Genomic DNA, 134,613 nt, shown 5'->3' with positions numbered 1-134,613 from the left:
GTCGGGCATCCCAGCTGTGCCCCGACACCCACAAGGATAGACAGACACACTCCAGAGGTCTGCAGGCACTGCTCTTCTCTGCGGAGGCCAAAAATGCCACAGAAAAGCAAGTCTCCACAGGTTCCAAAGCTGCACCAAGGAACATTTTTCCAGACACAAAAGCTGTCCCTGGCCCTCCCTGCTCACCTGAGGCTGCCTGGGTAATGCCTCATGCTTGGATGCAGGAGGATTTGTTAAAAACCCAGAGGAGCCCAGGTCATACTTGTCCTGAGCATTGATCACCACACCTCACAGGCTGCAAGCCAGGCTCCAACACAATGCGGGTGGGTGACCCCGGGGACACAAGGTATCCTTTCTGTGTCAGTGTTTTAAATAGCAAGGAAAAGCAATGCTGAAGGGATCTTCTCAAAATAACAGGCATCAGGCTCACCTGTGGACAAACCCCATGACCTTTGGCAGGGCAGCTCTGCCACAGGATCCATCCCAAGGACCAATACCTTGCAGGATCTGGGCGAGGCTGGATGTGATCAGAGCAAGACTCAATGAACATGAACTTTTAGATTGTTTCTGGAAAGATTCCACCAGTATGGTCCTGGGCAGTGATGGCCTGATTAAAGCAATTCAAGTGTTCCAGCTCCATTTACTGATACATCACCCCCTTCCTTCCCCTCCAAGAAGGGAAGCACTAATTCTGGCCGAGATGCCCACTAGAGCTCTTTCCAAACACCATGTCTCTGTCACACCATTGCTTGTTTCAACTGGTGCCTACAATGCTGCACGAGGGCCTTTTCTAAAAGCCTCACTCTTCCTCAAATGAGCTCTGGAGCAGTTTCATCGACCCTTCCCATATGGATAAATCCACCCACCACCATTTCCTGAACCAGCTAGGAGCTGGCACAACCCAGGCTGTCAGCAGCAGGGCACACAAAGGAAGTTCAGGATCTGAAATTAGCAGGAAACCAACTCTGGGGCTGGAGGCTGCTGCTCTCTTGGTTTACATGACTTTTGTACAAACTAAAACAATTGGGGAGGGAAATTTGCATTTGCTATGAAATGGGTGGCACGTTATGAGAACAAATAAATTACTTCATTTCAAAAAAGGATATGAAAACAAGAGAAAATGAATGCTGTAAGCTTCAGGCTTTAGTTGTATGAGAAGAACGTAGGAATATGCTCACACAAGGGGAGGAGTAGCTCAGCTGCAAATTTTTGAAATCCATCTGTTTATTAGAAAGCAATCTGTGATCCCTGAGCCCCGCCAGCATCCTCCACAAGCCTTACCCCTCACCAAGGCAACAAAGTGGCACTATGGGGACGAGAGAGCTACTGAGCCCTTCTGCTCATGTTGGTTTAGTCTCCAGGTGTGCTCTGCACCATGGGCTGTCTCAGGAAATTCAGCTGGTTTGCCTTTTTGGTCATGCCCCATGACACCTCTGCAGGAAACTTGGTTTTCAGCTGGGCCAGGTGCTGCTGGGTTGGTCAGGCACCAGCCAGAGCCCAGCTCAGGAAATGATTCATTAAACTTGGGTGAGTTCATGTCACAATCTCACTAAGATTAGGTCATTTCTACCTAGACTTTCTAATATTTTAATCCAAGCATAACTTTTTATTTGGTATTTAAGCTGCTCTGCATTAGGTAAGGCCCTGCTCCAAGCCAGTCAGAGATCTTTCACTTCAATAAATAGTGTCAATTCCTATTTCCAGGATGTACTGTGTTCCAGAATGTGCCTGTAAGAAGATACAGGGGTTTTTTTTTCTATTAATTTTCCCTTTACTGTGCCAAATTGTGGAGTTTCTCTTCTCAGAATGAGTTAAGACAATTCTTTTCAAAGACTGCAATACATTAGACAGGTTGGTCCCACTTCTCTCAGTCTCCTTCCTTTCAGTGCTCACAGGACAGAAATACTGGAGCCAGGGGAGATCTTGCATTTCAAAAGGGAGTACTGGATGCATTAGGACCAATTTCACTTTTATTCAGATAGTAAATCTGAAGCATTTCCTGTGACTCCAGGATATTTTTTGTCTTTTAATGGCTTCTAGTTATTGGGTTTGTCTTCCTTTTGCACCATCTCATCCCCTAATAAGGATTATTTTATTTAAGGTTTTTATAGCAACATAGCTCTTCTGCATTTGAAAAGAAAAATAAATTCTTTTGGTTTTAACTATAGCATTGCCTTTTTAATTAACTCATCCAATTGCTGATCCCATTGAATTATTTGACTTCAAAAGCTCAATTTATCTTTAGGAGCACTTACTTCTCACTGAAACACAACTAGAAGAGTCATTCAGTTATTTAAATGCTGCTTCCCCAAATATTTTGCAGACTTCGCAAGTCCTGTTTCCAAGATCCTCTTTTTGATTATGCAAGTTTACAAAGCATACAGAACTCATTAAACACATCCCTTTTTTATTATTAATTCATTTTACCTTGTATTTGCTTTTGTAGAGTAAGTTTGCCTAATTAGCAAATTTAATGTTCTGTAAAGTGCTGTAATTAATAGCATACTTCCAAAATCTAAATACACTTGTTACTCTTAAACACTTTGTCAAATCACCTGAAGCAAATTCAGCTACCCTGCATAGATGGCACCAGACGCCTCATCTGAGCTTTCCAATATTTCTCTGAAAAAAATTTTAGTGCCTAAGCAACCCAAAATACACTGTCCAAGTAATCCAAACTGGTTTTTTTCCTGACAACTATTACATTTTAACATTCAAGGTAACAATAAATGTATTTTTATGTAGAATTTCATCTCATGCAGATGACAAAGCTGGATAGGATGGCATGGCCTCAACTTTATGTCATGTAAATATTGCAGAGGGAAGACCCAAGTTAGAGATTTCCAGTTCCCACAGCAGGGTGCACACTTTGGAGTCTGAGCATGGGAGAGCTGCAGTAAGGCATTACCTGGGGAGGACACAGTCAGCACCAGCACCACAGCCAGCTGTGGGTGCAGGCAAGGGCAGCCAGGGGCAGCATCAGAGCACTGGCAGTTTGCAAACAAACACTGACAGCAGAAACCTGGGGTTTGAGGGGTCTCAATTATTTGCAGAGTTCAGAGGCTATTGAGAAACAACTTCAATGTACACGTGGTGACAGATACACCCTCTGCTGGGAGCAGCAGCACCTAAAGATCTGGTTCTGACTCCTTGCCAGGGATCTCCTCAGGCATGGTCACTGTTAAACTGGCAGCAATTCAACAGTAAGAATGTTTCATTAAAATACTGGCAAAGTACAGACCATATTATCTTCAAAGGTCCTTGATTTCCTTTCAGTATTGTGTTTTGGTATTTTGAAAGGGAAATTTATTTACATCCCTGCTTACTGTATAATCTCTAATGTTATTTAGTAATCATTTTCATTTTGATTGTGGAGGTCCATTGAGATGATTATGCAGACATGGGAGTGCAGCTCCACTAAAGGTGGTTCAGCAGAGGGCACTTCTGCTCCCAATGCATCTGCCTCATATCCCCTTTACAGGTATTTTTAAATGGCATCAGGAGACACTATAACCTGAAACAGTGTGGTGTTAATGATTTGTGAAATTGAGGCAGCAGTAAGTATCCCAGTCGAGGGAGATAATTCAGGTGTGGATATACCATATTCTCCCACCCATCCACATTGTGCTTGCTAGGGAAAATGAGGTCCTGATTTCCAATTTGTTGGGGAAGCTCTTGCTGGCGTTCCCATAGCGACCAGGTGTCTTTAATTACCTGTGCTGCTGCCACAGAGCTTGTGTTTCTGATTCTCCCTTCAGCTTTAACCGCCCCACCACCTTCCCCAAGTACCAGGACAGCTACTTCCCTTCCTCTTCCAAAAGTTCAGTTTTGGAGATGGATGGACTAAATAAAAGCATGGAATGCATAGGTAGTGATGTATTTGGCTATGCTTATGTGATATCCCTTTTTTCTTATCACCTCTAGAGGTCTTATTTTCAGAAAGGCAAAGAGATACTTGATCTTACTTTTCCTTCATGTTGGCACTGTACTGGTCCTGCTCACAGCAGCAGAAAAAATAAAGCACCAAAGCCATGGCAGGTCAACGAGTGCAGAAGGAAGGTTGCTGCAAAGGTCTTGCATACATTTAAAGGGGCACAACACTTCTGTGAAGGACAAAATACACGATACTGAAAGGGGGAGCAAGTTTTATTCTGCCTCTTCCAGGCAGCCCCTCCACTGTCCCCTCAGGAGCCAGGGTGAGCAAGGGAAGCGGGGTTGTCAGCCTCGCAGCAAACACAGAGTTGATCTTTTCGGGATGCCAAGTCCCTCGGGCCAGCAGCACCAAGGCTGTTTTTCCCTGGCCAGCCTCGGGGACGAAAGGCCGAGTCTGTGGGCGCTGGCAGCGGCCGCGCTGCGGGGCCGCAGCCTCTGGGCTCCGTGCCTGGCGGCCCCGCGCCAGCCGGCCTGGGGGAATTCAGGCCATGGAATCTGGGCCGCACAGGCGGCGAGAAAAGCGTCTGCAGAGAGCAGAGAGGCGGATGTGATCAGCAGCCCCCCGGCTGAGGGCACTGCAGCCATCCGGGAGCGGGGATGGGAGAGGCGGCGCGCACGGGGAGAAGCCCCGGCCGTGCCCAGTCCGGCTGTGGGGCCCGGTGACGGCAGCAGGCCGGGCCAAGGGCAGCGTCCCAGAGAGGAAGGGGCGCTCCGAGCAGAGAGGCAGCAAGGATGCACAAGGGGAAAATCCCGAGAATTTCCTGCTTCCTGCAGAACCCCACCCGGGGTGTGGGAGCTGTGAGGGCACGCAGGGCAGAGGAGAGGACAGGAACACGGGACAGGAGGATCAGTCGTCACCTCCCCAGAGAATGCTCTCACCGCGTCACCGCTGGCACAGCTGCTGGCCAGACACCTCCTTGCAGGAACACTGATATTTCCCAGGCAGCCTCCAACAGCAAATCTTGCATGAACAATCTAAAGAAGCTCAAGTCCAGCTCTTAATGCACCAATTAATCTTGTAAGCAGCCAAAAATGAATGCCAGAAAATCTTTGGGTTGACACATGCCAGATGCTTACAGATTTGTTCTCTCTTAGGCCAGACAAACTTGAAACAAGACCTGCTAAGACCCCTGTCCACCTTGTGCACCTTTGACTGTATTGTCTTTATTTGTTAATTACCCCTAATGATTATTAAGTACTTATTTGTCTGTGACAAAAAGAAATATGTACCTCCACAAATCTGTACAGACATCCTGATGACCCTTACACCAGTTTTACAGTGGGTTAAACCCATGGCATCTGCATAGCTCCTGATCATGACACTTTTCTGAGTTGCACAGATGTGATTCAGTGAATTGAATTCAAATTACTTCTGATTTTTAACAACATAAGAGAGAGAAGAATCATGTCTGTATAGATTAGCTGGTTTTGAGACTGAAGAGACTGAAATTGTAAAAATGCACGAGGAATGATAAATGATAAATAATACTGTGGGCAATTTTACATGCACTGGATATTCCCTCAGAATAAGAAAATTTACCAAGAAAAGAGACTTTTGACAGTCTCAAATCGCAACTTGTGTTTGCAGAGCATCATTATAGCAAGAAGAAGATTTGGCAATCTGTCATCTAGATTTCACCATTCCAGTACCCAATTTTATCCATTAAAATAGGAAGTTACCAGAAGCCACACTTCCTATTTCAGTGGCACATCCCCAGCAGTTATTCATAGGCTTAGGGAGACTTGTCAGCTGTGTGCCAATCCAGGAGATGTTTCTCCTTCCCCCCTTGAGCATGGCAATGTAGAGCCCTGCTGCAACAATCCAAATTCCCTGGAAATTACTGTGCCCACAAGCATTGTTTAGGAGCTAAACCCTGGTAATTTTCAAATTACACAGCTGAGCTGTTCATGGCAGAGTGTGCAACAGCACTGGTGTCATTTGTTTAGTGCACTCAGCGTCCCCCACAGCCAACAGCCAGAACCAGTACCACCCTAATGGCTGAGTATGGCCAAGCACAGAAAGGGGCAGAAAACCCAGACCACTGTAGGACAAGGGACATGTATTCCCTGTTCTGCAGTGATCACAGACTATAAAATGGGTGAGACAGGAAACAGAGCAGAGTTCAAGGACGAAACTATACTTCAATTCACCCCAGTCCCAACTAAGAAAAGGCAGACAGGTAAACTGGAAAGGGCTGCACTCTTTGTCCCTAACCTGGGCACTGCACTCATTATTGGGAAGAATTTCAGCGTCTCACAGGGTGGATGTGAACTGATTTTCTGGCAAATACCCATGAAGATTGTAAGTAGAGATTTAATAAATAGAGATCATGCGGAAAAGCACAAGAATCACCCTCTTGTATACAATAATTTAGTGGACTTGAGTCCTTTCTAAGTTTTTGGGAACCAGTAAATGTAGAGCCCTCACAGAAAGTATAAAGCTGATGCGATCAACATTTCACATAAGATTTTACCAAGTCTTGCAACTCAAAGAGCTCTATAAATGCAAAAATACTTCAACCTTAGAACAGGCAAAAATGCATAACAGAAAGTTAACAAACCTCCAAGACCTTCATTAATCTTAGGCTTAAATTTCATCACGAACAGTGCCCAGCACAGCAATGCAGCTGGTCTCCCAGGCTTTGCTCAGCACTGTGCAGAGCTTGTTTCAAGCAATGAGCAAGACATTGGTTACAGAGCTGGACCTGAGACAGTCAGAGGGACTCCCAGTGGATCCATCACATGAAAATGCCAATTCCATGTGGCCAGAGCAGTTTTTGCACATGTAACATATCTATAAGTAATTATGAGTTATTATGAGATGGGATTTGCATTTGTCCTTTCAAAAAGAATTGTCTTTTTAAAGAGATCCAAGGGTTGTGTGCCTCTCTGGTGTCTGACAAAGAAGAATACATCCCCTTGCTGAGGGAAGGGATTTGCCAACTATTGCTACATAATATTACACAGAAAATTGCACTCATAAATCACCCTTGACGCTAGAGTTTGAAGGAGAGGGATGTTAAGTCAGAGACAACACATAAACAAAAAAGAGAGAGACAATGAATTCTCAGAAATCTCAAGGCTGAGTTGCTTTTGAATGAAGACCACATTTAACTGCTAATTTAAAGTCTGATAATTCTCTGTCCACAATTTCTGCCCTCTTTGAGAGGTACTGCCTAATGGGGAAAGAGAATATGGTTTTATTCCTTATGCAAAATCAGAGCTTCTTGAAAAACGATTGGAAAAACATGGATACTGCCAGGCCAAATGCCAGGGTAGGGTAGTAGTTTTGTTGTGAATTTTGGTTTTCTTTGCAGATAGCAGTCCCCTAAAGTGAGGAAAAATTAGATAGTATTAACCAGTTTTTACAGAAATTTTGTAGTTTATTGCATGAAACTCCAGAATGTTATTAAAGCATCACTGTATTTACCATTCAATAAACTAAACCACTGAATAATGTATTCCAAATGCAATCTTCCAAAATTCAGCAACATATATCACTAAGTAAATCACAGCTGAGAGACATTTTGATTTAAACCTGACATGTCTGTCAATACTGCTAGCTTACCACCTCATTTTAAATCTCACATGCATTAAAGAAAAATAACTCTTCAAATCTCTCAGGGATTAAGGCATCTCCATGGAATTGTAAAATATTCTCTCCATGGAAATGAAATGAACAAAAGACAGAGGAAAACTGATAAACTCCACACCTAATTCAGCCCTCTAAAAATCTCCTCCTGTCTTTGTCCTTTTTGCACACAGGCAAGACAGGGCACCAGGAAAGAGGGGAGCAACGTGATGAGTACTGGAGATAAAAATAACTGGTCATCATCTTTCATATGTAGAACAACCTCAAGTCCAAATTCATGGCAAGATGAAAGTGAAATGGCATAATAGGCACATGGGAAAGCAGATCTGTCCTTAGTTACACGACATTCTGTCAGCTTTGTTTTGACAGACCTTTCTAGCAAATGCCATACAAAGGCATAACAACTGAAATAAATGTTCAAATTAAATTAATAGGAGGAACTGGTGTCATGTACAGACCACAAATAAGACATTGTGGACAGCACATTTTAGGTACAAAATCCTTGAATTAAATTAATCTGCATCATGACACGTTACTGACTGGTTGCCTTATTCGCATGAGAGATGCAACATAGCAAATCCAACAACCACAGACTGATCTGTAGAATAAATATCAAGGCCATACACTGGGATCTACAAACACCCTTTTCAGCAAGCTGATGCTGCTTTCTGCTCTCTGTAACCTATCCATATATCTCTCTGTTCTCATCGAGAAAGAACCATAACTGGAACGTGTTATTTGCGCTCTCTCTGTCCCAATACAATTAGAAAATAAGCTTCTAGGATGCCAAATTGCACCAACAGTGATCACAAATCCAACAATTACAAATGGGGGCGAGAACAAAATATTCTGCTGACAAACTAATTAGTAATGCAGCTCCTACATGCCAAAATAACCTCCATTGCATTAGGCTGTTTGCTTTTCCACAGCAGCTACATGCATTTTTGTTACCTTGTGCATCTTGTGTTTGGCTTATAGGCTTAGATTCCAGGCAGATTTACGTCAGATTACTTCAAATCCATAAGTCAATAAAATACCATGGTGAAAATTGGAACAGTCACACTCATTTCCTTGAGTGGTGTTGGACTGAGATCCATGCAGAGTCACATGCAAACTTTCTCATATGGAAACATGAATGGAGTCCAAAGTTTAAGACCCTGCAGATCCAGCCTGTTGTCCGTGTGTGTTCTACTCCCAGGAGATGGAAGAGAAGCCACAGCTGACCTCATAAGAGATCTCTGTCCTGTTGTGAGGAGCTACCTCTGACAGGAAGTAGACCAGTCCACAGGAAAAGAAACAAATAAAAAATTTAGGCTGAAGGACATCTCCTTGACAAGACAGCACTGCTGCCAGAGTGATAAACAGGATCTCTCATGGTCTGTGGGATGCTAGCAAAAAGTCCAGGCTCAGCGAGATAGAGCAGATTGTTTTCCTTACACTGGTCTATTATTGAAGAAAGCACAGCAGTCCAGCTTATTTTCCTAAATGATTAACTTTGCTGCTTTTTCTGCTCAGCACATCAGATAAAGAAGTTTATTCAGTTAGCTTATTTATTTACATTCCTTTGCCAAAGATCTCACCAAACAAAGCCTATTTGATGATTTATTCTTTGCTAAAGGGGAAGCTTATTTACAATAATCATCTTATCATAAACGTCTTAAAAGGAAGATTTGAAAGTGGAATTCATAATAACAGAGAAATCTGACTTTTCCAGAGAGGTCATATTTGTTATCCATTTTGTACTGCAGAAGAAAAGAAGCCAGCTGAGCCCAGATGAAGCTGGATGTGGCATAGCTGCTTTGAAGTTTTGTTTGTTTTCACTGATTGACCCATGTCCTGTTGGAAGGAATCACCTTCACCTACTTGGAGCCATTCCAAAACATGACAGTAGGAAAGGATAGAAAGGGTTCAGATGCTGGGTCCTACAGGGGGGATTCTGCAGCACAGAAGTTGCACCAGAGGGATTAGCTCTAGTGCAAACAGCAGAGAGTCAAGAAGTGCAAAGATGATTTCTGAGGGTCACCTTTCCAGTGACCAGCACACCAGACTGAACAGGAGCTGAGCACATCACACTCTGCCTGTCTTGCAGCAATCTCCAGCATTCTCAGGTAGCAGCAGCATCTGATTGCTCAGATGCCAGACTCTGGCTGCTCTCGTCTCCCTGATGAGATGTTTAAGATGGACAAAAAAGTGTCTCAAATCTGCCTTATGCCACCCCTCCTGACCCCACGCAACTACAGGGTTTTGGCAGACGCTCAGCCAAAGTCTCAAGGGACAGAAGACAAACTTGCAGGGAGCAGATAGAGCAGATCAGGTCCATGTCTCTCATTTGGCACCAGCTCTCTGCTTTGCCCTTCTCTCACTGCTCCCCTGCTCATGCAGAGCATTTCCTAAGGATAATGGATGCTGAGAGAGAAAACAAATTTTAAACAAGAGTTTTGTTCATATTTTGTTTTAAAATAAAGGGTGCCTCAAAGCTGTAAGCCAGTGCACATCTCTCTCAGCAGGCTGGAAGAGAAGGTTTAACCATACACACTGGACTGCCCTGACTCCCATTTTTTATTTTGGGAACATGTCTGAACTCATTAGCTCTTGATAATACACTCATTATTTTAACTATTCATAGCAGAGCATAGCATAAGAGACCAAACTCTTCCCTGTATTAATCTGGCTTTCAGCTGCCCTCCACAATCCATGGGGGGACTGTACTTCTGCACCCCCTGTGAGGTCAGGAATACAAGAGCAGAGTACCATACAAACAGCAATTCCAGCCCAGCTGCCCTGAGCAGCACATGAACCTCAAAAACATGGCAGCACTGGAAAAAAGCTCCCCAAAGCTGGTAACACAGCAAATGCCTCCCAGAGAAACCAGGCTGGAGGCACCCAAAGGGAAGACAGGCTGGATGTGCATCAGTCTGATGCGCCTGTCTGCTCTGCTGGGTGGTTGTGTGCAACATGAGAAGGGAATCTCTCAGAAATTTTGGACACAGAAGAATTTAGCCACATGAAGGGGAAAAGAAGTTCCCCCTGGCAACACAAGTGAGGAGTGGTTCTTCAATTCCTCTCAGTCATTCACACAGAATAATTTTCAGAGGTGTTGAGTTTATTCCTCATCAGGTGTCTATTGCTATCAAAGAAGAAACTACACATCTTCAGGAGTGTCATAACTGCTCAGGCATTTCTCAGCAAAGCTCTGCTGGAGAAAAGCGCTGTTTCCAGAAATGAGGTTGAGACAAGATGAAAACATCAGTTCTGTGACAGAGGTGTCACAACACAAGACTTCACTAAAACAAGCAATGTTTACTCCTATGGTCATATCTTGTATATTTTTAGATGCCCAGGGACACCAAGCCACTTTCCCCCAAAACAGCAACACATTGTGTTTAAAATCCCATTATTTTCAAAGGGATTAACCACACAGAGACTTTCACTGTTTGAGGATGCACTTATTGAAGTCTCTTTTCAGCTGTCATTCCCCTCACACCAGTGTAGCATTTGGCCACAGCTGCAGTGGAGGCAGAGCAAAATGAGGTTGATGGGTTTGAAACAGGGTGTTACCCAGCCCTGAGGGACAATGCACAGGGCTATGCAGGAGCCTCAGGTCTCCTTGCAACCTCTCACCTCATATGTGCCTTCCCACATCCCATCCCCAGCCATGAGCATCCCTCTGAGCTCATTGTTTAATATACTAACGGGAATAGGGTTAGAGAGCTGAAAACAGTTCCTGTAGGCTCAGCTGAGTCAGGACTGCATCTCCAGGCCTTTCATCCTCTGCCTGCTTGCCCATGTGAGGGATGGGGCTGGCAGTGCCCCATTGTGACTCATGTCAGGGAGGCTGCTGCTGCCACTGCTGGTCCCACCTGGCACAGGGACACAGAGGGGCTCTCAGAACCTCAGGAGGGAAGGATGGTCAGCACTCAGCTGCAGAAAGGCTGGGCCCCTCACCCAGAGAGCACCCCATGGCACTGCCCCAGCAGTGAGAGTGGGCTGGGGACACAGCAGGCCTGGCTGGCATGGAGACCTCATCTCCTTCCCAAGCTACCTGCACCTTTCAACAACTTCATTTCTCATCGTGCCTTTGGAAGATGAAGTGTGTTGGAGTTAAGAAGGACTGAGAGCCAGCTTGTTCCAAGTGCAAGATCTGTTACTGAACACTGGCTCTGACATGGGACTGAGGCTTCTTACCTGAGGGTTTGGCAAGGTGTCACCTCTGTAGCCCACACAGGAGGAATGCAGATTCCCAAAGCACCTACCAGAAACAAGATGCAAGGAGAGGATGAATCTATCTAACTGGTCTAATTTTTCTCAGCTAAAGTTGGGTTTACACCTGCGGGTTTTAAAGGGGATAATTTGTATGGTTTTAGCCAACGTGTTTTCTAGCTGTTGTGCTCAACTGCTCCCTCAGGCCATGTATCTACACCATACTGCAGTTAGCCCAACCACATGGACAGGATCACTGTCTTCATCATTTTGGACTGACTCTATCCAGAATCCATGCAAATGATGACATTTTCTTGATAGCACATGTATCACAACTCTGAGCTGTAAAGACAAGTTACACAACACCCCAAGAAACAAGAATACATGTGCATGCTTCTGGGGAAAAAACACTCAAGGATGTTTTCTTATTTCCAGATGGAAGAGCATGTAAAAATAACCAAATTTGGAGAGACCACAAATGTTGCAGCACGTCACAGTTGAGACAGCCACAATACACACAGTATCACCCCACAATATCACAAAGCTTCAACCCATACAGAGCAACACCTTACCACTTCAGAAGGCTTCGGGTATCTGCCCATACACAGTAACATCAGATCACTTCAGAAGGCTGCAAGCATCTGCCCTTCTTGTTCTTTAGCCCAGCCTTTTATCCCCTCCTGTTGATGCACTGCACCTGTGTGCCCTCTGTTCCCTTTGGTGATTGGTCAGTGCCCCTGGGCACTCCATGGCTCATTGCTGTCAATGCTGCTCACCTGCTGCTCACAGCTGAAACCAACTGGGGATGAGGCTCAGCCCAGCCGCACTCCCAATTACAACAAACTGTGTGCCTACACTCAACTAGAATTTAATGTCAAGCCCAGAGACTTGTCCAGGAGGAGCTGGAGGCTGTTAGCCCATTGCTAGGGGAAGACGACATACAATCAGCCCTTTCTGCAACTGGATTATTTACAGGGGGAAAAGAAAAAAAAAAAAAGAAAGAGAAAAAGAAAAAGTGTAGCATATTAACAGCAAGTGATATTTGCTATAAATCTGTATTTTCTCCCTATACAGAGCAAACCTCACATGGCTGGGGAAAAGGATATGAAATAACCAGTGTTCCTTGCCCACCTTCATGTATGTTCTCAGGACACGATCTGGTGTACAAAGACAGTAACCAACTTGTTCTTGCAGATTCAGAGCTGGGATACAAACACAAGATGGGTCTGTTCCCTCCAGGTCTTAGGACAGCTCCATCTGGCAGGCAGTGCAGTGCCTCACAAATATCTCACAAGTGCATGCATAACATGCCATCAGAGTTCAATAAAATAAATTGGAAGGAGACAAAGTAATTTTCAGAATACAATTCACAGGATGCACAGGATGATTTACAGCAGCTAGAGGCTTCAAGCTGACAGGAAAATAGCTCCTCACAAATTACTTATCGTTCAGGTCAGTCAATTGAGAGAAATATAGGTTGGTCAAGAATTGCTGCCAAGGTGTGATTTGTATGCAGAAAGGCTGCTGCTCATTGCAACATCTCTCTTGTAAAATATGGACCATGAATATGTATGTTCCCTAAAACAACAGAGTTGCTTGTTTCCCTACTTTATATAGATTTGCAAGCCAATATTTTACTGACTTAAAAGGCCAAAAATTCTGACGAATGAGTATTTCCTTTCCTTTGATTAACAAATCAATTACAACAGTGCCCCTTTTCTGCTCAAGTTACCAAAAATGGTACAGGGTATAGCTTGCTCTCATTTTTTCTTTCTTAAGGGTCTCAAAAGACTCCTAGAAGTCACAGTAAACAAAAGTTTCAATATATTGGTACAGCAGAAACTGTACCAATAAAAAAAACCATCATCTGACAGCCACCAGATGCAAATTTACAACTTCTGTCATAGAAAACCATGCCTGAAGAATTAATCTAGTTTAAACTTGGATCTGAGCTCCTCACTCCTCTTTTTAATAATTACTGTCTCAGACCAGCATTGTTGAAAGCCCATGGTAGCAGATCCGGGACATCAGGAAAGGTAACTCTGGATTTCTGAGAAGCATTTGGCATTTCTGTAATTCAGACACAGAATGGTGTTACTAACTGGCACATGCCATTCAGGACTGTGCCTTTACTCTGAAGCTGCATTTATCTCACTTTTGCGAGATTACATTGATAATACAAACCCTTTTCCCCTTTTCAGATTAACTGCTGGAATGTCATCTTTTAGCATTATTTATAGTGCATCATATGCTCATGTCCTTTCAAATTTATAGACAACACTTCAGTGTGAAATGAAGAAAAACAAAGAAACAGCTGCAATCTTCACTGGTTAACTTTTATTCAGTATTTTCTGAAATAAGCAAGAATTTAAGACGCCCATAAGCGATCAAATACAGCCACAAAAACCCCATACTGATTCTAAATAAGAAGCACTATGAGAAATACACTATTTCATGAAACAATACTGTACATCAACAACCTTTAGGAAACAAACAATTCAAACCATATGCTTAGTTTACTCACAATATAAAAAAACTTTAACCTTTAAAGAAAAATATAGATTCAGTCCAATTGTAGGATCCAATCCCATATCCAGTGAATTCAATGGAAGTTCTCTCATTGATTTCAATGTTTAAAGGATCATGCCCTTACTTTGCCTCAAGAGGCACTTTAATTATTATACAAGGCCTAGCCTGAATAACTATTACAAAAATGTCAAACATCAACTCAAGAGTATGTTTTAACAACTTTCAGGAAATAATGGAGGAATAGGTTATCTATTCATGCATGGAATAAGGCAAAAGCTAATTCATTCAGATTAGGAATAATAATTTTTACTAGTTTCTTTTTCACAACACAAACATTTTAGACTTTTTTAATTAATGGATATATTATATATCATATTATGCTTCACATTTTTTCCTACCTCTACTGAGAAAGCTGGCACTGACATTTCATAAAGAACTCCTCATTAATTATTGTTTTCTGTTCTGTAACAACCACAAGAAACTCATCTGGGTTTAGTAATAGTGTCTACCAAGAAAAAAGCACACACTATCATAAGCTTATAATTTATAGAGCTCAAGGTACATTAAAATGTAAATCATGAAGTTCACAAATTCTGTTTTAAAATATTTTTTCAAACTAAAAGCTGCAGAAAATTGGTTCTTAAATATTCTACAGAAAATTCTGAAGCATCTAATGGTTTAAATTACTTATGCTTTCTTCTTAAAAATATTTAAATTAGGTTAGTAGCCCATCCTTTTGAAAAATAATCCAAAAAAGATACACTAGATTACAAATCTTTTGTCTTAATCAGTGTAACCAAAGGTTTGTCATCTGGGCTGTAATCTTCATAAGCAATGGGGGTTGCATCATACATTGCAGGTCGGGATTTCTTGCCAAATCTGGAAATAAAAGAAAACTTTTGGTGACAAACAGAAACATGAATGAGTCCAAAGCAACAGTGCAGTGAGTTATGGCCTGAGATCAGAAACAAAGTCTGACAGCTTAGATAAACTCTATATAACAAAAGAAATCACAGGAAAATGAGGCAAAAATGGTCAAGTATTTTTTTCTTATTGACCTGATGCAGAGAAAACAATACAGAAATCACAGAAACAGAATTATTTAGTCATCCACACTAAGGATTTTTAGGCACTTATGACTATATTAGGCATATATTAATTTACATTGTGTACACCGGAAAGTAAAATCCAGAAAATTTAGATTTTGAGGCTAATATTTAGCCCAAACCAAAATTAACTTGATTTTCTTCCAAGACTCTTACGCAGGTTCATGATTTTCAATTTCATCCTTGCCTGTTTTCAGTGATTTTGAATTGCAGACAAAACTGAAATGGCTGAAAGCATTATGATATATGGTGAAAATTTCATTTTTCAAAGTACTTCAGCTGTCCATAAGGCTACACTAGATTCATTCCCATGCATGAATGTCTGCCTTCTTCTATAGGTTATTTTAATAAATACAGACAGGTCACATTTGCTCATCTCCATCATGATGGAAAAACCTGATTTTCTACAAATGAGATAAAATTTCAAGAACTGAAGGAATAAATTCATGGCATCTCACTAAAGCAGAGGCAGCATTGAATTTGGAATCACACATTTTCATCATCACTCTCAAGGGTTTAAAGGAAATAGAGCTTTGCAGAGATACAAATGATGGTGACCATTCTCCAGAGATTTCAGTCAGTCTACCTGCCCTTTTCTGACAGTGGAGAGCACATGGCTTGTTGCGTACAGGGAAGCAGGACAAAATCTGTTTTCTCCTTTAGGTCAGGGTTGACATGTGCCCCTAATTAGAGAAAGCTGAGGAAAGAGCACAGCACATGTGCAAGTTGTTTATGGTCTGGTGAGCCATGGAGCTGCTCAACCTCATTGCTTTGATCAGGTGGTTCAGAAGTCAGCCCCTGCCCAAAGCAGCAAACAAACAGAGCTATCAGCAACCTCAGAGGTTTGTGTTAAAGACACAAGTGTTAAACGGGAGCTCTGGTCAATGGGTGTGTATGTGCTAGGACGCACAGCAGGGCTGGGCTGTCTAATTGATGGCATAAAGGAACACACAAAGCAATTATCAATGCAATCTGCAGGAGGCAATGATTCAAGGACTAATCAATAGCGAAAAGCTGCAGGTTCTTGCTACAGAGTGTTCTGGATCAATTAACTGCCTGCTTACAACAAAGCATATACAAACAAGTGAATAAAGATTCTTTCCAGGGCAACCAAACACAAGATTATTCCTTTAACAAAGAGTATAGACTGTGTGGGGAAATCTCGATCCTGGGAAGCACTGAGTGTGGAAAAATACTGGAGGGACACAATGGATAATAATTTTTACATTAGCTTCAATGCCATACTGTGAACAATTATGTGTTTGGGTTGGTTAGCAGTTTAGGAGCAGCACTGGGGAAGTTCTTCATTTAGCTTTGGTATGTCCATTCATGGGTGATGACAGTAATATTCCAATGTGTACATCAGATATGCTTACCAGTGTATAACAATATTACACGTCACAAAGATAATCACAAAGTATATGAAATAACAATCAAAAAATATATTTTGCAGTGAAGCATTGAACAAGAGAGACCTGTGTAGCTTGAGAGAAACTGAAGGTTCTGTGACAATTCTGAGGACAGTACATATTCATTGTAGCAATTCTTGGCAAAGGCAGCTCTATGTGTGTGTGACAGACACTGCAAATCAGCTTCACATTTGGAATGGTCCAGCTCCTCCACTTTCTCAGAACAACATTTCAAGAGATGGCTAACTATAGAGTTATTAACCTCAACAACTCCATTTAAATTTTTGAGAACATTGGACAGCTGAATCCTGAGGAAATGGTAACTTCTGACTTCTGTGGGACAGGCAGAAGTTCAGAGTTTACACAGAAAAAGAATTAAGAAACCAACCACATGTTGTTACTCTGCTCAAAACCAGCACCTGGCAAATGGAGTCCACAAATAAAATTTAAACAAGAGAAGTAAAAGAGAGACCAGAAGTTAAAAAAGGGATAAAGGATATTGAGAGGAGGAAGGGATTATTTTGGATTCCACAGGAGGAGAATGAGAAGATTTATTTCCTCTGCATTATTCAGAGAAAAGGTCAGATGTGCAAGTGGTATTGTGCCTTGCTTAGAGAAATTGAGCTATAATCCCAGAAAATTAACCCTGGCAGAGGATGTATATTAAGCAATTGGTAGGTGATGTGGAGACCAGAGAACATGTGCATGTGATCACACTTCTACAAAAGGCAGCTGACAGAGATCTATGCCAGTCAGAAATGAGTGCATGCTGATGCTCATCCAATTCAGAAAGCTTAGAACACCACAGTGGGACACAGGCAGCTCCACAGGAATGGGGAGAATATGCAGTGGAGAGAAGCTGACCCTGCTGTGACAAGAGAACTTAATCAGAGTCTGATGAACCAGACTCTTCAACTGGCACAGAGACAGGACAGATCAGCACATGAAAATAAAAATTAAATAAACTACACTGTAAGTGGTGCATGAAGGCTACTGATATCTGGGCACACACAGAACTAACTGCAGCATAGTCTGTCACCAGATAATTCATGAACTCAGTGTGAATGCTTTTCTAAAGTGAACAGTTTTGTTTCAATAACAGATCTTGGTTCCATTTCAATGACATCTTATGGCTGCCATAGCCAGCAGCCTATTAGCCAACTATTTCATTACACTGCTCTCTTCCAGCTTTAGAATGTATAAATTTTAACATAAAAGGATTTTTTTGTCTGCAAAAGCATTTTTTTGTCTTTACTGTCTGCATAATGGATGCTAAAGACAACTGTGTTTTTTCTGCTCAGAAAACTACCTAGTTCTGATCTGCTAATCTTAGAAACATTCCCTAGAAGTAGACATTTATTAGTAATGATCCTTGAGCACATTGGTTTTGTCTTACAGCAAATACCTTGATTAGTAAAGATCAAATTATTAAAAAAAATTATCTAGGAAAAAAAATGCTGAGAAACATGAACAAGTAATTTTAAAATAACTTCCTGATTATGCAACAGGCATCCATACCCCCAGACACCTGCTGACTTTATCAGAAACCTTCCCTTTAAAGAAAATAATCTACTAACTTTTTCCTTGGCCTTCATTTTCCAAAATTACTAGCAAGTTTTGGTATCTAACTGTGAAAAGGAATTATTTTCAGAAAATGCTGAACTTTCTATTATTTGAAAGTAGATTTCTTAGATTCAGCAATTCTGAAAATTCAGACCTTTATATATGTAGATTTAAGAATTTATGCAAAAATAACTACAAAAGTTTTGCTCCTTTTCCTGGATTGAAATGACCAAACCAGTGGTTTATATCTTTCTGAACCCAAAATATACACAACAATCTCCACAATAAACCTCCATGAATTACCTTACTTGGCAGCTCTATCTTGGATTTTTATAAGGCATCACATTCTTGGAGGCACTGAAAATTATTTGGAATTAAAACATTTCATTTGCTTTAAGTAGAAACACCTTTTCCAAGATAAGGAAACCCTCCATGGACAATAATGTAATATCTGACTACATAATATGGATTTGAAAAATCATCATTAATCCATCCCAGTCTAAGAACTTTTTTGAAGTTAGAACACTTTGAAGAGCTACTATTCAAAGCTCTGATGTGATTAACTGAGCCTGGGGGAATGCCTCACCCATTTCACATAATTTTGATGACTTCAGCAGTGGTACAATTTAACCTATTTCATCTTCATTGAAACAGAACTGGAGCACTCAGAAAATGAATTACCAGCATTCACTAACCAATATGCACATATTTCTCCATGTTAGTGCACAGCAACATGTCTCCCTCAGTTGTTTTAAGAGCATTTTAATGGTAACACACATGAATACTCTGTTGGAATTTTAAGTGATCTTGACAAATTGAATAAATGGGAAAAAATAAACACCAAAAATGAAAGTTCCACCCCATTAAGAGAGATGTCAAACACAGAAGAAACCATACTGGCTAGGAAGCAAAATGACACTGAGGATCTTGGGCTAAGGAAAAGGTCTCACAGGTCACAAAAGTATGTCATTTGTCATTAGAAAGGAAAAATAAAAAAGAAAAGAAAACCAAAAACCAGGCAAGTTTCTTTTTTAGATGTGTGAACAGGAATGCCATATATAAAATGCAGGAGGTGATAACTCAGTTTATTTGGTGCACCTAAATCTTCAGACAGAGAACTACTTCCTGCTTTAGGGACTTCCCTTCAAAAAAGAAAAAGAAGATAAATATAATCTGGAGTGTGTCCCAGGAAGGCAATAAGAAAGCTAACATGATCTGGGAGGGGATACTGAAAGAATGGGCTAGTTAAACCTAGGAAAGAAAAAAAGTTGCTTTGGTTTGTTTTTATCATATAAGAGAAGGAGGGAGGGCTCAGCACCTGATATACAAGTGATAAGAACAGTGATACATTATCCTTCATGACAGCCTGAAGAGCAGTAAGAAAGAAGCAGCCAGGTTAATAGCAAAGAAAATCCAGGTTAAATTTTAGGAAAGCCCTTTCTAAATCTACTCAACTCCTTTGGAAGTTTTTAAACACAATTGTTGGCAGGGAGCTAGGTATACTTAATGCCATATTAGTGCCATGGCTTACATTTGAGCTCTCAAATCCCTTTCACTTCTACTTTTGGATTATTCTGACAGTCAATGCCCTGCCTTGCAAGTGCTCCATTAAATTTCAAAGTAAAAAATTTACCATCTCCAGGAAAGCAAGTAAGAAAGGCAAATAGGAGCACAAACATGAGTGATGTGAAGAGATTCTCACTGAATAATCTGATAAATTAGTCACTAAAATCAATGTGCCTTTCCTGTCTGATCATATTACTTGTGCATAGCAGTTAAAGAATCTTTACATCCCTAACAGATCTGACAGGCTAGTGTCTTGGTTTAGACAGCTAGGAACTCTGCATCTGTCCCACTTCACCAGTTACACCAAATAAAGTCAGAATAACTCTGTTTTCAAGGAGTTTTGCTGTATTGCCATACCTTGTCACAGACATATTTTGTGAAAAATCCTTTTGTTAGGATTTTTTCTCCTGAGAAGCTGAGAGACCTCAGAAATTAAATGTAAACAATAACTATCTGCCATTGTGGAATGCAACAGGTGCGTCTTTGATTTGTCTCATGTGGTTGTTTTTAATTAATGGCCAATCACAATCCAGCTGCCTCAGACTCTCTGGTCAGTCACAAGATTTTATTCCATTCCATTCCTTTCTATTCCTTGCAAGCCTTCTGATGAAATCCTTTCTTCTATTCTTTAGTGTAGTTTTAGTATATAGTTTTCTTTTAATATAATATATATCATAAAATAATAAATCAGCCTTCTGAAACATGGAGTCAAGATTCTTGTCTCTTCCCTCATCCCTGTGAACACAACCACATTACCTCAGGTGAAAGCAGTGAGCAGTGCTGGTGCTTTCCCAGCAGAGCAGGCCACTGGCTCTGCCAACAGCACTGGGGTGCCCTGTGCATGGACTGAATGGCACCTGAGAACAGTTCCCAGGACATGAGCACCCCCAGCACGAACCTGGCGTGTCGGATGGAGGCGATGGCGCTGCTGAACTCGCTGTCAATGCTCCTGCAGTTGTAGAACTCCTCGTAGGCTGGCCTGGAGGAGCCCTGGTACTCGATGCGGCTGATGCGGCAGATGCCCACGATCAGGATGATCAGCATCAGCACAAAGGCCACGCACAGCGCCCCGATGATGATGTACAGGGAGTGACGAGGCATGTTTGTCAAGCTCTCCGCCATATGCCCAGACTTCCACTGCAGATCTGCCAGTAAGAAATAAAAGGTTATCATTAATTAATAATTTATATCCGTCCTGCTGAATAGAACTACTTTAAGATATGAATTTTCAATAGTTCTGACTTTTGAAACTATGGAGATAGGTAATTTGAACTTTCCCAGGCTCTGTTACCAATACACCACCAGGCCTGACATGCTACAAGTTTGAATAGCACTATGTTGAACATTCACCCACTTTTTTCTGTTGATTTTTAAGGTCATATAGGAACACCAATCTAGTTTGATCTCCTATGTAACCCAAGTAACAGAAAATCAAGTTATTCTTGCATTATGTTATTTTTATATTACAGGCTCTCTAAAGGCAGGCAGGTTTATGCAGAAGCTTTTAGGAAACAACCAGCTCTCTTGTGCAGTTTGTTCCAATAGTGAAGCCTTCCACTAAAATGTGTTATTTAAGATGTAATAAACACACTTGGTTTGTAATTTGAAACACAGACTTTCTTATACCTATCTCCACCAAACTGCAGAGACTTCAGCATTTCAAGGACAAAAAGGACACCTCAGAAGGTCCTACAGTAAGGAGCCCATTGGGATCTTTTCCCAAGCATAATTTCCCTGAGATTCTCAAAGCAGACCTTAAAGTAAAGCCAATCTGGAAGAGGCTTCTTGTATTTATGCATTCCAGATCTTCTATATAAATATTCTTGATCCCCAAACTCTATCTATGCCAAACAAATTTTCTATCAATTGCCTATGTCCTCAGATCTGTTTCTCTCTAGCATGGGTCAGAATATTTCTAATTAACCTGTACTTCCCTCCAGGGTTCATTTTTGGCAGCCTATGGTCTCATATTATTTCAAAACAGGAACAGACTTGAATCATCCTGACTACAGAAATGTAGCACTCTGCAAAAGTTATTTCGAGCAGGTGCCTGTTCCTTTTTCATATGTACTTCTGCTTTGCCCTGATTTAGAATCTCCCTTTCCTCAATCACAAACAGGCTGGGAACAGGGCTTCCAAGCACATGCTTTGGGAGGTTAAGATATTCTCAGAAGCCACCTCTCAAAGATGCTGATGATGGCAGATAATTCAAGCACCTGAGTTGCAATCTCCAGTTCAGCATCAGTGGGTAAAATCTCCATCTACAGCAGAAATACAGGGAATGTACAAGGACAGGAAAAAAAAGAAATCTGTTCTAGAGGCAGGTGGTGAGAAAGGCCAAAGCTGTAACATGTGGGATTCAGCTGGGTGGAGTTTGGAGAAATGGCTGCTCTTTGTCACAATAGTGAAAGTTGTCCTGAAGCACCTCCCAGCTTGGGGGTGCTCAGCCTTTGTCCACAAATGGGAGCTGAGTTTAAGGATTGACTGTTTGTTTCTCTTATCATCTTCAGAGGTCAGTCAAGTTTTGATCAGCCTGAATCATTCAGTGATTTAATGTTTCTAAGGCACTTTTACTGCAGTTTGCCCAGTCAGGATATGAGGGAGGGAATACAGCTGTGCTCTGTGCAGTTTGGGATGGGCTTCTATTTCTGTTCTGCAGCACATTTGTCACACACAGTGGTTTCTGTCAGGCTGTCAGACTAGGCTGAATTCAGATCTAATGTCTGCAGATATATGGCAAGACATTTCTGATTTAGATTCCATGTCTTCCATCTCTGGATGACAAAGATGAGAAAAAATTCTTCCCTTTTTCCTCACCGTATCAAAATATAAAGATTAATATCTTGTACTCCAGAGATTAGAAACAGCATATGACAGCTCAAAATCACAGCATTTTCAGTTGTTATGTTAAAGTTCATAAAATTAATTAGGAATAATATTTCAATGCACACCATGGTCTGTACTAGAAAATCTTCATAATGTCAGTTTTCAAGTAACCACATGGTTTGGCATACCTCAGTAACTACATTAATAATTACAAATGTGGCAAAGGTAATGATATTAACAAATAACCAGCAGGCATTAGAGAATTCATATGAGACATTTGTAAGCATTTTTACAGTGAATGCTCCATTAACTTTTTAGGCAAACACATTTCATTTTGAAAGAAAGAATATACTCTTTATAATTAAGACCAATTTAATCCCATTTAATTGGAATTGCTAATACTGGTAAGGATCATAAGATGATGTTAAAAAATATCACAATTCATCCAGGCAACATACATCTTATCTAGTTTCTTGTATATACAAGCACTTGGAAATTAAAAAGAACAGTCTGACAAGAAGATAACCCTGAAACCCTGTTAAAGTAGTCACTTCAAGCAGCTAAACCAGCTGGTGAAAAAACTATAAATAGGGTGGTTCTACAGAAAAGATTAAGTAGCAATAGCTTCCTTCATGGTCAGGAAGAGAAAATCACAAAGGATAAAATGTGATTTATTTAGACAAATGCCACTCAAACACCACTTTCTTGGTAAGTCTGGCTTTGTGTCTTTTTCTAGCCTTCAGAGGGATGGTCCAATACAAAGTCAGTATGCAGTGTTTAAATTTAATTTCCATCACATTATTACCGTTATGTACAAACTGCTGAAATATAATAAGTAAGGCAAAGAGAACTGGAAAGATGAACAGAAGCACATTTACAAATAGATTCAAACTTTAGAGCTCAAAGAATTCCACTGCACCATTGCCTCAAGTCTCCATTGTCATTGTCTCCAGTAAGTTCAGAAGTGCTGCACTGTTTTAAAAGAGCTGGATATGGCCTATCTAGATATGATTAGAATTAAGTTCCCGTCAGCTTGTTACTTCACAACTCAGGGAAAGACAGTGAGTACAAAGATCTTCACATGGCTACTTCATACTTTCTGCCTCTCCTGGACTCTCCACTGTGCCATAAAGATGCCCTTCCAGTGAAGTTTTTCTCTAAAATTAGAAAGAAGGCCACACTGAAGCTGTTCCTGCCAGTGGAACCTCTCTTAAGCCTAACAAATTTGGTGGAAATTAGCCTGTGGCTGGAATAGTTATTCCTGAAAAAGTTGTTAAATGCCTGCACACACAAATTAAAGAACAATTACACCAGTTTCCTTAGGTAAGCAAGTTCCGAGTTGTTTTGCTGAGACATCACTAGAGCTGCAGGTGCTCAGGAGTCAATACAAGCCTGTTAGGGATGTGCTTATACTGCTATGGAACACACTTGACCCAAAGTGTGCAGGGAGGCTGTAAAGCATGAGCACAATTAAAATGCAAACTGAGTGCCCAGCTCTGAGACAGCATCCCTGACAATCCAGTCTGACACATCTCAAAGTAGGGTGCCCAGAAAAAGAAGCTTGTAACTTTCACAACCACTTTTCAAATGCGATGGCCAAAATAAAAATTATTTACTATGATTTTGTTCAGAGTATTTCTGCAGATCGGTATTTAGAGATAAAGAAAAAGTTCCTTTAATATAACTTACAATTTTTAGAAATGTTTAGAGAACTCCAAAACTTACGTATTTCACAGTTTGCACCAACCCATCCATGAGGACAATGGCAGGTGTAACCACCAGGCTGATCTATGCAAGTTCCAGCATGGTGACATGGGTTGCTGTCACAGTCATTTACATCAATTTCACAGTCTTCACCTTACATAGGGAAAAAAACCCAAAACCAAAATTATGTATGACAGGTGCCTGATGTAGCGAGTACATCCTCAGTCATTTAACTTCTCCCTTGCTGCAAAACTCCTTATAGTGCAATACATCTTTATTCTCAGAACATCAAAAGGATTCCAAGAAGGAAGTATTATCCTTATTCAATAGGGTGAAAATAAAGCCTGAGGGCTAAGGGACTTGACTAACCTCACACAGACTCTGTCTCATTTCTCTAAATATAATTTCCATCCCAAGAAAATGTGATAAAACAGACGATCATGGTTTATTCTGATATGCTATGCAATAATGTAGATAATCAGTGCCTGAGAAACTGACAGGGTCCAATGGAAAGCTAATTATTTTCCAAAGAATGTCCTTTAACTAGAAGAGATGAAAAAGCACAATTTGATCTATAAACCAGCTATGAATGGGTTTACCTATTACTCTCACATTGAATATTAACTTACATGACTAACAGAACATCAGATTGTAAATTATCTTGATATCAGATATTTGGATTATGCCAATCACATCAGTCTAAGTACAAGGCCTAAAGATTAAATGAGTTTCTTACCAGTACTCTGAAAGTGTAAATTGATTCATAACAAGTACTTTAGGGTTTTCAGCAATTGCATATTAAGATAATGGAATGAGAGGTTTCTTGAGCACACAGTAACTAAGGTCACTGTTAAAAGATTTTGCATTTTCAAATGTGTCCAGTTAGTATATTGGGTCACCTGGAAATCTTCAAAATACTATTTTTAAAATGCAGTCTAGTCTCAAGTAGCAAGGTCATAAGCCATGTTAAATATCTGTTAGCTTTGTGAAGTCACTTTAGTAACAGGCCTTCTTTGCTACAAAGTTCAAAGCAGATGTAAGCAATATCAAAAGTTTTTCATTGTCACTAGACTGCTCACAATACAGCAAAGCCCACATTAATTCATTTCCTGAAGAGACACAGTCTTACTTGGTATTTGTCTTCCTCTCTAGACACAGTGAACAATGACAGCTAGATGTTCTGTGTAACACACAAATCACTTGCCTGCATATCCAGGTGCACAAATGCACGTAGCATTTAGACCTTCACTGTCACAAGTGCCACCGTTCTGGCAGTTGATGTTAACACAAGGATCTTTGTACAATTCACAGTGCCTTCCTGAAAAGGAAAAATCAGTAATTGCCATTGACATGACTGATACTGGCAGCATGGAATCAGTACATGTGATAACTTGACTTTACCTGGATGAGTGTGCAGACTCCATACCTGTCATTCTGGGCTAATGATGCCCTAACACTAAAGCCACATGGTTTATGCTGGCTAAACTTTTTACACACATGCCTCCTCTCTGCTCTTCCCACAGGCTGTGGGCTAGCAGAGACAGGGCAATTTCTGCTTAGAACTATTGGATGTCTAAGGAAAACCACATAGTGAAGCATAAACAGATCAGTTATCTAAAATTCTTCAGTCAGATGTCATCAATAATTGTCTTGACTGAGAATTTTATGTAATAACTTATTTAATAACATACACAAGCATTCTGATGCCTCTCATTACCTGTTGCTGGAAATGAGGAATATTACTAAGGTAATAAAAAAATTTCAAATGTATAGTTAAAAATATATAACTGGATGGCTCTACCTCATGCCACTACCTTCACCCTTCCACGCCCAGTGTAGGCCTTGTGAATCCAGCAGGTTTGCCCTGCAGGAAACAGGGCAAGCTGCATCTGGCATAAAAACATGTAACACAGCATATTCCCACCTATGGACTGGGAGAGAGACTCTAATGCTACTGCTGCATGCATTATTTCTTGGGGTCTACTGTTCAGATAAAATTTAAATATATATATGTATATATATATTCATATATATTCTTTTTTATATGTATGCACACACACATACACTCACTACAGACCTGCCAAAATCATTTTGTTGACATTTGCAGTGTTAGCAGCAAAAGGCAGAGCACTCAAGTTGAACATCCTGTGAGTGAGGAGCAGCAGAGGCAGCAGCCCATGGTACCTGCTGGCACAAGCTCCAGCCCTGCCCAGCCCTGAGAGCTCTCATCCCTCTGCCAGCCCAGGGCTGTGGAGGCAGAAGGGGCACTGCAGAGGGGCAGGTCTGGGCTGGCAGTGCCAAGAATGATGGCCCACATCATATGTTGAGCTGGATACCTCCGTGCCACTATTCATTGGTGCCACTGAACTCCTCAAGTACTGCAGTGATGGGAGCTCAATAATCACCAAAAGCTGCTACCAGGACCAGGTGCCCCCTGCTTTCATTTCCAGCACGATGTGCTGTGCACACAGTGCTTGCAGCTCCACCAACAGGTCGGGTGAGAAGAGAAGATGAACATTATGGTAAACATTATGATTAAGTGCTGCTTAAACTGTCATGAAAAGCTGAGGGTCATTTCCTCACCAGGCCTCTGAAATGATGAATTCTGTATCATAGTTAAAGAGCAGTGCAATCACCAGTGTGAAACGCATATTTAGCCTCAAGCAGCTGTTAAGTGAGCGTTACTTATCAGCACAGATAAGGATTGATATGCTTAATGAGAAAATGCTAGAGCAATGTTCCTTAAAGCATAGTCATTCTGTTAGAATATTTATTTATAATCCTAATAGCATGTAAAATTACATTCAAAGTGTCCTCACGATTCAACACAGAATACACTAAAAAAGTATCACTTAAGCCTTCCCCACAAGGACTTGTCACAGACCACTGATACATGCTAATTTGTTTAGAGCTGAAATCTGCTGTGAGAGAAAAGATTCTGTATAGCCAAACAAATGCTATTCTCATCTATTTTATAAATTACTTCAAAAATGCCAAAGCTGGATTCCATTTGAGCACAGATCTAAGAATAGCTGCAGTTAACATGGAAAAGCAGTCACAGACCTACTACCCTCTCTGGGCTTTACAGTCTTCTAATGAACAATCAAGATAAAGCTTTTATTTTTACTCCTTTGTGCTAATCTATTTCAAATACTAATCTTTTATTATTATGTTTTAGCTCACTTCACTAGAGAAAATAAAAAATAATTTGAAAGCTCTCTGTGTAAAGGCTCCAACAACAACTGATGAAGAAGTCTATTTAACAGTTATGGGTTTTTTTAAATCTCATCACTTTCTAACATATCATAAAAACAGCAGAAAAAACTACACCTGAGAAGAACAGAGAAAAATCCATTTGTGCCCAGACCAGGACATGCATTATTCACAGAGGAGCTAAATCTTAACTATTAATTTGAATAAAGATTAAGGGATCAGGATCAATACTGAAGTTTGCCTCTGTTAATTTTACATGAGGGATATATTTCTGCTCAGGAAATGGTATCTCTGTAACAGAAACTGCCATAAAAACTGCAGAGAACAATAACAAAGCCCAGCCTACCTTCGTATTCAGCAAGGCACACGCACTCGTAGCTGTTGACGAGGTCTCTGCAGGTGGCTCCGTTCTGGCAGGGTGCAGAGAGGCATTCATTATATTCCTCCTCACAGTAAAGGCCATGGTAACCTAAATCACATGAAGGGGAAACAAAAATAGTTATGAAACACTTTGCAGTAAAAATTAACAATTAGGCAACTATAGACCGTGGGCAGATGCTTGTTAATTTAAATATACTGTGCAAACTGATATTTGTTAAGACACTGATTTTAAAGGCATCTGTTCCCAGGGTGAAAATTACCAAGAAAATATTGGAAGCACAGTATTCTGAGAGAATTCCTAGCTCCTGTGATAAACCACAATGAGGTGCAAGGATGGAGGCTGGTGGCAGAGGTCAGAAGCAGCAATGTGAATACCCACACTCAGATTGTTAAAAGAAATACAGGAATATTGACTATCTCCCAGTTCCTTTGGATCCTTGCATCAAAGTCACTGTTCATCAAAGAGGTGATAATTGTATAACAGTAGTTAGAATGATTACATGTTTTAGCATTAATGCTGTACAATGTCAGCACTGTAGAAGCATTAAAGTACTTTCATCTTTACAGTATTTCCAAGCCATAGGCAGGTACTATGGGCTGACTAGGTAAACATAGAAAGCAGAAGCAGAGAAAAGCTACATGGCCTCTTAACAGCCACAGAGTAATTTGTATTATGAGATAAGAAAGAAGTAGTTAATCCACATGAAAACAGCACCTTTTTTATTACTTATTGTGTCACACAATCATTAGCCCTAACAGTAGTTGAAATTACAGACCTAGAGTAGTCTATGATATAATACCAGGTACTGGAACTGTGTTCATGTGCTTATAAAAGCTTGATTTCCTCATTACATTCAAAAAAATAATCATTAAATTAATTAACATACTATTTATTGCAAATAACATTGCAATAAATATGCAATGGGCATGAATACAGATACCAAAAAAAGGCCTAAAATACAAAGTGTAGATTCTTCTGTGTGATTTTACTTCTTAAAGTAATCTCTTGTTAGTAGCAAAACTCAGATATGAAAGGAGGGTATCTTTCATGAACACAGAACCAAAGAGAGGGGCATATTCTCTTAGTAAGTCGCAATCAATCTATATTCAGCATCCTGGTCTAAATATTCCCCAAAATTCTCATTGAATAATAGAAAATAGGATAAATGCTGCCTTCAGACAATATTTGCATTCACCCTCTCTTCCTCCCTATTATGGATAATTCAAACCAAAATTTTTTGAAGATACAACTGTTAGTACTAGTCAAGATATATAGACAATACCATCCATTATGATTCTCAAAAAATCCCCCTTTCATAGCAAATAGTTGGGCTAGTAAGGTATTAAGAAACATTTCAGAACCACTTTCTCCAAAGCTGTCAGACAGGCAATAAAGCATTGATTATGCTAAATGTTATGGGTTTTCTTGCTAGCCTACAATGAAGTTTATTTAGTTTATGAGTATATGAAATATTCTTATGTAGTGAGATCTGTAGTCAACACATAAAAGCACCAAAATCAGATGGGAGAATCAGTAAGAAAAACAGATGGGAACTCCCAGTGTTTAACACTGATGTAATGAGATACTCTCAGAGAAAAATGTTTCCCACTTCTCACCTTTCCAAGACAACGAAGGGAATTTGTGACTAAATAGCTGTCTGGTTTCCAAAATCAATAGGAACTATGGTATCACCTCCTCAGGCTGCAGCCAGCCCACGCTGTCAGACACTGCACACAGCCAGGGAAAGATGTTTCCTCTCTCCACGAGAGGGCAGGTCTCACCCACACACAATTTCACCCTCACATCCTCACCCTGGGGCCAGCAGCCTCCTTCTGCTGGAACTGCTGGGATGGAGAACATTCCACTGTGGGACCACCTGAGGGAAAGGCATGCTTCTCCTCAGGGAGATAAGAGATACCTTGTCATTCTTAATGAGCATTTCTCCTTGTATTACTGCTTTAAATTATACTGATAAATAAACCCTGTAGAGTACACTGAATTCATACAGATATCTTCAAAAAGACTACATAAATAATTTATACATTTTTGTTGAAGAATTTAGATTGAAACAGGAGCATTTTTCATAAATAACTTCAGAGTAATGGATTCTAGTGTAGCTGCTTCCTCTCCTTCTAGCAGTGTTACGATTTTGCTGCTTTTTATGTTCCCTGCCAATGCCAAATGCAGCTCCTTGCCTCTTTTGTGGTGTGCAATATTTCTGTGGATGTATTCAGAAAGAAAGAAAATATACCTACATTAATAACACTTCTCCAGCTACCGTGTCCTGAACAGGATAAAAAAAACCCACAGGAGGCATTGCAGCTTCAAAAAAGGGCAACTTTTCCAGGCCACATGAAATTGGAAAAATCTTTAGTAATAGAATCTTCATGAACTCAAGCAGAACCTGAAAATGAAGGTTCAATTCTGATGTGCTCTCTTCAGAGGCTGAGGAATGGATAGGGAACCTAAAAAAACCTTAAAATAGAGATGTCCCTATGTAACCTCTTTTTCCCTCTATGTGGCCATCCCACTGGTACTACCCACTGCTACTGGACTTTACAAAAGCAGAAACAGATCTGTTGCCATTCTCCTCTTGATCCCCAAACTCTTCTTCCCCTTTCTTAAGCAACTGGAAGGGTGCCTCGAAGAGAGCAGGTTATTTTCCTGATAGAAATAAAATCTCATCACTTTCTGACATATCATAAAAACAGCAGAAAAAGCTACACCTGAGAAGAACAGAGAAAATCCATTTGTGCTCAGGCATGGCCTTCAGTTACATGCTGAACTGCACTGTCTTTGTACATGGCTGTTAAAAACTGCAGAAGGAGAAAATGGGAAAGGAAGCCCACAATCTGTGTCACACGGGCTGATGAGGAGAAGACATGGGGTTTGTCAAAGCCTTCAAGAGCAAAAGATACAGCAGAATAATCTCTCAAGAGTATCTGCACTATCAGGTTAACAAAAGAAAGGCAAAAGCTTACTCTCCCTTTAGAAATCAATTAAGAACAAAGCTGAAATCTTTTGAGCCTTTTTAGATACTAACCCCTCAATAGTGACTCCCTGGGCTTATACATAACATTTCACCCAATCAAGGCAGCAGAACATAAATCCCATCTTTATGGGAAGGCCTAATGGGGTACAATGCAAGCCAGCTCTATTGTGCAGGGAACAGCATCAGTTCACACTTATGGCTGTTCAGTACCACAGAGCTGCATGTTACATAGCCAGGAAATAAATGTGCTCACTTAAATCTGAGCTTATACAGCAATTAAATAAGAGAGAAGAATACTCCAGATGGCAGGAAGGTAGGAAGCCATGCTCACCAGCCATGGTCTGGTTGCATGGAATGTTTTCCTAATGTAGAAGTGGAAACAAGATGAGGAAACAGAAGCAATAACGGGCTCAGAGACAGTCAGGAACTGGAATTAACCTGAAGTCACTTCTTCCAGAGCTCACATATCCTACACCCCAGTTACGAAACGTGGGAAGGGAAAAGACAGAGAAAAGAAAAATTGCAACTTCTGCAAGACAGATCTTGCTCTGGCCTCTGCAAAGGCACTAAAATTAACTTATGCTCCTAGAACTATCTATTAAGCTACATGAGCAGTAAAACCAAGGGAACATACTCCACGGTACTACTTCTGAAGGTGCAGCCATTTTTTATACCCCGCAGCACTTTTTCTGAAACTCCTCTCTTTTCTTTTTCCCAAATGTTCTATATATGCCATCATATATATCTATATGGAGGACAGGTGTAAAGGCCACTACATGTGCTGTGCAGTTTCAAAATCTGTGTCTTTAAAAAACCCAAATCCAAAACCCTACTGTGGTATTAAGCCATGCAATTTCTAGCTATATTTCTCCACTTTAGACCAGACAAAACTAAAAATACTATATTAAATATTTGCATTGGAAATTTATAATGGTAGCTGTATTAAAACAATTGCATATAAAGAGTAAAAAGGTTTATCAGGAGGAAGAAACTGGTTGGGGATCCAGAGACTAAATAAACATTCTACAAACAGACACAAAGGGCTCCCACTAGTTCCAACATACAGACTTTAGATGAGAAGCCAGCAAATGAACACAATAGAATTAGAATTAGTGAATATTAGAATATTAGAATTAGTTCTTTATGAGGTAAGAAGTAAAACATGACAAACTATGAATCTAATGTCCAAACATTAAGTATTTCTTTGTTACCTGTAAAGGGTGAGGTGATAAGTGTTAATAATTAGGGTGTGTAAGCATATAAATACAGACTTAAGGTAAGGTTTCATGTGCAAATGAAAAATCACACACACAGTACAAAGCAGGTATGGCTGCATAGGCTTGGGAGTTCCACAGAGCCCCTCAGCAGACATCTGAAGTATGTTCAACTTGGAAACAACTTACTTTTCCTTCCACTCTGAAAATAGGAACATTCAAAATATTAGACTGCCTTCCAGGTTAGCTTATACAAATTAGCTTTCCTCTACGAGCTATTAGATGAAAGCCCACAGTGAAAGCCAGCACACACACACACAAAATTAGTAGCAAATATCTGGTTGTTCATGTTCTGCAAATTGTGCAGCTATGCAAGTCTAACCACTATCATTTATCATTCTTCAAATCTGTACACTGGCCAAAGAAACAAGGAAGCCAAACTGCCTACCAAGCAAGGAGACTTGCACAGACCTTGGACTAATTGGAACAATTTAAAATTCCTCTTTTGTTTAATTTTTGAGACAGAAGTACCACAGATGAAAATCCAAAATCCAACAGACACTGTAAAACAGTGCTTAAAGGAAGGACAGTGTTCAGGTCACACACATAAGCAAAACTCTTAGGCACTTTGTTTCTGTATTAGAAAATTATATCCACTGTCAAATACTTAAAAAAAAAAAAGACTACAGCATCCTAGAGCTGAACACAAAATTTAAGTGACAGATTCCAAACTTCATAAAACTGTTTTTCAGATGTGTCAGATAATCAATACAGAAGAGAATTCTAAAATGTCATTTAACAACCTTTCCATTAAAATACCTAAAAAAAAAAATGTGTAGGAATTCAGGGATATGTCTGAAAGCCCCCTGTACAAAGAAGCCAATGATCAAGGAGCAGGCACAGATACTGAGAGCCTGCAAGTCAGAAAGCCTCAAGGTCACAAGGCAGAGATCATTTCTTTCCTGGTAATAGCTTTGTTATTAACCCTTGATAATGCTTCTAAACTGTACCCAAATTTTATTCATTCACTTTACAAATAACGTAACAGATACTGTCAAGGTCTCTTCAGGCAAAACTGTAAATAGAATCCAGCTTCTTAATATCCCAGAGACAAAACTACATTACTCACCCCCTCTAGCAAACTGCTTTTTGATAGACATACCAAAAATGTATTAGGCTATGATTTGTAGCCATTACTTTAGTCTGGGGTTTTTTTAGGAATTGCAACATAGGATTCCTCAAGTTTAATTGCTCTCACCTGCCTTACACTCAATAATTACCCAAACCAAGGGCAAAGTGTCAGTCACAGTGCCTCCTACGTGCTGATTTACACAGAAGTTGACTGCCATTTGTCTATTATCCTTTTAAGTCATGGGAAAAATATCTGAAAATAATTGATTAAAATTCTGCTGCTCTGAGTTAATAAAAGCCCATAATGGTACATTCATAACAATGAAAAGGCATAAAAGGTATAAAAGGAGGAAACATTCTGTCTACCCCTATCTTGATGCCACTTAGGTGCAGTTCTTAAATGACCTTCTGAAATAAGTTACCCAAGTTTTTAAACTATTGACAGATTAATGATGAGCTCACTTAATTTTGCCTCTAGTTTCACCTCTATGTGAAGCAAAATGTTATTTTTAAAAGTGAAGTTTACAGCACCCTACAAAATGTTTGGAAAAAACAAATCTTTCTTTTTTTGATACATGGAGCAACACAAAAGAGTTTAACTAAATAAATGCCACATATGGTCCTAGATACCACCTCTAAGGCTCCTCATCTCTAACTTTTAAAAGCATAAGTATTGTTCAAATAAAAATAAGTTTTCATAACACGAGAGCTCTAACACTACTTTTAAGTCCTGAGAGAGACAGAATAATTTTGAAAAAACCAAACTATGGAATTCTAATTAGGTTTAGGTGACAAAGTTCTGAAAAAAGCTTTTATTTGACCAAGAATACTTGACTAGCTTTTCTTTGTTTGAACTACTGGCAAAGAATATTCTGAAGAAGATTAAAACTTCCCTGGGTTTCTTGGAAAGATAAATGTCTAGTTTTTCCTACTATTAATGACAAGTGCTGTCAACAAATGCATTATAAGATAACATTACTGTGGTATTGTCTGAATTTCACTTTCATATTTTTCTCCTTTATAAAAGAGTATGTAATTTAACTATAAATCTGTCAACTCCAACAACAAATTTCCATAGCTTCTGGTAATTTGTGAGTTCCTCCCAAAATATTTCTGATGGTCCCTTTCATGTCTCTAAACAGCAGATAAATTCTGACACCACCTAAAAATGCTGAATAAGTAGATTTCATTAAAAAATCCCCATATTCATAAATATCCACAAATAGATTGGTGGGCTACAAGCACATCCTGAAAACTGAGATGGAAGAGATGAAGAATTATGACTGGCTTCTTAGACAACAAGAAAAAGCAGCAGAGAGAAGGTATTCCTCTGAAAGGAGTGTAGAACAATGTGAATGTCACAGCAGAGCTACTAACTATCAAATGTCACTCCTTAGTTTATCCCTTGTACACTGGAAATTTGTTATATCCTTAATTTCTTCAGTTTTCAAGTTTATAGCTTCATAGGAACAGACTAAAAAAAAAAAGATGCCAAAATTGTTCAAGTGAAAACAAAGATTGGTGCTCACTCTCTAAGTGCTTAAACAGCAGTGGATGTGTAGCACTGGTTATCAGACATTTTAACTGCTACTTCACCTACTAATCATCATTGCTAACATGGATAAAGGGAGCTATAAGCACCCCAATATCCTGTTATGTTGGTACAAGGAGGAAAAAAATCTGGAGGTAAACCAGTTGCTGCACAGACCCCATGAATGTCAGGCTGTGCTGTCAAACAGTTCCCAGCTGAGTCTCCTCACTGGACTCACCTGAGCAGCCCTGCTGGATTTTTGTCTAGAGAGACAATTTATGTAAATATGGACAGCAGAACTAAACCCTTTGGAATAACCAATATTCTTCCTTCTCTACCTTTGTTCAGTCACCTTGTCTGTTTTTCCCAAATGATCAGTGCCACATTTCCCATTCTCTCTACCAAATTTTGTAATTCCAACAGTGCTGATGCCTCGCCTTGGAAAGATTTATCCTGCAGACTACAGTTTTGTAATACAGCTGTAGAGTTCACTCAAGCCATATGGATCTCAGTGGGTATTTCAGTGCTCACTCTGCAATTTTTGGTTTTCCAAGTGCAATGTGTAGATTCCTATCACTGCTCTAAACAGAACATCTGCTCAATCTGTTTTATAGACTGAGAAGAAAAGGAAGTAATTTTAAGCTATATATGGAACCTACATATAAAAATATTAGAAGATTTGCAGAGGATGTAACTTGGTACAAACCAGGGATACAGAGGCATCTGTAGCTGGTTCCAACGCTGCGACAAATGCCGTGTGCACACGGGTTCAGAGCACAGAAATCGATCAGCTGAGCACATGTGGGTCCTGTAAACCCAGGACTACAGCTGCAGGAGAAGGCAAGTCTGTCTGCATAGCAGGTTCCATTGTTCTGGCAGGGAGATGATGCACAAGGGTCTATTTTGTCCTCACAAGTGGTTCCTAAAAACCCTAAAAGAAATAAATGGGTTTGGTAAGTAAGCATCCTGATATGCATACAATTTTAAGAACTAAAGCACTAAAGTTAAGAACTAAAGAACTAAGTTTAAAAGTAAGGCATTGAGAGATCTATATTCCTTTCTTTTTTAATTCTATGAATATTATAAAAATACAGACTTCTTACACAATAAACTCTAATTTTGCCTATTAACATTCTCTGAAAAGAGATGCTTCAGCTAATATCATACTATAAATGATTAAGGCAGGGAATTGCAAAAATATTTTCTGAAACTGACAGTGGTTATCTGCTTTCTGAGTGAATCTGGCTTGAAAAGTAGAGGAGATTTTCTAAAGATCAGGAGCTGGCTAGCCTAAAAAAAAAGGAAAAAAATCCCAAACTGACCTATTTTTCCTCTGTTAATGTGTATGTAAAATGTAACAACCTCTTAAACATAACATGCATTCATTGAGTTTCAATAATTGAAGTATCTTTTAGAAGAACAAACTACTCATTAGCAGGAGAGACAATGATTTATTAAAGCAACACCATACAAAAAACAGACATAAGGAAAAGCATATTCTTGCAAGGGAACTTTTAATCAGATGTAGGGAAGAATTATATTTTAATAAATTACAGTAACTGCATCTTGTATCTATACATACACATACATCACAGATGTAGTAACACAATGCATGCTTATTGTATCCCAAAGCAAGTCAGAAAAGCATATTCAGATTCCAGAACCCTTCTAAATAACAGAACCAACTGTCCTTTCCATTCAATTATATATCTTTTAATAAGTATTTGGTCCTTTTGTACAAACCATCACTTTTCGGGCTTAAAACTCCCTGGAATATCTTAAATTGTAAAAAAAGCTCTTAATATTACAGTAGAATAATAAACAAAGGTGAGTAACCCACACAGAGCATATTACAGAGATCTACTCACAGAGTTAACAAAACTTATATCAATGGAACTAAGAAAAGGTGGGGAGGCCACAACTGCTCTGTGAGTGCCAGAGGTTTTGGATTTTTTTGGTCACAACTGGCAGCAGGGTTTTAGGGGCATCTTCAAAACATTAGGTTCTGGAAAAATGACTTTCAACGCTGCATCTCCCTTAGATATCCATAAGTCTTACATCAGAATTATGGAATGAAAAGTATGGAAAAAATAATGTAATTTACAAAAAGAAAAGTAGCTAGAAAGATGGAAAGAAAAGAAATAACCTACAGATTGGACTTTTAAGTTTTGTCATACAAACTCTGCAACAGACCAGGAGAGAAAATCAGGTCTGGCAGGGCACAGATGAAGAACAGGCAAAGCCTTCTGTCCTCCCCATGTTGCTGTCCTATGGCTTCAATTGCTTCTTGGGCTCTGTCAGGACCACCTGCTCAGCAATGCTGAACAGAGAGAGCCTAAAAACTAACACTGTGAAATCCTGTACTAGAGGTCCCTCCTGTAGATGATACCTAAACCATCAGAAACTGCAAAGAACAGAAACCTCAAGAGCAAGGATGTAATTCCACAATGGTTCACTAGCAAATTAACAAAGCCTGCACTGTTGTAATAAAATCTCGGTCAGATTTAAAAGAATCTGCAAGGACTTTTAACTATTACCAGGAGGAGATCAGCCAGTGAGTCCAGTGAAATCTCTCAAGTAACTCTGAAACCAGATTAAAAAGGTTTAAGGAGATCTGAGGTCACACAATGACACTAATACAACCTTTGCAGTAATCTTCCCTCCAAAGAGGAGGTTACTGGCAGATGGCTAATGTTTCAAGTGACAAAGCACTTCAAGAACATATGCAGGTTTAAAATACACCAAAACACGTTGCCCTTGTGCTATCTTTGACTGCACTGTGAAATGCATTTAGGTGAGTCTGGAAGTTCAAATCTCAAGCATGAGTCAAATATCTGAAAATACTCAAAGCAGAAAATACGGAAATCTATTATTCTGGCATTTCTGAATGTACACTTAAATCCATACTAGTTCAATTGTTGAAAGCAAATAATCCAAGTAACTATAAAAATCAAATTCAGGGGTGTATTGACTGAAAACAGAACCAAATTCCAGATGAAGAAAAACTGTCATTGTTTATCTGCAGAAAAATATCCCCTGAACTGCCCTTCAACCAGCTAACATGGACCCAACCCTGCCTGTAGGTCATTGCAGGCATAAAAGGGGCATGACTGAAATGCAAAGTCTAGTAGTAATTTGAAAGAACTGAATACAAAATCTACAAAGGAATAATGCAGTGAATCTACCACTGAAAGCAAAAGAGCCAAGTGCAAGTCAAGGAAGTCAAACATTTTCTGAAGACACCACAGAACTGCCTGTTATACAGCTTGTAGAACAACTAACTTGTCTGAATGTTACATTAGACCCAATTCCAAGAATTACAAGTATGTGAAAAATTAGGTCTGTCAATTGCAAGGGCTCAGGACTACAAAACTTTTAACTTTGAAATGCAGAGATAAGCACTAAAAGAAATACAAGCAATTTATTATTTTTCCTATAGAAATTTGTCTTGTGAGGAAATAGAATTAAATGGTATTTCATCAGAATTCTGTAGAGTGAAAAAAGTTACTAATCAGAAAGATCAAGAAACCATTAAAACGCTGTAAGATTTTGATTGAAATTCACTCTAGCTAAGTCTTTCTTGATGAAGATGAATAGAGGCTAAACCCATTCAAGCATTAAGGAGAAGTCTATTAAAAATAAGAGCAATTTGGGAAGGCGCCAGGTAAAAACATTAGATTAAAGTACCAGAAACTAAACAGCGATAAAAATTTTTAATTAACGACAAAATGTTCTTAAGGTAAACTAAAGTCTCTTATTGGTAATATGAAAAATTCTGCATTCTGATCACCAGTAACCTTGGGAAATCTTCTATATGCAACAGCTGTGTGACCCAGTTTCCTGTGATCAAGATTGTAAATGGGTTCATTTTATGTAAACCTAAAGAAGTTAGAATGACGTCTGCAAGATGTACTAGAGAAAAAGGCTTTTACATGAACAATGAAGCAGAGAAAACAGTGAAAACCTTGAAACTTAAACTATTTTAAGTCTCAGAAAATAATTTCTGTTCTCCCAGTCAATTAAGACACATGGTGACAATGTGCATTTTCTAAATGCTATTGCAAATCAACACGTATGAATCACAACTTAGCATCTTCTATAGCTGTCAAACTCTATTTTCTAAAACACAGAAGCCATTGTAAGAGCATTCATAAATTTATTGCTTTCCAGTATTTTCAGAAATGCTTGCAGATATTTTGGGACACTTTTGCTCAGTATGTTGCCAGCAGTAGTTACCTGCAGCTACTCAAATCAAACTGTCAAAAGTAAAACAAAATCAATGCTAAAATGTGAATTTCAAGTAATATATATATGTTAAATTCTTTATCACAGCATTGTTTTCACTCTGTCTTCTTTTATTCTAGAGGATGCCTGACATCCATTATTGCTGCCATTTTTCAAGAATGTATTAAGCCAAATTAAAATATTTCTGCCCAGTTTGTCCAAGCTGGTGACCTCCACATAAAGCATGTAGGAAGAGCCCAAGAATCCAGGCCAGTTTGATGGGGTTGGCCAGCTGAATGCAAGTTATTTTTATCAAAGATTAATGTTTTCCTATAACACTGAAGGCAGTTAATCTATACTTATCATCAGAACATCAAATTTGCGTGGAACAGAACTTCAGAAATATCTTGCAACAGAAGTTTATTTCTTTGTTATAATTGATCTGCACTTTGCTCATTACTGTCTGGCTTTGTTCTAAACCACAGCCCACTACTAAATCATTTTAATATTATCATATGAGCAAAATTCACAAAGGGTGAAGCACCTTCAAGTACCAAGTCTTTCATTCTATCTAATTTTACAAAATTTTGTCTGTAAGGAACACATTTCCTCACCACATGATCAGTTAATTTCCATACAGTTTTTTTTTTAATTTTAACTTTCAACAAAGATTTCTGTGAATTTGATAACTACATAGGTAAGGATCACTAGCTTCAACATCTCTAAAACTTACATTGATTTATTTAATAATATGTGTTTATTAATTTAACACAACGACATTTATTTATACCAATCAGGGGTATTTTCTGTTTCCAATTATTATTTGTATATTTAGTTCCACTTCAGGGTATTTTGGAAATACACATAACTTCCCAGAAGCTTAAAGAAAATGGAGCAACCAAATTTGTAAACTGATGAGCAGTACCTCAAGCAGTTTAAATAAAATCTATTAATGTTACTGTCAATATAATAGTGTGTTATATACTACAAAAGTGGAAGAAAACAAGAGGAGATATTTAAGAGTGATAAGGATGGAATGATTCTGAATAGAAATTTCAAATATTCATTTTCAGGTTGGCATGTTTACTACATGCAGGGTTTTAGAATGTTCCTTTGCATCAACATTTGAAAGTAATACTTACTAAATGTATGTTTATTGACATAAAATTAATAAAATAATCAAAGATCCCTATGCGATTGTAAGAAAATACAAGATCCAAACATTATTTTGAAAGTAACAGTGTCAAAATTTTAAATAAATTCTTTGGTCTTTAGTATTGCTTAAGCTTCTTCACTATAAATTCAAATACAAAATCCAATTTTCTCTTTACAATTGATTCAACAGCTTCATATAAGAGTTTCTTTTCCGACATATTTTTGGTATTAAAACTTACAGTGCATCCCACAGAAAATGGACTCTGTAAGCATCATGAAATTTTCTTTACTACAGGACTCTTAAGACAGTAAAATTGTCTAAAGAGTCATCAAGAATGGTTCACATCTGAGATAGGATGCTTTTTCAAGGCCTCAGATCCAGCCTTCTGTCAGTTATCATGTGCTTTTTCATGAACTACAGATCTCGTTTGTAAAAGAAAAGCACAGCTCAAGATTATTCTTTATTGTTTCCATCTGATTCCTTCATCTGCCATCTTTCTTTTCCTTGTGTGATAGTTGCTACATTTCCTTATCCTTTTCCAAGATGTATTCTATCTGCAGACTGTAATTCCTACACAAACATCAGCTCCTTGGTTACCTTTCCCCACTGTGCTGAATTAGCACTACAGAAAGAAAAGCCTTTTCTCAACAAGCCATCACTATTAAGCAGAGCAGAATAGCAGCAGAGCAAGAGACCTTGCTTAAATTAGAAAATTGGAGGTTGGCAGGAAAATTTGCAAGTTACTGCATCTGCAATTTTCAATTAACTACTCTTGTATTTACAAAAATTACTGAATCTCTTCAGAGATTAAAACCCAAACAAAAGCTCCCAAATTATGCCTCTGTGAAAGGATAACACCTCAAAAGATGTAAGAATGATCAAGGGACAGTCATTAGTAAACTTAGACAGTGCATTTTGTTAAATCAACTTTCTTTCCTTCCAACAAGATATCTGAATTTTTCAGTTCATTGACATTAGACCTTCCAGAACAAAATGAAGAAGCAGTGACCCTGCCCCATGGGCAGCAGGAGAGAAGCTGGGCCATGATCAGTATATTCATTAACAGGGCATCATGAGTGAGGCTGGGCTATGATCAGCGTATTCATTAATAGGGCAGCAGGAGCAAGCAATTAATGAGCCACACACAGAAACACGTATGGCAGACATAAAACAACCAAAAATCCCAGCAGCTGCTCTTCCCAACATTATTGGAAAGGTCATTGCCTGCACTGCTTCCTTAAAGATTCTTGAACATTCCTTCCAGATTCTCAAATCTTCCTTAAAAATTTCTTTGGGAAATCGCAAGTAAATTTTAGACCAAGTCTAACATCTAATATTTTTTCTCCTGAATTTCACTACTATTTATAAGGGAAACAATTTCCAAGAATTTTCCACAAGTAGGATCTGCATGCCTGTCAATATGTCAGTTTCAACACAGCAGTTCAGTCTTGAAGCATAGCACTCTAGAAAAGCAAGGAATCAGCCTGAAGAAACTACAAATAATCTTTATTATTAAGCATTTAGATATTACCAGAGCAGTTATCAAAGAGTTGCACCCTTAGAGCAAGCATTAAAGTACTGGTAGAACAAAACCAACATCCACAGATCAAGGAAGGACAGAAGTATAATTAGTTCAAAGTTCCAATCTTAATTATAAATAACTAATAGGAGGCTTCATAATTGAAAACTTCCACTCATGATAATTTTTTCATGCGCAATTTAGGGATCTGTCATTGCAGTCAGCACAGTGTTATGAAAGCACACTCTGGCATTGGGGTGTCCTTGTTTCACATTTGCAAGATTTACCAGTGAGAATCAGTGAGAAGCTTTCATGTCAAGAAAGGAATATGTCCAAATGGAAAGGAGAATTAAGTAAAAACTTTTGGGATTGAAATAATTCCTTTAGTTTTTACTTTTACATACATTTTAGCCAACTGGCCCATGTGCAGAAAAGTGCAAATACTACAAGGGAGGCATCTTTTCTCACATATTTAGTGGACAACATAAAAATCAGATCACACCCTGAGTCTCCTCAAATTCACCTTTCTCATCAGTGCTGGAGCCTGGTTTCTATTGTAGAAATAAAGAACATTTCTGCACCACATATACACTGAAACACTAAACTCCTACAACACTTCATATCCTGCTGCTGATTATCCCAAGATTTCTCATCTAATTTTCTTTTCTGCCTACAATTACAAGCTAAGGCACAATTAAAAAAAAATTAAATATACATTTCTACATCAATATAATTGAAAATTTAGAGTAAAAACAGCACTTTGAACAAAGTACTAAAGAGGAGTTTGCTGGTTACCTTCTGGGCATTGACAGCTGAATCCATTGAGGTGGGATGAGCAGGTCCCCCCATTCTGGCACGGCTGCTGGATGCAATGATCAATCTCTGACTGGCACAGCTCTCCAGTGTAACCTACAAAACAGCTCACAATATTCAGAAGATGAAGCAAAAACAAGGGTTTACCACTAAACATACTGCTCAGCCAGCCATTACTTTTCTTGAATCAAATTAAGCAATATAAGCAATAGAATCTAGGACAGTCTCTCATTTCTTACAAAATGAGATTGCTAATTAAAATGTATACTTCACGAGAGAAGCATACAAAACCAGCAGAATTCTAGAGACTTCATCTGTGGAATTTCACCAACAGCAATATTCTGACATCACCAGTGAATTTACAATAGATATTGGGTCCTCACTGGTACTCATATAACCAAAAAAATAAAGTCATTTTGATATGGTTTTCAAATACAATTTGAATCCCAAGTCAATAATCTCTAGCAAGGCTTTAAACAGAACTTAACACTGTGAATTATTTGTGCATATGCTGAATGTCTGTCATTTGCTCCTACTTCTGGGCTTCAAGAAGAGTGTTTATTTTAAGTGGGAGCTGTGAAGAACTGCTCAGCACAGTTGCAAACTCTTCCAAATAAGCTTCTATAAGTTCACAAGCTACAGATTGTGTGTACTGTACTATTTGACCATAAGTTTGCTTTGTTCCATATGTCTGATGTCTGTAACACATCCCCCAAAAATGAACAAACTTAAAATGCAATCTAAATTATTCTACACTCCATACCTAAATTTCATAACAACTACCACACATTCCCCTTCCCTAGTTTTTAATTACTTCCAAGAAAATATCTTGAATGCATGACTGAAGAAAAAACTACAAGCTACACACAGACATGTCTTATTTTTTTAAAAGGAACCCTACAAAAATTATTAATAATTTTTCATAATGAGTATATTTAACCAAATGGCTGGTGTTAAAGGCTAGTAAGCTGTGATTATCACTGCTATGAACAGGTATAGAAGAGAAAGACCCCAAGGTGAGATAGGGGACATACATGGACAGGATTTAGCTGATGCAGGGGAGAAAAAGGAAAACAAATGGAACCCCCCCCAAATTAAACAATTTGGGGGAGAAACACCCATGGTTTTATGAAATAATTATTTTTAATGCAATTATTTATAAAAATAAATATGTCCTATCTTATTACCACCTATAGTGCATGTTTCATCCATCTGAAAGAGAATATGATTTAGGAATAGCATCCCAAATACATTGCAGGGACTAGAAATAAAGAGGTACTAAACAATCAGCAGAGAAGGGGGGAAAGCAGTTTTTTGGTGAGATACACACTAAGAATCATTACACCTCTACACTTTGTGCTGATATTTACCTTCATAACATTTTCTTCTACCAGAATTTGGGAAACATGATCACATACACATATAAATGTTTCTGAAACTTGCATATGGAGACACATAGGATAATTAAACTCTTACCTACAATTTTCTTTAATATTTTTCATATGGAATTCGTATTTTTTTAGAAATTCAAAGTTAAATAACAACAGACTGTTTTTAGTGTGTGGACACAAATTTTGGTGGATACAATAATTATGGGTAGAAACACAAAACACTGAACTTAACAATGATTGAGTCATTTGAATGACATTAGACACTTGATATTAAAAAAATTAAGAATTTTTAAAAAAAACCAAAAAGCTAAACTTAAGCTTATGTGTGGTGGTCACAGAACACTTCTGGGGGAAAAAAAAAAGCTGATGTAAACTAAATTTTCCTCCTGTGTTTTTAGTAGGTAAAGTTCCACTAGTTATGATTAATTCCCTCACAGGGCTAAGGTTCACACATGTGCTTTCAGTGGCATTTTTCACCAGTGAAGAACCTTCCACTGCCCTTATGTTGTTGTTGCATTTTCTGTCTGTTCTGGCATCAGAAGTTTCACAGTTCACTGCTCTGCAAAAAGAGATGCACTGAACGTCAAGCAAAGCTGCATTATTCAAGAATTCAAAACCTACCAGGCAGGCAGCTGCAGGTGAAATTGTTCCTGTCGTGTTTCTGTGCTACATCAGTGCAGGTTGCATTGTTCTGGCAAGGCTGGCTCTGACAGGCATCAAATTCTTCACACAGGGAACCCTTATATGCATCTTCACACTCACAAAAAAATGTTGCCTAAAAACAAAGAGGATATGTACTTCAGAATAAATTTTCAAAGATAGTGTTTTCATTTTATACACTTGTGAACAAAGATGGTTTGGTTTTCCTGTTCATAACAACAGTAGTTGCTATAAATACATCAACTGAACAAAGTTGCTCCTTGAAATACTAGACCTGCACCAATTCTTCAGCTTAAATTTTTAATGATGTTGGGTCATTTCATCTAGACAAGGAGTCTGGGATCAGATCTAAATCATTATACATTTTTTCTTCCATTCCAGAAATTAGATTTATAGGCTGAAATAACTGTCAGAATCAATAATGTGCAGATTTACTGCAACAAAGTCCTACTACAGATATGCACTCTTTAGATGACAAGCTCCCAGAGTGGTACTTCAGCAGTAACACCCCCTTTCAATTCTGTTAAAATATGTCTTCTTCTGAGTGTATTCATTACCTTTTCCAAACTTCGCTGCTTAATAAAAATCAAGACCACTACACCTCTTAAAGGCTTAAAGTACCTACAGGAGGCATGTTATGGCACATTTTTGTTGGTAATAAAATAATTCAAATCAGATTTAAAAACTCTTTAGGTGACTATGATTGTCAAGGAAGTCTCCAAGAAAAGCAGCAAGCTCTCTCCTCTGTGGTATGCATTTAGATGAGATCTGAATCTTTGTCCTTCAAACACTAGATGGCAACATCACTCACTCTCAGCTATTCCAAAGCCAGACCTTCGGTGCTGGAACGCAGCTGTCCCATGCACAAACACTGGAATGCAAAGTGCAGAACACGCACGGAACTAGAAGCAAAGAGATGGCGGCTTCTGGTTTTGCTTCATATGAATAAACAGTTGTGACTTAAGTAGAAAATAATCATCTTCACCTAAATAAAAAACTTCACTCCGTAAACTCCAGATTCCACTCTTCCTTACAACTATAACACTGGTAGTTATACAAGAATAAATATGATACATCTTCAAAACTCAAAACCATGACTATGTTATTTATCAGGAGTGCCAGAAGCCCTTAAGTGTACAGTCTACACGTGCTCTGGAATTCACTCCAACCTCTTCACCAAACAGCTCTGAGTACCTCACACATCACCAATGACAGGTTTCCAAAAAAGGCTGTAGTTCAACAGAAAGGAAAGACAGTCAAGCAAAAGAGAGTCAAGATTATTATACTCACATAGCACAGTTACTATCTTTAAAGTTTTATCCAAGAGTTTGATATAGAGATCAATTTACCATAAAGAGTATTAACAAAATGGGGTTTGAAAGCTGCAAAAGAAAACCATTTTAACACTTCAATCTGAACTATCTAATGGCAGGTAACAGTTCTGAGATGCTGACAAGTTATTCTGTGGGGAAGATTAGGTTATTATCACTTACCCCAGTTGATACTACTTTTTTGTTTCCTGAACAGATAACATCCACCAGTATATTTGAGCCAAACTGAGTCAAGAAGCAGCTCCACACTGCCATTATGCTAGAATTAATGTCAGTAAAAACTTCAACATTATCTCCTATCAATGAAAAGATCATCTATTTTACTTGATTAAGTGCAAATATATAGTATAATTTTGGATGGCAATAAAATAATTTTTAAAAATAATTTGCTATATAGCAACATGTACCATATCATAAAAAGAGCTGGAATATAGTACTTTTTAGCTAGTCTAATTAGGAGAGTAATAAATCCTTTTTTCACTATGGAAAAGAAATCAAGATGACCAGAACAAAACTAATGTCTACTCTCTCTTACTGAGAAAGACTTTCAGTATTTAGTACAACTCAGACTGAGTCACTATAATATTTGAGCAAAATATTGATGATAATTGCATACTCCAGAGCATACTGTACTTAGGAAAATAAGTCCATATGCAGGACAGCATACCTTCAGGTATACATGAGGGGTTTTATAATTTGCCTTTTTACAGACTATTATCAAATGGATCTATCCTAAAGCTTCTAGCTTGCATAGAAGACATGGAAATGATGGCTATTCAATTCAATGTATTATTTCTGTGTGCAGGCAGAGGCCAGATATTTTTTGTGTAAATTTTTTTGTGAAATGGGTTCTAAATCTAGCAATAAAAATTCATATTTACACAGTCAGCCCATCCATATTTTTTGTGGGAGAGTCAAAGTTATGGAACAGAGCAATCTGTGAGAGAAACAACCTCTTATATAAGCAGAATCATGGCACTCACAATCAATGGATGGCCCAAGTTCACTTCAAAATCTTACATGAAATCAGAAATTCACACCTGACAAATCTCTCCCCTTTGGCTTAACATCACAACTTTTTCATTAACTGCTAACTGTTAACTCATCCTGGTGTAAAGGTGAGCAGATGAATGTGAGAGCAGTATTTATATTGTGATGATGCCAAGACCAATGCTATATTTCTGACACATTCCTGTTTCCCTTGTGGACAAGTGGCAAGCATGGCAGCAAAACAGGCACAAAGTTCATACAAAGGAAGAAAGAGGCATCACTTGAGCTCAGCATCACCTCACTGTACAGAGTTTCACTCAAGGTGATGAATTTTATCTTCCATTCAAAAGCAACAATAATCGAAAACAAAACTTTGCATTAGAACTTTGCTTTTCATAACCACACTCTATAAAAAGCATTGAGCTGAGTAGAAATCAAGTTATAGATCAGCAAGGAATGACTAAAATCTAGCCAAGACTCCCAGGTTAGACCAGAATTCATTTGTTTATAGTTAAATGCACTCTATACATAACAGTAACCCCCGTGCTTATTTCACTGCAGATTGTTAACTACATTTAAATTTCCCAATAAGCAGATGTGTTCCTACATTCTTTTACACACTACTAGATTTGAAATAAAACTATGAAGCACATAAAAGCCCAAAGACAACCATTAATCTTCTTGGCACTGGAAGCAATGACTACAGCCAGCAGAGCTCTGAGCTTGCTCATGGCATTGGGCCTTTTATGCCCAATTCTTCTAAGAAGTTGCTCTGCATCCTGCAAGACTAGATTGTGCAAAACCAGAATGAATTATGGATAAAAACAAACAGCAAATCACAAAGGGTGCATTTTAAATTTAAAGAAAATTAAAGTTTATGTTCTGCAAAAAGAAGTGCCTTGTGGGAAACAGACACAATGGCTGTCATGTCAAGCATGCAATTTTGGCAGCCGCTTGCTCCATCATTAGGGAAATCATCAAGACATTTTAGAGCACATCTCGCATAATTTCAGTTAAACAATGACACAAACATTCTACTTAATGAAATATGTCCTTCTATTTTTATTTTATGCTGAGCATGAATCAGGGTCCTATCTGAAGTTCTCTGATGCACCAATATAGGCTAAGGATCAAGGAAAGCTCATGGATTTAGAAACACAGGACAGGCAAAAAGACAACATGGCATTTTAATTCCCCCTGGAGTAGGAGGCTGGATATAAATTAACTTCCTTTGGGTCACTGTATTTGATGTTCTAGCAAGCTACCCCAGCCCAGCAGGCACCTGGCACAGGTTTGATGGCATTTGAGAGGATCTCTGGGAGCATTACTCATTTATTCAGGTTCTAGAAAACTCAGGAGCAGTTAATGACAGCAAAAATAGAAGCAATTGCATTTCTGAAGTTAAAATTTTATTTGAAGATATTTATATATCTTTAATGGTCATATAAATATATTTACATAATTTTTATAAATTTTTTATACTTAGAAATATTGAGAATCCTGCTAATTCTTGATCTCTGACTGCCATTAATCACTAGATACTCTTCAGAAGTGGATTTTGACAAAGTTTGTGTGTCCCACAGCTTCAGCCACAGGTCAACTACAGCCTAGTGCAAGTTATACCAAAAACACTGCCTTAATAAATTTTCTGGTTATTAGGTTCAGAGACAGAATAGTGATAAGATATGAACAATCCCAATTTTTTCTATTCACTTGCCAGGGAAAGCAGCAGCCTGAATGTGCACAAGGCAGGGCTCTCTCATCACTCACTGTTCTGCTTTTAACATATAAAGCTTCCAATGTCAAGATTACAGGTAGGAACAAACAGATACTGGTTTATCTTTGTATGAGTTAAATAATTGCTTCTCTTTCTTGCTGTGAAGCCAATCTGTCTTTTTTAAAGAAAAAATTACTTTATTAATCTTAAAAGATTAATAACGCATGGATAATTATTAGAGGCCATATATGCTTTTCTCTTAATACAGAAATGCATTAATTCTTCTGCATAGATATAAGAAATAATTTATTCTTATTTTGTAACATCACATGAAACAAGAGACAGAAATTAGAGTCATAAAATTAGATAAACACAAAAATATATGAAATAAAGCAATCTATCAAAAGATATAACTCTCAAATTGACAAAAAAATGGAAAAAGACAATATTTTGTTATGCACAGTAAATGTGAATATATTTATGTAAGTCAAATTCAAAATATTGAATTTATAAAATAAGAATGATAAAACACAGTAAAGCACAAAAACTAAACTGGACCATGAAATATGTCACTGTATCTGAATGAATAATTTATTTGGATACCAGCCAGCTGGTATAGTAAAGCAGCATTTATTTTAAATTCATCTTGCAATAATTATGTTCACACATTACCTCAAGCATTTTACAAATTCATTTTTGAGAAATAAAACAGATAATTATTCCAGATGTTAGTACTGCCATGTATGTATAGATTACTGTGGCAATTTAATTATTGTTGTTACAATTCAAAACACCATTTTCTATCAAACATGCTTATTGTGAATTTAAATCAGAAAATGGTAGCAGATGAACTACAAGTGAATTCACTCAATATGCCAAATTTTTTGTGCTCACAGCAGGCTCACAGCTGTTAATATTTACTCAACAGTTACTACTGCTTTTATCTCCTAAATGAATAATAACAAAACCAAAGATTAACTGTGCATATTTGTGCTGTAAATGACTTTTAATCCATGAAATAAAAAATAACATGTATAGAAGGTAACAGAGCATACAGTATCTAAATCACAAAAGCCCAGTCTGGTTTTGTAAAAGCAGAATAGACTGCAAATTTGACCGTTTTTGTTCTTATTTTCTTATGTTGCTAGATCACACAAAATCCCCAGAGTCCAGTAGAATTGCCATTGTAATCCCTAATGCAGTATTACGTAAAGGACAAAGCTGTACAGGAAACCTTGCAACCACTATCAAATTACTCCATTCTGCTTCTTCTCACAATTATGATCAGGTAATTCCATCGCATTGGTCAGTCTACTCTCAGTAAGCAGTTATTAAGAGGTGGAGAGAGAAGCACTAGATTAAAGCTGACCTAAAACCTACGACAAGGTTGAGAACTTAACAAATCTGAGCCCATTGGTGTGGAGACTGGAGATCCCAAGTGCCCACACCATGGTCCTCCTTCAGAGAAACTTTCTTCTACAGTGACTCTAAGATGCAGTGCAAATTCCCTTACACCTGATTTGAACCATTGTTTTTATTGCCAGGGCAGGGTATGAATCTCTGCATCTCGTTTCTGTTATTTTTTTGCTTCAAGCGCTTGATTTTCAGGTGTAGCAGATAAATATTGTTGTTATTTAGTAACACCTGTGGGCTTTCAATGCCTGTTCCACAGCTGCAAGGTATAAACACCAAGGACAATTTGCCCTGTGTTTCAATTATCATGGAATTGCCACATTACAGGAATGTTTTGGTGAGTTGACCTTACCTCATCTGGCTTGGTGATGCATTTCCCTTTGCCTGAGCATGGGAAGTTGTCTGAATGGCTCCCCACAGGCATGCAGGTACTCACTTTCACCACCACAGTCAAACGTAGAGCCACAATGCACTTGGTAACTGAATCATTCAAAAAACCTTTTAAAAAAAAAGCAAATATTCTTGTTATATGACAAAATAGGCTGATACTGTTAATGCTCTGCAGCTAGACAAACAAATAAAGCTTATTTGAAATAAACTGTCAACTAAGAACAAAATTGCTCATACTTAATACACACCTCTCTGATTGCAAGGCATGTAAATACAAATTAAAATACAATTTGGAGACAAACCTCATTATATTGATTAAAATAAAGGAAGACAGGATGGTGAAACAGATCTACTTCCAGAGCTCAAACCTATTTTTTTTTATGTTTTAAAATAAAATGCTTTTGCCACCCACTTTTTTAAAAGTTAAAATATATATTTCTTTAATTTCTTTAATGACAAGGAACATGAAAATAAAATTTTGTGGAGGAATACATTTAAATGAATTCATAAAAGCTACTTTCAGAGCTAAAAAGCACCCAGATTCCTTACATTGGTAAAAGATGGCAAATCCCTTTGGTTTTGTTTTCTACGAAGTTTGCAAGAATATACTTATACCACTTGACAGCACTTCTTTGTGTATTTGCAATACAAGTATTATTGAATGTCTCATCTGATGTCTCTATAAGCTGATATGGCAGATAAAGATGAACTAAACATGGAAATAAGAACACTGGACAAGGAACAGCAAGATTCATGAATCGCTGGCTAGCACCTGTAATTGCATGGAAGGAAAAAAAATTATGGTTGGTAGCTATTAAAACACACTGGAGCATAACAACTTCACTATCACACATATTCCTAACAGATTAATCTGAAAAATAAAAGAAGGACAACAGGAAAGATAAAATGGGGCACACACACAGTCCATAACATATGGGATAAAGTCAGAGTTCATATGAAAATACACAGCCCCTGCTCCTGTACTTGTGCTTGAACTGCCTCATTCCAGCACTCTGATTAGACTCCTGCACCACAGCCATTCCATCTGTGGCATCAATTAATTGTTTTGTCTGGGGAGAATAAATGTGCACTGACACAAAAATGTGGGTTTGGTACAGTGTATATACTGTATGTAGAATTTATGCATAAAATCCACCAAAGATCCTTCCATAAACTGCCAAACCTTGATTTCACTATCCTCCATGTAGGCAAACTCCAAAGGGTCTGTAGTACCAAAATGGAATGTTGCAGGCACAAAGCCATTCTATGGTTCCCCTTTTCTTTAGAAAATATAGAAAGAATTTAAGCGAAAATTGATGGGTTTTTTTTAAAACAAATATCCTTTATTTTTAAAAGTACAACACTAAATAGATGCAGTGTATGACATAGAATGTTTTTTCTTGGATTTTTCACTTTAAATTGCAAAATCCATTTACAGCCTAAACCTCTAAGGAGCTTCAAAGATGCAATTCAGCTTCTTGCATTATAGACTGGAGATAGCACAACATTTACTCATGAGAAAAAAAATAAAATATTTTTAATGAACACGAAGGAACAAACAAAAGTTTAATGAAACAGAACTTAAAGTGAATTCTCTTTCAGAACAGCTGCTAAGCATTACTTACACTTTGCATATGGAAGTGTCAAGCATGACTAATTCTACAAATTCCACGCAAAATCATGTGGAAGACTTGAATTCTTTGTTCTTCATTTTTAGATTTCACCTTTTAAAATGCTTCATTCCTTCAGCTGTTAGTTGTCTATGATCCCTAAATCCTGCCTTCAAACAGGAAAATCTTATGTCCTACATAGACACCACTGGCTTGAGTACAGCCTCTACAAGTTAGCTGAATGTTCTAAAGGATCAGATTAAAAAAACAAAAACAAAAACACATGTATTGGGTATAGTTCCAAATGCCTAATGGTCTGTTTTGGCTAGTGAAGATTATTGTAATCTGATGACCTCTTCAAAGCAAGCCAATTTATTCTGGCCTCAATACATACCCCATTTTTACCCATCTGTTCAAAGATGCAGCCAGAATTTTTCTTTAACAATTGAATGCAATTGTCATTGGCAGTCATGCAATTGTCATTGGCAGTCATGCAATTATATGTGAATGCTTGGAAGAATGTGGTATTTAGAAAATGTCTTTGGGTTCACATTTCCTTGTCTGAAGCAGATTGTTACATATTCTTCAGGACAGTTCCCTAAAGAAATATAAAATCAACCTTCTTTGTACTTTGAATCTTGTTACTATTTTGGTATCAAAAGCCCTTAGGCAAACCACTGCAAAAATCATTATTCTCTCTAGAATGACACACATTTTCCTGCAAATTCTAATTATCTCACCTAATTTGTAAATACTAGAAACATACAAACATGGGTGTTTATTTTCACTTTATAGAAGTTGCACATAATGTTCTGAGATCTCTAGGTTTTAAGGCTAAAAGAAGCTTGTCTGACCATCTAAATATAACACCCTGCTTAACTCAGGTCATAGCACTTCAATTAATTCTTTCCCCAATTCCCATAACAGCAACTGAACTATAGTGAGTTTTAAGTTCTATTTTTAACTTCGAGATGAGAGAATAATTTCAGAACCATATTTACAGCTCCTTTCATCTCAGGTCTGGCGAAAAATATTACAGCAGTTTATACCAAAAGGTAATTTTGTTCAGTTCAACCTTGCTGGTTTTTCTAAAGCCAGTTAAAACATAATGGCATCAAAGCATTTTTAGTTGCAGAATTCAGGGTTGAGTTATTTACAGTAATGTAACGGAAACAATTCTCAAGCCAAATAAATCATAATGTGATGTGAGTAGTCACAGATTGCAGAGGAGGCATTTTCAAGCTTTTTGCACACGCATTTGATAGTCTCGGAAATGCCTGCACAATTTCCTTGGCAGAAAGCATGGTAAAATACACTACAGCTCCTTCCTCCCTGGCAGTTCCACACACATGTCTAGGAGCAGGAGGTATGGGTGTTCCTGTTTCACTCACATCAAGAAAGTTAAGAATGAAAAAAAAGGAATAAAGTCAAACTAAAAGAGGACAGGTGTCATCATTATGTCCAGATACTTTCAGAAGATCATATCATGCCATTCAGATTACCAGTACTCAAACATCAATTGAGTGTATGCTTTCTAGACTAGACAAACTGATCTGCTTCCCCCACAAGCCCCATTTCTTAGCAATACCTTCCTTCTAAACACAGCAGTGTGAGGTCAGCGAGCTGGTCCACAGTGGACAGTCAAAATAGGGAAGACTGAAGCTAACAGACCACCAAGAAGGTTATCATATTGCATATAATGTTAGCAAAAGGCAAAACACTTCACTAGAAATCATTCACTAACTCTTGCTATGCCCCACATGCTCTGACACACACCAACACCTTTTGCATTTGGCTCAAATATATCTCTGTATTCTACACAGTGAATACATGCATTCCAAAGACATCCACCTTTGGCTGAAACAGTAGATTATCCTTTTAGTTCCAGTTCAAAGAAGAGTAGATCTTTGAGTTCACCTAAAGGTTTCTTGGATGAGTGAGAATGACTGTCAAGGCAGGATTGGGCACTCACAACAAAGTAGCAGTCCTCAAGTTTTCAACTTATTTTTAGCCTGGTTTCCCAAGGAAATGAGACAGCAGTGGGATGTCTATCAGTTTCCATCTGTTCTCTTTTTCTCTCTCAACACTTTCCCACACCAAAAGCTTTTGGGGTCAGTAGCCAACTTCAACATTTTGCAAAGCAGTGAAGTTCTCAAAGACACTAAGTGCCTACAGCTCCCCTGCACAGCAAGCAGCCCTTGCACCAAGGGCATTGCTAAGTCAAGATGGTAGAAAAACTAAAAAGGGCCCCAGAATAAGGTGATGTAGAGTCTCCACGCCATTCCCCATGTACAGTACAGTCAGCTATTCATTATTTGGAAAATGGGAAACTGAGATATAGTTAAGTGGAAGAAAAACAGATCATATCAGTCCTTCAAGATCAAAGCAGCAGTACTTGGTGTGCCTGCACCATATCTTCAGTTCTTGTCATGCAGTAACACAGCAAAGCTGTGATACTTCCAGATCAGATTTCAGCTTCTAGAGAAAACACTGCTGTTATCAGAGCATAATGAGCATCCTTTAGAAACCTTACTGGTCCAGGAGAGAAGCTACCTAAGTATAGCTGATATTTCATCCACATCTGATGGAAAGTCATAGAAATAACCTAAAGTGTAAAAGAGTCCAGAAGAATTTTCTGTTTGAACACATCTCTCCCACCACAAACGACGACGTTATCCAGCAATCTAAACAAGAGTGGTCAATATGCTCAACCTCTCTTTTTAATGGCCATTGAACTTTGCAGACATAAGAACACTTGAAAAAAGGAAGCTAGGAAAGAAAGAGAACTATATTTTTATTACAGTACCCACCAGGAAAAAAAAAAAGGAATTAATTCTAGCTCTTCCTCCTAAAAGTGTTTGATGTCCAAATTTTATCCAAAGACTATTTCATGTCCATGTCATGTGATATAGCTAACATTCAATACCATGAAAATTACTATGAAAACAGAGGTCTGTACTAATCACCCACCATGCTTCAGAGTGCCTTCTTGGATCTAAGCATGAAGTTGGAAATTTACTTTAACTATATGAACCGATTTCCCTCTGTTATGGCGCTGTATATCACAATCTCAAATAGTTTTCCATCTATCAAATTAAGCAAGCTCAATCCTTCTCTTGTTCATACAAGCCATGTCCAACTCATTTTAGAGACCTAACAAATGAAAAAGCATGACAAGATGTTCTCATGATGCACTCAACTCTGAAAATTTACCTTTACATGTTAAATAGAAGCCTGCTTTTGATTTACAAACGGACAAACATTTACCCCCCTCTCCATGACACTGATACTCAGGGTCATTAAGGCCTACCAATCCCCTCAGGACCCTGACACCAATACTGCTCTACAGAATAGGAAAAATGGGTCAGGAATCCTTTCCTAGTTTGCCTCAGGATGATTATCATACATAAGAAAATGAGAAGCGAGGAACAGGTAATCAATGCTATTTGCAATCTTTGATGCAGTACATCAGTGCCATCAGCACCGTACAGAACATCTGAGATCACTCTCTAACGATGCTGCTAGGCAACACAGCATCTGGGGATACAAAAATACAGCTGCAATAGCAAAATTGCTATTTTGTCCACAAATAGCACTATTTATAGGTGGCACAACTCTCCCAAATTCCATATAGATCAGTGTGCTTACTGTGCTTTATTCACAGAAGCCTTGGTCAGATACTGCTTTTGAAAGTATATATAGATTCTAATGAGAATCAATTCAAGAACTGTTTCAAATATTTTATTTTTCACAAGCTCATGTGAAACAGCAATTCAAAGAATTTTTCCTGGGAGGTGACTGAAAACCTTCTCATCACATTCATTGTCTTCTCCAAATTGCATTCATAGCCACAGTCAGTTTTAGATGGATATGCTTTCTTCCTTTGCTACCAACAATAAAAATAGCCTGGACTCCTACAATCAAACAGTCTCTTCTCAAGTATAACCACTAAAAGGTAAGTTGCTCAAGTTACATCCTCAGTAACAGTCCTGCAGTTCTAGCAGAGGCAGATTGACAATGATAGTGTTATACTGGTGTAAGAAAAAGCAAAATTTGGGTGTCAGAAAATTATTACCAAAACTTTGAGAAGAAACAGCGCACAGCTTGCCTTTCAAGCTGGAGTTCAGTTTTGCAGCACTGGTAGTAAAAATAGATTTATGAACTGAGCAAAACAGTTGAATTCACTTAGCATAGCAAAGTCCCATGTTCCAATACATTTCCTCTATAACAAATGTCAATTTCTGAATTTCACTGTTACTTAAACAATTATTCAACTTAATAACTTGACTAGACCAAACCCCATTACAGAATTATGAAAGAGTCAGCTAGCAGGAGTGCACTTCCTCTTACAAAGCCACTTGCATTCAGCTTATTAAGGACCTGTGGCAGTAGCCTGTTGTGACCTTCTCCCCCAGCTTCAAGGACTCTGCTTACAGTCCAAAGTAATGGTGAAAGCCCTGCAAAGGGTGACAAGACTATTCTTCTGAAAGATTTCCTGTATCACAATTTCCCAATGTATCTTTATTTGTCAGCATTTCAGCGCCAAGTTGGCACAGAACTATTTTGGGCCCAAATGTAGACCACTAGAAGCTTTGATTCCTCACTTGGCAAATGTAGTTAAGTGTGGGGGAATATAAGTGGCACAGCTGGGACTGCACTAAGGGGAGCTGCAGAAGATGAGATGGCAAGGTTGGCCAGGATACATCCCTAGTGACTGCTTCAACTGAAAGGCTCTATTAGTGGCTACCCTACTTTTAAATACACATTACAGCATGTTACACTACCACCTGAAGATCTCAATGCATTTTACAAGCATTATTAAAATGTGTCTCCCACTGGTGAGACAATGTACCAGTTATGCACTGGTATCCATATTCCATGGATCAGGTTAAGCAGTCTGTCCAAGAGGTTATCATGTAAACAACCATGTGATCAACTTAAAATAAATGTCTTGATCTTGATTGCAAATTGGTCACAGAAGTCATATTTGAAGAAAGAGGAATCTTAAAATTAGAGAAACAAACAAAAGGTATCGCACCAAACATTACAAATTTGAGCAGATGAACCTCCAAAGACAGACTAGAAAAATAATTTCCCATTATTACTCGCTAGAAATAGAAGTTAATAGAAATTAATTTTGAATAATTTACTAATTTAATAAAGATTAGTCTAAACTTATTTAAATGCTAGCTTAAAACATAATACAATGTATGAAAATAGTAACCAGTCTGATGTTTACATCCACTTATATGTGAGACATGCAACTTGACCACAAAGAACAGGATATTTATTTTATCATACTTATAAAAGATACCCTTTCTTATATAGGCCAACAACATTCTACAGAATGGTTTGGACTTCAGCTGAATGCTGAAAGGCCATCTTTTAAAATAAATCATTGAAATTAACACTTCACTACGCTTTTCTTGCAGTTCACACTTTGCTGCTGCTGCTATTGCTTACCAAAAGGCCATTTTCTGCAAGGCTAGCTCTTGTGCCCAGAACCCCAGGGAAATGTTCTGTTGAGCACAATGCTCAAATCTGCAGACAATAGGGCCCTTCCAGGCAAATTACACACTTAAAATTGAGAACCCCACTCACTGGAGCAGTTGTCAGCAACCCCCCCCAGCGAGGCCGCCTTGCACAAAAGGAGCAGAACGGCCACGCACACGGACAGGGGCTCTGCACATCCCCACAGCATGTGCAGGGCACGGAGATTTAATTAGGTCCAGAGTGAAAGAGGGTTAAGTCAAATGACTGCAGTATGCCCTGGACTGGGAGCTCACACAGATGCTCAGCTGAGACATGGCAACTTGTTAAAGCTAGAGTAACTTGATTACGTGGCTTTCAGTGAACACAATTCACACATCTCCTATTATGAAATAAAATTGTCCTATTTAATTTTTTGCTTAACTGAAAACAATTTCAAGATGCAGTAAACTGCTTTCTTTAGACAGAAATGCGTCCATGTTTTAGAGGCCTGTAACAACAAAAAACACATCTCAAATCTGCAATTTGCCTCCTAATCTAAAATCCTATTTCCAGACAAGAAGAGTTAGAAAAGACCAACTTGTTTCAAAATATCTCTCTATATTATGTTTATTTCACATAGTATTTTTATACTGTTTCACTTTGCCTGTTCAATATAACTGCACAAGTATTGGTGGTGACTACTCCTTAATGTGTGTTAAGGTCTTGCAGGAAAATTCATTGAATAATCAAAGAACAACAGAAGAGTAAATAACTGCTCAGGGCAGAGTTAGAATAGAAAATACTTTGTTGCATTTGAAAGACAGGATAGCATTTTGGATTGGAAAATATTATCCCTCCTGACATAGAACCATATGGCTCCCACACTTATTAAAAAGCAGCAGATATTTTGTGCTTCAGAAGCCGAGCATTAATTTTCCTTTTTAAGCCAAACATCAAAAAGTTTTGTGGAATTCAAGCAAGCTGCCTTAGAGGTGTTGGCATTTGAATGGCATCAGTGCTCTTCATCTCATCACAAAGATGCTAGAGCACCTATTTTCAAGTGAGTTTGTACAGCTACCAATTTTATTTAAGGAAATATTCTTTAAATACTTGATAATTATAGTTTAAAGCAGCTAATTATATTGTATTGATCTAAAGGCTGGGCATCTTGGAGAAAACCAGATGATATGCCAAGCAATGTCAACTGACAAATCTGCATCAGTTTCTGTTTGCTGTGATGAAAATAAACATTATAATTTAAAGGTTGTGCTTTTCTGTTCAGATAAAAATATTAATTCATATTAAATGTTAAACTTTCTACCTTATTACCTGCAAGGGCTTATCTGAGAAATAGCAATTTTGCTTATAAATGTCTTCCTTTGATTTAATAAGCAGACAATAAGCTAAAAAGCTAATGTAGCACTATCTCATGGAAGCTGCTTTTTAAGCAGCTGCTTAAGCAGCAGCGTGGAAGTGCTAAATAAAGCACAAAGTCTAAAAGCAAGTCGTTTCAAGCTACTTAGAAGCATTTTTTACAATTATATACAAATTTTCTATCATATTACCTATGGGAAAATGGAAGCAAAATACTAATGGCCCAGCTGTTTGTTCTACTATTTTTCTGAAGAAGCTCCCATCATTACTGTTTCAGCTCTGGCCACACTGAGGCAGAAGATCAATTTTACCAACATTTTATCATGAAAGCTGATAAGATGATGATCTTTTTTCAACAGAAATAATATCCTAACAGCCATGATAATGACCTGAAAACATAATTTCATTTTTTAATGTTGTTAGAAGAAAGAAAGGAAATAGGTTGTATGCACACAGTCAGCAGTGCCAGCTCCACCTTCTACATTATGCCCAAAACCTCCAGATAAACACTTCTTAAAACTAAGTAATAGTCATACAATAATCAAATAATATGCAGTTTTGTATTGGTATGAAAAGGAAAATGGTATGAAGCTGTGTCAGGGGAGGCTTAGGTCAGATAATAGGAAAATATTTATCATCCAGAGGGTGTTGGGCACAGAACTGGCTCCCCAGGGCAGTGGTCACAGCACCAAGGCTGACAGAGTTCAAGAAGTGTTTGGACAATGCTCTCAGGCACAGGGTGGGATTCTTCAGGTGCCTTGTGCAGGACCAGGAGTTGGATGACCCTGATGAATCCCTTCCAACTCAGCATGTTCTGTGATTCTATGAATTATTACTCAATCTCCAAATTCATTAAAAAGAAGCTCTGGTTGCTTTGTGTCCTAGCTGTTAACTGGACTGTTAAATATGTTCTGCTATCTGTACAGCCACACAGGTGTATATATATATCAGTTTTCCAAGCAGACTGGAAACTGTGTGAAATTAGACCTGCCTGACTGCAAGTCTGCCAGCCACAGGTGTACCTTTGGATACACCTGAAGCACAGAGCTGTTGCCTTAGTAAACAGGTATATTAATTTAGCACCAGGGTAAATTAACTGACTCATGAAGAAGCAGATGGTGTACAATCACTGTAAAACTTCTAAAATGTGGGCATTAAAAAAAAGGAAATGCTTTAATGCTTTTAGTCTACATTGGATTTGGTTTTTTCAGTATTTTGACAGCGACCTATGTTCTCAAAATTAATGTTCCAGTTCTCAGTCACAGTGTGAGAACATGCTTGGATAAAAGAGATGCATGCAACAAATCATAAAGGATTTTTGTGGAAGATGCCATACAAGCTGAGAATGTCCTTCAAAGCCCTTTTTTATTTCTTTAAGAAAAATGTTAATGTGTAATTTTTTCTCAAGACAGCTATTATTTAATCAATTCAGTAAATCTTCTGCGTTTGTAACAATCTAGTATAGAAAAATATATACGTGTTCCAAAATCCAGAGTATTATTCCCTGAAAGAGAGGACTGCACAGTGCTGGGTAGATTAGATTTCCCCCAAAACATATAATAAGCAGCAATTTCAACTCACCCCAGAGATCCTTAGCTGTAACTTATTAGCATTCATGAGAACTTCTGAAAGACTCCTCCACCAGCTGATGGTGAATCAGGGACCTCTTATCTCACTTTTTCAGACTTGTAAAATTTATTTCATCTGATTTCAATGTTTCAAGATATATTGCAATGAAGAATAGGTGTATGACTCTAACAATGTAAAGTTTTGCAGTTAATTCATTTTCAAACATTCTAGTACCATTACTGCTAGCATGAATATATGAAGATCCAGAAATAAAACAAATACTGATGAGACATTTTATAAATATCATAAATAGTTTATGCAGGAATCAGTCATTAACTTCAAAGAACATTGGGACAAAGAGTACCAATCTATAAGTCTAATTAATGGAAAGCCTCCATTTTACTTGAATAATGTTTTTAATGTTGAACCTTTAATTTCCATCTCTTCTTTTAAGATACTGTTAAATCCCTCCTGCTTCCCTTTTTCACTATCTCTTTGGCCAATCTTGATGCCCACCAATAGCACTCCACAGAAGAGATAATAAAAACATTTCCTGTTCAGAAATGCTCTTGATTAAACACCCTTTTTTTAAAATCTTGGTTTGAAAAGGAACATTGCTGCTGCAAACTGTGAGCAGAGAGGAACAGCTCACCTGGCCTGTCCTAGAGACCAACCACCTCCTGGCCACCTCTGTCTGGAGTCACCTGGCACTGAAAGCCACCAGCACCTCAGCATGGGCTGTGTGCTTCATCCTCCACAACTCACTTGCTCACTTCAAAGCCTGAACCATACTGGGGGGGTTTCTTCCCCACTGGCTAATAAGTACACTCTCTAATAAAACATAACAAATTATTTTAGAGGTCTGGCACATGTATAGTAGCAAACCTTACAGAGAAACTCCTTAAAAATCCTCTGAGCAGAACATTAAGTAGTGTGTTACAGAATGTCCAAGGCAGTCTGCTGCTGGCCACAGCCAGGTCAATGCTGTAATTAAACCACATAATCCTGCTGCATAGCCACAGCCCCATCACTCTGTCCTGCCCTGCAAGAGGCTGTTTGCAGATGCAGCAGCCATTTTATAAACCCCATCAGAGAACACAGAGCGCTCTTTTTGGGTGAGCTGTGCTGTGCTCTCCCCTTCATTCTCACACAGTGCAGGTACTGTCTCTGGGGTGAACAGCTCTGTGCTGACAGGGTCTATTTTTAGATCTCAAAAACAGCATTCTTCCCAACCTCTACACACTGTGCCCTGAACCACATGATCAGCAAATCAGCACATTACTGCTGACTTCTGAGTCTTTTCAATCTTGTTTATACAACTTTAAACTTGTGTCACCACAAGGTAACACAAAACAAATAATATTTCCCTAAATGTTTTATCTTTGATATAAATAACTTATTCAGAAAGAATTGCAAGAGGCAATTAAAGTACCTTGCTGAGTAACAAAACTTGGAAGGAACACGGTGAGAAATGACTCAAAAAGGATGTAGATCAAAAAGAGACATACACAGAAAAAAGTCAAACCAAAAAAACCCACTCATATCTTCCTCATTTTTCTTTTACAGTTCTAATCAGAAATTTTTTACGTGATTAAAAAATTGCCCTTGTACAAAATTCACCAATTAAGAGAATTTTAAAATTACACTTGAATAAACAGAAAAAGAGTTGGGGAAGGAGGAGAAAATTATATAAAGTAAATGTATCAACTGACATGGTCCACAGCCTTAGTGACTGCTTACAGAAACCTACAGCACCTTGTGGCCTCCTCATATCATTCTAGCTTAAATAACATCAACAAAAGCACTGGCAACATTACTGGTTTTTTAATATAAAAGCACTCACTTTAACTTTTTGTACCTTAGAATAAGTTTTTCACATCTATCAAGAAACATGGAAATTTGTCTATAAGAAAAACTTTATTCAAGTGACTTACTGAAAGTTAAATGATTAAAAATTTGCAAGGCATGTCAAATTGACAGACCTCTTCCACACATCTAGATCAAATCTGAAGTAAAGATCAAATTATTTTTCTATAAGCCTTGGCAGAATTATGGATTTCAGTTGAGTGAAGATAAAACTAATTTTCACACCAAATAACTGAGTTACTTTTTAAGTTTTACACCCAAGACCTACATTTCCTTAGACAAAAACTGATGATGGGAAGTAAGCAGAATATTTCCATACAACTGAGAAAGTAATTCAAAGGCTCTTTCTTAAACTAAAAAATTCATGCCTTGGTTTCAGCAGCTGGAAAATTTTAAAGAACTTCACTATCAGGAAATGAAAAACCAAAGAAAGTATTGAAAACCACATGGAAGTAAAGCAAGAGGTCTCAGAATACTTGTACTGCATGAAATAAGCCATTTTTCTGAATTCAACCTCATGTTATATTCATCTAAGAAAAGGCACATTTTCACCTCACGTCACCCAGCACACAATAAAAAATTCAAAGAATCCCAGTGACAGAAATTCAGCTATAGAGACAAAAGGACAAGGCAAGCTATGAAAGAGTAACACAATACATATTTTAGTTATCTAAATCAATAACCTATGCTGCATGGCTTGTACAGCCAAGTGGAGCTTTCATAGAGCAACCTGGGCGCTCTGCTTAGGAGCTTAGAGCAAGCTGTGCCTTTAGGCATTTTCACCACTGCATAAAAGCTACCAATTCTCCTGTCTTCAGGATACTTTTATCATACATTAACTACCAAAAAGCAAATTCAAAAATTTATTCCAGAGACATGAGAGGAAGGCTTTAGCTCTGATAAATTAAATGCAAAACAAGATTAAAAGGGGGGGAAAAAGCCTAAAACTAAGTATCCTAGAAGGAATAATAATATTAAAAAAAAGTGGAAAATTATTTGAAGGAAATAAACATCACTAATGGAAACCACTGATGATAAGAATTAAATTATTCTACTAACAACCTTCAAGCAGTATCTTTGGAAAGTGATAGCTGAAAAAGGAGAAAACAAGGTAGTACTTCGGTATTTGGGGATTTTCTGTATTGGCTATGCACTTGGAATTTTCCCCCACGTTTCTACATCAGAATGTTTTTAATTTTATATTTATTAGCATGGTAAGTTTTCAAATAACAATTGTAGCAGCTTATAGTTCCTTTAAAAATATACAGCATTTCAAGCAGATAACAGTAAGTGCTTTTATTACAATGATTTTGGTTTCATGTCATTGGTATAATAAAACATCTGCCCAGAAATCTCAATTTAATTAAATCTATTGTGTCTATGCAAAAATATAGCTTTAAATCTGTGTTATTTCCCATACCCTTAAAATAATGTATCAGGCTATTTTCATTATACTCCTTCCACAAAGATGCTTAACATTTAATTGCTGAGTGAAACAAATAGTATATTTCTAAGGCTCCATATTCACAAAGACAACACTAGAAGATAAAAAAGCAGTGCAATTAAACACTGTTAAAATATAATAGGAAATCTGATCTTGCAATGTATTTTTTCAATTTTCCTGTCTACAGGCTTAAGCTTCTTCACAAAGCATCCCATGACACAATCCCTGACAAAGAAACACCTCAAGCATTCAATTATATACTGCAGCATTTGCCAAAAGCTTATATAATTAGAACATATAAAATAACTTGCATCATCTCAAGGTATCAGACAAAAATGACCGTGTAGATTTTAAAGTGAATGGTGCCAACTGTGTAAGAATTTAGAGTAGCTCTTGTCTGGTTTGAATGAACCAATGTCTGAAACATGGTCCCAATATCCCATTAGGATCTTTCAGCACTTAAAGGAATTAGTCCTTTGTTCTCCTAAATGCTGAGTAAACCATCAGCTGTCACCTAGAGGTGATGGACAGAAAGCCAGCACGTTACTCACCAATAAAGTAGTTGTTGCCTAATGCCAGCATTTCTTCAGAAAGCACAAGTCCACCCAGTGCCTGGAGAAGAGTGACACTTCTGCCATCAATAAGTGAACACTGTTTAAATCCAGTGCTTGTGACCTTCCATAGCAGGATGAGAGAAGCAGTAGCATCTTGCCTTATTCTAAGAAAAGAAATTGTGAGAATATTTACACTGAGGGAAGTTGGTGTAATTAGGAAGTACATCACTGTAAAACTGAACCTTAAAGATGGGAAACTTAAATCTAGCAAGTATGGAATTAGGAAAAACCCTGAATGTCTTTAGCGTGTCCACAGAACTTAAAAATGCTTCAGCGGTAAGATTTGCATAATAGTTTATGTAATAGCAGATTAAATCATACAGAGTCCCAATTTCTGATACTTGAAGGTCACCAACCTAAAACCCAAAGAGAGTTTTAGATAAATACCACATAATAGTAAGGTATATCCTTATGAGGGATCCTTATTCAGTCTTTTTAATTATGCCTTTTTGAGTATTACCTCCACCCTACAGTGCCATCATTTTCTGCAGCTGAAGTACATCCAGCCCTGCTATTTGCTGAAGAACATTCAATGTTCACTCAATACCAGGAGACAGATCCTGGTAGAAATCCTCATTTGTCTGACACACCAGATCGAAGATTCAGGACAGTTTATTCTTGTAAATCAAATGAGTCATGTAATGCTTCCAAGGTCGCTGAGCCCATGGTGCCTTCCTGAATACTGACAGACTGGATAGAAAGTCTACTGCTGCATCCACTCTGTCGGCTCCATTAGGGAGCTACATTATGCCAGTCTTTGCACTCACAGGGCACTGTTGTTCCTACTCACCTCCATAATGAAACAATAAAAATCTGTCATATTTCTGGTAAGGTCCCAAGTATTTGCATTAATTTCCTATGAAGGAATCCAAAATGAGTTTCAACAAACCTCCAGAAACACAAACATAACTGCATCCAACTGCTAAAAACCGGTAATTCTCTCCTGCTGAAAACAGATCTTCAAATACCTAGAGATGAAGCTCTATTCTACAACATCCTGTATTGAAATTGTTTCAATCCTGCTAAAAACAAAGGCAGTTTATCCCTGGTCACTTGTTATTTGACTTCAAAACAAGAAAACCAAAGTGCAACAGACATTGAAAAAATATTGCAACTAGGTGTCATAAGAAGCAAATTTTTTACAGTATTTGCACCCTCTTTAAGAACAACCCCAATTGCTATTACAAAAGCTCAAGGTCTCACTTTTAGAAGAGGATAGCAACTGGTTTTACAGTTTAGGTCTCATATGCCAATCAAAACAAAATCAACTTATTGAACTGAAATTATTCCCCTTTCACAGATAGCCACTGAATCAGGTAAGTTACTTGTGCCTTTAAGATAGTAAATGAAATAAAAATCAATCTTGACTTGCACTAATCTACTCAGGCATAAAACTCTACTAAATATATACAATGTAAAACTTATCAAAACCGACTGTGTACTCTGCAACCTCCTTTAAAACTGGGTTTCTCCATCAAGGCTCTTAAATACAACTTTAGCATCCACAAATGCTGCCTTTTTCCTGATTCCAAGAAAAGCCACTTGTTTGCTCTCAGATTGCAGCCAGCCAGGGCATCCACACTCCCAGATCTCCTCCCGACTTAGGCTCAAGGCTCATGAATGAGCACAATTCAAAGCCCCGTGGGAAGGGTGGGATGGCCCCCACGTTTAACAGTTACTGCTCCAAACTGTCTGCAGCTTGTCTGCTTGCATCACTTTGTTTTTTCCTGTGAGCATGGCCTTTTTTAACAGAAACATGGGATTTTGAAAGATGAGATGACAGCATGAGAAAAGTAGGCTATTTTGGGAAAATGTAAGTCTAAAATTGCAGCAAAGCTGTGAGCCAGAGCACTACGTTGGCAGATTTTTTTTTTTAATAAAATTTCCAATAAGAAAATGCCTCATCCCAGTGACAGAATCAGATCTTTCTAGGAAGTCAGGTTCTGTTAATTAAACATAACAAAACAAGCATTTTATCCAAAAAGCATGATTCTGTAAAGTGAATAACAGAATAAATTCAAACTTTTTGAGAAATGTGTTTTAGGACATACACAAAGATTTCACAGCTGATGGGGACACCTAAAGCAATAACTCAGAAACCAAATACAAATGCACAACATACATGCACTTATATAGTCAACAGTAACACTTTCTATCAGCAAGTTCATCTTGAGATTAAAGAGGGAAAAAGTGTTCACTGCACTAAGTCATATCTTCTCCAAACTGACATCTTCAACACACCTGCCCTAATTTCTAATGCATTATGATGGCCCAGAGACAGCTTACATGCTTACATCTTCTAAAACATTAAATATGTGGGAGAAATTATGCCAAGCAAAGAGCTATCATGGCTCTGCTACATGCTTCAAGTCTGTCTGAATTCTCTCATCATCTTTTAGTCATTTGACACATTTGCCTATCTGAAAAACTGTTGTCTAAAATATCCAGTCAAATGAAAATAAAAGTGCTTTTGTATTTCATCACATATAAGAATAATCTCACTTTATTGATGTATTCTGTGGAACTTCAAAGGAGATAAGCCGGCCTCCAGCAGAAGTATTGGAACTGGCATTTCCACAAGCCACATCTGGAGTTATCTGAAAAGAAAAATAACTTTATTTAACAATAAACCATAAAATCTGACTAAAGAAAACATGAAAGTTTTTTTTTTACAAATGACACTAGCAGTCCAGCAGTCATCTTCTAAAAATCCTCAGGAACATTCACTGAAACCTTTATGCTGCCAACAAAGGTGCTGAAAATTCACATATCTATCCTTTCAGGGTTTTGTTTTAATAAAAAGCTCCTGCAGAAAAGTCTGAACTTCTAACGACATCTTCCTTTAAAAGTTAACATATTTAGAAAAATATGACTAGTTTTCTGGTCCTTTAGAATAATAAATGACGCTCTAACATTTGCTACATCCAAGAAATAGTTCATCATTAATCTATGCAAGACTGAAGGATTTATACTAACAAATACAGACATTGCCTTTCTACCATATTGATATATGGGGGTTTTTTCCAAACACATTTTTCCTTTAAAAAACACTCTCCCACTGGCCCATTACTATTCTTTCCAAGTAAAAATTGCTTGGACGAACAGTAGTTTCAGATGGAAAAAAATTATGATCAGAGTGAGACAAAAGGATGCATTTGCCAAATCCAGTGATGCCTAGTAGCCAAAAAAATCATTTATTACATGAACTCCATCCAGACACCATACACAGTGTCATGCAACACAGGAACCACAGAGACTCCGTAATTATTCAGATCTTCATAGCAGTAATTTCCTAAAGACAGTCTGAAAATTATTAGTCTTTCCAAGGGTACATTTATTTCAAATAAGGAATACTTTATGTGGCATAATTGAGTCTATCACTTAATATCATCAGAAGTTTAAAATAACTTTTCATGTATCTTCATCAACTTGCCTGTGAAATGTCACATTGGGAAAAAAAACCACAAAGTTTAATCTTCAAATTTCTAGGCAGTTTGCAATGCTATTCTTTCAGCCACAGAGAATGTTTGCAAACTTTTTACAACAACCTTAATACTGAAAATACAAATATGCAACCTGACACACTTCCATGAATTAATCTTACATCAAAGTAAAAGCCAGAATAAAATTTGTAAATTTAAATACAATTCAAATTTTAAATATTACATGAATGTAATGAAACACATGTAAATAATACATGAACAGAAGTCCAGAATATGATGCAAGTAATAATTTTTAGGACATTCAGAGCTTAGCTTGACGCAGGCAAGACAAATACTCAGTATTCACATTTCCCAAGTGAATGATTTCCCAGTGTCTAGATTACTCAATTCATTGTTGAATTCCCTGATGAATACAATATGAATACATATAGTTCATGAAAATAAAGCAAGATGCAATTTTATTGTATTTTTTCAAATTAATTTTGAAAAATTATAACGTATCCATTGCAACTTTTAAATCTCAGAAGTCAAAAGTATGGAACTAACAGTCAAAGTACAATGCATCCAAAATTAGTTTGGCTAACACTCTTCCTTTTACATTTGCCAACATTTAAACTTTTTTTCTTTGAGAATCTGCATGCCTATTGGAACAAAGGGGAAAAAGAAATAAGTATCTCTACTCTCATACAGCCTTATACTACATCTATAAAACACTCCTTTTTATAGTATTTCTATAGTTTTACAATTTCAGGGATCATACCTTAGAACATAGGGGGGAAATTGTAATATAAGCATTTCATTTACCTTACTGTTTAATAATGGAAGTTTTTAAAGTATAAGGTATTGATGTCTTTGCAACTAGAATAAAAATAAAAGAATCATAGAAGCAAGAGCTGAACAAAGTGGCTACAGAACAAGACCTGAGATTTAACCTTCATAAAGTGGAAATAAACCCAGCAAAGAAAAAAAAAACAAAACAAAACAAAAAAAAAAACACCACAACATTCTAGCTTGCAAACACATCAGAATTTAGGATTACTTGGCAGGAAAAGCACACATAGGAAATACTGTATTGCAAAGATAATTACAAGAGTGAAGGCAAAATGCATGATTTTGACTCTTCTATTAAGAGATCTGTAATGGTTGATGTATTTCTCTAGGAACTCCATTTGTAATTGGCCCTAACTTCCTCCTCTAAGAATCTGGTAAAACAACCATCTAAACCAGTAGGATGCTAAAGCCAGATTTTACGACAACTGAAATTTGAATTTTTTTATATATTAACAACCCTGATACTTGGAACAGACAAAAACATAGGAAGAAGCAGTAACTGTCATAAGGAAAAAAATGGTCTCAGCAGTGTCCTATTTCAGCCAAGTTCTGTGGAGACAAAAATGACAGCTTTGACGCCGGAATTAAGAAACAAATTGCAGCTTTTTCACAGCTGTGAGAAATTTTTATAAAGATTTTTAAGTGTGTCTCTTTCATGTCTTAACAGAGCACTCTGCAAGACTGTACTACTGAAGAATGAGGGCAACGACAACCAATATATTACAGCAATAAAGGACACTCAGAAGATGAAAACAATTTGTAATTTTCACACTCAAATACAAAAAAAAAGATTTCTAGAACTGGTAGGAGATATTTAAAACTGAAGTCACTGGGAAACATACTTTAATGATTTTCAGAGGACAAAATAAAGATCATTCCTAGTCTAAAGTAAAAAACACAAATAGAGTAGGTATCAGTCATTTAAAGGCAATCAAAAGAAAACATAACATAACTGCAATGACATCCAACACTTCTCCTGAAGCATTTAATAATACAGAAACATCAGGACAGAGAGAAGGTTCTTGGGGGAACAGACTTATAAACATTTACACAAATGATGCAGTCACTTTAAAAATAGTCACCAAAGAAAAGAAAACCTTCATTCAACCTCCAGAGTCCAAAGTATGTTTAGGAGCTGATTACAAAGATAAGCTCCTGTGTCAACAGTCATCCAAGACTGTTCTTCAACACCTTATTTAAAGTTTAAAATTATCAAATATCAAATTGTTGACATTAAATATAGAATTCCTCTTTACATAAATGTTCCATAAATTTGCATCTAAATCATGTTATATTTTTCTTAAAAGATAACATAATACATAAAAACTATATTTCTGCTTCAAATGCTTTTAGACTTTACATAGGTAAAAGAGCAGTATCATTTGAGAAAGCAAGAGTGAAATCTCGAGAGTTCTCACTCCTACAATCTCCACCTGGGCCTTAACAAGCCAGCAGTGATTTTGATAGATTTCCTTACCAGGCCACGGCAGTGGTATAGAAGAGATTGCAAAGAAAATCAGGACTGGTGCCGAAGAGAGAAATAGACTGTTCTTCCATATTACAACTTTTCTGAAGAAATTAAATAGTATGAGTTAGGCAGATATTCTCCTGCCTAACAAAACCAGAATAATGAGATACATACTTAATTCAACAAGTGCTGAAATACATACATAAATCCCAAGGCAATATTTTTACATGAGTGAGTGCCTTTATTACTTTCCTAAGTGTACTAGACTTTAATTCAATAAGGCTGAGAAGAGGAGCATACAGACTAAGTCTACATTTATGCAGCCTCTCAGTGCTGAAATTAGTTCTCTGAAGATAGCTATTGTATATGAAATTTCACAGTAGATTTCTTTAAAAGTTGAGCAGACATTTGTAATTCTACAAGGCCTTATCAACACAGGCAGACTAATCCTGACAGTGCAAAATCCAGCCATTCTGCTGCCATGATACGTTTGCATTTCTTTTGTACCTCAGTCCCAAGTTGATAGAATGGCAGAAAGCTTTTACTTCTTGCAAAATGCACCACACTTTCCTCAAATTTAAAAGTGGTTTGTAAGTAGGATGGCCAAATTCATATGTGCCTTAGAAAGCCCTCTCTACCCTATCAACAAGGTATTAATAAGTATTTCTGAAAACCAACAGATAGTTCCAGTCAGTGGAGGAGGCTGCCAGGTATCTTGTGGACCTTCCGTCCTTTGAGTTATTTAAGTCTCAGATGAATAAAGTCCTGGGAACCTGCTCTAACTGATCCTGCTTGGAGCAAGGGTTTGGACTAGAAAAAAACCCAGAGATGCCTTGAACCTCACCTACACTGGGATGTGATCAGTGAAAAGTCACCCCATGAGCCAGTTGCCTATGGAGTATTTCCTGTTAATTGTCATTGTAACCTCAGTGACACCACAGCTTTCACTAAACCCCACTCCAGCATACAGTGAAAGTGCTTCTTTTGAAAACACCCCCAAATTAACTACAGTTAACTATGTGTGCATGTGTGTGCACACTCAGGCACACACAGATACCCGTGACTCAGGTACTTTCCTCCTGTTCTGACAATGTTCTCTTTCAAAACATTGCCTTGGGAATTTTCTATCTGGCCAACCTCTTGTTTTTTCATCTCAAAAAGCTGTTCTCCTGTTTTTACCTCCTAGTGGGGCAACAGACAACTCTGCACAGTATTGCAGCCAGAGCAAAGTGGGACAAATTAGTCTGGAATTAAACAGAATGTATGAATGCACACATAATTCTTGAACTAAGTAAAAAAGATGGATACAAACTCATCCTACAGCAAAGACCAGTGCTTAAAAGTAAAAAAACTAACTAAAATTTTAAACACATTTGAAAAGACATTATGTTATGGAAGGAGTGAGAAAATGAGTTTTTTGAGAAAAGCAAAGCTGTCTTCTGGGGTGGTACCCCATGAAAAGTGGCATGGTCATTATGAAAGAAAGCCTTTCAGTTCTTCAGTAGGACAGAAACTGTCATGACAAATGCAGTATGAGGGATGGTCTTGTAAATGCTAGTTCTTTCAGATTTTCTTCCGAGGGATTTCATATTAAATTTCAGTTCAATAAAGCAAGTTTCATAACGTGCAATTTTGGTTTTTCTGAGTATACAACTACTTTTCTATCAGAATAGGGTCAGCAGGATTTATTCTCTTCTGACCCTGTAAGTGTGGCAAGAGGCACCCCTCATTTTTAAGACATATAACACTTTTGGCAGTCTTCCTTATGTAAGGGAAAAATAATACATGAAAGAAATAAAACAGGTTAGATCCTAACTATAGATCTTGAACAGCTGTTGGCAAATAAAAAGTGAAAAGAGAAGTAGGAAAATAAAAGGCAACAGAATAGAACCGTAAGAGAGGGATCTACTACTGTCTACTTAATGTCAGGATGTCAAGCAACAAAGCTGGATCATTTCTAGCACAGAAACTGAACGCAGAACAAAAGTCTAAAAGGGAAAAAAAAAAGCAGTTCCAGTACCCTTGCCCTGCAGCACAGAAAAACTACTGCTTCTGAAAAATCTAGTGTCATTTAGCTTAACCTCCACAACACTGCACTTGGTTCTAGCCTAAGATTTTCAGATGGGACAATGCTTGAAAGAAAACCAGAACAGAAAGAAAATCAAGGTTTACTTCTAACATATCTCACCAGTGGGAGAGAAAAGCAAAAGTGTTTAGAGTAGGAGTAGTGCCTCTCTGAGGAACACCATGGGAAGACTGACAGACTGCATCCAAAAACAGTATCAGATGAAGTAGGCTTACCAGTTATCACAGCACTGAAACCTGGTGTAAGGGAGGCTGCACATCCACCCAGCAAATTCTGTTGCTGGCAGCCTGTTTCTGTGCCCATCTGAGCAAGAGTCACTTTGCAGAGTCAGCAACCACAGTACCAGGAGGATCCAGCACCTTCCAGTGCACAGCAATCCTCCAGATAACATTATTAAAACTTTGTTTTTCAGACTATTAATGCCAACATCACACCAAGAAGCATCAGTAGGCACAGGAGGCTCTCTTACACAATGACAGATTACCTAGATTATCATATCAGCAAGCTGCCTTCTTGTTTCAAGCCATCCTCCAAATTCACTGTCAGCTTCATAAAATCTGACATTCAGTCTGTACTGGTTTTGGCTGGGATGGAGTTAATTTTCTTCACAATGGCTTGCATAGCGCTATGTCGCTATGCTTGCATGTTTTGGACTTGTGATGAACACAGGGTTGATAAAAGGGATGTTTTAGTTATCACTGCAGTGTTCACATAGCACTGAAGCCTTTTCTCTTTCACAGAGTGCCCTACCAGGGGGCGGGCTGGGGGTGCTGAGGGAACACAGGGGGACAGCAGATCCCAACTGACCAAAGGGACATCCCCACCACAGGAGGCCATGCTCAGCAATGAAACTGGGGCTGGGGGTGCAATTTGGCCACAGATGCTGTTGCTCAGAGACTGGCTGAGCATCAGTTACTTGGTGGTGAGTAATTAGGGCTTTTTTTATTACTTGTTTTGTTCAGGTTTTTCCTTTCTTGTTTTCTATTTCTTCTTTTTAAAATTAATGAACTGTCTTCATCTTCCCATGAGTTTTCCCACTTTTACCCTTCCAATTCTGTCTCCCATCTCACTGGATGGGGCAGTGAGCAAGTGGCTGCATGAGGCTTAGCTGCCTATCCTCTCCTTAGATCACAGCACAGTCATTCAACAAAGATTACTTCCATCAAGAATTAATAGTCATTTATTATTCCAGAGTCTATGGAGCTGTTCTGAAAAGAAATATAAACACTGTGTAAACACATTCATTGAGCAAAAACTGCACATAGTCAAATCTTTGCATGCAGTGTATGAGCTCAGGTCACTGGAGGATAAGCTGGGACTTATAAACACCAACCTAAGACTGTCAAGTCAGCTGTAGATATTTCTTCACCAAAACACTGAAAGACAGTAAACACAACAGGGTTGGGGGTTTGGTTTTTTTCCCCTCTTTCTCCCTCATACTCTCTAGGACTTGAAAACAGGATGATTCCTGACGGAGCAGTTAAATGAATCCAGATACTTTTCAAAAACAGCTCTGGATAACCAAAAATCCTGAGCCCACCCACCAATATAGCTTCAGAAGATAAGACCTTCAATATCTTGCCATAATTGTACTTGCTAGAATTTCTGTCTCAAAGAGCTTGATTTTAGGAAACCTAGCATTCATGACTATCTATTAAACATTATTTAGTAATGGAATATAATAAACTGAGGTTTGTATGAACTTCACATAAGTTTTGTTTAAGCATATTGAGCTTTTAGAGACATTTAAGGTTTTATTTAGAAAATAAGAGTAGCACCTATCCAGAGATGTTTACATCAAGTTGTCTATGAAAATGATTTTTCTATATAAACAAAAAGTTCCATAAATTAATATTGTAGAGGAGAGAGTTATTGAAGTTACAGATTTATCTTAGAAGAAAGCTAATATTATTCTACCAAAATCTGTGCTTCCTTCATTCTCCTTATGTGTTTGAAGAATTTATTTTTCTCAGAGCAAAGAAAAATTATAGAAATTTCAAAAACAAGTCTTATAAACAGTTAGAAGAGCTGTCCTAAGTCAAACCTAAATTACACCCATTCCAGCTCTTAACAGCAATAATAAGAGGGAACGTCAAGAAAATAGGGTAAGCAAAGGACAAGCGTATATACTCCAACCTGCACCCATTGAAAGCTTTTCCTAAGATGTCATTTTTAAGGATCAAGTTTCTATTCAGTATTTATCAATCTCAAATGGATTTGTTCAAATTCTGTTCCTCCTTCTGCACCCATATCATGCTTTGACCAAAAAAATGCACAAACATTTAGCAGCACATAAAAGTAGCCAAGACTGAAAGGTTCCCGTTTCAAGAATATACTTAAGGAATAATTCTGCAATTGCTGCAGAGCAGGAACATGCTCAGGATTTTACACTTGATTCAGCCACACTCGTAAAGTCTTGCAATTTACTGACTAAGGACACACATAAAACAAATGCTGTCCCCACTGCAAGGGGAATTAGAAGTTTATTGTAGCCGCTAATCATTAATTCCAAAGCCTTGAATCTGAGCACAAAATTGCAGTATAAATAGAAGGTTAGACTAGGACTCACATGCTCAGCATCCTAATTTCTGGCTACACACCTGGCAAATCACTTCACTGCTCTGTGCTTCAGCATCTCAGTCTGTAAAATGGGAATAATACAGCTGATTTCCTTTGAAAAGAATTTCAGGTCTATCATGAAAAGCTGTATATAAGAATATGGTACTGCTATTCTTACCGTTGACTTTGTACATTGAAACCTTTATTAAATCCATTAATTGAGTAGGATTAATGAGATGGTTTCTTTTTCCCTCCATTACTGGCTAATAACTATCTCCTATACACTGTAACACAAAAGAAGATTGAACTGGGGAAATGGGGATTTTTAGTTGGATCTCTCTTACAAGGGGAACCAGTTGCCCCAAGTAGGAAAAAGAATTGTCTTTCAATGGATGAGCGCAAAGATAAAATCATATTATACTAAAGAAAATCAACTGAGAGAAAAAATTCTTGCTTATGACCTATGGTTTTAGTCCTTAATCTGCATATCAAGAAAAGATTAATTTCTTATATGAAGACCACCAGAAATTAAACTGCATCCAAAGACATCTGTGTGTTACCTACTGGTACAGACACTACTGAGACAGTTGATTCCAGCAAGCAGTGCTAAATGTATCCCTGGTATCCAGGGAATACAGAAAACATGTCCAACTGTAAGCACACATCATGCCTCTCCTAGACAGCTTACTTCTCTCAGGTGTTGATTCTTTGAGTTCCCAAAACTTCCCAGAAAAGCTTTCATGGAAACTTCATCCTTGCAAGATAGTGAGAGCTTTCATTTGGAAAGAGTCTGGCAAAATTTCTGTCTGAGACCATAGGGTCTGAAGAACATTCATTCACTTACAGTATCAATATAGAATAATTTGGAAAACAGACTGTCTTGGAAGATTATAAAAAACAAACAACAACATAATATCAGTATTTACTGTCTTCTGAAACGAAAAGATTACAAGAGCACATTTTTGCAATACAAAACCTACAGCTACTCTTCCTTTTAAGAGTGAAGGATCAAGTTTTGCAAAGCTCTTACAGCTATGAAGAAAGGTAGTGTTTTTGTTATTAACACATTTGATTTTTAAAACCTCCACCAAAGAGGCTTTGGAGCACAGACCTTCAGGCAAATCAACTCTCCTCAGTTAATAGAGATCAGATACAATGTCTTGAATCAGCAACTGAAATCTCTTTGCTCCAGATAATCATCTCTCTCAGTGTGACTTCTAAAGAACAAGGTAGAAGGTCATTATGCCAAACTGGAGAGCTTGTCAAAAATACAAGACCCATCACAGTATATTAAAACATATCAACACAAGCAATTCTGTAATAGGATAGCAAGTAATTGCCATGCTAGTGTTAGGTCATCAGTTGCAACAGCACATCTGTAACAGAAGACACGCAGAAGGGTGAATTTCAGCTATTGGAATAGTCACTTGTGAATTATCTGCTTGACTGAAATTCTTACTGAATCTACCTAAAATGCAAACCAGGCAGAAATGTTCCTTATACAACACCAGACCACAGATTGAGGAAGACACACCAGGGAAATCTGGGACAGGGAAGAGCATGCCCTTAATTGATCAGGACATATGGACCACCCATGCAGAGATGAGACTGCATTTAAACTAAGTAATAAGAGCAGATCATTGCTTGTTTCTGCTTCAATGCTCTCTCCAAACTCCATCCTTGGTGCCTGACATATGTTCTACTGCAAAATAACAGATATGGGAGATGGAATTCCAGGAAATAAAGCTTTATGCTCCAGACATTGCCCACCAGCACTCCCACTGAAATGGAATACAGCCCTATAAACACTTCTACCTCAGCTAAAATCAGAGTTGTAACACACCAAACATATATTTAACATGACCCGATTCTACTTTCATAAAATTGATTAAATAAATTTTACAGTGGAAACTTCAACAAATATGTTTGGGCTATAAAAGAGTGATGAAAAATACACTTGTTCCATGATTAAACTCCTGCCTGCTCACTTTCTCATTATGCAGTATGTTAGAACACCTCAGGAGAATCAAACTCATTGAAACATTTCCAAAAAAAGACACAACTGACATTTTACATATTTATTCCTGAATAACCTGAAATAAAATTATATTACAAGGCCTTTCTCAAAAAGAAAAAGATGTCACAAAAATTCTAATTCTTTGCCGACAGAAATTAAAGTATTTTTTCAGCAACAATTTTCATTATTCCTAGCACTTGGTACTAAGCTGATCATTACTTTAACAATAACTTGGTTAAGATTGATGTTTTTTTTAATTTTTGCAGATACTTGAGTCTATGCAAAATATTTAAGCATTACAAACAGCACAGAGTGGAAAGCAACACAGTGGAAAGCAAAGATCACATTTATTAAGGATCATATGTTGTGTGCTTTCCAGCTGTAGTTTTACCAGATATTGTTACATTTTGACAGAGATTTGTTTGTAGGAGTTACAACAAATGTTTAAAATTTAAACATTTAAAAGTTTTCACCTCTGTCATTGCATCCCTAGAGTGGTGCCCCGTGTAATGTATTAGCTACCACTTTCAATCCTCAAGCAACTACGTTGTCTTAATAATGCAGAAACATGCAAAATATGATTATAATGGCAAATACCAAAAAATGTATTAAAGGTATTGCTTCAACTTTTAGCATTTCCTAAATTTATTTGATGTTTGGAGATATGTTGTCACACAATTGACTGGAAGAACCAATACTATCCCATTTCAAAGAAGTATCTAATACAACACACCAGCCAACTTAAGTCCATTACTCATAACATAGATCAAATGGGTTTTTGTTTTAATTTTATCAGCATATTAACTCAGGGCAGAGATCACATCTTCAGTCTTCTCATGAGGACATCATGAAACCATGCAGAAATGACAACCTGAAAATAACACTTTAAAGGTTTCTTGTCAGTGAATTTTCACTCTGACCGAATAGTCTCACCTCGATTTCATCCCATTTGAGATCCACAACTCTCTGTCCAGCCTTTGGCTGCCACGTGGGTAAGGTGACAGTGGCTCTGGAGCGGGGCAGGGCGATGTCAGGCTCCAGGGTGGACGAGGCTGGGCTGCTGGGCCGGGGTGAGGTGGCCTCTGTCCCCGGGGAGGCTGCAGGGCCGTGGGCTGAGCGCTCACAGTGCGCTCCCTCAAAGCCTGCACTGCACACACAGAGGTAGCCATCCCCGCTGGTGCTGCAGTTACCATGGAGACAGGGGTTGCTGGCACAAGGATCTGAAACAAACTGGAAAAAACATATCATATAGGTCAATTACTGATTATAAAGGATTTATTTCTGGTTTTAAAAATGCCATAAAACAGGATTCTTTCCCCCTACTGTATTCATCTTCTGAACATATTTATGAACCAAACTCATCTTTGATGTATCTTCAAGGAGGCAAATTCAAAGGATTAAAGAAGAATACAAATTATATTAACTACTTTCCTCAGACCATTTATGCTAATTCACTGTTGCCACATTCAAGCAAAGAGATAAAGAAAAAAGGAACGTGACCACCATTCACTATCAGGAATTTTCAAAAATAGACTTAAAAGAGCAACCTATTCAAAGAAAACATCAGATATGTTGGAATTTAAGGGAGTAACAGAAATAGGAAAGGGCACAGCACTTGTATAGATCAGCAGGTTACAAAGCAGCTCTGTGTGGTCAGAGCTAACCACATCACACAATCCTATTTGTGGACACAACTTCCTTTGTGAAAGAGCTGGGTCTTTTACCTACACTTCATTTTGTGGACAGCAGAGTCCAATTCATTTGGGTGCTGAAAGCTTTCTAACAGAAGTTAGAAAGCAGGAGCAAAACTGTGCCTGTTTGTAAAACAGCATTTGTATTAGCATGGACAAGACTAAGCCCAGTGATGTAGGAAAAATGCTGTCTGAGACTTGCATGCCTTTAATTTCTATCTTGAATTTACCTACAGCTATTTTGTCGTTTCTTATGTCATCACTGACTTTCAGGTTAAAGGTCTTCCCTTTTCTCTGTTGAATTTTACATTCATAATGCATTTATAGATATGTATGTCTACATCTACAAAGTCTAAGTTTCATCTCCTGCTAAAATCAGCTGTACTTGCCCTGTTTCCTTGGGGAGGACAAGTCCATCCCTCCAGACACATGTTTATTTTTGCACCTGGGACTCCAAAGTTTAGCACTGCCTTTTGCAAAAGCATCAGTACTTTTGCTTGTCCTGGAAACAGCTTGCAAGATAATACTGAAGAAATGCTTGCCCTTAATGAGAGTTAAATCACACTGCTGGCTCACTGTCATCAACCAAGACCATCAGGCAGCTCCCTTCACATCAAAGGGAAAACACATCACTGAAATCAGACATTTCCTCATCTTTAAATGCAAATTTCACCTGAGTGCTCCAGTCCTAAAGGTTACTCCATTCTTTCCTGTACAATATTCCTGCTCTTCTCTGCATAAGCAATGCTTCATATTACACTTCTCAGTAAAGCAGCACAGTTCTTTATTATTAAATATTTGTTATAATTACCTCAAGAATTGCATAAACCTTAAATATAATTAATGTAAAAAACAAGTATTGGGTCTACACTAGGAATTTTATCTTTCCACTAATCCAAAGGTCTGGTGCCCGGGACACCAAATCCTAAAACCTCCTTATATAAAACAATACTATTATTGACCTCAGCTGGAATTCTTTCTTTGGCTCAAATTTTTGTATACCCCAGACTCTGTAACATTTTTGGACAGAAAATAGAGGAAGGATTATTAGGAAAGTTAATTTTGGAGACAGTCAATGATGAATGTCAGATTTTGTCCTGATACAGAAGGCTTAGAGGCCATAGAGGACAGTCCAAAATATATGGTCTAATAATTTATCTCATGGTTTGGTCACAGTTCAGTGTTATTTACTTTGCTTGGGGGCACAGCTAATACATATAAGGTGATACATTAGACATCAGGGTCAAGCTCTGACTCTTCTTCATTTTTAACCCTCAACTACATGGCAAGTTTATATATATACTTGACATATCAAGGAAGTATGGGGTTTTATGTTCAGAAGGGCTTATCTCCTTAAAATCTCTTACCCATGCAAATCAAAAGAATACCTAAGTTCTCAAAGAACAATTTCTACATCTCTTCTCCCCAAAATAACATTTAAGTGACAGAAAAGAACAATTTTCAGGAAGGAGCTAGTTCTGTTCTATGGTTTGTCAGTTACATTTTAAGCTTGCTCCACTGCCAAGTGCCAGAGATATTCATAGAAATTTTCTTTCCCTTTAAGAGTACTGAAGATAAAATGTGTTGACATGTGAACAAAGCACAGCTCAAAAATTGCTTGCAACAGTTTTTTCACATTCTAGTTTCTTGGACTAGATCTGAGTTTCAAAGAACTGCAGATCTCCTATTGTAGGATAAGCTCTTTACTCATGCTTTCAAAATAAATCCAAATTCAAAATAAGCCTATTTTGTGTTAGTAATTCAGTTGTTCTTGTCACACCTAAAACATTAAGGTTATTACCTGCAAGCCTAGTAACAAGAAAGAAAAAAACAATACTTTCAATCACAAAGGGCACTTCCCCCATTACTGAACGCATCCATTCACTTAACAAGCACAATAATAAAAAATTCTGTGTGATCCATTCTATTTGATGCAAACTGACTTGAGCTTGTTTGACTGGAAACAGATGCGTTTAATTAATAATTAAAGTCCTGCTCAGTGCTGCCCCTGCCATGCACTGAAGAACACCCTGTGCTTTAGGAACCACCCCTACCTACCCTTTCAGACAGAGTGGAAGTGAAAATAATTAAAACAGTTTAGATTAGATGAAAAATAAAAAAAGATGAATAGATGTTGAACTTCAGCCATAGACTTCCTCAAAACTTAGTTTTATTAAGCACTTCACAGGATTTTATCATTCTCACTCCTTAGTTACTAGTAATTCAAAAGCTCATTTGTCTTCCAATAAGCCTATCAAAACAAATCAATATCATTTGTGCACAGGTTTTCTGTTGAACTAGAGAGTCCATTTTAATTATCAGATAAGAAGAGATAAGCAAATAAAACTGATTAATTTGTGTTGGTTGCAATGTTTCTGTGGTTTCTCTGGTCCTCACCAAGGTGGCAGCAATGGTTAGCCAAGTGATCTGAGAAATATTTTGACACTGTGAACAGCATGGCTACATCAGAATTAAAGCTAGCAAAATTTCAAGGCTTACCCTTCAACGAACTATTGAAGCTCACAAAAAAAAAAAACCTAAACCAAGACAAAATAAAAAACCAAAACACCCTGGTCTCATAACTAAGAGCTGAACTTAAGGGTACTGCAAATACACAAGCTCCTTTTTTACCCACTCCTCATGCAGGTCACAGTACTTTCAGAGACTTGCACAGATAAAAGAAGGCAGCAAGTAACACAAATCCATATAGCCCATGAATAAATACTAAATCAGTATGATCACCACTAAAAACGTTGTTTTAGGTACAAAATTTCCATAGTCATTATTAAGAAAGTATATTTTGTATTTCGGCCTCTTGTTCTTTCGGCCCCAGTTTTTCATTTAATAGTCTGTCTGTTTTTATAATACATCCCTTGACTAAACAGGCACAGCCAGCCGTTGCAGCTGACAGAGCCAAGCTAAAAAGCATAAAATGTATTTGCATGCAATTACTATTCCATATGCCTGGACAATTGTAATCCCTGAAACATTTTTCTAATAGAATCCTAAGACAGATGCATACCAAGGTGCCCTTCAGATCATAGTTAATTTTCCAAAGGCAGATTGAATATGGTATAACATAAACTGGACTTGTTTAAGAATCACACTCACAAACATGGATCCTTTGCCAGCCAGTCCAATTGTTTCCTAAGGTTTCAAGATGAAACTGCAGGATGTAAATCTGCAAGATCTTTCTGCCAGTACTACTTGTGATGACACCAATTTGTCAGTTGATGCTCATTCACCTTCTCTTCAAAGTGATTCTGCTTGTTCCACCTGGAGATAGTCCAGGTAGATCCTCCAGAGAGCTTCAAAAAACAGAATGGCAAGTCTAAAGCCAAGGCTACAGACGAGCTCCTAAACACTGTGCCAAACCTCTCTTCCACCTGCAACTCTCCTCTTAGATGTGTCAGTACAAAACCAACTTTTAGGTCAGTTTTTATTGCTGCTGCCTACAGCCACAGACAATATCACACCAGTTTGCAACTTCAGTAAAATACAGAAAATTAAAAAACAGTAAATCCAATCCTCATGTTAAGAATTCAGCAGATTGTTTAAATTCATTCTATGTGGTGAATGTTAACCTGCTAACAAAGCCAAGCTGCCACAATTATGTCAAAGGCTGATACCTTGCATAAGCATCCAGAAGCACTCACGACCTCAAACACCCGGGAGATATTAAAAACCAACACAGCCCAAAGTTTTCAACTTTGCACGGCTCCCTGAGGTAGTTTTTCCAGTTACAGGGTAAATTGCTGTGGTTCTCAAATATGTAGAGTTATTCAAGTGGCTGGGACTTAGACAAAACTCTTCATGTGTTCTGGTAAAAAGATCTTAGGAGAAATCCAAATCGGTAAAAAAACCTGGTTTTGCTCCTACATTGCTGAAGAAATTCCCCAATACAAAAGCAAACAACTTCTCTCCTGGATGAAATCATGGAAAGATCCACCACATTCACACACCAATTTCAAGATTTCCATGGTACATTAAAAGTTATCAACTTCTGAATACCTTAGAAAGAAAATAATTAAAACCTCCAGTCTAAGCTATTATCTACTTTTAATAAAATGGGGGGGGGAGGGGAATATTTTTTACTTTTAAGCATCTGAAATATCATCTATTTTTGCATATGCATCGATTTATGAAAAAGAGATGGAAACAGATTTAAATCTTTTACATAGCAATGACAATAAAGATTATTGAAAAATGTAATCTCTTTGAAAAAATTTGTTTAATTATGTTCAAACTATTATTAAAATTTATTCTAATGCAATCCTTCACACAGTGAAGCTGTAAATTTCATTCCATCTCACATTAAATATTAGTGCTAAATATGAAGTGAAAAGCAAGAAAAAAAGATGAATTTGAATTTAAAAAAAAACCCAGATGTTCCAAATAGTATCCACAGGAAGAGCACTGAGGTGAGTATATCAAATAAATGCATTTTCTTTAGTTTTGAGAAAAGACTGCCTTGAGACTCAGTAGGACTCAAGTAACATATCTGGGTTCAATTTCTGGCTCTCCCAGAGACATCCTGTGTGAGCTGAGAACAGCCAGACTCCATCTCTGCCTCTTTCCAACTGTAAAATGGGGATTACATTTCCTTTCTCACACTGCCAGCGTTGGCAGGTTAGAAAGCAATTTTTTTGCAGGATGGGAACCACAGAGACAGTGGCAATAGGAGCTCTCAAGCAGCACTGAAATACAAATAAATACAATCAAGAAATACATCCCTGTAGAGCAAGGCCTAATATATAACCTGCAGCTATTCAGGTTTTTTTCTTAGTCTTTTTTGCTTCTTTCTGTGGCCTTTCTGGTTTCTTCTGAACATTTCTTTGCTCCAGTGGAGAGAAGTGTTTACAGAATTATTCAGCAAATTTTAAAGTCAAGAAAAAAATCACAAGTTATATTAACTCTTCTAATTAACCCAAAATAGACAGGGAAACTATCTTAATATTGCATTTTTAGACACTATTGTTCTTCAGAACAAGATTTGCTTCAAAACAGACGCGCTGAAGAATACATTCATTTTGCAACTGTGACTGAACACAACAGAAATAAAAGTGGTTGAAACACCCTGATTAGAAGAGTCAGGATGAATGAGAGCTTTTTGTCACATAAGGATGTATAAATAGAACAATGATCAGCACTGTGATCACACAGGTGCTGCCACCTTAAATGGCTGCTCCCTAAAAGCTGCCTGCAATGTCCTTTGTGCGAGAATTTAAGGACACTCTCCAGAAGTAATTCTTCTGCCACATGCACCAGGACACAGTGACACACTGCCTGACAGGGTGTGGTGACCACAGGGAGCAGAGCCAGGCCATACAATCATTGGAATGTCAGAGTCTGTCAGAAGGAAGGCTGTGCCATCACAGTGCTCTTCATACTGTGAGCTGCCCATGGGCAATGAACTACACCAGTCTGAGACCTGAGTAGCAGGGATTCAACAGAATGGGAAACAACAAAGTAATAAAACGTGCTGCATACAGAGGTCCTGGAAGCCAGAGCAATCAGGGCTTTCCTCAAAAAAGTATAAACAGAACATTTCTCTATTACATAAAACAAGAATTTGGCAGCTATGTCAGCTTCAATCATTAGGAACTAGCTACAAGACAAAACTGAGATTAATCAAGAGTTAGAAGGCCAAGACCAACAACTGTGTCACACTAAAAATAGAATATAAGCAACTTCTTTCTAAAAGCAAACACTCACTCTTCTCATTTAGCAATTCAACCCTATGCCCAACCCATGAGGAAAGCTATCAATAAATCTAATAAAGTGTAACCTTTATCAGATAATTCAGAATATGATTTTTTGAAACACCATTAACAATGAGAACTTTGGATTTCTTCCAAGCTGCAATTCTCATTCCATGAGTTTTGAATATTCAGAGTAATGAAACTGCCAGTGAATGTAATAAATGGATATAAAACATTTTTCTTTACTTCAGTGAAGCAGAAAAAAAAAATGCCTAAAGAAATTGTCTGTTTAATTGCAAACCAAAGCGTGGCTGCCCAAATCTATTTGAAAAACCAGCAAACATAACAGGGCAGAATTTGAACAGCCTGATAGATTTTCAAAACAGAGCTCCAGCAAATGGCTGATTTACCCTTGTGTAATAAGTTACCAGACACCAACTGCTTTGCTCTACCTATCCTCCGGCACATTCTTACCTCAAGGTATCCTGAAATAACTGCAAAGTAAATTGAGATCACCTTCCCTCTCCCACAATGAAATGAAAATATCTGCTTCACACTAACCACTGAAAACTGTCAGATGTCAGCATGTACATAAACAATTATGGAGAAGCACCTTACTTTTTTCTCTGCTTTTCTCATCAGTTTATTTTCAATCCCTTTTTTAAAATATATATTTGCCTTTCTGCTGTTGTGAAAGAACATTCAAATTGTTTGATATTTTTACAAATACAACAGATTTAACCTTAAATTCCAAGTAGACAAACTAAGCAAGTTTACTGCGTTCTTCAGCAACACCCATACTCAAAGACTTTTTCAAAAAACCAAAAAGATATCTATCCAAAAGATGGGTCAACTACTTAAGACAAAGGATCTAAAAAGTATCAATAAATCTCTGAAGATCAGCATTGATGTTTTTTACCACAAGATCATCTCATCTTACACTCAGTAAGGGCTGGCACCCTGCTCTAATTGTTAGTTGGGACCCCAGTGGTTCTCTCATTACTGGTGGCAAAACTAGGGGGTAATTGCAAAGGCAAAGCATTACATTTGTCCCAGTGGCACAACACACTTGTTTGTTTAGTTCTCCTGCTATTATTTCATTATTAAAATATCACACAGTGAAAGAATTATCAATAGTTATCTTTATTCTTAATATTGTTTTCCCTTTTTAGAAGAATTTTTTCTTGAGCAACAGCACTATCTATTTTTATGGTAGAACATTAAAATATGTAATGATACGAGAATTCATAACATTTTCTATTTCTACACTGAACTAGTACAAGGCTGAAATTAAGTAAACATGCTCATAAAAAATTACTAGTAGAATTCAATAAAAAAACACACAAGCAAGTTTACAGGTTACATGCACAAGATTCTTTAAAAATTTTTGAACAAAAGACTTCATAATTTCAATAAATAAAAGTTTGAGATTAACTATATGGGTCACAGGCTAATTTAAGGTTACTAATATAATTTCAAAGTACTAATGTTCTGCCATGAATATTCTGAGTTATAGTGAGATCAGGACTAGCACAGGCAGAAACACACTCCACCTATCTTTATGGAAAAAAAATCCCAAACAATCTGCTACTTGAATTTTCAAAATTAACTAAGGAAATTACTTATCCTACTCAAACTAAGATGATCTTAAATTCCTAGAATTTTAGTTGTTTTAGAAACAGTAGTGTGCTATAATCTCTCTACAGCAATGCTCAGTTTTACACATACGCCCACCCTTGAAAACATTGAACAAAGCAAATTTGAGAGTTTTCCAGAAATCTAAAAAATAATTTAAAATTTTACCTTCATTGCCTGAACATGCATCCAGGTCAAGGATCAAGCCTATGTAGGTGCTCTAAGTGATAAAATGTGACCAGTGAAAGCTCACACTTAATTATCAACAAGACACAGCATGTTTCCAAAGTTCAGCAACAGAACAGCAGCAGCATTCTCATTTTCTTAAGCATCAACATCAACCTCAAGACACAAATTCATACAGAACAGACTTCATTAGTTCAAGTACTCAGGGCATTTCTCGATTTCCAAGTCTGAGGCTTCGCACTTTCCTAGGTAAGATACAGCAAAATAGACACAGTCTAGAAAAGAGACAGGATAGGACTAAATAACACAGTGTTGTGCATAAAACTACAGTTGAACTATCAATAGGGCATGAAATCCTGAAAAACTCAGCAGATGTGACAATTGGCTAATCTCATAGCTTTTTGCCCACAAGAGGCTGTGAAAACAGGAAAAGATAATAAACACATCCATAAAGTATCTAGGAGATGTGACATAACCAGCAGTTCATTGATGCCATATTTTCCAAACCAAGTATGAAAAAGAAAATTAAAATCTGGGGACGTTGAAAAGAAGCAGTTTTTGTTTCAAGCCACAACACATCAAAAAGGAGACATTTTGGCAGCTGAGGCATTTGGCAATCAATAAAACAGCAAATGCTTATGCACCAAGTCAAGTAGATGAGCATGAGATGGGTCCTCCAGCACTTTCAAACAACCAAAATTCCTACACTGCATCCAGTGCTACTGACAGCACAGTAAATCACAGCTAAGTGCTCTGCTGATTTTTTGCTTATTTCTCATACTTAAACAGCCTGTCAGATCCAAAGTTAAAATATTGTCTAGCTGGAGAAATACTTAAAGAAAGATGAAAAAACTTGCAAACCCATGAACCCATGCTCTCAGTACACACTTCTGGTTTTCTGTGTTGGATTATGAATTCCAAGACCCAGCCTCATTTTTATATGGTTATTGGGGGTTAAATTGACTACTAAATATACTTAATTAATACACTTAATACACCTGAATAACACTGTGCATCTGACATTTGCAGCAATGTCAGATCTTCTATCTACAGAGAGCAGGTGAAAAGAGATGCCAGTGTGAACAAACTGACTTCTGCTCTCTCGTTGGTACAGTGGACAAGGATTCAAAGCCTTTCTTTCTGGATTAGGAACCTGACAGTTCTCTGGTCAAAAGTGATTTTTAATTTTAAGACAGGGCTGGAGGCATCTTTATCTCATAACAAAGCACCTGCCCACACATAGAGAGCAATGTCCAAAGAGTTTCAAATCAACATCCACTTCCTTGTCCCTGAAGAATTTACCATTTTACTGCAAAAAGTAACTGGATTAAATATTTGAACAACATTGGGATGGAGATAGAAACCCCAAATTTCTCTGCTCCTACTTGCTAAACACCATCACTCACTCATGTTGGCACTCACTGCCATTGTCACCATCCCTCTCTGTGAAAGCACTTTCAACTACAACGTTGAATCTCACATTTTATGACAGCCTGGGTGAACTCAGTTACTTCACAGCACTTGGTTAAGGTATGAAAACAGCAGCATATGCCTGAACTTTGAGAATAAGCCAGTCTGCAGAGCCATAAAATAGGTCTTTATATTCAGTGGTGAGAGGCAGTGCTTCTTTTAGCCTCATCTGAAATAGCAGTTTTGCCCAGTCAGTAGAACATCCTTTCTGGGGTTATTTTATTAAAACAAATTAATCTTGAGATCCAAAATACCTTCTAAAATTGTATTAAAATAAAATGGATTATCAGTTTTCCTATGTCGTCCAGTAACAATTGCTCAGGGTTTTGTCCTGCTAGTCTATGCCAGCACAATTCTTCTCACGCTAGGTTTTGATCACTTCGTTTCAATTTCAGCTACTGAATCACCCTCAGACTTTCTGGTTATATACACAGACTTTTCTTTAGTGCAGAGGAATGTGCTTCCTGATAGAAAAATTCAAGAATCTCTGGGTCTAGGGAAATAAAAATTTGGTGCACAGCCTCCCTCTCTGGGACAGCTCTATGCAATCTCAGGTCTCCTCAAGCAAGTTGCAGGGAGCCTGTCATGATAAATAGGGGAAATTGCCTCTCAGTGTGTTCGCTGTCACATCAGAGATGTCAAGTGCTGAAAACACATTATATGTTCTTGCTGGTGTCTCCAAGATGCCATGCATACTCATTGTTCACCATGATGAAAGACATGGCAGAAATGGTAAAAGTGAGTCAAGGGTCAGCCCAGCAACAAACTCATCTTTATCATTTTGAATCTGCCCTAAAGATCCCAGCTTTTACCAAATGTATTACAGTATTAATGAACAGTTCCTGAAAGAAAGGACAGGATTTGTGCCCCTTCTAGATGAAAGGGCACAGATGAAGGGGCCCTGCCCCTATAGGGTATAAATCATTATAGGGCTGCTTCTGTCCAGGTCTCTCTTTCAGTTGGTCTGAACCCTGGAATCTATGAAAACAGACACAATACCGTTCAGCCCATTTTCCTAGCACTGGAGAAAGCAGGGCTGCCACCCAAATAAGCTCTCCTGTGAATTTTGTTCTGAGGTCATACATCAAAAGACTTTATACCTGTCATCAAACTACATTGTGCGCACGCTGTCCACTAGAAACTCTAGAAACAAGAGTGGGTTTTAAACAATACCATTCTACAATTTGTCACTTAAATTTCTCTTCTGATGGTTTACCCCTATGAATTAATCTGTGTCCAGACAAGTTAAAACCTATGCCACAGATCAATCCCCACATTATTTACTTCTCCAAATCCACTATTTTTGAATGACTTCAAATTTGCTGGTTTAGCTAGTAATACAAATACTAATTCATCCCTTCATGATTTGATGCTATGAATTAGACTTCTAATTTTCTGATGCAATACTTCATAGCATCTAAAAAAATCTTAAGGATAACTAAATGTAGATCCTCTCTCTGATTAAAACTTGGTGATTTTATTATACGTCCCTATGCCTTATCTTGTGATATTTAGCAAATACATTGCCCTTCTTCAAATCATCTATGGTTTTAAGAGACTTCTAGCACAACTGTATTCGAGAAAGAGGACAGAACAAGCAAAATCTGAGATATTTAGAAGCTGTTTCACACACCTTGTTTTCATTCAGTATCCCTTTAGGATGTGGAATGAGTACCAGACACGCAGGTATAGCTTGGATTTATATACTGGTATCATGGTATTTTTCTGCTCTCTTCTCTGGCCCTTTCATCACAGTAATCCAAATATTAAAAGCAACTTTTAGACCAATTCTCCTTTGTTTTGACACTATATATAATTTCCTATCTATATGACCCATGACACTCTACTCACTCTATTCAAGGCCCAAATTGTCCTGGCTGCTTTGGACACAGCTCCTCTGGGGTTCTGCATGTCCCCATTCCGCTGTACAATACCTGACAGCAATGACCCACAGGATCTGTGAGGGCAAGGACCTCCAGCTCTGATCACAACCATGCTGGGAAGCTTTGTATGGAACACAAAGGAAACAGCAGCAGAATTGTGTTTCCTGCAGATCACTCCAGCAGCCTTTCATCAGTTAGAGTCTTACATGTATGCTTACATTATTAATAGTTTTCTGTGTATTCTTTTTTGAAGTTTCCATTAATTCCTATAACAAAACATTCATTTTTGGTGGCAAACATCAGGGCTTTTGAAAGGCACTCTCCTATATCTATTTATGATATAATAGATAGCAAGACACATAAGAGTGTCTGAGAGCACTCCAGAGGCAACAAATGTTTATTGATATTATTTTCCCCCAGATTCTCAGGTTTTTAGGGGCTGAAGCACTTATCTCCTTTTGAAACAGCTACAAGCATTCAAGTGAGTATTTCCTGGCACTGTAAAAGAATTCAAGGTTATTTCTGGGGTTATCATCCAGCATACTGCCTCCACATCATGCATTAGTGAGGCACTTGGACACTGTCTGTCAGAATGCTTAGCTCTGATACAAGTGTTAGTCACAATATTAAAAATACCACTTCTCCCGTTGTAACTGTACTGAAAGATGGTGATTCAGGAAACATTTGAACAGGCAGCCAAACACCAAGTCTACAAATAGCAAAACAGTCAAGCACCTTTTGCACAATATCTCTGTCACTGGGGCCCAACCGAGAATTCATTTTGTCCATTCCATGTATTTACATCAGGGAATGAGATGGCATCTTTTGACAAATGCTAGGCTTTTTATAAATTATTGAAAATTGCACACACACATCTTGCATCAGCATTTTGTCCTTGACCTTTAGCAAACACATTTATACTACAACCAACTTCTTTTAAAAGATAGGAAAAATAGAAAAAAAAGTAACAATTTTAAACAACTTCTGTGGGCATGTTTTGCAGGAAGTTTCTGATAATGGACAAAAAAATGGCTAACTAAATCCCTGCTGTACCATATCCTACACACCTTATTCTGTCAGGTTACATGATATGTTAAGGCACTACACCACTGCCTTTCCTTCTGAGGATAGAAAGTGCAATGGAGTAGATTCTTAATGCTGTATTTGCAAAATGGAAAAACACAACATAATCTCATTGAGGTATAAATTTTGTCACAAGACCTTGTTCTTTCACTGTTAGCTGATTCAAAAAATGGTTTACATAAGTAGTTAAAAGAGTAACAAAAGTATGCAGAATAAAAAGAAAAGTAAGAAAAAAGTTATTTTATCTTCATTTGTCTTCTTTATAGACAGGAGACAAACCATGACACGACTAGGTACTAAACCTGCCAAACCTCTTCCCATTGACTTACGTTTTGCATTACAAAAATTATTTTTAATTAAAGACCTAATAAAAATATTTCTCTGGGAAACAAGAGTGGGTTTTCTAAACAGAAAGTTCTTTTATCGAGTAATTCCTTGTTTGTAGAAAGAAGCTGAGTCTGAAATACATCAGGAAATAAATACTGGCAGAGAGTCTAGAGCAAGAGCAAAAAAAGCTAAGACAAGTTGACCAGGACAAACATAAAATTGTTTTGCCAATACAAGAGAAAGAAGTATTAACTAATCAAAAAGTCTAATCACAGAATCAGCTTGGTTTTCTAATATTTTAAGATGATGAATCATGGGCTCAACATCATTTTCTCAACAAGGTACTAAGTTAGAGAAGAAATAAAGGGAGAGATATGGCTAGTGCTACAGCTTTTGCCCCCAAAATAGATTTGTATTGCAAGGACAGAAGAACATGATTATTTTACACATGAATATGCAAACATTTAAAAAATTAGTCAGCTTTACTTGCTAGATTTGGTACTACAGCTTTAAGCTGAAATCTCCCCCTACAGATGCATTCTTGAAGCATTCAGTTGCAAAATACTTAGAAAACTAAAGCACCACTTTCAGAAATGAGTCTAAGGAGAAAAATATATAAAAAATTAAATTCTGAAGTGTTAAGATAAAAATGTTATTTATGCACATATATAATATAAGCTTTCCATTATTGCTTTTACTTACTAAGTAAATATGTAGGAGGAATACAACAATCCATCTATTGCAGGGCACAGCAGAAAGAATTTTTAGAACTACTGAGACCTACATTTTGGAACAGAAACACTCTGAAAATAATACAGTCCCATTTCTCTCTTCTTCAGGAAAAATGGGGCTGCTGCTCACCTTAGGAAAAAAACATTCTTGTGAAATTCTTCATCTCAATACTACTGCTTCTTGATCAAATTTTCTGTAAGTTCTCTGTAAATGCTAAAATATAACACAATTGAAGTACCATCATGGGAAATCTACTGCAGTTGCAACCTCAGAGGCTGGTCTGATCATCAAACATATGCTGGAACTGAGCTTCTAATGAGCAATCGAGATTTATGCATATTGCATCCTTTAGTAAAGAGGCACAAGTTGCAAATTCAGAATAAGATTCAGAATTAAAGACTCAATAAATATCCTAGAAAATACCACTTCCCTGCCTAACAGGTATTAGGAATTAAGATGACAACAACTCTTGATACCGTCTGTGAGTTCTGATAGATATTCACAAAAAGACTGAATTTCTTACAAACTCTGGGTTTCTGTAGCATTTCATTTGCTCACTCCAGTTTTACTCTTTTCTCTCTGGGTTCAAATCCTTGAGCACCCTTTGACAAGCACCCCCAACATCTCTTTAATCTCCAGTCTGAAGGACACCACCATCCAAATACCTGCACACCTGTTTCAAGAGAAACCCTCTTGTAGCGTGTCCCTTCCAACTCAGAATAGTCTGTGATGTGTCCTCAAAGGGGATTTCATTGGGGACTACCCTAGCTCATCACTTACCTCTGACAAGGAAGTCAGCTAACACCCAGACTTCAGACACACACCCACTTTACTGGGTGAGAAGAAAAGGAGTACAGCGGGTGGAAAATCAACAGCAGGTGAACAAATCCCTTTTCCCTTGTGCAAGCTACATAGGATACTTGGGTTACAAATCAGCCCAAAAGCTTTCTTACATTTGGGCTAGCAAAATCCACTTTCCTATCCAAAAATCACTTTAAAAAGCACCTCTCTTTACAACCTTAGAGTCTGCTTTGCTAGTTTATCAAATCCATACAATTTTCCCTCCCTGCTCAAATGATCTGTTGCTGAATTACAAGCTCATGTGGAAGGATCAATAGAGCTCAGCAGTAAACAATTCATTATCCTAAAATTCCTGCATTTGATTCAGAGAAACTCCAGCCAAATTTTGATAATCAGTCTTCAATACCTCCTTAAATTCCAGGGCCAAATACACAATGGAAGAAAAAAAATAATAAAGAGACAGAAGCACAATACATTTGTGGCCAAAAAAGAAAAAAATCTTCTACAACCAGTTACGTATTAAATCCTCATTGTCACAGCACTTGTCACAGTTGAGATGGCCACCATACACAGGGTATCATCAGAAAACTTTAACCCATGTAGAGTAACACCTTACCACTTCAGAAGGCTTCAAGAGTCATCCCTTCTTGTTCTTTAGCCCAGCCTTTTATCCCCTCCTGTTGATGCACTGCACCTGTGTGTCCTCTGTTCCCTTTGGTGGTTGGTCAGTGCCCCTGGGCACTCCATGGCTCATTGCTGTCAGTGCTGCTCACCTGCTGCTCACAGCTGTAACCAGCTGGGGATGAGGCTGGGCCAGCCCCACTCCCAATCACCACAAACTGTCTGCCTACAGCTCATGGTCCTAACCCCTGAGAGAAATAACTACAGATTTTTGAAGCACTACTGAAATTACATTTGAAGCCTAAAGGGTGGAGAGATACAATATATAAAAAGTGACTTCTATTCTTCTGGTCTTCTCTACCAAATCACTGGCTTCATGTGACAGCAGAAAGAAAGAAGAGTAAATGAAACATTAAATTCCCATTTAAATCAGATAATCAGATAAAAAATTTTGCTCATTAGGGCTTTCAGCAAGACTGAATTATATTTCACTATCTGCTTTTGCCATATCAAGTGGAACAAAGGGACAGACCTCTAGAAAGCCTAACACAACACATGCAGTAAAATGGACTGTTTCAGTGCCAGTGTCAACTTCTGGATGCATAATTAGCTGGAACACATGCATTTAAAACATAGCTATAGACAAAATATAAACAAATTATAGACATTATTATATCCAAAAGCTGTCCTTTGCCAATGGCTTCGCTTCTATTCATTTTAACTTCAAAAAGCATCTTACCAGGAACGAACTATTGCCGTAACAATTTTACTGGAATTTAGTGACTAGGTACATTCAGGTTAAATGTCAGTCCAGTTCTGCCAGTCACACTCCAGCCCTCAATAGATTCAGAGAGTAAAGTGAAGTCTGCAAGCCAGAAAAGTTTTAAGGGATCTTCTTGGTCTTGTGAATTAGTATTGAATTTTGAAGGTAAGATAAAAGCACGTGGCCCGTGCACAAGCTTTATGACATTGCTTTGCCAATATATTTCCAGCTTGGTTTGTCACACTTCTGTTACTTTTTTATTATCTATTACTCAAAAAGATTGCATATTTGATGAAGACATTCAGGAATCATTTCTTGCACACAAAAATGCCAAGTAAGAATAAAATAATGAGCAATTTCATTTTAATTTATGATCTCAAATAGAACTTGAATCTCGATAAAAAGCACAACCTCAATTATGACTTTCTCGCATTGCGATTTTTGTCATGTGTGGAACACAGTCAATGCTATTTATGTCTGAAATGCAACTAAAAAAATTGGCTATACTAACTGAACAACCAACCACAGAAACCCCTCCCTCATAAGCAAGTAGATTGGCAGCAAGTAGTGCTGTAGGTGTGCCTGTAACTCCTTGCTGTGGTACCTAGCACATAAAAAATAAAGTCATTTTCCATCACAAACATGTAGAGATCTGCCAGATAAATATTTGGAAACCAAAAAGCTGGTATTACAAGCAGATTGAAGCATGGCACCATCCCATCCTCAATTTCTTTAGGGTATGTTCCTTCTGCTCACTCTGATTGCAAAGACAGAAAAATAAAAGCAAAGCAAGCAATGCTGTTTTTAGATAACAAACCATCTGGTAAAATGCCTACAATAATTACTCTGTTTCCTTTACAATAATTTTCCATATGTTGGTAACTAGTCATATTTTCTTGTCCCACAATATAATCATTTTGGAACTAAAAATGCACTCTAGAGTGCTGAAATTGGACTTACATTCACAATTTAGGATATGGCCTACTGCCACTGTACTTATTCTTTAAGTAGAAAATTATGCCCGTGATTTAATATGGTTCTTCACCACCAATCCTTATTAGATTTCAAATTGCAATGATCTTGCAAAACAAAGCATTATCATACATCCTTTCTTATTCTCTCTCTTTTTTTTTAGATAAAAGCCAGCATATCTATTTCACCTATTTAACTACTCTGCTTATTATAGAAATATTGAAATACTTCCAAAAATAAAACTATCTTTTAATCTCCATCTCAGTAGACACATACTGTATCTTCATCAGCCTTTCTGTGGCCAAGATTTACTACCCAAGACAAGCAAATGCACTGAACATTTTTTGCACTAATCTTATCTAACCCCTTTTCTCCTCCCAGAGAACTTCAATGTTTTCTTCTTGTAATTTTTATTTCCCATAAAGAGCTCTTTATCAAAAAATGCATATGACTCCATATTACATATGACTACACCCCACAAACTATGCAGTTTTTCCTTTGAATTCCTAATAGACACAATTATTAGCTTGTCAACATTTTCCAACTATATCAAACTCACCTAGCAAAATGTGTCAGTTCTATTTACAAACTCACCCAACTAGTGTAAAATATTTTTATACTGAAAGAAAACTGAGCTTAAGTTGCTAGTTAAGAACTATAAAAAACAATCAGGTCCTGAGACAGAACAAGTGGCTTATTGACAAAGCAAGTAGTAAGATACTTAGTGACATGACAAGACAGCAGAGTTTATATTCTGTAAGAAATACTGACACCCTACAACTGAAGCAATGCATGACACCTACATTGTTAATATTCAAGCTCTTGCATAGCTAGATGACAGAAATTCTCTTGATTTAGCATCAAGTCTTTCTCCATAACTTGTCAAAATATGACAAGTTACACCCCACAGCAGCCAGCAGTACAGAAATGACCTAACAATGCAAACAACACCCCTGAGGCTGAGGAAAGAAATACTGGTAAAAATATATCCCACAATCTTTAAATACAGTCTCCCAAAATTTATATGAGAAAGTCAAGACACGTGGTAAACCACAGGAATATAAAATGTATGTTTGCACATTCCTTAATACTACAGATTCTCTGATCTCTGCAGCAAAAAACTGAACCAAACAGGACATCGACCTTAATTTTTCTTACAATCAATATTTACCCACAGGCCAAAAGCCAAGCACCAGATAGTGTGCACTGGCATCATGAAATTGCATTAGGGATGGAAGGGTTGGAAGTAAATAAACTGAAAGACAACAAACTCCCTATTCTCCCTGCTCTTCTATCACTCAAAGCTAAGTTCTTTAAGTATGTCTTTGTGGAAATATGCCCCTTTCTGAACTCTTGCTAGAACTGCACGCTTACATATCCACAAACTCTGACGGTGTATAACAATATTTAGGCACAATTTTAATTTGCTTCTTGACATGTAAAGCTTACATTTATCATTTTCTTTTAAAGAAAATGCAGCCTAACTGCTCTAAGAATTTCACATAGATAAGATGGAACAATAGTAAATTCCATACTGGTTAAGAAAACTTTACACATAAAGCAAAAACAAAAAAGTATAGCTCTTTGTCTATATCTGTCCCAGAAATTATTTCAGTTTAAAATATTTCCAATTTTTAATTTTTTTTACTCAGTCTTTCAAGACACAGAAAATTACGGAAGACTTTTAATATTCACTTCTTTATAAACAGTAGTGAATTTACATTTTGTTCCACTAATTTGAAGATACAGTAACATTTCGAGGATAAGCCAGAATCATACATAAATGTTGTAGGTTACAACATATTCTTAAATTACAGGTTAAAAATAGAGTAAAATAAAAACTTCATAGTGGGTCCTGCATCCAACATTTACATTTAAAACCTGATATTTATTGGCACACGTCCTCATCATTTCCTTTGTTGAAATCTTGCACTTTCTTCAGACCAGTTTGTTTTCAGTGAATAAAGACAAACATTTAATTGTGATTTTTACTAACACAAGCACACACTTACCAGAATTCACGTCTTACTGTTGGTGTATCAGATGCTTATAATTACACCAGACTAAGTTTGTGGACTATGTACAAAATCTTTTTTTATATTCATGTAATGCTAAATCATAGTTTAATCCAATCCTGACTTGGCCTTTCAGTGCTACCCTCAATACTTATTTTACTAATGACCTGATGAATCTTATTTGGATCCTCTGCTCTGTGGATCATCATAATTTTGCAATCTCTCAAAGATCAAAGAAAACTCTACAAATTGATGATAGTGCTAATCCACTTGCTAGGCAAAATCCTCTTGATTCTACAGAGATTTTTTCATACACTCATCCTTGGCTGCTAAATACTACATCTCTAAACCAAAAAGAAGATGCTTAAAATGAGGGAGAGAAGGAGAGAACCTTTCCAATATTCAGTCTTCTCCACAATGATTTTACCTGCAAAAATGTTAAATATTCACTAACACTTGTTCTACCTGGACTCCACGGAAAAACCTGGCAGGCACAGGGAGCCTCTGCATTTTAAAGTGTCTGAATCCATGAACATCACAAAATGTCTTTCACCCAGAAAGGAAAGGCCATAAAGTATAATGTCTTAAATCCTAACCAAGGCTTTGCTAATCAAACTTCTGGATTAAAAGTTTTACCCAATTAGCTCCCTATTAAAAGATATGGTTACTGAATTTTCACATTTCCTTTCCAATAGCTTCCTCTTATCTGGTTTCTGTCCTTGGGTCCTTGTGATGACCTATATAAAATGGCAAAGCCTCATTATCAGAATTCTGCAGCACCCAGAACTGGGTGAATTGATGAACCAAAGCCACAGCTGGAGCAAGAGACTGTAGATGTACAGTCAGGCAGGAAGATGTTCCTTTGAAATAAGACAAAAATGGGCTGTTCTCATCAGAGCTTTGAAAACAGGTAAAAATGTGAAGTTCTATTATATAAAAATAAGAACCATTTAGGGGGAAAAATCTCTTCTTGATACTTTTATCCTCCTAATCTCTTTCTGCCTATGCAGGCAGTCATTCAGGAGCACTGTCCCTCACAGATTTCACATGCTTACAAAAGAAGAAAAAACCAAATGTAACTTCTGTTGACACTGTGAGTACAGAAGGGGACACTTCATATACCCCATATAAAAATTAATGAGTACGTCTAGTCATGGAAAAGCCATGGAATTCCGAGAACTCTAGAAAGGACGTACACAGCCATCATCCAAAAAATAGCTCCTGAGTTATCCTAGATTAGCACTTCACCTGTCCTCTAACAAGTGGGCCAGCATTGTTCAGCAGAACAAGCAGAGCACACCACAGAACACCCTGAGTCTTTGAGAGCACATAAAATTACTGGGAGCATTACGTTCATCTTACTAACTGAAAGCAAAGTGGGAAGACAATTCTCTAAGTCTCTTGAAATCTGGAGTACTCTTGGGACCTGCATTGTGCATGAACTATTTTCTCAGATGCATCAAACATGCTGATCTTCAAGTGTTTACAATGCCAAAAGCATCCAGCCCTGCTGCCTACATTTTCTCTCTATCATGACTGAACTTCAATATGAGGAGCTCTATTGTCAGCAACCCCAAAGATGACTTTCCTCCATGTGTGAAGGAAGCTGCTGATGAAACCTCTTCAAACTCTTTCTGTTCTGATTCTAAAATTCTTTTTTTTTAGCTATAAGAGGTTTGTTTATTATGCTTAGCATTGGTATTGCGGTTTCAAATTTTATGAACTCCCAGTACTCGCAATTCCAATGGATTTTCAGGGCTTTGACAGCAGCAAACAATTTGTCAGAATTTCTTAGATTACCTCCAGTATTTAAGTGTCTATATACATGAGTCTCTGTATTTGTGCATGAATGTATCTTGGCTAGACCTGACAATAAAATCTCCAGTTATATGCACTTCCATTCAGAAGCCATCACAAAGTTCACTAATGTCAAAACATTTGAGGTTTTCAGTAAATAAAATAAAATAGCAAGATTTTTGTCATCTCACACTGACTTAGATAGAACTCTTAGCCCTGTCTGTAATCTATGCTGAAGGGTCATAGCTGGGGTTAAAAGAAAAAACAACTACTTTATGGATATTTTAATGTGTTCACTGTTTCAGAACAAAACAGTAGTGACACCAACAACCTAAAAGCATCAAACTTCAGCCAAAACAGGCACAACATGGATTTTGCTTCATAGCCTTTTACTGTATAATACAAATGTTATCTGCATGTCTGCTGTCATAAAACATTGAAAACTAAGCTCTTATGCCTCAAAAACATATCAAATTAGATTAATATAATCAACCTTATTTTATATTTTTCCACATACAAGTTGCTTTGCATATTAAGTGGGACTACAAAAAACATAATTCAGTTTAAATTGCATGTGTCATATGGAAGCAAAGGTTTCGTAATATATTCTATAGTTAATTTTGTTATAGAAAAAATCAGACAAATTGTTGTAGATACAGCTACTGCTTGTAACTGACAGGTATAAAACACTGGGCCAGAAAAATGACCTTTCAAAACTTTCATTTTAATAAAACAACTTAATTTTTCCTCTCTGTGACCAAGAAGTAATTTTTTTCTAATAATGTTCTAAGAAGTATGAAAACTCTCAAAAAATGCAGACTATAAAATTTTCAAAGTTCCTTTGGACAAAAGTAGGCTTAAATAAGACAGTGGTGGTCTTTCTGCATCTCACACTGAAATTTATAATTGACATAAATATTTTGAAAAACTCTATTAGAATCTACTTTGTCAGCGTCTTAGATTGCAGCAATTAATCTCAGCTAACTCATTAACTGGATCCAGAAATCTGTTTGTTCCTTACTTTTGCTCCAATCACCACCAAAGCACCCTTCATAACTCTAGTAAGTTAAAATAAATAAAAATAAAAAAACACATGGGAAAAAAGTTTGTCCTTGTTCCTTGCAGTAAACAAGGGCATTTATACACTTTCAAAAGTTATTATAAAGCATAGTACACATATTTTATAAATAAAGGTAGTTATAGCTGCAACCCTCCTGCACCTGTGTAATCCTCAGAAATACATCCCTTCTGAAAGAAAAATATTTACCAAGACATTTATATGCCAATGCCTCCAAATACATCCTCAGACACAAGAGGATAATACTTAAGTGTAATGCAGAAAGAACTTTTTCAGGACTGAAGCATGGACCACCAACACCACCCTTTTTTTTTAATTAAAAATGTGCATACCTTCTAGGTATGTGCTCCAATTCCACTGATTCAACAGAAGTACATTTTCCTAACAAGGCTGTTGCATCCTTAGGAGACATTCAAATATATTTTTGTATATTCAAGATATAAACAACTCATTTCCATCTTGCCTTATAAAGTTATATTGAGCATCATGCTGCATCTTATTATAAACAGGAACTACTTATTATAAATACATATAAGAAATGAACATTCCTAAAATTTAATGAACAAAACTGTGATCTGCACGCTGTGGTTCATTAGGTTCTCATATGAAAAGCAAAAAACACCACAGCCCAAAATTAAAAACTGTGGTTTTAAATTAGTTCTTTTAGGGCTCCTCGTCTTTTAGCTGCAGTGGGAAATGGATATGAGAAGAGAGATGCTGTAAGTTCAGTTCATTACTATCAGCTTTGCATTATTTCCCAACCTTCCTGATACTATGAAGATTGATTGCTACTCTATTCCTTTAGATGTATGTGGATTTGAATAAATGGTTTGTTTTCTCTCTCCTATTTTAAAAATTTTAGTATTTTTCTTTTTTTCCCTCCCCTTTCCTTTCATTCACAGCACATTTTGGAGATCTCTTGTGTCAACATACTCTCACATAGCACTGGAACAGAAATCATTATCAATCTTGATTGAACTCTGTCATGGCTCCAAAGCAGTACAAGCATGTTTCACATGGGGAGAGCAGTGCTGCACTTCCCAGAAAAGACCTACATTAGCTCCAGAACAAAACAAAGATGGCCAGAACAAAGATGCCATCATGATCCAAGAATGGGGATAATTTTCACCACAAATGTGTGTAAGTAAGGAAGAGGAGATAAAAGCACTCGAGTCAAAAAACCCTCACAAACTACAGCTGACCTCTTCATCAAGCAGCTTATTTTCAGTACCATATGAAAGCTCAGGATGTTTATCAAATTTTCTAGTAAAAAAAAAAAAAAAAGATTACCAGTTAATAATACAATCTCTTGGACAAGAACAAAATCATTGTGTCCTGGGAGTTTTTTTATTTTTAAAATCTAACTTATTACAGTAGAATAAAGTCTGCCTTGTCATATTGCTGTGTAATTTGGCTTTTTATCTCATGACATGTAAGACTTTAGATATCTCTGAATTGCCTTAACTCACCAAAGCAGTCACACCTCTACACTTTGTAAAAGAAAAGAAAGGAAAAGTATGGGTATTTTTAAATAAAACTGGTATTTTAACTGACATCTTTCATCAGATACTTTCATGAGGTTTCATTTGAAGATACACACTGGAGGAAACAATGATTTGAATATGTAAACAATGGAAGAGGATGCCCATTCACAGCAAAGTGCTCTGCACTTTGTAAAACACGTATTAGTCAGAAGTGGATAATAATGCCAGGAATTACATTTATACAAAATCTTCTATGACTAGAAAATTATGTTCATACAGAGGCCATGAACCACTGATACAGGGTTAGCAGAATGTCAGCAATTCCCATGGAATCTGGTTACTGAAGTCATGCCAGGTTAACTGAATTGGTTTTGTTAAACTATACATTCTTTGTGCAGGGACTCTTCTGTAATAGGTTTTCAAATAGTTATTTCAACTTAAATTGTGTCTGTGAAGTTGTGGTGTTCTCATTTTATGAGAATTTCATATAATCCTGCTAAAGAGAACTCTTGCTTCAAACTTCTACACTTTCATTGCTGCAGGCAGACACGGAGAGGGTAGATAGGGCAGGAGGATTATTAGACTGGAGACAGGCAGCTTTCCCATTTACTTCCAAAGACAGCCACAAATATTTCTTGTTCATGTCTTATTAATCAGGCTTTTAGCACTGCTTTTTCTGCACTGTCATGACAAACCAACCATGGAGCAAACACTGCTAGGTCTCCATGTCCCACCATCCATTTTCTTTTGTGACAAACTGGAAACTCTTTCATATAGGAATGATTCCATCCCTCTGTGTTATGCAAGTACAGCAGGATTCTCATTCACTGGTAATTGTATAGATACTACAAACATACATGAACTAGTATATACAGGATTACAAGAAAATTGTGGTCTTGGTTGATTACCACAGCTGCAAGGTCAGAATCCTGTATGGGAGGTTATTGCTGTCAGCTCAAATGACCCAAATTTGACAGGCTATGCAAACTCCAGCCCTTCCCAAGCTAAATCAATGTGAACAGCTCTCAACAGGAGCATAAGAGCTCTTGAATGTGTTTTACACTGTCTGCCTAAAACCATCTGACCCAGGAAGGAGACGCCTCACTGATCAGTGTTATGGGAAGCGAGTCTACAACCAGGGATAACAGGCTTGTAACTCAGAAGTTCTATCTGAAGATAGCTGAGGAAAAAACACATTTTGCTTTTCAGCTATCATATCTGAGAATATCTACCATGAGAATGCCTAAATGCAAGAGCTTTGTATGTTACATTACATCCTTAAAGGCTGCTAAAAATTTAACTAGTTGGAATCCAAAGCATGTGACCCTAAATTGAGAAGCTGTTAAATAAAACATGTAGGAAGCCACTCAAAGCTTTCATTTGGAATTCTGTTGTGGTCATTCTATATTTGGAGCTTGAATGTCTCAAGAATTAACTCAGGTAACCCATCAAAAAAAAAAATCTATGGTGGGGGGCAGGGAAAAGTCAGTGGCTCTAGGAGGAAAAATAAAAATAAATCCTCTTTTTAAACCTGCAGCCTACATGAAATGTAGAAGTAAACAAGGAGTTTGAGACACATTTTGTCACAGCCAACAGTTTACCTAATTAAGTTGGGTGTTCATTGTCATTTAGCATTGTTTCACTCTTAGGTGGATATCCAGAATAAACAGCCAGCTGTCAGAAAGTGACAGAGATGAATATTAATGCATGTTGGGGAAAAAAAAGTCCAAAAACTTTGCTGTCACATTAAGTTCTTACATATAAAAACATATTCCCCCATTTTGTGGGCTGAAAATTCACAAAATAATCACTTATTTTACTACTTTTTAACTAATATGTGGTAACCATCACACCTCTAGCCAACATTAGGCAAGGACGGTGAATTTTTTTGGGGGGAGGGAGTGTCCCACTATTAGACCATTCAGTTAATTGACCCTGACATATGAACCCATACACGTAGGAGAAATCAAATCCTGATAGTCTGATAGAAGGGGTAACTGAAGACACACTTTTCCTGATAGGATCTGCATGCTCCAGGAGCAAGAACAAGGCAACTTTGCATTTAACAGCCTCTGGTCATGAGCTTACAAGCTTCAGAGGCTCCTCGTTAACTTTTCCCCTATGGTAGAACTTAGTTTTTCAGAAAATGCACTGACCAGGTGCTTCTCTATTCAATTTCAAAACAATTAAACTGTGCATACACCTGAAACAATAAGAATTACTGGTTCTGACAGCACATTACAAGATTTTGGAAAACAATTTCTTCTGAAGGTTTTTCTAATAATTTCTGGTAACTTCTTCAGTCCTGTCCTATATAATCTTCTGCAATATCAATACTATGTTGGACTGTTATAGAAACATGCCAAACATTTTTAGACAGGGCAGTGCTGATTGGACTAATTTCTTCAATCAAATTTTCACCAGCCCAATATTAGTACATTATTAATAAGCTGTTTGCTGGTTTACAAGGTTGATCCATTAAACCAAGTAAGTCTTTTCAGTGACATTTGTTTGAATTGAGACCAGGACACTATTTAATACTCAACCCAACAAAAGGCTACAGTAAAGGACAGTATTTGTTTTCACTCTCTGTCAAACAAAGCAAGTTTAAAGGTAGCTTCTTTGAATTCTCTATTAAAACTATCATCCCATCCATTGATTTCTCCTAGAAATAAAAAGATTCAACACTAAAAATTCTAAAAACTATAAAAATTGTGTAATACATTTTTCCTAAAAATTCTCCAGTAGACCTAAGGGTGAATTCTTCCATCAGTGTAAACCCATGTGTCATCAATACAATGATGGTCAAATCAAAGAACAAAAAATTAATCTATATTTTCTTATTTGCAAGCTGATGCAAATAAGAAAATATTTCTCTTTTCAGTATATCATACAATTTTCTTCATCTAGCTGTTTTTATTTTATGCAAAGCAAGTGTTCATTGTTTTCTTAAGAGTACAAAAAAAGTATGCCATTGAAATTCTCCATATTTCAATGTGAAACAATGCACACATCTAAAAGGCAGTATTTTTATCAGCTCAAAGGTTTTGTTCAAAAATAAGTTCTCAAGTGGATTATGATGAAAAAATAAGGATTTTTTTTTGTTTGGTTGTGGGGATTTTTCTTTTAAGTACAAAATAATTAAGGATATCCACTTACATTTTACTGAACCAAGTACAGACTAGTCCTGACAGTCATACCTATGGATCCAATTTCTTCATAATGCCAGACTTCCCCATTTCTATTCAAATTACAAGCCATCACTGAGAATTTATTATCTGTTGGATCTTATGTGTAGGACCATTTACTTTTTAATGAAACCAAAACAAAACAACATAGTAGAAAATGTTCCCTAGTTACAAACATGCCTTCATTAAACCTCTTTTTTTAATTAAAAATATGATATTAAAGTCAGGTCTAATGTAAATTGTAAGAGCTAAAACCCCAAGTAAATACTTTGATAAAAAGTTATTAATACTACCTCATTAACTTCTGTGCTTGTCAAACATGCCTATTAAAGAATGTTAAAATTTAATCTTATGTCTACCTATTAAAAAGCAGAAAGCAAAGAGAGAAATGAAAGAACAACACATTATAACTAAAAGCCTGGAGCAATCAAGGCAGTGATAGTGATAGCAAATTTTACCACCTCAAGAACACTGAGGTGTGTTATACGAAAAGCAGAGTCAGATGTATCTGGAGACAGAAAGACAGGAGTAAAATAATACACTTCTAGACTATTAGAAATATTATTTCTTTAATACTAAGCAAGGACTGTTTCTTACTATTTTTTACTTTCTATATAACACGGAGCAAGATTGAGAAGTATTATCAAAGAGGATAAGCAAACCCATAAATAAACTGAGACTCATGAGGAATTGCCACCAAACACCATCTTTGATATGGAAGAAAAAAATCTCAAAAATCGTTCAAAGTAGGAGAAATTAGAAGTGACATTATACTGTGCTACCCCACTGGCACAAAAGAAAAGAGACATCAAAATAAAAGAACACATTTCAGAATTAGAAAAACCTTGACACTAGGTTTCAAAGTCAGAAAATTTGCTTTCCTGTAATTTAGGAAAAAAGAATTCCTGTTTGGTTTTTTTTTAACATAATCCTGTTCCAAATAGATGTAAATCCCTTAGATTTAATTTCTTATACATAAATCTGTCTCACATGAAATGCAATGGAATAGGAAGGGTGTCACTGCATATGCTGCTGGCAATATCAGTTATTATTTTTTTGCCTTACAATACTCTAATTTCAAGCACATAAGTCATTAAGCACTGCAGTTTTCAGGCCAAAAACTTTTGCTTACAACTATCACAAAACTTCAAAAGATTTCATATTTTTAGAAGTGCCTAGGAATACATGCTTGGTTTATTACATCAAAGGACCAGTTCACTGACATCCCTGCATCTGGACAAGACTAAGCATTCAGGAAAGAAGTGCAAGCTAGAAAGCTTATTTTCCTGATAATGGACACTATAATTTGAAATGGTTGATGGTTTTGAAGAAAAACTATCACTATTCCCTGAAATTGTGCAATCCAGCAAAACAACTCACCCTTGCTGGCAGCACAGAATTCAGATAATGTGACAAGGAAGCTGGACAGCATTCCAGCCCAAAGCAGAAATTTTGTATTCAATCTGATAAAAGTAAACCTGAATATAAAGTCACAAATCTTTTTTACTCATTTTGAACACAGATGCAGAGACACGTGCAAGCTATGTTGCAGAAATTAATCAATTATTTGAGTTCTAGCTGACAATGTAATTTCTTAAACTTTCTTCCTCATCTATTCTGAGTGCTACCATCCACTGCAGTAACACAGTAAACAAAGCAAGCCCTTTCTCTAAGTGAACTTTCATCCTTCTTTCTCCTTTTTCATTCCCCCTCCCTTTCTTTACTGCAGAAGACCATCATGTAAATGGAAGACTGAAATAAACTATCTCTACACAGCGTCAAGCATACGCCAAAAATTTCTGTTGTTAAAATCAGCAGATTGAAAATTAGATGGTTAAACATTTTAAATCCCACTGGTTCACCCATTTGTAACCAGAAAATAGTATCTTACTTCTTTCCCTGCATGCAAAAATATCAGAATGACCTACTGTTAACATTTTTACAATTAAAGATACTTGGCAAAATACACTTGTATCCTCCTACTCAGAAACAAACTAGAAAACCTCCAGGGCTGACTCCGTATTTCCTAATTTTAAAAACCTTTCTCTGTTTAATTTTAACATAAGACGTGGCAATAAATTTACTTTACTGACTGTACACATCTCAAACAGCGATAAAACAAACAATGAGGTGAGGATTCTGCAGGAGTAAGAGAGAAAGGATGCAGATGGCATTGCAGTGAGGATTTGTGCTATGGATGGAAGCATTTCCCAGGCTGAAGGCTTTTGTCCGTCACTGAATTGTGCCCCTGAGCGCGGGGCTTTTGTCCCACAGCTCCCCTGGCACAGCGGCTGAGCATCAGCAGGTCAGGGACAGGGACAAGGACAGGGACAGGGCTGATGTCACAGAGCAACACCCAGCCCTGCCTGGGCTGGAGGGCAGCTCGGCTGGGAACCCACCCAGGCTCTGGCCCTAGGCCCTGGGAATCCCATCCCATCCCATCCCATCCCATCCCATCCCATCCCATCCCATCCCATCCCATCCCATCCCATCCCATCCCATCCCATCCCATCCCATCCCTGCTGGGGCAGCACCAAGGGCCACAGCCAGGCTGAACTTTGAATAAAAGTGTGGCTGCAAAAAGCCATGGCCGCCGCTCGAGATTGGTGTTCAGCAACCTTAGTACCTCAGGCACTAAGAGATAGTCTGCATGTCTTCTGCTAAACCCTCTGCAGAAAGAATTGTTCCACACTATTAAGTCTTTCAATTATACATTCTCTATTATTAGATATTGCTATTTTAAGTACTTCTCCAGGTCTTACAACAAAACTGTGTAAACAGACTTCACACTGACAGCATTTAATTGCTTTGCATGTGCACTGTTTAATGCATGGATGATTTGAGCAATTAAGAGCCAGAGGTGCTGCTTAGTTTCCATCCTTTTAGAACCCAGGAAAATCTAGTGAAATACAGCAATGATTCTCAACTGGACTCATGCAGTCTGAAACCACTCAGGGCATCTTCTGAAAAAGAAATCATGTAAAACATGCCTATGATCCTAGGGTTTAACAGGTATCCAAACTTTTATATGTTTGGACTATCAATATGGCATTAATTTTCAAGCATATTTCAAAACAGCAAGAGCACTTACTTTGTCTATAGAACACTGTCAGAGCATTTATAAGCAATTCTTTCATATGATGGATTACAACTGAGAAATTTTATTTCATTCTTTAAAAAATCAACTAAGCATTCAACCATTCAGTTAAGACAGCACCAATAATTTCCCCTAAGAAACTTAGATAAGAATATATAGTGTCCATTTATGTGTCTAGTGAAGAAGCATTCCTGTTGAGAAATCAAATTGGTTTTTTCACTTTTTATCATCATATGGTTCTATTTCCAACAACCAAAAAAATACTTTTACTTTAAGAATTACATGTGCATGCAAAATGCAAACATAGATAAAACATTATACTATTTACAGAAATCAGATACTTCTGAATTTCTAGGAAACAGAGTTGAATTATGGTTCAAGATAAACAGAACAATGCTTATCACTCGGTGCTTTTCACGGTATTGCAACAACAATATTAGTATATAAATTATATATGATATGAAAAATATTAATTTTAGAAGCCAGATAAACAGAAGTACTTGTAACTAATTAGTTACCGATATTCAGACTGAAACAGTATCTTTTTATGTTAATTCTGAGAAGACAAATTAATTAGGACAATTCAGCACTTATGGACACTTAAAGTTACTGAAATGTGAGGGTAATTTTGCTAGATAAATACCTAAAAGACTCTCAGGGCACCAGCCTCAAAACTGGTATCATTGAACACTTCTATTGGTCTTACCAGCTAGCCTGAACTGACACAAAGGGGAAACAGTTAAAGGACCTGACAGTGAATGGTGTATAAACCAAAACACATCAAAACACATCAATTGCAAAACTCTATGGTTTTCAAAACCCTGATTTTAAAAATGTGCTGAATTGGATTTTTGACTTTTAGATTTCATATGCTTTCCTAAAGAAAAGATGACATCCAGATGACATTCTGATAAGTATTGGAATATTTTTTTATTACTGCAGCTATTACATCAAGTTCAAAACATTTTGTTACAAATGCCAACCCATTATGCAAAGTTCTTTGTCTAAATAGTTACATCTCACATATACATATTCTGGTTCCTAAATTTTGCATATTTTGTTTAAAAGTTATCTCATTGTTAATTGAAAAACATATGGAAGCATAAACTTTATGAAGCTATATGATAGCTCCTTTTTTCAGATGAACTATCTGATTTTGTCCTTCAGCAACCCAGATACCTGAATTTCAATTGCAGAGGAATGGAGATATGAGCAAGATCTACCTTTTCCACAGACACTGTGTCTCTGACGTACCAACCATGAAGCTGTTAGAGCCAACTCACACCAAGCTTGGCTTCTTTCAGACAATGCACACTTATCTGTGAGGAGATTCTCCTGGAGAAGGCTCATTCTCTGCATCAGACCAAGTTACAGAAGTCTGTCTTGGCATGGGAGCCAGAGTGGCAATGAGAAACATCCATTATTATTACAAACAATAAATAGAATTTCTTACTTCCAAGAAATGCCATTTATTATTTGTAAATAAATGATTATTTATACATATATTATTTGTAAAAGAAAAAATTCTTTACTTCAACCAAATCCAGAAAAGGCAATTGGCTGACAATCAAATATTGATTTGCAATTTGTAGGCAAACAGCTGGGAGAAAGCTGGATGTGCATCAGCATTTATAGAGAGCTGACCTGGCAGCCAAGGAAAAATGAGCAGGAAAAGATTTCTGCATCTGTAGGTTACTGTAATTAGTAAAGAGCATTCTGTGAAACTTCCTAAGACACAAAATCAGAACTGGCTCATTTTATTCATATAAAACAATAGAATTCCATGTGGACAATTTGATGACTACATTCAGCTTTCAGTTGTTAGCAGATTTTTTAGGGTGGAAAATAAGCAGACTACAGATGGGGAAAACATTGGAGCTGGCTCAGCAGGGTTAATTGTGGCATGATGCTGCATTACCAGTCAGCTGCAGTGCCTCAGCACCACACTCCAGGGACCAGGGTAATTGTGCATGGAGCTGGCAGGGAGTCAGGAGCTTTGTTAGCTCCTGATCAGCATTAACCATTCTAAATAAAGCTCAGCTCTACGCAGACAAATGTAGGTGACTCCACATGATCCTCATCAGTACCCTGGAGCTTTCTTCCATGTGGAGTATGCTATTTCTCCAATAACAGATAATGGAAAGTGACTACTAGCAGGAGAAAGATTTTGTCCAAAGCTCTTCCACCCCGGTTTCAACCCTTCTGTACAAAACTTCCCCAAAACGTACAAGGGAAAGAGGAAGTTAGGAGAAGAAAGCAGACCTTTGCATTGTCACGGGTGCACAAACAAAAACCTTTCAATAAAGTGAAAAATAGAATTTGTATTTGGTGTGCTTATTACTACTGAGTGAAAATGTTTCATCATAACAAGAGGAGTTTTAACCATTACTGAGAATTCCATAAGATTATAGTCCACACAAAGGAACACTCTCAGGGATTCAGAACCACTCTACAGAAATTAGACAAACTAAACAAACAATTCACCAGAATAACGTCCTGTGACAAGGTAAACTAGTAAAAGGAAAAATAAAAGGGGGACAAAATGAAGGCCTAAATACAAAGGGATACAAAATAAGACTTAGGCACAACTAAACATAGCACCAAAATCCACCACATTGCTGGACAATTTACTACAACACCTCTAGAATAAATCTGATAGGGACAATAAGGAAAGTAAATTAGTATCAGCATGTAAAAAGCTACAGTATCTATCAGCTCTGAGGAAGACCTCTATAAGCTCTAAAAGGTCACCATATTGTTAAATTGTACAAGAAAGTTTGCAACATTTGGAATGAAAAATACAGAGTCCATTTTGTAGTCTGAAGGTCTCTGTTTTTCTTATAAGATCAAGAGGTTTCCAAAGTGAAATGTGAATATACCTTATTCCAACATTACAGACATACAGAAACTTTTGATGCTGAAGAAAATTGTGAGAAAATTTCTAGGGGCAGATTATAAATCAAGCCTTGCAACACCAAGTTTCCAAACCTTTAGAAAAAAAAAACCAACAATGTTAACAGATCAGGCAGGAGACAAGGAAGAATAAGCAGGGTGAGGACAGGATTTTTTTCTTACATCTATTAATTATTTGTAGCCAGAATTATTTTATCTGAATTGACCAATAATGTGGTCTTGCAGATATTAATCACTATTGCAGTCTATTGATCCAATCCACAATCAGCTGAGTGCACTGGAAATAGTCGTTAATTAGGAATTTAAATATGCCTGCAAAACAGATTCTTATTTCTTTCTTTCTTCATTCATCTCATCTTGAATCATATCAAATATTTTATCTTCCCACAGAATCCAACATAGAACTCACCCTATGGCAAAACACAATGAAAACATTAAAAAAAAATTCAAAAAGTACAAAACCCAAGGGCACCTAGAACAAACTGTGCTTACCACATCTATACAGCATAGCAAATGATTCAAGGTTTCAGAGCAAGGCCTCTGAGCTGCACTGCTCTATTCAAGCCATTTCAGAGTACCTGGAGAAATGAGCTTCTTGAAGACTGTCAGCAGCACCACAATTCACTGTGAAAAGATTAAACCACACTTGCCACATCATTGGGTATATCTGCATATATATAAATGGTCAGAGTCCAATTCAACTGCTAAGCTCAAATGCATCACTGTAGATAATTATTTTAAATGTTGCTAGAAAGAAGTTATTGTTACACAGCTTCAACAATAGATTATTCTAAATCTATTCCAAAACCCATACAAAAATGGAATCTCAGATTTTACTTACACTATCAATCTGCACTGAGTTATCACAAGTGTAGAAAAATAAGGAAGCGGCTATCTGGTCTAGTTTGTTGAAACAAAACAAGAAGATGAACTGCAGCACTAGTAAGAGTTCTTTTGTCATCTGACTTTCCAGAAAGTAATTTTAATTTTATAGTAAAATATTGAAAAAAATTTTCAGAATGATGCCTCTGTGCTTCATAGGATTTTCAAATACAATTCCCATTCTCAGCTAGCTGGTGGTACGAGCCATCTACTTGCTCCAGAAACACCCTTCCAGAATAAACAGGAACAGTAAAACAATTGTGAAACTGTAATTACAACTGGAAAAACTCATTGAAGGACTTAGTCCCTCAGAAATTCAAGCTTATAAATAAAATCAAAAATGATCAGCTGTGAAGAATTACAAAGACTGACTCCCAATATATTTCACAAAAAGGAATTTTAGAGAAACTTCATTTCTAGAAGAATCTTCTCACTCGATCCGGAATAAGAAGAGATGCAATCCACTCATACTTCCAAGTTGATGTAGACGAATATGCAATATGACTTCAGCAAAAAGGCACGTGACCTCCACATTAGTTATTGGCCAAAGCAGAAAGGAGATCTTAAAAGGCTAAAGACCTAAATGCATTCTGAAATAACAGTATTACTTAAGAGTCGTAAGTGAAAGTCATAAGTGAAAGTCATGGTTAAGAAGATAGTCAGAAACAGGGAAATCTACTAATTTTTTCAAGCATTGAGTAAGTTTCACTGAATTTTTCAGAAAGAAAACATAGGCATTATTTCTAGCTAGTAAGTCACTGCTGAGGTTATTGCTGCTGAGAAAAAATATTTTACCTATAAGTGCATCATTTGTTTAACAGGAGTAAGTGAAAACTACCTGGATCACTCTAGTTAATTCTCTAGCATTCACTGTGGAAACACAAATCAGATTTGCTACAAAAAAAAAGGTGAGGAGAATAAATATTATTATATTTGGAAACTCATCAGCAATGAAAACTGACTATTTTTTCTCTACATTATCTGCTTCTTGTATATCCCAATTCATACCTTAATGCCACAAATTAGTTCTTAATATTTCTATTCATGTGAAATCCTATGGCAGGTGTCTAACTATGTCTGCTTCTGTATTAAAGAAGAATGCTAGCCTTCGAAGAAGCAAAATTCAAAAATCCATACAGATGGCTAAAAATAATGTGGGTTGCTGTATCCACATGAACAATGGTATATAGTATTATAATAGGACCAGAAAAATTCATACTCCTTTCATACCTGTGAGAGTGCTAAGGACACCTGGAACACTATGCAGCATCATTAATGCATTTATTCAGACCTGGAATACATGCAGGTGCTAGAGGAAAGGCCAGCAGTCAAATTCTCTGATATATTATGTGAATTCACCTAGCTGAGACAAAGAAAATTCAAACCAACTATCCTTTTAGTTACACCTAAAGAACTGTCAGTACTAAAAGGAAAATCCCACAATGCCCTCGAAATGCAAGTCAAGCAAGAAAAGAAGCTATCAGACTTTTTCAGCATCTAAATCCTCTTTGTCTAAGAAGAAAATAAAAACTATTTTTGGCAGCTAACTTTATTTATGCAATTCACAGTTAAAAGACAACACCAGAAGCTACAGAAATTACATTCCTGCAACTGCAGAGAACAGATGCCAAAGCATCAAACAAACTGGGAATCGAACAGATGTTATTCTGATAAAGGTAGAGGAAAACCAGAAAAACATACCTAGAGAATATTTCAAATAGATTGCCTTCTAATGGCCGTTTGAAGTATATATTTACTCATCTAGCTAGCATCCTCAAAAGTATTCCTCACCCTGTGAAAGTCAAAGGCAAGGGCAGCTTTGTGCTCAGGAGCAGCACTGCTGTGGGAGTGGATGCCAGAGCAGGGCCCCAGCCCAGCTCTCCCTTTCCAAACCAGCCAACACAGCAATGCAAACTTCCCTTGCTCAGAGCAGATTTTGTACATGAAATCAAAGCTTCTCTAACTGTCAAACTCCAGAGCACAGACACAAGTGCTTTGTCATTAAGCCTGAATGTATTGATTTCCTCATTCTATGATGAATACTTACAGCAAATATTTCAGCTTATCTGTTATACAAGCTTAAAAGTCATTCATAAAGTTTAACTTTTGTCCTTTTTTTTCCCCCAAAGCTTCCTGTATTTCATGTCTAACGAAAGAAATTCAAACACATAATACTGTGCTCCACACTCATCTTCATCCCGCTTACTCCATGAGGTTTAAAGGGACTATGAATGACTTACTATTCTACTCATCCATAACTGCAGTAGAATGATGGCAAATTAGTTTCTGCACTGGAACATCCCTACATACACTTTGGTTCCCTCTGGGTTGACATGATTGTCTTTAGAAAGAAAGCAAATTCTTCTAAAATGAGAGATAAAAGTTTCATCAGCTCAGCTTGATCAGCAATCAACCTTACACCTTTACAATTCCCTTGAAAAACAGAAAATCTCATCTATGTTACTTTAAAAAGACTGAGAAAAATAAACTGTGCAGATCAACAACTGGTACTCAACAGTTTTACAGTTATCTCCAAAATTAGATTAGGTAATGGCAAGGTTAGCATATAAATCAATACACCATTAAATACTCAAGAACTTTTCTATCCAGACAGCACAAGTGATAGAAACTTCTAGCTGAACTAGGGGTTATCAGAAAATGACAATTCATTGATTAAAATGAGTTTTTTGCTGGTACCTCTGATCAGAGGAGGCCAAATCACAGATGTGTTTCTGACAGACACTTTACCTCCCTACTGCAGCACTAATGTCCTACTCCAAGATCAGGGAATGCGGCCCCTTGAAGCCCTCGACTGCAGCCCCACTCTGCAAATCAGAGAAGAGGATTTCAAAGCCATAACACAGGGTATCTTGAAGTTCTCCAGACTTCATAGAACTTAAGCGTCACAGAACTGCCCTGCTCACTGCCAAGAAGGCTGAAGAGCCTCTGCCAGCCAGCAGCTCTCACAGCTCAATAGCTGCTGGCAGGAAAGGCCCCACCTCCAAGTGGGGTGAACTTCCACACCGCAGGCAAGGAGCTTAGGAAATTGAGAATACAGAATACAGCTGGATGCAAATGTATCTTGGAAAAGAAAAATATCCTCAGAACTAGAAATCTGAACTGGAAGATGCTGCAGAACTCATTACAAAGTGAAAAGCACATACATCATGCAAAAATAACTAAGATGCTACATTAGCATTTGCTGTGTGTCACATACTAAGGTTTGTTAGCACAGCTGTCATTCCAGTATCCTTCAATTGATTAGTATGATTATTTACATTATGTCTCATGTAAACATAAAACATGGCTAAATCACTCACAAATATGTTACATTAACAGAAAAGCCTCCATGTTCCTAAATCAAAACCAGCAAGGTTTGGACCATACCCTGGTTTGCTACACACTGCAACCAGCAGGACTTGACAACCAGAGAGCAAACTAACTGACAGATCTATCCTGCTGTTCTTAAGCAGGCCTATGTGAAAAGGTAGAATCACTCTAACTAATGATCCATCCTTTCTCACTCACCTGCAGAAAATAAAATTATGACATTTGATGATTGCAGGGGAAGATGTTTAACTGTGGAGAAAGGTGTTTTGGAATCAAACGGCACAGCTGACCTTGTTCCTGCGTTCTTTCACCTTAGAGAATTTCTTTGGTACATTCCAAGAAACCAAAGCTTAAATGATTACTGAAATACAATTTCTAAACTTACATTTAATGTTTTCATAGACAAAAAAATTACTATGAATTTACATCAGCTTTAAGTGATATCACAGTCAAGTCCCAAGCACCCTTCTAAGTATCTTTCCATTACTTTTAAAAGGCAATAGTTAGACAAATTTTAACATTAGAGTCTATTACAGTCACGTAAATTAAGTCAATTTGTCCTTCCTTCAATTAAACATGTTAATTTCCCAGGGGACTCAACACCATTTTCTTCAGTTGTCACATATGCCATCATCACACAGTACAGTGTAGCCTTAAAAAGAATTAATCAAGTATCTGATATTACAGACCCTGCCCATGTCAGTAAACCTCATGTAACCCAACTCCCTGAAATTCAAAGACATTCTCAAATGAGAAAGTTTCTCAGATCCCCACGTACCAGAACAGAACCTTGGTGTTCCATAATCACAATAAATGCCAGAAAACTCTCTTGTGACCAGAAAGCAGAATTAGAAATCTCAACACAAAATGCATTTAGCTCATAAACTATTATTAGACTTTTACACAGCCTTCTTCCTTCTGTTTAATGTTCAGTTTGTCTGAAAACGGTTACATTTGCCTGAAAATTAGATTACAACAGAAGTACAAGTATATAGTTAATCACAAGTTATTAATAGACTGCTAGGTATGTAAGAAACCTAAAAAATTTGTTTTGGCTAGCCATTACAGAAATTCATTCATTAATTTGATTTTGATAAAGGTGTTTAACAATTTGCTTAATTTCTTCAGCAGAAGAAACCAGACATCGCCTTTAAAGCAAAAATAAAAATAAAATTTGCATTAATTTTTACAGATTTGCTGAATTGAATGCACAAATCATTAAGGCTGATTAAGAAACTGAAGAATTGTCATTGTGGTTCTTGGTGATAGTTACTGTCCTTATGGACAAACACAACCAATAAACATTTCAAAGGGAGATCACAGCAACATATCACATCTGGAAAATTACAAAAAATTGTCCATTTATATTCCTTAGCCACATGATTTAATTAATAGCTGATGCCCAAAATAATTTAACTGCCTCACTGATACTGGTTTTTTAAGGGATTGTCCTTGTCACAAGATTACCTTCAGACTCTTCCTGTTTGTATAAAAGTGAACAAGTAGTCCATCCCACATTATTCAAATCTTTCCTTATCTACTGATCTTTCTTGGGACGCTCTCTATTTCTGCCTTCTCTAGCTTGTACATAAAGTTTTCTCAACGTCATTTCAGGGAACCAAGCACTATTTGTTCACAGAAGGGAACACCATTCTGCTCTCTTGTGACTTTATCGGCACGTCTTTAAATTTCATGTTGAACTCTCAGGTTCAGTGAAGATTCTACCACATACACCCACCAAAACTCATGGATATTCCTCCCACAGAATCAGAGTTTATTTATTTATCCAGAATAGGCATGGTTGAGTGAAGTTATTCCTCCTCTTGTACACTTGTGTGAACAAGCTTCAGCTTTATTAGATGCAGCACAAAGGACCAGATAAGGCTACCTGGGCTGAAAGAGAGGCTTGTTGGAAAGAAAAGGAACCCTATCTTGTTACTTTCTTTACAGCTATTGTTCCTACAGCTACCCCAAAGTCTTCTCAAACTGACAATACAGCTGCTGTTGCAACTAATACATGAGGTACAACAAAGTTCTCAAAATCATTAACATTCAGTGACCTTATCTCAGTAAAACAACCCTACTTTCACTGTCAATTGGAATTCTGTTCTTACCTTATTCAAGAGCACCTTGTTCACAAACACCTTTGCTACAGAAGTCTTTGAAATACTGGTCATTGATATATTGCCCTGTTTCCAGTGGGAAAGAACATTACGGAATTAAATTCATCTGTAAACTGCTAGACTGAATATTTGCCAGATATAAAAATAGTCGAAGTGGTTGATTTTTTTTCTTTAATAAGAAGGCTTTTTTCATTAGAATTTAAATATATCCTGATAGGATCACTGATGTGCAATTCAGAATCTGGTATTTCAATACTATGCTTCCTTATAAAGTACTTCTCACTAAGCAGTCTTGGAGCCTTTATATTTATTCACAAATTAACCTTTTGAAAACCCAGGATTAACTGAATTTACGGAGGAGAAATGGAAGTAAGAAGGTTCTGTGAGTTTTTGTCCAGTGTGACTCAGCAAGGCAGTGAGAACTGCAAGCACCAAATCCTGAAATCCCCATTCCTAGCCACTGTGTATCAATTCCAGACCTTTTATAGAATTTACAGCTACTTTTTCAGGGTTTACACCAGAATATAATATTAAAAATACATTATAATTGTCACAGCCTGTATTACAGTAAAGCATACCAAGGTCAACTTAAAAAATAATATAGGGCAGTGATATGTGCTGCTTAGCTCAAATAGAATCCATATGCAGCACACAAATCAGCTTTTGAGTGCCTGAGTGCTTCTTTGTAAGAGATTACACTCAGCCAATGGAAAAATTAAAGAGTTTTCTGATCAGGCAAACATTACTTTCTCAATGTTTATTTTGATGTACCTTTCTCTTGTTACCAAACTGTTGGAAAATTACAACTGAATCGCAGTTCAAGATCTTTTTTCTAATAACACAATTACAATTTATGTTTTGTGAATTCATATTGAAAAATTAATATTTTCGCAGGGAACGTTTATTTTGGAGTTTACATCATTCCAATAACGTATAAATTGGAAAAACTATACAGAAACAAAAAGTTGAATAAACTACTTCTTTTCCTTAAAAAACAAGATTCTTAATTAACAGTGCTCTACAGTGTCGAATGCACATAATAAACTGGTTTTACCTTCAGATTTTGACTTAAATGCCACTAAGAAATTTTAATACAATTAGCCCTACTTTTGCCAAAAAATGTGCTTTCAACTGATGCTGGTGCACTGGAGATTTGGATCCTTTCATTTGGGGATCACCATACCACTAGGCAGGCTGCTGAGCTCAGCTTACCACATCAACCAAAAGTGTAAAAAAAAAAAAAAAAATTATTGAAGCCTTTCTTCTAGTGCAGTTGTCAAGAGAACAGATGACCTCTCAGCATACATAAAAATGGGATTTAGCATTGCACTAAACCTTTTTTTAGATTAACCAACAAACTACAGGAATATCATTAACTGACTTACTCAGTTCAGAAAGGGCATTGCAAAAAAAAATATTCACTAAATGCACACAGAGGGAAGAGTGGAATAACTCATTTTTAAAGGGAAAATATACAACAGGGGAATGCAATTACATTGAAAGACAGAAAATGAAAACTAGCAGAATTATTTTTTACTACTCAAGATATGGGATTAACTGGAACACAAACGTAACACAAAATATCATGGGAGTTTGATATTTAACAAGTACAAAGTGAGCTGTGAGAACACCGAAAGCAACTGCAAAACCAAAAACCAACCAACCTGTGTTTGTGGTCAAGTGGACATTGTTTTCAGTAGACCCATATCTGTCTATTAAAACAGAATTTTAATTTTAATTAATCATCTTCTAAGATTTCTAGACTCATGACCCCATGATCAAGCGAGATCCTGCGAAATGCCACTTCTGAAATCACTGAAATTACTGCTACTCCTGTAACACTGAACCAAGGCATTCAACTCCACTTCCATCGGAAACCTGCTGCACTAAAGATGAGTTCCAGAGCTACACAATACACACATGACAACATCAAGTTAGATTATTTCAAAGGAAAGTAAAACAATGATGGCTTTTAAGCAGATATGATTGCAAACTGATTCTCTCAGATCAAAGAGCATAAACTGCAATAAAATATGTGAAAAGCTGAAGCATCTTAGCATAGCATATGTTCTACTATTATTCTGTTATTTTACACCTGATCCAGCTTTTTGCAATCTTTAATCATAAAAAAATTATTGTATTGAAAGCAACACATGAAACTTTCATTTATATGATAGGTTTTTTCAGAACTTAATAGTTTGCACTATATGTAATGACCTGACTAGCCTTTAAAATGAACTATTTTTAACTAATTTAAAGAGAGCCTTTTGAGATACTGGAAAGGACAATACAAAGATTCCAAAGGTTGGTGTGTAGATGATACCTAAATAAAAACCTCTCATATAACTGAGATAGTTTGGGTTATTATATCATTCCAGTTTTATTCTACAGATATTAACAATAAATTTGTTTAGATCCCACAGCACAAATCACAGCACAACTTTTTATTGACTGCTTAGGAAACTGCTGAGTAGTCTCTAACATATTTTCACATTATATGCTTCAAGGCAAGAAGCTAATTTTAAAAGCTTAAATTTCTGACTGGAAATACATTTCTAGTACATTCAGAGAAACCAGATGTTCTAATAGCTAAAATAAATTGGGTGAAGAAACTAGTTCTCCCATTTATTTATTCTGTGCTGTTTGAAACCAGACATTGCCACACCACAGAACTTCACCAGCTCCACTGCAACCCTGGGGATCAGAGTTCACGAGGTGCCTGAACAACACAGCACTTGCAGACCACAAGAACTCACAGAAAACAAATTACACCCATGAGTTCCATGTGACACACAACTGTAAATTGAAAAAACCTCAACAATGACTGTGCAATGTGAATATAGTCATTTGTGACTAAAGGAGATGTAAACTAAGTGTGCTGGAATTCATTTTTCAGATATCTAACAGTAACATTGCCATCTTAGGAGTCCTGCTTGCTTGGCAGGAAGTTTGTCAGCATCTAGGCACAGTCTAAATTTGATGTAAAACAGACAAATTTAACAACAGGGAAATTATTCAGGTTTCCAGCAAAGGGGAGGCAGGAACAGGACAAGACTAATAGGCAAATGCAAAATCTAATGGGGAGAAAAAAAAAAATCAGGGGTGTGTATATACAGAATGGTTTTGACTGGAAGGACCCTGAGGGAGCTCTCTGCTCCAAGCCCAGCTCAGGTCACAGTGCACAGGGGTTTTGGGCACTCAAGCCCAGAATCTCCAAGGATGAAGGTCCTACAACTGCTCTAAATGCCTATTCCAGTGTTTGACCACCATCATTGCATGGAATTTTTTCCTTAGATTTCTGGGACTTCCCCTACTATAACATGTGTGTCTCCTCTCCTTTCACTGATTACATCTGGGAAAAATCTTGCTCCTGTTCTCCATGACCACCCATTATGTGACTGAGAAGGGCACTTGGATCCCCTTTGTGGCCTCCAAGTAAAACAAACAGAGTTCTCACAGCCTCTTCTCATCCATAGTATATTCATCAGTGCAAATATTTAAATTCTGCATCCTGTAAGTACTGCAAGAGCAAGCAGAGCTAGTCAGCAGGAAACAACATGGTACCTCAGAACTCAGGCTAAAGGACATCCAAATAAAAGAAGAAAATTCGAGGCATCTGCTAACTCTCCATGTTACTGTTATTAAAGGTAAAAGAGCAAACACAGTGGTCACATCACAAAACATCTGAAGCACAAAAAGCACACAATCTCAGTATATACCCTTCATTAATGAGTAGAGAATGGGAAAAATAGCATTTTAAATATATTAGAGAATTCATTATTAATTTAAGGACTAGAGACCATTCAGAAGGGATGTCAGCGCTTAATAGAAAACAGGCTCATGTGAGGAATTAATCAGGATACTGACACCAAGGTGATTTAGCAGTTAGATTAAAGGATGTCCTTTTACACAGCACTGTCCAGTGCAACCTGAAATAACCTGGCCAATGAAATTCATACCGCTCATGCTGAAGTATTAGACCAGTGAGCCATGAAACAACAATCCTTCTTCCTGCAGCATTTTGTTAAGTCTGGATTTCTGCATCCAGCACTAAACACATTACTAGAAATCTACTGAGACAAAAAAATTTCAGAGAAAAAAGAAGCAAAAACCCAACACAAGATAAAAATACAAAAGTAGAGGTCAAAGGACAAAAAATCCTGAAATCTCTGCACTGAAGTCTACAAACATTCAAATACTATGATCAAAGACAAGAATAAATTCATCTGGCGTTCAAAGGTACAAAATAAAAGGGAGGGAATGAAGAAGAACAATCAGGCAGAAATTCAGGAGGGAAATAAAAAATAACTTTAAAAATTCTAAAAATAATTATAAGAACAAAATTTAAAATGTAATCTATTGTCCAGTTTTTATAATATCAGTTCCTTCCTTGACTTTTTTAAACTCAGGCTACATCCTTCTCGAATTCCATTATAAATAAAATGTCCACAGTTATGTTAAAAATTATTTTCTGTTCTAGATGTGGAAATACAACCAGTAGAGTAAACACAACAAATCATCCCCAAGACCAAAGAGAACTCTTTGCTACTAAAAGAGTAACTTGAGCACTATCTCAAAAATGCCCTGCACCAGTGGCTACCACACCACGGTCAGAAGTGGAACAGTCAGTCCTCACTAATCAGACTGGATGGAAGGGAACTGCTGCAAAGTCAGAGTGCTGCTTCAGTAGGCTTGGACACTACTTGTTTTCTAGTTTTCATTACTGACAATCTATAAAATAACTAAAAATATATTAAAAAGCAGCAAAGTAAAAGAACAAGAGAAAATTATCAACCAAAAGAGAGAAAAAATTTAAATTAAAAAAACAAGTGAGACAAGCAACTAAAACAAAGCATGTATGACAGTATTTTAAAATACATTAATAATTTAATATTTCTTCAAGTGATAGCCTTTTAAGGAAATTAGCACTAGCATGGGATCAAATAAACATCATGCAACTCAATGCAATTAGCTAAGTTCTAATTCTGTATTTTTAAGCAAATTACCAAGTTGATCATGAAGGTTTTTCATTTCCCAACTACTTACTTTGTGCCTTATGTCTCTAAAATTATTTAATGAGGCACAAACACAAATTAATTTTTGCATACAACTTTCTGGGTCAAGAAAAACTATATTATTGGTTCTATATATCATTAAACATAGCAGAGTAGTGATTACCTTAGTCATTTAAAAATAAAGATTGTTTTTAAAAGTAAAACACAAAAAAAATTTAGGGATTATAAAGTTATTAGAACTTTAGTATATGTTCATTTCAGTTTATTTCATCAAATTCTCTCTGTGTAAACCTGAGAAATTGTCAATTTCAAATTCCCACAGAAAAAAAGGCAGTTGAATTCACTATAATTTTTGTACAATTTCCTTGGGAATGTGATTTCTTTGCTCAGACCAAAGTTTAAGATACTTCAACACAGTAATTCTATGTCTCCCTTACAGACTAGAAGTATTGTAAAGAGAAGTGGGAAAAAATTCAGAACCATGAAAAAAAAATGGAGGTAAATTAGAGCAATGCCCCACAAAGGAGGAGCAGACAATCCATTAAAAAAAAAGCCTGAAGTTTGCAAAGCAAAGTATATTCAAACCATAAAAAATGTGAGATATATACAAATGCATAATTCATGGGATGGATGCACTAGAAGGACCTGTAATTTCTGTTGTTAAATAAATAATGAGTTACTAAAGCAATTATAACATGGAATTGGCTTGCCCCAGTAAAATACATCACTTGGTGATAGGAAAGCTCTGGACTTTTAGAAGTATCTCATGTGATGTCAGTTTTATTCTTTTCCCATGCCAGCACCAGCATCCACAGATGCATCAAAACCAGTTACAGTAAAATCTTCAGGGGTAAAATTGATGTGCAGTCTCCAGGTTTGACTCTCAGCAATCTTTCTGCGTTATCAACTTCACCATGCCCAGCTGACTCACAGGCACATTGAGAACATTTTGTCTTCATTCTAAAATCTCGACACATCTGAGCAGAATCATTGAAATGTTGCCTTCACTACAAGAAGCATGAAAGTAATCCTATCTTTTTCCAAACTTACTTTCCATGATCTAAGTATTTAAAGACAATAATTCTTATTCTTTCTTGCCTTCCTGGCATTTCCTTCTATGAGTCCAACTGCTCAGTAACGACTGCAGCATTAAGACAAAAACCCATAAATAGATATATCCCAGTGATACCACCCTGATTTAGCCAATAGTTTTCTCATAACCTGTAATGGCACATAAAAAAAAATCCTTACAGTTATTTTTAAATCATTACAGTTATTTACTGTCACTGAATTAGAAAACATGACCTTTCTTTGTGGCAGTTTAAGTCATTAGGCATCTGTTAAGGTATCTGAATGATACCTGAATGAGACCTGATACATCTCTGAGGTATCTGAATGACAGAGCAACACAGGTAAGGCATTTATACAACATTTATTTATTCCCTATTTTGATAAAATGAGCAAAACCTCAAAGATGGGTGTACTGTGTTTATATTACACCTTTAAAAAACCCTGCCTGGTCTCCAGTTAAAGTTACATTTCAAAACCATATTAACTTTCCAGAACTACCTGGTATCCACACTTCTACTGCTGATGTGATAGCTAGAAGTGCCACTCATTTCTTTATCAGTATTCCTTGCAGGGTCATTACTCACTGTTTTATAAAAAGAAACAAAATGTGTAACACCATGAGCCTCCTGTTATTAGTTAATAGAATGCATAACTGCTCTGAAAACATTGCCTATGTCTTTTAATAGAAAAACAATTAAACCCAGATCCCCAGGCACAACACTTCACAGGAGGTGTGATGGCAGCAAGTGTTACATTTTACTAGGTCTTCAAAAGGGTCATTAATCTTTCAGTCATCGATCTCAGACACTTAAGTCTAACAGCAACGGGCAGAAGCAAACACACAGCGCTCTCTTTCTCTCCTTGTAGAGATAGAAACAGTAAACTCCTAAGACAAGATCTAAAATAGCCAAAGAGAAATCTATTTAATCCACTTTCATCTCTCCGATTTTACAGAATCTCATTAGTGTAAATATTTTCACTTTCATTGTTACATTAAACCAGCTGAGGCATTTCAAGGGAAGCAGAGAACTCTGTGCATAGCGCTCCTACTTTACAATGACTCTTACACTCCACTACACATTAAGTCTTCAGTAAATGCATTATCCCTTTCATCTATTCAGCAGTATGGTTCAGATACTACATGACAAAGGAACAAGAAAATAAAGACTAAAACGCTGACTGAAATTACTTGAAGTCATTTGCTTCTACGTCAAATGCACTTACAAGCGAGAGCACTGACAAATGGTCAGCAATCCACAGAGCCTTTTGTACACCACTGTCACAGAAAGTACCCCACATATACACAAGCACGAAACAAACCTCTGTGTACCTGCACCTGCTTTTCCTTATCTGGAGATAGACAAAACTGAGTGTTTGTGAATTTCTTAACATGATAATAAAGATCCTTAATGCTAGAGACAAAAGGAAAAAAAATACTATTTCACGTTACAATAATTAAATTCATATATTATATTACATTAGGTCCCAATATGACCAAGCACATTAGAAAGATGTTGCTTACTGCTTCTCTGTATTTTAGATCATTATCCCTACTTTGAGCATTCCGATCTTTCAGAATTCAAGATCAATTCAAAAGGCACCCGAAACGTGGGAGCGAGCACTCCCAGCCTATGAAAATGACTACTGGAAACACGATTTAAGGACTAGCATTCAATGCAATGGAGCATCCGCTTCCAAGGACCATCCTTTTCACCTTCCAGTAAGTCAGTGTTAAATAACCTGCGAGGTCTGGGCGGCGGGGAGGCTGAAGTACTGACATTAACCTGGCAGGCACCAGCTGAGCTCAGCCCCATCCTCCCGCACCCCGACCGAGCCCGGAGCCCCAAGCCGCTCCCTCTGACGCCCGTGGTCGAGGCTCGCAGCCCGCAGGGCCGGCAGCCCGTGGGGAAGCCCGGGAAGCGCCGGGGCCACCGCAGCTCCGGGTGCCCGCGGCGGCCGGAACGGAGCCGGCGGGGGGAGCGGCCGAGCGGGGCGGGGGGGACGCGACACGGCCCGCCAGGGACCGGCACCGGCCGGGGCGGCAGGGCCGGCGGGAAGGGCGGGATACGGAGCGGGGCAGGGCGGGCAGAGCCGCCCGCGGACGGGGCAGGGGTGAGGCGGGAGCGGGGGGGAACATTCGCTCTGTCCTCGCAGAGCGCGGGGACACCCAAGGGCAGGGACGGGCACAAGGACGCGCGGCGGGCGGGCGGCGCTGAGGCGCGTCCCTTACCTGGCAGGAGTCGCCGGTGACCCCCGGGGGGCAGGTGCAGCTGTAGCCGACCGGGGGCTGGGGCAGGATCAGCTGGAGGCGGCGGGGCGGCGGCAGCGGCGAGCAGGTGCCGTTGTTGCGGCAGGGCTGGCTGAGGCAGGGGTCCCGGCCGGGGGGCGCGGCGCTGGCCGGCGCGGGAAGGCAGGCGCGGCGCTCGGCCAGGGCGAGCAGCAGCAGCAGCAGGAGCGGGGCGGCTCGGGGCATGGCGGCCGGACGTGCGGGTGCGGGCGCCGCTCCGCTGCTGGCGGCGGCAGGGGAGGGAAGGAAGTATGGAGGGATGGAGGCAGCGGCCGCGCTGCTGCTCCCGGCCCGCGTTCCCCGGGCAACGGGCGGGCGGGGCCGGGCCGGGGCGGAGCCGCTGCCGCGCCGCCGCGTGACCGGCAGGGGGCGCCGCCCGCCCGCAGCGCGCGGGCCCGGCGGGACGGGCTGAGGGGCGCGGCCGGGCCGGGACAGCGGGGCCGGGGCCGGGGCTGCAGCGACCCGCCGGGCCAGGCTGAGCCCGGGCAGAGCGGACGGTGCTGCGCACCAGCCCCATCCCCGGGCGGGGCGGCGGCGGCCGGGCTGTGCCGAGCTGCCGGGGCGCCGGGAGCGGCGCTGCGCCCCGGCCGCTGGCGCGAAACAGGAGCAGCGCGTTACCGAGGGCGCTCCGGGGCTGCCGGGCCTCCCGCCCGCGCGGCCGGTGCCAGTGACGGGGCAGAGGAGCCCCGCGGGACCGAGCGCTGCCCCGGCTCAGGCAGACAGCGGGAAGGGACTGTCCTGCGTAACATCAGCTCACCGTTTGCTGCCTGTTTACTGTTTCACAAGTGAAATTCACTGATGATTACTTTAAAGTTCTGTTGAGACCGAAGCAGGGTCGTATGAAAAGCGTAAACACTAATCCTATCATTTCTCATACTGCAAAGAACCTGTATGTTTTCTCAAGTGAGGTTACCTACGGCTGATTTTTTAAAATCGATTTTTATTTTACCAGTCTTCTGGGGATTTTTCTACTACCTCTTACTAGAACTAAGGTACAAGATCTGTAAATCAGCCAACAGAGAGCAGAAGGATAACCCCTATTCTTTGGCCTTCTATTCATTTGCTTCTGCAAAAGTATTTTAATTTCTCGTAACTAACGACTTCTCACATCCCTATCGCAGGGTACAGGAGGATTCCTGGCTACAATTTTCGTTAACTTTCACACTTAACGTGTGGCCGAAGGCTCTATCACGAGCAGAAATAGCTGGTGATGCTAACTGAACTGAAAATGCGTCAGGGTCTCAAGCAGCTTGACCATGATATTCTGTCCCTGCATCCTGTCCGCGCTCCTCCATGCCCCCAGCCCCGTTCCTCAGGGCTGTCCGTGCTCCTCCATGCCCCCAGCCCCGTTCCCCAGTTCCCAAATCCTGTCTGTGCTCCTCCATATCCCCCCAGCCCCGTTCCCCTCCTCGCAGCGCTTTCGGTGCCGCTCCGGCTCCCTCTGCTGCCTCCGCGCCGGCTGCGGCCCGGGCGCTGCGGTGACCGCTCCGCTCCGACCGACTCCGTTTACATTTGACAGGATTTGTTCTTGATAAATCCACAGAGGCTGCTGCTTGTCTCCCTGTTATCTTCCCAGTCCTCTGAAATAACTTGTATATATCCCAGGTTGCTCTGGGATTTGCTGGTAAAGCAGCAGGGCTGTAATTCTCTCTGTCCTCCTTCTCAATAAGCTTTGTCCTTTTGCAGTCTCATAGGACTTCACCTTTCCGCACAGGCTGTCGAAGATACTTGTTAATAACAAGCTTTGGCCAGTTCTCTAAAAATTTTATAGAACAAATCATCAAAACCAGACAATCTGAAGAAATGTTCTCCTCTTGAACCTGACCCGTCTTTCTGCTCCAGCTCTGCTCCTGTCTCATGCTAATTGTGCTGAGCTGCTGACTGATCTTCCCTAACAAAGAGGACGGCTGAACAGTCACTTATGTAGTGACCCTATTTTCCAGTTGTTCCTATATTCCCCAAAGGGTTTGATAATTCTGGTCTATATCTGAGGTTTTTGGGGAGTAAGACATTTTAGATAAGCAATGGAAAATATGATTTCAGGACTGACAGCTACACTAGACAATGAATTCTGTTGGTGGAGTAGCCTGATATTTGCAGAAAATAGCAACTTGAAAAATAAGCTGGTCAAACAATGCAGCTGACCAAGCAGGGCATAACACGGTGCTCTGAGTCAGGTTGTACATGCCTTCATTACTGTTTTCTTAGCTTTTTACAGAATATATAAACAAAGTTTACATTATTTTCATGTGGAAATATTGAACCTTACAACAGAAGATATTATGCTTACCTAATTAGTCATTTTTTGAAATGCTATTTATTTTTATGCATATTTATGTTCCAATATGCATAGTTTAAATAATTTCATAGTCAGGTTTCCATAAACAAATTAATAATCTTAGTATTCAATAAGGATTCAAGCTGTCTCCCTCATTTACACTTGCTAGGATTTGAATTGTATTACCGGCTTAATAGCTTATTAGTGTGGCTTAGATAAGCTACATTACAGCTTAACTATTTATTTTGATGGAGAAGTACTCATCCTCTAGTGGCTTGAAGGAGATTTTGCAGAGATTTTTTTATCTGTTCTGATTAAATATTTAGTAACCAAAAAAACCCTCTCTTATTTGCTAAAAGAAAGCCACATGCTTTAAATTTCTCCCCTGACAACAATGATCTATTTTCTACATATTGATTATTTCCTTTAAAACTATTAATTATTGCATTTTTCTTTACTAGCATAGGAGTTAATTTGTATAAGAGAGTTACTGTGTTGAGCCTTTTCTGAACAGTGTCTGGACTGTGATTGCTTGTTTTGCATCAAGCTGAAATTGGCAAACTAACATTTTCCTCATGCCTCCCTCAGCTTGTGCCTGCTTTACAGCATCTCAGGAGTTCCAGTTCCAAATTGCACAAGGACTAGGACCTTAATGTCACTTGGAAAATTTCAGGAGGGCCTCACTCATGCAACTGAAGCCAAATTTCAAAAAAATGCCCATTGTCCTCCCAATCCCATTCTGAATAACAGGCAAAATTAAAGCTACATCCCCTTGAAAATAATTGCTGGAATCACAGAAATTATTACTGTTAAACATCGTGTTTCATAAGCTTTAAAGGCATTTATTTAAAATGTTTGCTGCAAGTTTTTAACTTTCTTTTTCCAACCACATAGAGTTTACTGAAATAGAAACTATTAATTGAACTTCGAATGACCCACACTTCAATTTATCAAAATACTGGAGTACAAATTTAAACACATAAGTAGCCCACAGAATTCAGTAAGAATACTCACCGTGGCAGGAAGGTGCTCAGGTGTTTCATATTGGAACTTATTTTGTCTCTCCTTCCTGGGTTTGTGAGGGCAGTTTTTAACCACAGGGGAAAGGTAGTTTAAGGCTCTGAACAGAAACAGAATTTTTAAAGTACATTATTTACTGCTGTAGTTGGGTGAGGGGGAAATACTGCTTCATTTCTGTGTGCACCTGAATAATTGCTGGTTTTCTTCTCTCCTGGCACAGACCGGCACACACCTTGCTCCCTGACAATGTGTGGGGATTTATCTGCTCTTCTACCCAGCTCTTGCATTTATATTTATTTTAACTTGCTCCCCTTCATTAAGCTGTTTGAAAAGTGCATGTTTTCTTCTTTTTGTTTGCTAACTTTGCAGTAAGAAGTGGTGATAATGCTGGAGATTTGTGTGCCACTGTATGTGTTGTTATTTAATGTCTGCTGGGCAGGGGAGCTGTGGAACAAGTAGGGAGGTGTTGACACAAGGAATATCAAGAGCTGCCAGCCCAGGTGGAGAAACATTCTTCATTGTGGGAATCATAAGTTCTTGGGAGTCATAAATTGTGCTTTAAGACCAAATCCATAGAGCAGAAGTTGAACTCTTCTATCCGGGAGCACAAAGCCACTGTGCTGTGAAAATTCATGACGTGTGTTTTATCAGGGCAGGCAGTTGAGGAGTGGCAGCATTTCCCACATCTTCACCTGTTTGCTTGGTTCACAGCAACTTTTATCAGCCTGTGTGGGTTTTATTTAATTTTGGAACATTGAGATAAAATATACACAGTATAAATATTTCACAAACAGAACAACTCCCAGATATCTAAGAAAGCTCTTTCTCTAAAGGTTAACAGAGATTTTCTCAATGGCTAGCACACCTTTCACCAAAAAGCTGTACACATCCTCTGAACACAGACACTCTTCAGCCAATATGTGTTTTTTATACTCTCATAGTGCTTTTTATCACCATTTTGTGTGACACCACAGCAAATATTACTGTACATAATAAAATAATAATTTTATCATAGGAAAAAACTGATCTGGACCTACCTCTAAGCAAACTGCATCGGGTAGAATTCTGCATATTTATACCAGGTTTGAATTCACTTGTTGAAAAAGTCTCTCACAAAACAATTGTTGCAACCAACACAGGTACAGCTTAAGGTCTTTAAATCCTATGATGTAGATACAACAAAGTAATTAGAATGGATAGGGTTTGCCATTTACAATCTTCTGCTCTATTCTTAAGCTGTGACCTAGACTTTCAAATAATGATCTGATGTGACTACAACTTCAGTAGAGATAAAGAAAATAATTCATAAGGTATCATTCATACGGACAGTAATTTTTAGTTAAAGAAAGAGAGCAAGTGCAAAGCACAGGATCAGAATTAATTAATGTCAGAATTACCTTAAATCTTCATCCTGGAATTTATAGAGATGTTTCAGTAATTCAAGTGTTGTGCTTAATATGGCAGCAATCAGAAGAAGTATTTGACCGTAAGAACTTCAAGGAAGCAAGATATCTGAAGAAGAGCTATATTTATATCCAGCAATTAAATTACTTTTTATTTCTATGAATTTCAAGGTGTGCATGGCAGAGGATGTGACATCTGTGTTCTGGTTGACTAGAAACCTTACATATTAGAAGCTGTAAAATGGAAAAATAAAATACCAATAGACACCTGACCCTACCACTTTGTTCCCCCCTCAAAAGAACCCAACTAAACAACAAAAAAAAAGATAATTTACTGACAGCTTTTAAGGCTTAATGCTTCTTCTGTTATTCTTCCTGAGCAGTTAACAAAAAAGTGATGCTTTAGTTTGGTTGATAGACAAAAAAGAACAGTACCCGAGATTCTCAAGTGGCAGCCAGCAGTAAAAACTACCCCAAATAAAGAACTGCTTTTATTGCTTTAATTTCAGCACAAAATTTCCCAGAAAACACAAAAGAGAGTTGCAATTTTTTCTCTCATCCAATTATTCTTTCAAACCTTTTTCAGGTGTTCATTTGAAATCTTTCAATTTATTATTGCTCCATAATATCAACCTCACTAGAGTTGAAACTCACAATAAAATACCACTTTTTTGTAGCCTGTTCTTTTACATGGCTTTATAATTAGCAGACTATGGCCTTGCTCCATCAGGTCCCTGTCCCTCCTGTGCTGAGAGCCCAGCTCTGGATGCTCCAGGTGGGTGTCAGCAGAGCAGAGCAGAGGGGCAGAGAGAGCAGAGCAGAGGGGCAGAGCCCCCTCCCTGCCCTGCTGCCCTCGGGGCTCTGGCTGCAGCCCAGGGCACGTTTGGCTCTCTGGGTTCTGATGCTCATGGCTGGCTCATGTCCAGCCTCTCACACACCAGCACCCCCGAGTCCTTCTCAGCAGGGCTGCTCTCAATCCCTCCATCCCTCAGCCTGGACTGATACTGGGATTTGCCCTGACCCAGGTGCAGCACCTGGCACTTACTCTTACTTAGGTATGCACCTATTTAGTCAATGTGGATCCACAAAATATCCTGACTCCTTTAAAGGCTGGATGTTCAGGGTCCCAGTTAACTGAGAGCTGATCACGACTCACCACCTCCTCACCCCTCTTCTGAGGTGAGGAAGTGGCTTACCCCAATTTTACAGCTCAAGCCTCAGGTCCTAAACAATTTAAAGACTTAACCAACAAGTTGGATTCTTGCCTAACAGCTACAGAGAGGCTGTGCTAAGTACAAAACTCATCCTAAAGCTCTGAACTACTGGTTTACACAATGCTGAACCTTGCTAGGGAAAACAACCAGGCTCTAATTTCTGTAAAAATCAAGAATAAATATTATATTTATAAGAAAACAATGAAGCCAGTATGACTTCACTGTCATGAAAAAGAGGGCCACTGTGCACAACATGGTCTTAATATCAACCCAAATTTAGGGAAAAGTAGACTGGACAGATGCAAGGTATCAGTGGTGTTTGCAGAGGCAGTGGATGTGTGCTGGCATTCCACACAGGCCACAATCAGATTTAATGACAGCCTGTTAGAAACTCTATCCACTGTTTCTTAAAACCTTTTCAAAACAAAATGGTAATGTTGTAAGACAGTTCTAGGCCAGTTTTCATGAGGCCTCCCACATAAAGAATCTCTCATTTGTTTTATATTCAGACTAAAAATATGCATAAATTACAGTATCCAGTCTTTATTTGAAGTCAACAAGTGATGAAGATTCAAGGTATATTTTTCTCAGGAATTTTAATCTGAATTATTCTAGTTTTCAGTCACCAGATCTAATTTTACTTTTTTTCCCTCACAGATTAAGGAGCTATTAGAATAATTAACATAGCATTTTTACTTTGTAGGTGATTCTACATTAAGATTAAGACGTTTTTAACACATTTTTAGATGAGCTGAGCATTTCGTGATCACTCTTTATTAAGATCAATGTGCTATAGCTTGCATGGACATATCATGGCAGTAAAAGTTGAATCTTCACCATTTCTCCTTGTGTTAACCACTGCACATGCAATTTCTTCTTGCAGTTGTAATCACAAGCCAGAAGCATCCATAGCAATTGTCATTTATCATGATAACTTCTGGGTCAAATGTTGTGACAAAGAAGCTTTTTAAAGATGTTTTAATTGCCTGAGGCAGCCATGAGAATACATTCAAGTGTGAGGTGAAGAACAGGAGAGGGAACACCAGTTCCTTCTCAGAGCACTGGAAGACAAGAACTTTATATTTAATGTGGTGGAGGAAAGGGAGCTAAGAAATATACATGGAGAAAAGAGACTATTAACACAGGCAAAGCTGCATTCTGTGTATCCATCCCCTGAATGGGAATAAGCATTGTTGTCTTTAGTAGGGAAAAAAAGAAAAACAAAAATGTCAGTTACATAATGGACCTGATACAACCACTGAGTGATGTGAGTGGATAGGAGAGGACCTGCACAAAGCATCAGTGCATTCAGAGCCAGTGTGGATGCAAGAATCTATTTTTGAAGCCAGGGTGACAGGGAGGATGGGTGTATCTAAAAAAAAAAAAGTAAATCTCTTGGAAGAATGATTAAAAGCCTTATTTTGGACTTAACAGATGTGAAACATCTGGACATTAGTGCTATTACATCAGGATTGCAGTTTGGTCAGAAATAGTCTGCTTCAGCACAGAAGGATAAAACCTTTAAATTATTAGTATGAAGGAAGCAGTTGAATGTGTTTTAGTACAAGACTACTGAAAAATAAACCATGAGAGAAGAAAAAAGGAAAGCGAGAGAGGGGACAGCAATTGTAACATATAATGTATGTAGCAAAAATAACAAGGATATGAGAAGATAAAAGTGACATAGCTGTACAGTATACATACAGCTGGTATTGCACAGCCTCTGGCCCTGTTCTAACAGTGCTTCCACAATTCAGGAGCTGTAAAGCTTTGACTGCCTACCCAATGCAACTTGTACATCACTTCTGCTTTTACTTTTGGAAGAGGTGTGTAAGAGATCAGTGCTACTAGGGCAAAGCAGGGGCTGCTGAGTTACAGATCACCTTTGCCAGGGCATGAAGCACCTGTGTTCCTCCTGTGATGTGCTGCCTGTACAGCTTTAACTCCCATCTCTGCTTTTTCACTGTTGTTCTTCAGACAAATGTTTTTCTATGAAACTTCATTAACAAAGATTGCTTGGTGGATCCATAAATGCCTCTCACCAAGGCTTGTCATAGACAAGCAGGATCTATAGCAATTCAAAACCAGGCCTCCTGTTGAATTCTGCCAACAGCTTTCAACAATATCAAACATTAGTGACAGCTGGAAGGTACAAGGGTCTCAACATTGGGCATAGGATCCTAAACAGCATCTTACTCTGTTCCTTTGCCCATACATTTCTTAGGATCAAGGGTTAATGAATCTGTAACCTGCACAGTGAGTTTTTGGTAGAAAATGTATTTTGTAGGTCTGTATCACTAAAATTATGCACTAACACAGTAAAGCAGGAGGTGAGTGATGTAACATGACTATAAATGTCTTGAGCATCTCCATGGACATCCACAGCACTGCTGGTCACTCACCTATCAGTACTCATTTTTCAAACTCCACATACAAGACAGAACTTTTTCCCATCTTGTCCATTTCTCATTCCTATCTTTCCATTTTCAGGATGCTATTTCTTGCTAATACCTGTGAAAACTGCTCTTTCTAGAAACTCCTCTATATGCAATTATGGCATCTCTCCATAAGTGCTGTCAAATCATGTTAACTACTTACACCAGAAGAAATTGGAAATGACCAGGTGCTTGCTAGGGCAGAGATTAACATGGAGTCATAACAGTTTCTCATCACAGATGAGAAATTCATTCAATATTAAAAACAGACGAGGAAGCCAGAAAAGTTTTGAGAATTTAAACCATTTTGAAAGGTAGAAGTAATTAAGGCCTGTAATTTTCAGCCACCTGAAAAGGAGTGTTTTGATGTGGAGATTACCCATAATCTGCAGCTGAAGCTAAGACCCTTGTGTTTTCCACTCATTTTATCAGAAAATTTAGAAAACCTCTCTGCATATGAATTTCTCCCACTGAATTGATTTAAATTGATGGGACTGATGTAGCACAAACAGTGCAAGGGTAAAATGCATATCAATTTAGTTTGAAGCTGTCATACACTTCTGACTTTAAATTCTAAAGAGAGCTCATTTTAGAATTGTGCTATGTTTTAGTAAAACAAACACATATCCATTTGGGTCTTAAAAAACCCATGGGGACTGCAAAATCTCTCCTCTGGGGATATGAAGTAAAGGAAATAATCCCTTCCCTTGATTCACCAGCTGTGCTCCCATCACTGCAGTGTGTGATGCTGCTGCCTTCCCTGGCTGCCAGGGCACAAAGCTGACCAGGGCTCAGCCTTTCCAGCAGAGCTGCTCTCTTGCCAGTTTCTCCCTTTCCCTGCCACTCCTGGTCCAGTAGAAGTGCCAGTACTGCTGGCCATAAATTGGAAATTACCACTCTTAGAACCTAGTGTTACTAAGGATAGAATAATTTTGCTGCTTGATTAAGTTTTTAAATGACTTTTCCCCTTTTGAATAGCATTTATAGTTTTAGTGGCCCAGAACAAGAGCTGGTCCTTTATCAAGAAATATCAAAACTCTGGGAAACCTTTTTGAATTGTTAATAACATCAGTACTTCCAGTAAATTAAGCATGCCAAGCTACAAAGTGAAGGCATAAAAATTTTTTCTCTTTTTTTTTTCTGAGAAGCATAGCACAGAATATGGGAAACATTGTGGGGGGCAAAAGTAATCAGCTAGCAAATTTTCACTGTTTAGCCAATATCCTGACAGTCTTGATACATTGAGGCAATAATCTGTAAAAAGGACTG

General features: G+C 37.9%; 1 protein-coding gene across 1 annotated transcript; it reads right to left on the bottom strand.

Moving 5' to 3' along the window:
- Positions 1–14,040: 14,040 nt before the first annotated feature.
- On the bottom strand, positions 14,041–125,294 carry DNER (delta/notch like EGF repeat containing). The gene is made up of 13 exons (XM_030954062.1): positions 124,938–125,294; positions 77,782–78,078; positions 66,947–67,041; positions 64,382–64,548; positions 50,458–50,603; positions 44,616–44,769; positions 42,586–42,699; positions 35,598–35,822; positions 27,988–28,110; positions 25,633–25,746; positions 24,450–24,581; positions 20,797–21,043; positions 14,041–15,133 (listed from the first exon to the last, which is right to left on the bottom strand). The coding sequence occupies exons 1-13, from the start codon at positions 125,178–125,180 to the stop codon at positions 15,022–15,024; spliced, it is 2,169 nt and encodes a 722-aa protein (XP_030809922.1). The 5' UTR covers positions 125,181–125,294; the 3' UTR covers positions 14,041–15,021.
- Between the last annotated feature and the right edge of the window lie 9,319 nt (positions 125,295–134,613).

The sequence above is a fragment of the Camarhynchus parvulus genome, chromosome 9 (assembly GCF_901933205.1).
Source record: "Camarhynchus parvulus chromosome 9, STF_HiC, whole genome shotgun sequence".
NCBI lineage: Eukaryota > Metazoa > Chordata > Aves > Passeriformes > Thraupidae > Camarhynchus > Camarhynchus parvulus.
Note: the sequence above shows the minus strand (reverse complement) of the source record. Positions and strands in the feature narration are given on the sequence as shown.

Coding starts and splice junctions, on each gene's coding strand:
- DNER (XM_030954062.1), bottom strand. CDS start 125,180: ATGCCCCGAGCCGCCCCGCTCCTGCTGCTGCTGCTGCTCGCCCTGGCC. Junction 64,549..66,946: donor CCACAGAATACATCAATAAA/GTGAGATTATTC, acceptor TTCTTTTCTTAG/AATAAGGCAAGATGCTACTG. Junction 35,823..42,585: donor CAGCTGTCAATGCCCAGAAG/GTAACCAGCAAA, acceptor TATTTCTTTTAG/GGTTTTTAGGAACCACTTGT.